Source organism: Lemur catta, chromosome 10 (genome assembly GCF_020740605.2).
Source record: "Lemur catta isolate mLemCat1 chromosome 10, mLemCat1.pri, whole genome shotgun sequence".
Lineage (NCBI taxonomy): Eukaryota > Metazoa > Chordata > Mammalia > Primates > Lemuridae > Lemur > Lemur catta.
This window is the reverse complement of record NC_059137.1, coordinates 60,613,943-60,744,801: the sequence shown is the minus strand read 5'-3', so window position 1 is coordinate 60,744,801 and position 130,859 is coordinate 60,613,943. Positions and strand designations below refer to the sequence as shown.

At 39.1% G+C, this 130,859-nt stretch overlaps 3 protein-coding genes and 1 long non-coding RNA gene across 13 annotated transcripts; 2 read left to right on the top strand and 2 right to left on the bottom strand.

The window, feature by feature from the left end:
- Positions 1-10,799: 10,799 nt before the first annotated feature.
- Positions 10,800-59,429, bottom strand: SPATA6L (spermatogenesis associated 6 like). 8 transcript variants are annotated; one of them, XM_045563907.1, is made up of 13 exons: positions 59,186-59,429; positions 54,890-55,027; positions 51,539-51,587; positions 47,679-47,720; positions 36,907-37,031; positions 31,194-31,271; positions 28,520-28,759; positions 25,726-25,828; positions 22,957-22,991; positions 22,002-22,189; positions 16,767-16,860; positions 15,557-15,659; positions 10,800-12,242 (listed from the first exon to the last, which is right to left on the bottom strand). In XM_045563907.1, the coding sequence occupies exons 1-12, from the start codon at positions 59,222-59,224 to the stop codon at positions 15,570-15,572; spliced, it is 1,221 nt and encodes a 406-aa protein (XP_045419863.1). In that variant the 5' UTR covers positions 59,225-59,429; the 3' UTR covers positions 10,800-12,242; positions 15,557-15,569. The 8 variants fall into 8 exon arrangements, with proteins under 8 accessions (XP_045419863.1, XP_045419861.1, XP_045419860.1 ...); XM_045563905.1 differs by lacking the exon at positions 59,186-59,429 and adding an exon at positions 55,538-57,460; XM_045563904.1 differs by lacking the exon at positions 59,186-59,429 and adding an exon at positions 55,707-57,460 and having other exon boundaries at positions 10,800-12,206; positions 15,553-15,659.
- Positions 59,430-71,486: 12,057 nt separating this feature from the next.
- On the top strand, positions 71,487-94,326 carry CDC37L1 (cell division cycle 37 like 1). The gene is made up of 7 exons (XM_045563901.1): positions 71,487-71,810; positions 75,906-76,187; positions 79,883-79,976; positions 85,772-85,887; positions 86,424-86,546; positions 90,464-90,628; positions 93,735-94,326. Exons 1-7 carry the CDS (start codon positions 71,679-71,681, stop codon positions 93,834-93,836), a joined length of 1,014 nt encoding a protein of 337 aa, XP_045419857.1. The 5' UTR covers positions 71,487-71,678; the 3' UTR covers positions 93,837-94,326.
- A 4,685-nt stretch (positions 94,327-99,011) lies between these two features.
- AK3 (adenylate kinase 3) lies at positions 99,012-116,140 on the bottom strand. Of its 3 annotated transcripts, none has more exons than XM_045563898.1 (5): positions 116,055-116,140; positions 106,676-106,795; positions 105,682-105,854; positions 104,957-105,075; positions 99,012-100,997 (listed from the first exon to the last, which is right to left on the bottom strand). In XM_045563898.1, the coding sequence occupies exons 2-5, from the start codon at positions 106,734-106,736 to the stop codon at positions 100,877-100,879; spliced, it is 474 nt and encodes a 157-aa protein (XP_045419854.1). In that variant the 5' UTR covers positions 106,737-106,795; positions 116,055-116,140; the 3' UTR covers positions 99,012-100,876. The 3 variants fall into 3 exon arrangements, with proteins under 3 accessions (XP_045419854.1, XP_045419855.1, XP_045419853.1); XM_045563899.1 differs by lacking the exon at positions 116,055-116,140 and adding an exon at positions 115,661-115,741; XM_045563897.1 differs by lacking the exon at positions 116,055-116,140 and adding an exon at positions 114,900-115,268.
- LOC123646673 lies at positions 115,325-119,056 on the top strand. The gene is made up of 3 exons (XR_006737968.1): positions 115,325-115,585; positions 118,068-118,190; positions 119,014-119,056. It is a non-coding gene; the product is annotated as an uncharacterized LOC123646673 (long non-coding RNA).
- The last annotated feature ends 11,803 nt before the right edge of the window (positions 119,057-130,859 follow it).

Here is a 130,859-nt window from a genome sequence, read left to right as displayed (position 1 = left end):
TTGGGATACATGACAAAGGAACAGACAGTTCCCTGTCCCCCACTGAGAGAGGATAGTATCTCCTCAAAAAAATGCTTATCACTACCTGGCCAAAGGAATACGGGGTAGTTTCCTTCGTTTACAGCATGGGAGAAAATACCCAGCAACACAACTCCTTAGAAAAAGGAAGATTTGTTTGGAAGAGTTCGTGCACATGAGCAGGGGGCCTCCATGTGATTTTGATCTTGCCCAGAGCACACTCATGCACAGGGGAATGATGTCATCAGCTCTGGCAAATGACTTTATTTTTTCAACAAATCTTTATGAGCCCACTGGGGACAAGGCCCTTTATTAAAACACAGCCCCTATTCTTAGAACAGCCATGGGAAACATGTTTGGCTTATAATCAGGTAGTGGGCCAGCAGCAGTCTGGCTTTGCATAGGTTTAAGAATCTTCCTTTATGGAGCAGAGAGAGGAAATAGTCCTGCACAACCTTGGTGGAATGCTAGAAGATTCTATGTGACAGGGTTGATATTCTGTATTCTCTAGCTGCTCAGGAAGGGACCGCGGAACACAGAGTGGGCACATAGCTCTGATTTTTCAGATTTGTGAGCTTTGCCAATAATCTAAGCCTTCTCTTCCACGAAATGGAGATAATAATTCTTGCCTCATGAGAGACTTCTTTAAATTTTAAATGAGAAAATGCATGTAATGCATTTAACAGAGATCCTGTCATATAATGTGGTTAATATGGTTAATAAATGCTAGTGCCTCCCCCCACAAATAAAACCTACAACTGCCTCCATCCCCCACTTATCCACATGGGTAATCCACAGAGCTGCTATGCCAGTGTTTTAGGACCCATGTCACTATATGATTAAGGACTGTGGCTCCTACCACTTGGTGCTGGCAGGGTTATTAGAGCAAACAGTATGTCCAACATAGTGAGACTTCATAAACAATCCTCAGTCTAAAAAGAGGAAACCACTTTCCAGAGATAGGACATTTTAATCTACAGAGTATAAGACTTAGAATTTGTTCTGTAAAGTATCATGTAGGAAGTAAATAAATATAAATGTTCCCAAGTGTCTGCAATCTTTCTTTCTATGGTCTGAGACATACAGAGGGGGATTTGAGATGCTCGGGCTGTGTGTGAGGCTGAGATGTACATTCACATAACACCCCTTCAAACATCCTGAAAATTAGAGTAGGGCATGAAGTTCATTTTTGCAATCTTGGCCTCTAAACTTCATGTGACTCCTCAAAAACTGTCCTCCCCACCAGCCGGAAGTAAAGACTTTATTCTGGGCCCCAACTGGGGCTTTTTAATACACCCTGTGATAGGAAATGCACCTCCCTCCCCTGCAATCTTAAGCTTTTTAAGTAAAAGCTGGATATATAAACAACAAGAAGTAGGCTTTGCCAAATTAGCTTTGGGAACAATACATTGGTCCATATATATGGAATTGGGTGACTGCACATCTAAGTGTATGAAGTTATTGATTCGCAATGGCCAAGGCTACAGAGTGCCACAAAACTCCTAAGCAAGCAGTGAGATCTATCCACACAATTGCCCATTTCTTCCCTCCCTAGGACAAACCACTGTGCCATATATGATTTGGAGAGCATTTCTGCAGAATTAGGGAGACACTTCTAGCTTCATCTATAAATCTCCACTTGGTCTGCCATTTTCAAGGTATCAGAAATTTCAGCACAGTTCTGAGTGAACCCCCCAAAACAAGTTAAAAATCCTTATTTGTTATTCTGGTTGAAGAAAACAGGAAAGGAACGTTTCTAGAGAAGTTTTGGTGCTTTCTAGGTCTCCACAGCCTGGAGCTGGGGAACTCTGGCCCTGCTGGGACAGCACTAGGATATTACATAGAGAGCAGCTTGCCTTGAGAAAGTACCATTTGTCAGAAAACGGAGACAAAGAACTCTGGAACTAAAACACAGAATCAACCAAACTCCTGAGCAGTAGTGTTTGGATTCCTCTGAGAAGCTGCGTTTTCCAGATAGACTGCAGGCTCTGGTAGCTGCCTGCCGTTCCTCCATGACCTGGGAAAGCCATTAGCAAGTGTTAGGAGGATGTCACATTTTTCCACTTCAGGGCATTTAAAGGAATGCAAAGCAGGGTTGCATCATCTGGGCATTTCAGGGTCAAGGGTTTGGCCGCCGGGGAAGGCATGAAGAGTCTGAGGATCTTACACTAACCAGAATTTGCTTTATCTTGTCCATACTCTGTGGGAAGGTACATTTTCCAAGGAGAAGTTAAGACAGATTGAAATGAATTGAGTCATCCAGGGAGGGTAGTCGCTGGAGAAAAGGCAGCACTCGGTCCATTTTATGGACACACCTTCACAGAGTGCTGACGGCATGCACATTTTAAAGATGACTTTGATCTTCCTCCAAGCATTCAAGAGTAACTTTCATCTAAGGAGCCCTTGTGTTGTGTTTCCAAAGTTATCAGCTTAGCTTGGCAAGAACAATAAAAGGCCGGCCAAAAGGTTTGTCTGAGCTAAGGACTCGGGAAAAAATAAAATAAAAAAGGTTCTCCAAAAATGAATCTGAGGATAACACAATGTCCAGGTCTTTGGGAAACTGGGCGGGTCTGACAGGTGTCAGAGAAGTGCTAGTGTGTAAACTCATGTTATAAATAAAAGCAATGGCAGTCAGCAACAGAGGGACACTGGCCGATCTTAATACCTGCTTTTGTCTTCCCAGCATGCCAAACTGGCTTTAACTCGCAGGGCTTCGGAGCTAATCCTCCACTTCCTAATTTAGCAAGAAAGGTTATGATAGACAAGAATGTGTCAGCTTCACATTAATCACACACAAACCCACAGCTCTCTGCTCCTTCAGGTGGGATCAGTTAAGTTAGAAAAACACGCCACCTGCAGTTGATGAAAAAATTAGACATGCAAACAACAAAGCAGACTCGGGCTGCAAGGGTATTTAGTCTGCTTTTCTTGCCACTAAGGAAAAGTTTGCTCCTGTATCACTGCAGGCAGAAAAATCACCTACCCTATTCTTGGGCATCATTACTGTTCATAAAGATGACACTCTAAGCAAAATAAAGATCCAGTTTCTTTTAAGATGTTGATTCCCTGCTAGGATAAGTACAGGAGGGATGTCCTGATTCCAGAAGGAAAAACAGCAACAACAACACAGAGGAAAATCATTTTTATTTATTTGGCAAATGCTGACATTGCAGTTACTATGTGGCAAACACTGTTCTTGCTTAACATTAAATCATTTAATCTCCTAACAGCATCGTAAAGTGGGTACCATTATTATGCCCTTTCTACAGATGAGGAAACTGGCATTAAAGGTTAAGCAATGTGCCTAAAGATCAGGCATTGTAAGGTGGAGAGAGCCAGAAGTGCTAGAATATTAATTGTAACTCAAGTCTGGGCTAGCCTAAAATTTTCATGTCAGATAAGAATCATTGTAGAGATCTATTGTACAGCATAGCACCTATAGTTAATATTGCATTGGATACTTAAAAATTGCCTAAGAGGATGGCTCTTATGTTAAGTGTTCTTATTACACTCCCAGAAATGATAAATAAATAAAGAAGGTGAAAGAAAATTTCTGGAGGTGATGGATAGGTTTACGGCATAGACTGTGGTGGTCCTTTCACAGGTGCATACTTCTCTCCAAACTCACCAAGTTGTATACATTAAATCTGCAGAGCTTTCTGTCAATCATACCTCAATAAAGTGGTTTAAGAAAAAAAGAATCATTGTTAACACCAAGTGCTAACTATGTCTGGCACTGCACTAAGTATTAATATTTTGCATGCATAATCTTATGTATTCTTTTCAACAGTCCTTTTAGGCAAGGTGATATTACCTTCTGTTTCCCAGATGTGGAAACTATGGCTTAACAAGGTTAAGTAACTTTCCAACTTCACAGCTGGGATTCAAACGTGATTCCTAAGTCTTATTCGAACTATTAAGATATGGTGCTTCCAGATGCCTAAAAAGTAAAAGACAATGCATGACAGTGTCCAACTGTCACCTCTTTAAAGGTTGTTCATCTTTTCTAATCATGTCATTTCACTGGCCACTATCAAATTTACTCCCTCAAATTCCCTCTCCCTGTTTTCCTGTTCTAACAAAGATTAATTTAAAATGTGTCTCTATTATCTCCTACATCATCTAGTTGCCCAACCTCACCTCCTTCATGGTTGATACGGTATCATCATATCACCTTTAAACCTTTCATTCAAAACCCAGTTCTTCCAAGATGCCCTTTCTGTTCCAAAATCAAGGATGAAAAGGTATCAGAATAAACACCAGAACCTTATTTCTCTTTCCTCTCTCTTCCCAAGTTCTGGGGACTGTTTATTGGTCTTGGTGCTCTGCCTCCATTGCCTCCCCACTCACTAACACCTCACTCTCCTGCGGTCTGGCTTCCACCCCCACAACTCTCCTTGACACTCCAAGCAATCAATGCCCTGCTTGTGAAGTCTAAAAGGCATTTTCTCAGTAGTCAATTTTTACTCTTCTGTAATATTTGTCACCGTCGATTAGCTTGTGTTCCACTAAGTTCTCTTAACCTCAGCTTCTAAGACATTATCAGGCTCTGCCCCGCCCTGATCTTTCCCACCTCTCTTCCATCACCTTTGTGAACTCCTCCTGCTGCTCCTTTACTGTGGGTCTCATCTCTGCCTGTGCCAGACACACAGGGGCCCCTCAAATATTTGTGGAATAAATGAACAAGCTCCATATCTTTCTGGTCTCTCTTACTACACTTTCTTCACCAGAAATTCATCCATTATTATGGCTTCAACTACCACCTCTATGCAGATGATTAGTGAGTATGTGTATCCACAATATCTGTAGCTGCCCTTGGTTTCTCCCGCCCTGATCTCTAAGCCAAACCTCAGATCCCCATTTCCAACTTCTATTGGGCCTTTCCAGATGGCCTTCCCACCATCTTTTTAAACTGAACTTATCCAAGATCAACATCATAAATTTTTTCTATCGTCTCTCTTTCCTAAATTGGGTATTGAATTTTCAAAACTGTTACTTCCGCTGCACCCTAACTTCATAAAAATTTCTTCTTGTTTTGGATCCCAAGAGGTTTGAGGTCGCAAGGCAGGTCTATAGAGGTTAGATAATTTATTCGAATCCCTCTGCTCTGGGCTTCAAGGGGTAGCCCCTGCGTGAACAGTGCTGGATCTTTGTGAAGTGAATGACCTAAGACTTAGCCTCTGTTCAGACATGAATAACTGGACACGGTGTACTCCTGCATTTTCTCCTCTCATGGAATTCTTAAATAAGCAGCTTGTATTGTGATAATCCTCTAAATTCTATTTACAACGAGACCTTCACAGTAAGAACAAGATTCAGAGGAATAAAAAAAAACTGACTAAACTAAATCCAAGACAAGTCCTGCATTGCCTCTGAACAGCCACCCGGCTTCCTAGTACTTCTGTGTTCCCTACTCTAGCTCCCCTGCCCAAAAGATACCATGAAAAAAATCCCTTCCCAAAAGATTTTATCTGACCTCCTATTTTGTTCTTAGTCCTTGAGTTCATCTTGCCTCGTGTCATGAAGAATATGAGTCTACACAATGAAGGACCCTGTGTTCTCATCTCTGCGGGGCAGTTATTCTCTCAATCAATACTGCATTTCTGATGATTAAATAGTTCACCTTCACTTTGCAACTCAGCCCAGGCCACCTGACTTATCTGCTTTTTCCTTAATGGGGCCAGACACACCCCTCACCCTCCACCCCCACCTCCCACCCCCTCTCCACATACACCCACAGGTTTTAAAACACCATTAAAATAAGTCGCCCCATGATTTCTCCCCACCCCCGGTGTTTAATCAGCCCTTTTCTTTCCTATGACTCTCCCACTCAGTTCAGGCTCTATTACCCTAATTTCCAGACTTCCTCAATGGCTTCGTCAGTTCTCCCTGTTAGCAGCCTCTACCTACTCCCTAACCATCCTGAACAAGATCATCAGATTAATGCTTTGCTTTCTTGCTCCAAAACTCTAATGGCTACATACTGTCTATAGCACAAAGTCTAAATTATCAGGCCTAATATTTAAGACACTTCAGAAGATATCCCCAGAGGACATTTCCTCATTCTCCATACGTATATCCTTCATTATACCCTCCCCAATTGCCTCACCTCTCCCAAACCTCTTCTCCACCTTGTCTTCCTATTTTTTAATGTCAAAAATAAATTTTTGGCCCCCCATCCCCAAGACTCCATTGCTTCTTACCTCCCGGAACCTAGAGAAGTAGCAGTGTCTTGGTACATAATCACATACTGCCTTAAATTATTAAGTTAATCAATATGAGACTTGATTATAAAGCAATGAAATTGAGTTCCACAAATCTCACTGTAAATCAATATCATTATTTCATACTATTATACAAGAGTCCAAGCAGATAGCTGTGGGCAAGCCCCAGCTTCAGACCAGCTTTAAGTGGCCACAGAGCCTTTGGTTGTTTTAGATTTGAATTTGGAGAAGATGATCGGCTTGTGGGAGGAGGGTAGGGGGTTACACTCTCCATTTCACTTCATTCCATTATTCCACGCACCATTATTTCAGACTCCACTGCTTCTGAGGGTCAGAAATCCTGCCTGGTACTGAAGACATCTGAGTTCACGACACCTTTAGAGAATCACATTTGAAATATCTCATTGCCCTAGGAAATCTGGAAACTCTGGAAGGGCATGGATTACATTTTATACCCCTTAGTGCGACCCCCTCCCTACACCACAAGGTCCAGTACAACACTGAGCACATAGTAGGAGCTTAATTAACACAAGTTGAGTGGATCCATGCAAGGTTGTGGAATCAATTTGGTTAATTGTAGGGCTAGAAGACCATGTGACCCGAGGAACAAAGGATGTCATCATGTGCCTGAGCTGAACTTCCCTTACGCAATGCCAAATGAGCTTTCATGACAAAGAGTTCCCACCACAAACCCAGCACGTCCAGCAATAACACCTAGTGCCTACAGTCTGTTCCTGGAAGTCATCCCACTAAAACAGGTGTGATATTTATCTCAGTTCAAATTCCAACTTAAGTGAGTGTCAGTTCCTGGAGGAAACGGAACAGGGAGGTTTATTTGGGGGCAGGGGCTGGGGGTGGCTTCCTAAAAATGCTATTTACAAACATAACATTCCAATGACAGGAAATAAGAACGGAAAGCATCCTTGCAGACCTAAACAAGAAGCGGTTAACCTTGTTCCAACTTCTGTAAAGAGACCTGAGTTTCTCTGTCACCCTGAAACGCTCTGATTTCATGTTTTTCAAGCCATCCAGGCTGAATTATCCAGAATGCACTGGCCTCAGAGATAATCAGGTGACAATCGAGTGGTGGCAAAAAGTGATAGAAAGAACACGAGGTTGGGAAACCAGACAGACTAGGGTTTGCCGATTGGCTCTGACATTTGCTTTTCTGAGCCTCAGTGTCCTAAGCAAGAGAATGAGGGAAATCATGCTTTCTTCAAAGGGTTAAATGAGGTGAAAATAAGAATCTCTAAAGCTTACCAAGTGCTCATTTTGTGCCAGGCACTGATTTAATGTGTTATCTACATACAATAATAACATCACGAAGTTGATACTATTATACATCTTACACATAAGGACACTGAGGCACAATGAGGTTACTTGCCCAAGGCACTCAGCCTGCACTTGGCAGAACCAGGATTTAAATCCAGGTGTTTTTGCTCCAGAATCCTCAGTCTTAACAGATCTACGCTATTGTGTTCACATGAAGTTCTTGATACAGCACCTGGCAAATGGAGATATTATACAAAGGAAAGAATGAATGAGAGCAGGGGTGGTAGGGGGAGGAAGAAAGAAAGAACCTTTACCCCATCTCTTTACTGGCATTCTAGGTCCCCAAAAGGTAGATGGTGAGTCTGTAAAAGACTTTAGCTCTCCCAAGCCCCAAAGTTGCCCTTGTCCTGGCCTCCTCTATGGAAGGAGGAATGTAGAATAAATCAGCCACCACACTCACCCAGCCTTAGAAGACATGCAGTGTCATACCGTGGCAGTTCAAAAGCATCCTGCAGTGACAAACCAAAGGCCCACAAGCCCACCATGTGTATTTCAACTCTCTTATCTTAAACCAAACTCTCCGACTTGATGGGGATCTCCTTTCCCTCTGTTCATTTGAGAGTCCTAATCCTGGCATCTTGGTGCCCTAGCAGCTCCCAAACCCCCTTCTCTATTTCTGGCGCAGACCATGGTACCCTCAGTGCTGCTGTCCCAGAGTTCCTGGGGTCAGATGAAGATGTGACGTGCACATGCACAGAAAGCAAACCCGGCTATACACATGCTGTATTCTGTGCGTCCTGTTGGCTGGCATGGTCCAGGAGAGAAAGCAAAGCTGCGTGGTCGCCACAGAGCCACAGAGAGCAAATGGGTGGTGAGAGCAGGTGAGTCTTACGGTGAATGAGAAGAGTTGATATCATATTATACTATGGGCTACAGGGTAGTTTAAAGATAAGAAAACAAAAGCATATCTATACTTACAGCGGTGCTAGTGCATCACTCTAAAAGATACAGAATTCTAAGGAGAAAATTTTGGACTGGGGACACCTCACTCTGCTGAAGAAGCTCTTGTTAATCTATCCTTCAGGAAGAGTTCCTGAAGTGTATTTTGGCCAGATTCCCTAGTTCTGAAGGTGAAACTAAGCATAGGTTCTTTCCTCTGATAAACAAAGTAACTTTGCCATAAAATTTGGTGGCCCTAAACCCAGTGTGGAGGATGGGAGGGCTCCAGCCCAAGGGCACAGAGGGTTGCAGCTCTTCTCACTGTCGCAGGTTCCCAGTACAAGAGAAGAAAGGCGGTGGGGGTCTCTCCAAGACCTGCAGGCCCCCAGGGAGTGCTGGGCTGGGTACCCTCATCAGGGAAGGACAGCAGTCTCGTCTGGCAGTGCTGGCAGATTCGTTGGTAGCTGCATGCACTAGAGGGCATGTCCTGTTCCTCAGACTGCCCCTCAGAGAGGCCAGAGGGCTCCTTTGATGGAACTAATTGAGTGGAGTCACGGCCATATGGAGAGTGGCCAGGCATTCAGGGGCTAGGCTGAGCTTACACACATACCTACCCATCTCCTCAAATTATACACCTAAAACCAATCACCTCATCTATGTCAAACATATCATTCACACTCTCATTTTTTTTAAATCTCTCTTATAATTCAGGGCCTACAGGCTTCAGCTAACTTTGAGTCAGTCTGGTGACCATGAAGAAATGGCCTCATCATACAGCAGTTTTTGTTGGGAGGGCTCATGCCCCACAAAGGAGATTTTCCCAGGAGCCTTTCCAAACCAAGACCCTATGAAACATGCTCATAAAATACGGTCCAAGCCTTGACAGATCTGAAACTGTGAAAGTCAAGAAATGAATTATACATGGAAACAAGACAGGTAGGAACTCTTTTTTATGCTGTTTAATAACACAGAGCTTCCCAAAGTAATCCAAACCCAATACATCACAAAATTATTCATGCTATTAATATTATATACTCCGAAAACAAAATACCTCAAGTGCAGCCCTAGCCCCAGTAGGATTTCTCCACATTGAAATAATTCCTTAAGAAATAAAAAGTTAAAATACAAATAATTTAAACAAAAGAGTTAGCAGATCAGAAAGTGAAGGAAAAAAATCATAATTTAGTGAGGAAAACAAAAATGACTTTAAATAAGAATGGGCATTTAAGATCTTAGTAAATTAAATTAAGGAATTATGCTCAAACCATTTAGAAAAAACCTGAACATTGAATGCCACAGTGTATATTTTAATAATAACCGAAATGAGATACCAATTCATTAGGGCTGATTTCCTTCAGTTGCTTATGTAAGTGGCCCTCCTCTAAGAATTGTAACATAATATTAATGTAACACAGTATTTTATAATTTTTAATGACTACTTAAAGGTGACATCAAAATAAGAAATTGACAACTATAATTTCAAAGACACTAATAACATACAAGCACATGTAATTTAAGCTTGCTCTGTGCCTTCCAAAGATGGAATGCTTGTTGTAATACAGGCTGAGTAGACCTGTATTATCTGAAATGCTTGGTACCAGAAGTGTTTTGGGATTTTTTGGATTTTAGAATATTTGCATGTACCTAATGAGATATCTTGGGGACAGGACCAAAGTCTAAACACAAAATCATTTATGTTTCATACACACTTTATACATATAGGCTGATGGTAATTCTATACAATATTTTTAATAATTTCTTGCATGATCAGCTAGGCATGGTGGTGCACACCCGTAATCCCAGCTACTCAAGAGGCTGAGGCAAGACGATCACTTGAGCCCAGGAGTTTGAGGTTGCTGTAAGCTATGAAGATGCCACTGCACTCTAGCCTAGGCAAAAGAGTAAGACTCTGTCTGTAAAAAAATTAAAGATAACACAAAATAAAAATAATTGTGTACATTTGGACTGTGTTTTGACTGAGACCCAGTGCAGTGGGTCCCTGGCCATTCTGTAATTCCACAGTGTGGAATTTCCCATTTGTGGCATTATGTTGGTGCTCAAAAAGTTTTAGATTTTGGAGCATTTCGGATTTTGGATTTTCAGGTTAGTCATGCTCAATCTGTATATACCTCTATTTGGCTGAAATTCTGAGAAGAGGATAGATGAGTTTTATTTTCTTGTTTTGTTTTTAGAGCTTCTTTTCTGCTTTAATTTTCAATTTTGTTTTCCTAATTTACCTAATGAACCAATTCCTATGATTATAATGAGAAAAGAAAACTGAGCTCTCACTGAATCTTTTAAAAACTAAAAATGTTTTAGGGTATTGTCTTAGTCCATTCAGGTTGCTATAACAAAATATCTTAGACTGGGTAATTTTGAAGGAACAGAAATTTATTTCTCACAGTTCTGGACACTGGGAAGTCCAAGCTTAAGGTACCAGTAGATTCAGTGTGTGGTGAGGGATTTCTTCCTGGCTCATATACAGCTGTCTTTTTGCCATGTCTTCACCTGGTGGAAGGGCTCTCTGGAGTCCCTTTTATAAGGGCACTAATCCCATGCATGAGGGGTCCACCCTCATGACCTAATCACCTCTCCAAAGGCCCCATTTCCTAATACCACCACCTTGGGGTTAGGATTTCAACATACAAATTTTGAAGGTACATGAACATTCAGACCATAGCAGGCATGGTAGAGGGAAATGCTAAGGTTATAGTATGAAGGAAGGATGAACGTTTCCATTTTCAGGCCCCTTCTTCTCTGGATCTGTGCCAAGGAAGACAAATGTGCCTCTAGTCCCCCTTATCCCATCCCCTTTCTCTTCCTGCTTCCTCAATCTGTGTAAACATTTCATAAGGCACCCTACCAATTTAAAATCTGGTCTTTCCAGTCATATCTATAGAACCTATTTACTTAAAGTAGTTCTTTTAGAGAAATATTTGAGGAAGGTTTTGCTCCTGACAAATTTATTAAGAATTGCTCAGGGAAAAGCAGGGTCAGGGAACAAAAGGAGTAGTTTACACTACAGTCCAAAATAACTGTCCCCCTCTTACAAATTTACCATAAAAATTCAACCTTCAAAACAAGATCTGAGTTCTCCAGATGTAATGCTCTCTTTTCCTAGGTTTTCAGTGGACTACATATAAATCACTAAAGAACAGATTTATCAAAAAGAGAAAGTCAAGTTTACAGTCTTCCCTGGAGGATTTATCAGGTTATTCCTCTAAACAGCAACTTCCTCTAGCTTGTGTAAAATTTAAGTTGAGTGAGTGAATGAGAGAGAGAGAGAAGGAAAAAGGGAAATAGGGAGGGAGGAAAGGATAGGAAAAAGGGAGAGCAGAAAAAAGGGAGGAAAAAAGAACTTTTCAAGAACACACCCACTGCTAAAAATGAAGAACACCTGAAAAGACATCTTGACATTTTAGTTAGAATTCTGAGGAGTGCCTTCCAAATGGAAATGCATCCACCAGCCAACTGTTGTGATTTTCTATTTCATGTTCAAAACAAACACACAACCTAAAATACACATTTTCCAGTATGACAAGAAAATGTGAGCCCCAAACAGCAAACACTTTAATCAACAACTCTTACCTGGGTGGGCACAAAAGACTGAGTATAGGGTTTGATTTAAAGGGGATCATACACTGGTGACTCGATACAGACAACAAAAATTGTTGCTCACTTCTCTAAGGCTGTGCCAGTTGTCTGGATGAGAGAGCTCTTCATGATCCTCCTCCGGCTTCCATTCGTTTTCCCCTGCAGAATTGGAAATATCACGTACCACAGGTGGTGCTGAGAAAAAGGCGAACAATCAACACAGCTAAGGAGAAAAAAATGATTTCATTCTACCCTGACCTTGGCCTGTAATTCTGCCTGGGGAATCACCTGGTCTCTATCCTTTTCCCCTGGATTCCCAGGTCAGAATAAGGCAGTGAGCACCTGTGTGACCTTGGGCCAGTTACCTCTTTGTATAACATGGGGACCATGGTACTCAGAGTATTTACTTCCTAGTGTTATTGTGAGGAGTTAGTACAGTCCTTGGGTATGCAGGAAATGTGCCAAAAACTGCTAGGTGGTATTAAGTTGAACTCTTAAACATGCTCCCATCAACTGTATTCTATAGAACAGTTATTTTTGAGCACAGAAGGGGTTCAGTACGGGGTTGGGGGGTGTTCAGCCTACTGCAGAGATTCTCAATCCTACATGTGTGTCAGAATCTCATGAAGAACTTTTATAAAAATACCAATGCCGGGCACCACCTGTAGAGATTCCAATTAAATTGGCCTGCAGTGGGGCCTGGGCATTACTATTTTTCAAAGCTCCCCAGGTGATTCTAATGCTTGTTGAGGCCTGCTGACCCAGGGACCTGCCCTGTGATGTGAATGCATGTTCCCTGCACGTGTGGCCTGTTGGAGCTCCCGGGATGAAAGGAGGTGCACCATTACCATCACGTCAATCCCCATAGGCCACCTCATGACGAATCCCTCAGAAGCTGGTGACCAATCAGAGAGGTCAGGCACCGAATGGTGGGGCTTGGAATCTGCAGGCTGGTTTGCTTTTGGCTTTGGTTGTAATGGAGGTGAAGGGGCCCCTGTGAGAGGAAGTGAAATGGCTCCTGCCAGTGAGGACAGGTGAGGCTAGGAGCCATGCCAGCCCTTGCCTTAGGAGCTGGACCAGAAACCAGCACTTCAATTAATTTTTGTCCCTTATTTTTTTCTTTCCTTGGTTTATTTCCTTTTAGCTGTTCTTTAATTTTAGAAATGGTTGGAGCTACAGTGCTTTTCTGGGTCTGAGGGAATCCAGGCCTGAGTTCCATGCTGGCCCTCCAGTGGGGAGCATCACAAGGGGACCAGCTCCCCCTAAAGGCCAGGCATTGGTGGAGTCTGGGATCCCAGGAGATGCTCACAGCATGGAGAACTCAGTGGGCCGGAGTTGGCACAGTCCGGCCACAGAAGGCAGAGGCCTGACTCTGCCCGAGGGACCAGAGGTTTCACAAAGGGACCTTTAAGCCCCTTTAACCCCTGAAAGTGACTCTCAGTGTGTGTATATCAGACACGGGCAGTCAGCTCACACACCTGGTAAGGGCCGAGAGGTAGCAGCAATCATGCCTTCCAAGAGCACTGATAATCTGATGGGTTTTTTTGGTTTGGGGGGAGAGGGGTGTTGTTTTTTAGGTGTTTGGTTTTTTGCGGCAAAATTCACCATTTTAAAGTGTACAAGGAATACTCTGTTTTATACCAAAAGTACCAAGTTCCAAAACATCCGGAATAAGTAGATGCATTCCAACCCCTTCTACTCATTTCTGCCCTTTTTGCTTAAGACTAGCCAGAGTCAGCTGGGTTTCTTATAACCATGAGAGCTTCCACTAACACAGCACTTGAGGATCCCTGCCTTACCAGGAATCCCGGATTCAAGCAGTAGGTTTAGGGGAAGATGGTATGGAGAAGGCCTATAAGCATAGTCCAAACCACCGGGTGGGAATGCCTGTTATATAGGAAACCTATTTTCCAAGACAGAATTTGCACTGTGTTTTTCTTACCTTCTCTCTGTCCCCTCGCATCAGTGCCCACATATCAGCTGGTTTGGGGGTTTATGTAACTTGATATTACCCAAGTTGAAATTCAGTGCAATTTGGCATTTGGTAATTACATGGGCTATGTTCTGCATAACCACCTCATAAATGTCTAGATGACTGTTTTGGCAACCAGAGATCGAGTGGCCCAGAATCTGTCCTTTAATCTACCAAGCAAAACGTCCTAACGTTGAAGCCTGCGGAATGGGCAATTACTAAGCTTCCTCCACATGCCTCTGTGCTGAGGACAGGGAGCCCTGGCCAGTCCTGGAACAAGGTGACTTGTTCCCTAAGGCATGAATGGCCTCAAACCAGACTTTCAGGAGCCTGACTACAGTGAAAACCTAGCAGGTCATCCCACGCTCCTTTATTGTTTAAAAATACTCATAATTATTTTGATGCTGCTGGCATGAGGACTATACAGATATGATATACTGGATCCTAGTGGGAGACCATCCAGGGGTAGTGTTCAAACTCTGCTTGGGTTCCAAAGGGCTCCCCTTAACATACCTGTCATTCACTAACCATGCCACCTTAAGGTACCTAAATTATCTGTGCCTCAGTTTCCCCATCTGTAAAATGGAACTAATGATAGTACCTATCTCATAGAGCTGTTCTGAGAATTAAATATTATCTCATTTAATACATGTGAAGTATTTGGACCAATTCTTGGCACTTAGGAAGCATGTAATGAGGAAGAACTATTGTCATTCTGGGCCTGGGTTAGAAAAGAAAAAGAAGAGAATACTAAGAAATGATGACACCTCACAGTGTGGCCAATGACTTGCCACATGTCTGAATTCCAGAGTTGCCTCCTTACCTCATTCAGCATTCACTTACAAAAAATATTGACTCAGCAGCAACCTTGGTGGAGGGTCAGTGATGCAGGGACAGCGGCGGGGTGGGGGTAGGGGTGGGAAGGCAGATTCTCGTTCAGGACACAACGCCTAGTGTGTGCGTGTGAAAAGTTAAGTGGAATTCCCACTGTAGTGCACTAAGAGCTGCATGTGAAGGAGTGAGCAAGACAGAGTTCCTGATTTCAGGAAGGTTCCATTCTGGTAGAAGAGACAGATTTTAAACTATCAACCCAACTAAAAAACATACTTTCTGAAAGAGGAGTGAAGGGTGCTAAAGGGCATATGTTGGAGGGGGAGGGAGTGTCACGGGAAGTCATGAGACCTGAAGGACACAGGCAGAAGTTACCCAGGCAGCATCAGGAAGAAGTATTCCAGACGAAGAATATGACATGTGCAAAGACCCAAGATAGGAAAGAGCTTGTGTTCAAGGAGCTGAAAGGAGGCTAGAGGGTCCCGTAGGTAAAGAGTGAGGTGAGACGGGTGGGGAGCAGAAAAGGAGGTGAGAGAGCTGGCAGACACGCGCCCCGTCACTATCACACTTAAACAGAAGAGGCGCGTGGTTCTTGGGCCCCCTCCACGTCTCCTGTCCACCACACTTTCTAGTTCATATTGATCTCAGGAAACTGAAATTCTTTTAGCAAATCAAGAAACGAGAGGCACTTAAGCCGCTTACTTACAAAAGACAGCAGCTTAAAAATATCTCTGTTCATGCAGTGGGTATTTCTTCAGAGGGTAGCATGGTTTTCCACAGATATAATTTACTTCAGAGGTTGAATCTTCCTATAACAAAAACAAATCCAGCAATTACGTTGACCATAATGTAAAAGAGATCAATGATACCTAGATGTGTGGTTTTGTATCTAAGAGGTCTGTGCCTCCCATCTATATGGAGTTCACTATATATGTGTGTATATAGATTTTTTCTTTCTTTCTTTTATTCTTCTTCTTCTTCTTTTTTAAGGGATTCCTTACTTGAAAAGATTGGGAATTAAAGCAAATCCAAGGACTTTGTAGAAAGGAAGTAAAGTTATCCACTACCCCCACAGTTAGGATAATCAATATTCATTTATAAGTGTCATTCTATAAATCTAGCATATGCCAGTATTTAATAAGTCAAGATGCTAGGCCAGGCATAGTAGCTCACACCTGTAATCCCAGCACTCTGCGAAGCTGAGGCAGGAGGACTGTTTAACGCCAGGAGCTCAAGACAAGCCTGGGCAAGAGCAAGACCCTGTTTCTATAAAAAATAGAAAAATTAGCCAGGCATCATGGCACACGCCTGTAATCCCAGCTACTCAGGAGGCTGAGGCGGGAGGATCGCTTGAGCCCAGGAGTTTAAGGTTGCAGTGAGCTATGATCGCACCACTGCACTCCAGCCTGGGCAACAGAACAAGACCTAGGCTCTAAAAATAAATAAATAAATACGTCAAGATGACTAATTCAACTACACAGCATGGCTAAATTCAGCCACCAGGGGCACTGTTAACCTCTCATTTGAATTCTTCTGAAATGGTGAAACGTCTCTTAGGTGTATACCTGCAGCAGGCACAAAGTACTGGGTATATCTACCAATGGATGAGAAACACTACCCCCACCCAACCACAGGACCTCCACCTGATGAATGCTGTGCCTCAAATTAGCTGCTACTCATCTCTCAGATCTAAGCCCTACTGTCTCTCTCTCAGGGCGCCTGCCCTAACTCCCAGCCAAGTCAAATGCCCTCTACCACACACTCACAGGACACCAGGTACTCTCCTTGGTAAGCATCACAATTTTACCTTTATATCTGTGGTTAGTTGATTAATGTCTGTCTCCCTCACTAGGCTGTAAGTCCCAGCTCCCACATGATTTTGTCAGTGAAGACCCAGTGTTATCAGAAACCCTAACCTTGCTTAGGTACTGCTGAGCTCTGTGGGATGTCAGAAGGCTGCATACCCTTTCATGGATCTTCTTCCACGTGGACGTGAAACTAGGATGGGACCTGCTCGACAGATTAAATGGGGTGGGGTATTATGCAGCTACTAAAAAGAACACCTACATAAAATACATGACAGTATGGATGGATATTAAAACGTAATCATAAGAAAAAAACAGCAACATGAAAAACGGTATACATAGTGTGATTTCGATGCCTTTATGAAACCTATGCATAGGAAAAGCACTGGTGAATAAAAACAACCAAGATGTTAAGAATGGTTTGTGTTCGGGTGTGGCTGTTAGTGATTCTTTTCATTGTACCTTCCTGGAATTTTCAGATATTTCTCTCATGAGCAAATACTACTTTTTACACTTAAAAATTTAATCAAAAAAATTTTAATACAAAATTTAATCCCAGTTGTTTTCTACCACAAGGATTTGATTTTATATCTTACTTACTTTAGGCCCCCCGGACTCCAAATTTAGCCACGGGTCCGATAGTCTCTTTCAATTCCTGAAGCATGGAACATTTTCTCCCTTTCATAGACATTTGCCAACACTGTTCCGTCTTCACCTTCCAACCGCCATCCCTTCTCTCATTGACTCCTACCCATCTTTCAGAGCTCGGTCCAATTGCAAACTCCTCAGGAGAGTACTTCCTGAGCCCCTCCTATAAAGGAGATCGGCTTCCCCATCATACACACTTGAAGTTTCATTCACCTATACCTCATTTATACCACTTCTGCCAGTGGACATTCTGTCATTATTTGGTTAATGTCTGTCTTCATTCCTAGACTGAAATTGGGACTGAGACTCTTTGATCAATAGCTCATTCCAGAGCATAGTCAATATTGAATACCATAGTAAGTATTTAATAAATATTTATTTAATGATTGAATTCATTCACCCATTCATCTATTCATTCATATCTGGGAGGGAGATGGACACTGAATCCTAAAGTCTGAGGTCTAACCAAGCTAAAAGTGTATATCAGGAAAGATTTTAGAATTCCAGCAGGGAAAAAAAGCTAAAAGTATACATAGCAATTTGATAATGGAAAGCATAGACACTGTTATCTAAAAACACCTAAGGAATTTTAGCCATTTGGATGAAATTGTTCTCTTGAGTTAACATACGATAAACACTGGAAATGACAGGAATATGTGGAAATCCAGTTGCTTCTGTAGCCACCACACAAATGACTCCCTGTGTGGTTGCCCTTCTGCTTGGTTCCAGCCCATGTCCAGGCCTCTCATCCCCACTCTCTCTGTGACAGGTATGTCCCACTGGTTTCCAGGGAGACAAGACCAAGAGTATGAATGGTTCTGTACAAATCCATTGCCAACCCAGGAAAAGAGCTCGAGCAAATAAAAGCACTCCCTAACCATTGGCGCATGTTTAAGAAAAGTCCACGTACATCATTTCTATACTTCCTGAAGAATTTTTAAGAGGAAGGACTAGAAATATTTTGAAGCTATGAATAAAGCTAGCGTTTAAAAACAGCCACTAGCTGGACGTGGTAGATGATTTTCATAGCTCTTGAGTAACTATTAATAGTACCAAAGTGATTCAAGCATTCATTATCATTGCTGTTGCATCAATCTATTCTACATGTGAAGATCTCTGAGCATGATGGATAAACAGATAGGAGTAGTGCTATACCTTTGTTATAGCTTTCTCCGTGGGACCCACCTTCTCCACATGCAGTGGGAAGAGGGAGGATGTGTGCTGAAGGGATGTGACTCCATCCAGATGGCGACACAGGGAACAGGCCTGAGAGGGTTCCTTGCTCTTCTGGGACTACCATTTTCACCCTGATAGTTAAAGGGATTTCCACTTCTTATAGTAAAATGTTGGGCTGACTCTAAAATTTGCCTCCCAGCTTATCCCCTTACCAACTTCAGTATTAAGCAAGGAAAAACTCAAAAGGTGTTTTTCGTGCACCCTTGTGATCTGGGCACAGACACTGGACCTGATGGCACTCATGTGACAAGAACAGTGGGGGTGGAGGGACAAAGTGCTGGTAGCCCTCAGTGTCCCGGGAGTGCCTTTGTGATCACTCTAAAGTCAACAGGGAATGGACTCTTCCCTGCAGATACGAAGCACATGCCCTGCATTCAAAACTGCTGTCTTAAAAATACTGTCTTAGGGGCCACTTCTCTGGAGTTGAGATGAGCAACTGTCTTGGTTTACCCGGAACTTAGGGTTTCCCAGGATGCAGGACTTTGGGGACTAAAACCAGGACAGCCACAGGCAAACTGGATGTTCACCCTGTGGCTGTGTCATCCAGTGTCACTGTTGGTCACAGCCTTATTTACAAACTCATAGTTCAATTAGGTCCAAAGTTACCAGTTTAGAGTGACGCTGGGCACATGAAATTTGCTGCCTCATCAGAGATGGCTGATGAAACTCTGGCCTGCAGTCAGACCTGTCTTCCTACAGTCCCTGTGCCAACCCCTGTGACTAAGTTACAAAGCTCCCCAGGGCCTTCCAAGCAAAGTCCAAATTCCTTAGCTCGGCTTCCACGTCCACTTCAGGCCCCTGGGCCCTGGAACCCACTATTCTCTCAAACTTGTCTAACTGCTAGAGGCCTGCAGGGCCGTGCCTCCCAGCTCCCATCCTAAACCCCCATTAACTCTACCATGAACCAATCCCCTCCCCTCAGGGCCCACAGGAAAAGGGCACCTCCCCCATAAAACATTCTAGAAGTGGCATCCTCCTTCTTTATACTCCAGTAGCATGTGGTCTGCACTACTCACAAAGTTCTGCCTTGCTTGAGTACTTTTTTTTCTTTTACATCCTCTGGGAGGTTGCAAGTTTTCAGAGATCAGGAAAAATGTCTTTGATGTTAGTGTGTCCAGCCCAGGTCTAGAAGACTGAGTATCAATCCTGTTTTCCTTCTGACACGCTCTTTTAACTGCAAAGATTCCACATTCTCCCACAAACACACTTGATCCCATCCCGACAGATCTTGACTCAGTAAACAGGAGGCAATTCTTACATTGGCCAGAGTTGAGAATCACTGCCCTGCTGCATAAAGACACTCAGGAAAGGCTGGCTGAATGAATGCATAAACCAGCTAACAAATTTATTTAAAGAGAAATGAGGCCTTCCCAGATCTCCCTCCTGATGGAATTAATCTCCTACTGCTCTCTCTTTCCCCCACATTTGGATAGCACCTCTGTTAAGTACATACTGCAATGTTTCGCATATTTACTGACATGGAGGTATGCCTGCCTTCCCGTCTAGTGTGTGAGTCACTAGAAGGCAGAGATATGCCGTGATCATGGACATTGCACCTAGTAATTGCCCAATAGCTGCACACTCAATTCAATCTCTCAGCAAAGCTTGCTGTACTGACTATAAGGAGTTTGGGAGGTGTATATAAACAAAGCACATGGACAAAAGCCATAGGCTTTCCCCACTTCTGGCAGCAGAGAAGCACTTTGTAGCTGGAAGAAGATGGATCTTTGATAATCACACCCATTTCAAAGATAAGGAAACTGAGGTCTGAAAGGTCGAGTATTTGTGTGAGATTGCATATCACTTAGAGACAGATGAATACTAGAGCCCAAGTCTCCTGACCACCTCCAGCTGAAGGTTCTTCCTACTGTTTAAAATCAATTCTCTATAAGTCTCTGATTCCCAGATAACCTCCCCTGCTTTGCCAACGTGCTGTGTTCCAGGCTGGGGGCAAGGGCATAAGCCAGGAGGGAACGGAGACCAGGCAAAGAGAGGAGTGTAACTGTGTCTGACCACCTGTCTCTGTGTGCCAAAGACAACTGCTACCTATGTTGTATTATTTTCTTCCAGTTAAGTAATCAATATCTAATCAAAATCTCACCATATATTAATAGATTTTATTAAAATATTTGATTTGGCTTCCTCAAATTCATGATTTAACATTGTAATATAGAGTTGTTTTATTCTATATTCTATCATTTCTGAAAAACACTAAGAATGGGTTGCCACTTTCTCAGTCTACTTCAAACTTACTATAATTCCTGTTAAACCTTTAGGGCCACTTTGGTTTGAGGATATATTTACTATGAGTCCCTTTGTGAGCAATTGTGTTATTCTGGTATGGAAATTTCTTATTCTCATCACAAATAACACAGAAAAGAGCAGATTGGTATATCCTTCATTCAAAACAGCTGTCTTAAATATATTATTTTTCAGTGCCACTTTCCTGGAGTTAAGGTTACCAATTGTCCTAGCTTGCCTGAGACTCAGAGGTTTCCCAGAATGCAGGATTTAAACCACATTAAGTTAAAACTGGCAAAACCCAGGTAAACTGAATGGTTGCGAATTAGAGAGTACAATTTGACAAAGAAAGGTTCCTGTTCTCACTCTCTGGCTCGCCTTCCAGACATATGCAAATGTATTTTTATTATTCGTGACAATATATTATATAAACAAACAAGAAACCCTGTCTAGAAAAAGAAAATAAACCTACATGTTAATAACATTTCTCTTTGGGTGGCAGGACTATGGGTGTTTTTTTCCCACTCCTTCTTGTTTTTCTGTAATTTCCAAACTTTCTATAGTGAACACTTTTATATTGGTGAAATCAAAAGCTTTAGTTTTTAAATTTATGGCACAAAAAAATGGGTAAACAGTATCCATGCCAAAGTTGTCTATCTCATTTACAACAAACATCCTGAGATATGCTTTCCAGAAGCAAGAGAAAAGGCTCAACTCTGCTTTTGGGTAGACCTTAAAAAGAACAATCATTTTTTCATAACAAGGTGTCACCAGGCCAGGCACAGTGGCTCACATCTGTAATCCCAGCACTTTGGGAGACTGAGGCAGGAGGATCACTTGAGGCCAGGAGTTCAAAACCAGCCTGAGCAACATAGTGAAACCCTATCTCTACAAAAAATAAGAAAAATTAGCCAGGTATCATGGCATGCACCTGTAGTCGCAGCTACTTGGGAGGCTGAGGAGGGAGGATAGCTTGAGCCCAGGAGTTTGAGGCTGCAATGAGCTATGATGATGCCACTGCCCTCCAGCCTGGGTGACAGAGTGAGACCCTGGCACTAAAACCAAAAAACAAAAAACAAAAAAAAACAAAAACAAAAACAAAAAATGGGTCACTAACTGAATATCCCTAAGAAAGCAAACCAAAGAAATAAATGACCTGGCTTTACTTCTGCCAGGCCACAATGCACTCTTCAAGCAAAGAGTTGAGTGTTTGCCACTGACCTTTCTCGGAGAAGGGGCTGATCCAGAGGGCTGTGAGAGCTGAGATGCTGGGAGGTGGCAAATGAAGTTTCTTGGTGGAAATCGGCATCCCCTTGGTTACTGAGCAAGGGCTTTCTAAACTTACTTGAACCTAAAGGTGATGGTGACTCATTTCTTAAAACAATCCGTTCATCTGGCTCTTTGATAACCTGGGTGACAATGTGCATTATTCTTTAGCTGTAGTTTTTTTTTTGTTTGTTTGCTGAATTTAGAGCTGGGGGTGGGGTGGAACAAGGAAGAGAACTGGGTGTAAGATGATAGACTATCTGTCCCAGGGACCCCCTGCAATTAAGAGAGGAGTTGGAGTAGAAAAGACTAGTGATAAAATGCTCAGGAGTCAAGGTCAGGAACCTTGAAGGAATCAAAAGTCTGTACGTGTGGTATATATTAACAAGCCAAAATAAACTCATGCTGTGAACTTTGATTTCTGAGAACTAGGGATTAGTGGGTCTAGGAAAAATACAATCTTTAAATGCTACGGCATAAGAAGCCTTGTATACTCAATTTTCTTTGCACACATCTATTCTCATGTTGTAACCTGGAAGTTCGAGCCTTCACTTTGACAAACCAATTAAACTTCAAGAACAAGTGATTTACCACCTCTATGTATAAAGGTATTCGATTAGAGAAAAAGCAATGAAAATCACTACGGATAGTTATTGGGCCTAGATACACTCCCCTTGGTGAGTCATCCTATAAATGAAAAGAGCTGATATGAGGGGCACAAACAACTAACCCCAAAGCAAAGTATACAGTGGAGCCTCCTCTTTACGTAAACGCTAGTTAATCTGTAACAATTCCACATAAGTAGCACTAGCTAGAAATAATACTTTCTACTGCTGATTGGAGAAAGCACAATAATTGACATAAGATAGCTGAAAATAAATCATTTTATAAATTCTACTTCTAAAATTACCTTTACGTTAGCTGCAAGGCTGTCAAGAGAAGAAGCTAGAAGAAAGAGGAACAGGTGTTTCAATGACTCATTATTACCAGTTAGCCCTAAAACTGCTGTTCATTTATTCCACGGCAGTACAAAAATTTTAGACAATGAATGAATTATTAAAAAACTTAAATTCTCCCTTATAAATTACACTATCACTTTTAAGTCTCCCTTGAGCCACAGCAATTCTATCTATGAGGGTTTTTGTCCTTTTGAGGTCAACGATGAGGTTGTTTTTTAACAACAGCACATATGGAAAGGGAAAGTGTAAAAGCAAGTTCTAAAGTGAATCAGTAAGTTCAGTAACCTTAAGCAGCTAAAAAACTCACATTTGCCCAGGTGCCCAGAGCCTAAAAGAAAGCAATCTGGGTCTAAATTAAATTTATAAACTCTGCCTCTTCTGCCATTCTCCTTGGTTTTCATGGAATCCTATTTATGCAGAATCTTTTGAGTACATTTGTCCAACGTAGACACAAATGCTATATTGAGACAATGAATGCATAAGAGCTTGGAGAAACATAATGCAGCAAAAATGGAAATTATGATTACCCTAAGTATCATGATAAGCAAATAGACCTAAGGCCAGAGAATGGTAAGGATGACTAGCAAATGAAATAATAAATACACATAGAGAAAACCTAGACTAGGTTGGATTTTTCCAGGTTGAAAAAAAATGCTTTTGAAATGAGTATTTGTAAGGCGAGACTAAGGCCACCATGGCTTCCCCCAGGATGATTGGGGCTCAGGCAGTGACAAAGGACGTTTCCTAAACTGCTGATTCCCCCATGCCTCTGGTAGTAAGAAGGAAAATATAAAAAGGGCTTTTTTAAGCCTGGTCATTTTCATATCCTTTGGGCACACGTGTGCTCCATCTTGTCCCAGCTGGGTAGGGAATCAGCAATACTAAGGTCCTTTGCAGTCATCACGACAAACCTGCCCTGTGGCCCAGTAACTTCCTGGCTACTGGTTTTGAGCACTGCCTTTCGCAGGAGGTTTGCCTTCATTCCTGCCTTCACTCCCTCGCTTCTCAAAGTGCAGTCCACGGACCAGCAGCATCAGTATCACCTGGAAGCTCGTTAGAAAAGAAGGATCCCAGATCCCACCCCAGCCTTACTGAATCAGAATCTGCAGCTTAGCAAGATCCCCAGGTGATTCAAATGCACATTCAAGTTTGAGAAGCACTGCCATATTCTACCTTAGGCCTGGATGAATGAGCTGACAGGTGACCTAACCAAAGGTCTGGTTTGAAAGCTACAGGGATTCCAAGGATCTGAGCTCAGAGGTCTGAACGTCTTCTCTAAATGTAGGTACGGCCAAAACTTGATGTGTGACCTGTACACACACTGTAACCTTTCTGGAACCTTACTTCTCCACCTGCCAGGATTAAGAAAAGACAAAGGCCGAGACCAATGTGATATGTGAGTCCCATCATAATAGAGCCAGCATTAAGCCCAACTTGTCCTCCCCCAGAAAGGACATTTGGTGCTGCTTGATTTCACCATAATGGGGAAGGCAGTCCTGCTGTTCTAGGCTATGCGGGTGATTTTCAATTCAAAGAACTTTAAGTGTCAGAGGTGATGAAGCACTTTCTGCTTCAAAGCCGGTACTTGGTCAGCTGCCATCAAACAGTCACCACAACCTAAGAACACTGACTTGAGTCACCACAAGAGAGTCTGCAGCCCCTAAAAGTATAAACCTTTAAGCCTAAAATAGGGAACTCTGTTGTCAGGGACAGCACAAGTCCAATTCTACCAGGAGGCAAAAGAGTAGGCCACCACCATCCCTTTCTAGCTTAAGGCTTTTGATGAAGTTCAGGAATGACTGGACTTCACTGCCATGACCTTCACTATTGTCACGATTCACATATTTCAGTCATTAAGGTAAGAGTCTGTAAGGGATTCCTTAACCCAGTGACTCTCCATGTATGGCCCAGGGATCTCCCCAGGGGTCCCTAAGACCTTTCAGGAGATCTGCAAGGTCAAAACTATTTTCATAATAATACTAAGAAATGATTTGCCTTTTTCACTCTCATTTTCTCGTGATTTTACAATGGAGTTTTCCAAAAGTTACCATGACATGTCATTACATCACCATTCTGGATGGCTAAATGTATGCTAGTGTATTCTTACATTTCAAAAATTTCTCAGTTTTACTTTCTAATGTGCTAAATATTGACAAATATTATCCACATCAACAAACACTCTTTAGGGTCCTCAGTAATATTTAAGAAGGCAAAAGGGTCCTGAAATCTAAAAGTTTGAGACACCCTGGCTTAACTAACTGCTTTAGACAGAACTGGCTCCCCTCCTTGCTGACAGGGAATCTTATAAAGCAAATATTATGTCTTCTGATCACCATCAATCTCCTGCTCTTTCCCATCCAGAAAAATGGAAAGTCTTATCTGTTAGCTATTAATGGTGCCTTTGCAAGGGTTCACACCAGGACAAGCTGCTCTCTGCCTCTCCAGCCCTGCCAAGGAACAGCTACAACCACAGCACACTGGTTAGCAACACCACTCAGAACAGTCCCCTTCCACAGCGAAGGGACATCACAAAGGGACAGCTTCTCAGCCGACTGTGCTTCATGAGACCACCGCCCTGGAAACGGCACAGCTGGAACTGTAAGAATTAGGCCCACAGCTTCCAAAGTAACTTGTGATTCCTCAGAATGAAAGATGGTAGTAAGTAGGACACATTTTTTTCTCATAGGGAAATGTACAAGAGTAACAAGAAACTCGAGTACCTCTTCTCAATGGAAATGGAAAGTCTGAAAACTTAGATTTTCTTCTAGACTTCCGCAAATGATGCTCCAAAATATTCTCACCAAAGGGCTTTGCACTGTCCACCTGAAAGTAAAGAAAGAAATAAGACTTAAATCCACCATAACTTGTATTGCGCTCTCCTCCTGGTGGGGAACCTGCAGCTTTCAGGCCACATGTGACCCTCCAGATCCCCAAGTGTGGCCCCTCAACAGAATCCAAACTTCACAGAACAAATCCCTTTATTAAAAGTATTGGTTCTGTAAAATCTGGATTCAGTCAAAAGGCCACACTCAAGGATCCAGAAGGCCACATGTGGCTCCAAGGCCACAGGTTCCCCGGGGACCCCTGGGTCAGAATATGGGCTAAATGTTAGCATAAAGAACGAAGGTTGGACACATTACATTCTAACAACTGGTAAGGAGAGAGCACAGAAAGAACCAGTGAAGCCTTATTTCATGATCTTTAAGAACACGACAGAGTTTCATGTTCCTTAAACAGTATAAGCAGTGACAGCTTAGATGGGCTTCTCCGTGATAGCAGGGACTGCCACAAGGTGACATCTCAGCCTTCCATATTCTGTTCCCATTTGAGTGTCTATGTTCTTGAAAAAAGAATAATGGTAACTATATTATTTGACTTAAGGTGATTGACCATGTTTTCCTAAAGAAAAATAGGGCAACATGATCTGCAAACATTTCAAAGTACTTGAATTAGGGAGTTTTCCAGAGTATCTACAACATACAGTTCCCGGATTTTTTTTATCTTGTTTATTTCTGTTATTATTTTTTTATTTCAACAAGGCAGGTTATAATGTTACTTTCATTCTACTTCAAGAAATACATTGACTTGAATTTATAGTCTTTATGACCTCAGGTCCTCTAAATTGTAATGCTTCTACTTAAGGAAACATCACATACCATCAGGAAATCTGGCTGAGTGAAGAATTAAATACATAAAATCACTTATAAAAAAGCTTGGTGGCCGGGCGCGGTGGCTCACACCTGTAATCCTAGCACTCTGGGAGGCCGAGGTGGGTGGATCGCTCAGGGTCAGGAGTTCGAGACCAGCCTGAGCAAGAGCGAGACCCCGTCTCTACTAAAAATAGAAAGAAATTATATGGCCAACTAAAATATATAGAGAGAAAAAATTAGCCGGGCATGGTGGCACATGCCTGTAGTCCCAGCTACTCGGGAGACTGAGGCAGCAGGATCACTTAAGCCCAGGAGTTTGAGGTTGCTGTGAGCTAGGCTGATGCCACGGCACTCACTCTAGCCTGGGCAACACAGCGAGACTCTGTCTCAAAAAAAAAAAAAAAAGCTTGGTGTTCCTCCATAGCTTGGTCAAAAAAAAAAGCTTGGCATAGTAAAAGCTGTATAAGAATTTGTTAAATAAAATAAGTATCAAGCAAGTTTTAATTCCTTAAGAAATCTACCAAGATTTTAAGGTTATTTAATAATGCATGGACAAAAATTTATATTGAATGAAATAAATCAGATTTATTTTCAATAAAATGAAATGAACTCAATTCAACAATATTTTTATAGCACCGTGTTTAAAAGATTGGGCAAAAAAAAAAAAAATCAATTTTTGCCAGATATCTTTACCCAGGCCACCAAGACAACAGTTGTTCTTAATTTTGTATCTGTAGGTAGATAGTATCTACAGATAGACAGCTATTCTGCAGTTTCTAGCCAACAGCTCTGTTCCACCTACAAACCAACTCTTTATGTGCAGCCATCTCAACAGCACCTTGACTTTGAGACTTACCACACTTCATAGCTTGTGTCTAATACACAAACATCACCACTAGTGACTTTAAGTCAAAATATCAACTTAATGATACTATCAATAGTTAAACGTTCTGAAGAGTAAGTCATCAATTAGAACACAAAATGGTGTTCAGAGTATGAAATAATATAGAAACTTCTTTTAATGTCATGTTAAGTGGAATATATAGGGAAATTAATCTCTATGTGCAGTGTAATTATTTTTGTGGAAAAAATAAAGCCTATAAATCAAAAAAGGCAGAGAAAACACATCAAATTAAACAATGATTTTATTCTATTGGTGAACCAATGGGTAGTTTTTTTCATGAAGTTGTCTATATTTTCCATTACTTTTATAGTAGTGAACTAGTGTGATTAAATTTGTCCACTACTTCCTGAGGGCTAAATCTAAGATGACTTAATTAAGGGTTTTGAATACAGTACATCATTGCTTCTCCCTGCAAATACACTTTTCCTCCTCTTCAAAGTATGGCCACTGAGCACCAATCTCATTAAGAAAACTCAAGCAGTTTTCACTAAAACCGATGAAGCTTTCGTTTTGCGTTGACATAGAAGACATACCAGCCTTTGTTATGTGTCTTCAATCCCTGTCAGTTCACTGACTTTTCTGGATAATGGTGAGTTATCATGTGTAGAAGTTATATTATGTTAATAATTTTCAAAAATTAAAAATAGTTTACAAAAGCAAATCATGTAACCGAAACATGTGTATCCCATAATATTCTGAAATAAAAAAATAACAAAAATTTAAAATAGACATTGTTGATATTCACTGAGCAAGTCCTCTATATAAGAACCTCTATAGGAATTCCTGATAATGACTCTAGGAAATGAACATACTCTAATCACAGTTATTAACTTTATCCAATTTGAATTCCCTCTTTCTTTAATATTACCCATTTACTTTTATACCCAAACCTTCCTTTATTCCACCCTCATCCATACCCTTCCCATTCCAAAGTACTCCAAAAAATAATTTTAGGCTCACATGTCTAACTACAAATGGAGGCTTGCTTCCTCCAGAGATTTTGAAATGATTTCCCAGGTTCAACTGAGCTGGCTGGTCCTGGAAGAAACGTCTGGCAGAACAGGGAGAGGGTGCCCAGGATTGCATGCCTTTGGGCAGTCTGTCGATATTATTCTCTTTTGGCTTCATCTTTGTATTATTTAAGGGGAATGTTGGTCCACGTGATATAAATAAAGGCCTTTGTGACTTATATCTTTCTTCCTGAAACCAAAACAAGAAAAAATATTTTTTAAAAATAAAAAAAATGAAAGAAAGGAAGAAAATTCAATCAAAACATAACTGTATTTAATTGAACTTTTAAAAACTAAGGTAGAAGATTGAACATCTCAGATTTACAAAATATAAACTTAAGAAAGGACATTTCTCTACTTAGTTTTTTTACAGTTCAACTTAACATCAATAGTATTTGTAACTTGCTAGCATAATATATTTCAACTAATAACAGTGAGATTTATTTGTATTAGGGGAAAGTTACAAAGTGTCAGACAACCCCCAGGCATAAATAGGTATTAGACAATTTGGCATGTACTTGGGTCCAGCAATTTTACTTCAAGGAATTTGTTAAAAGGAAATAACTATAGCTATGTGTATAGCTACAGAAATGCTTAGCTTAAAAATTAGAAACCAACTGTGTTGGTGAGGAAGCAATTGCCTCTCAGCTGCAAACCCACCTGAGCTCTATGATACTGGGCCAGGGACTCTGCAAACCCTCTTTCTGCTTCTCTAGCTGGTCTCTGTTAGGCTCTGCCACTAGAGGGCGCTAAAGAGACTGCAAGGCTGGAGGAGACGAGACCGGCTACTTCCGGTTTTGTACTCAGTAGTATCATCGCAGCAACCATTCTTCACCTTGGAGCTGCAAATGGTTCCAGTCTATAGTTATTCCTCCCACGATGGCAGAACTAGCTTCACTGCACTCCTTCATACATACCAGCACCAGCTGTCTCTGAGCCCCCTGCTCAGAGATTTGAGTCTAGCCCCACAGGAAGATTTGAGCTTCCCACCAACTCCTGTGGCACCGGCAGTGAGCAGCACCCCTCCTTAGGGGCGGAAGTCCCAGCTCATCGGACTCCCACCTCTGCACTCCTGAGGAAGCACCCAGGAAAGCAACCCCTCTCCAAGGGTCTGGGCCCCATTCCGTGTTCTTGATGACCCCTGTGTTCTTGAGGGGTAGAAACTAACTGCCTCCTGCAGTTACTCTGTCACGTCAGTGTCCCCTTCTGTCTTTCAGTCCTTCAACTCCTACTTAGCCATATTTTTTTTTCACATCAAATCTTTCTGCTAAAATAACAAATCTGGTTTGGTTTCCTGACTGAACTCTGACTGGTATATCAGTTAAGTGCTCAACAAAAGGAAAATGATTGGCCATACAAATTATAGTACTTCCATACAATGGAATACTATGAAGCCATGAAAAATTGTCTGGCATGATACTTAAGGCCATGAGAAAATGTTCATGGCATATTAAGTGAAAAAACAAGGGTATAATACGTAGTGCAGTATGATCCCAATCTAAAAAGTGTATGTCTGTGTGTATATAATATACTGAAAAAATTAGTCATGTTCATCTCTCAATGGTAAGAATGACAGATGATTTTTATTTTTACTTTGTCCTTTTTGCTTATCTTTATTTTCTAATTTTCTAAAATAAAGTGATGCTTTTGCTATAATAAAAGCTATTTGCTTAAGAAGTTAACACTTAAAGGAAGACCTATATTAAGAACTTAAAACAGGATTAAAAGGGTAGAATGGAAGAGAAAGAAAGACTAAAACATCACCATGAACACATCACAAATAAATTGGAGTGAACAGAAGATAAAGAAGGAGAAACTAAAAAGCAGCTAAAGCCTTTCTTAATCACTGATCTCCCATTATATGAGTTATTATGCCAGAAAAACTGATAGGTTTGCACAGGTTAGTGGCCTTTCTCACGCAGTACCCCTTAACCCACAGCCCACATTTTCAAGGCATTTTCTAGAACCAGAGGTAAGATTTGGGATAAGCATTTTGTTTTACTTATTCATTTTACTCTTCCTTGTCCCAAAGTATTTGGAGAAGCCTTACAAACCACCTTCACTCATTCTCCATCGTGTTCTAGAAAGGATTTTAAGTGGCTACAAAATTATGTTCAACAAGATAAAAGCAAAACAGAAAGAAATCAAGGAGAAGGGGGAATTAAATTAGAGTTCAAGAAAAGAGTAAAATGGTAGTCACACACATGGGTGCCCTTTGGTAAGACCCTTCATGCTTACCAAAGATGGACCACAAACACAACTCCGTCTGGCTCAGCAAAAGAAAGCAGGAAACACTATTGTTCCTAAGATCCATAAAGATCATAGAACAACAGCAACCACAAAATCTAACTAGCCTACTTACATCCAATTTGTGATTTTAGCTTCTGAATCACCCTATTCTACCAACTACACTGTGCTGCCAAACATGTGTACCAAACATATTCACTCTAATGTGAGAGGCTGAGCAAATAGTTGGAATGCAAAAATTCAAGCCTAGCGAAAACGTTTCAGGTTTCTGTTTGTTCAGTTGCACCTCAGCTTGGTAAACTGAGTTTGGGCTAAAATTCTTTAAATTTGGAGAAAATTCCTGTCATTTCTATCACTGGTTTTTTGATTATACTTACAAGAAATCTGTTTCTATGCAGAAACACACATTCTCTGATGGCTGTCCTTGTAGAAAATTCTATTTTGGGAGCAATGCCCTAAAAATAAAACAGCATAAAAGAAGCAAATAAAATTACTGGAAATAATTGCCCATCTCATCCTAACTTGAAATCATGCAAGAACCACATAATCCACACACATTCTATTCAAGAGGCTGAGGCAAGGGGATCCCTTGAGGCCAGGAGTTCAAGACTAGCCTGGGCAACACAGCGAGACCTCATCTTGAAAAAACTTAGCTGGGGATGGTGATACACACTTATAGTCCCAGTTACTTGGGAGGCTAAGGCAGGAGGATCACTTGAGCCCAGGAGTTTGAGGCTGCAGTGAGCTATTAATATAATGACACCACTGCCCTCTATCCCAGGCAACAGAGCAAGATCCTATCTCTTAAAAAAAAAAGCCACACACATTATCTAAAATATTATGTAATAAGAGTAAGAATAGCTAAACACATTAATATGTATTATGTACCAGACCCAGGCCTTATTTTGTATATATTAACTCATCTAATCCTAGCACAATCCCATAAGGTAGGTCTTAATAGTATCTCCACTTTGTAGATGAATAAAATAAGACACAATTTAAGTATCTTGTCCATCTAGCAATGGCAGAGCTGGTAATTGTGATTTTGGCTCCAGTGTCCATGCTGTTAGCTACTCTAATTAAAACACTGCATCATGGCATTGAATGAGATTACCTACAGGGAGGGATGGATAGAGGTTCTCATTTCCTACATACCTGCTTTGAAAAACTTGCTTTATATTTTATATCAAATATTTATGTCCATTAGATCTAACTCTAAACTCATTTTGTTTCATTGATTGATACTTCTATTTTTTGCTCAGTACCATACTGTTTAAAATACTATGTTTTATATATGTATATACACCCCCTATCCTATTTACTTTTTATAACCCTATGAGGTAGGTACAATTATCATCACTCTATTTTATAGATGATAAAATGGAGAAATGAACGAAAACTGAAACAATGCAAATGTTCTTCACGGGTGAATCGATAAACCATGGTATATCTGTATAATGGAATCCATTCAGCAATAACAAAGAACAAACCACTGACACAAACAATTGCATGGATGGATCTCAAAGGCATTATTCTAAGTGAGAGAAGCCAGTCTCAAAAGGTTACATACTATATGATTCCATTTATATGACATTCTCAAACTAACAAAACTATGGTGATAGAGAACAGACTAGTGGTTAGGGTTCGGGGGAGGGTGTGTCTCTAAAGGGGTAACATGCGGGAGATTTGGGGGGTGATGGAACTATTCGATATCCTGATCATGGCAGCGATTTTACAAATCTATACACATGTTAAAATTCATAGAACTGTATGCCAAAAAAGCATCAATTTCACTGTATGAAAAAAATGCAATTTTCTTTCTTAAGAAATTGAGGCTTAGAGAGACATAAAGCAATTTTCGCAAAGGTCACATGGCTTATAAATGGCACAACAAGGATAGGAACTGGATTTGACTGAGTTCCACTGTCTCCTCTGAGCATGGCCCCTCTGCTCCACTCTCTCCCAGAGAACACCACTTGGCCGAGTTATTTCTTGTCCTGAGGGTACCTTCCCTTTCTTCCTTCCCCTCCAAATCTTGGCCATCTCTCAAAGCCTGGCCTCACCCTAACTCCTCCAGGTAAACCCATAGATCTCTTCTTCCTGTCTCTGATATTTCATTTTCATTAATATAACTTGCACTCAAAGTGCTTCCAGAAAGGATTTGCACCAGCGGACGCCCTAGAGAGAAAGAACACTGACACATACTGCATGCTTGCTACATGTGCGAAGTGCTGTTAGGGGCTTTCACAGGTGGGCTCTCATTGAATCCTCACACAACGTGTGCAGCAGATTGCTGTATCCCATTGTACACAGGAGGGAACAGGCTTGGGGAGGTTTGATAGTTCTCCCAGTGTCACACAGTTGGTCAGTAGAGCCAGGATTTGAAATTCTGCCACACTACAATGCCCATCTTCTTTCCATTACCCCGTGCTGCCTCTCCAGAAGCCTAAGGAACCAACTAGTCAGCTTGTTTCCCGTGCATGCATCCATTCCTGTGCACCCATCGTGTCTATGCAGCGAGTCCTTACAAGCACAACCAACATCCTTGGCTGCCTTTTTTTTTTGCCTCTGGAATGCACAGTATGCCCACAAGAGTGCAAGGCCCGGACTGCCAACTCAAGAAAATATTTCTGGGCTTATAAACACAGGGGCCCAGTTGTTATGCAGAGCCAGACAATCCAAGGGGACATTTGAGTGCTTGGATTATAGGCATGAGCCACCGTACCTCAAGGGGACATTTGATAAAGAATGTACTGGCACAGCCTCATCTCCTGTTAACAAGATGACCCACGGGAAGAAGAGGGTGGAGAGAGTTCCAGGGTCCACAGAGCTACTGGTACTGGTGGAATCACAAGACTCTCACATGTGTGCCAATCCCCAGGTCCCCCATGGCCCAGTAGCCTGAGCCTGAACAAGTCATTTCTTGAGCCACAGACGTGTGCAGTTTTCTCATTGCCTCATAGGGAAGCAGTTAATACTCAAATGACCCTCAAATGACAGCATAATAAATAATAACAGCCCACATTTATTGTGTACTTAATAACTATTTACCAGGTATACATATGTATATACATATACACAAATATGTATACGTAAATGCTATACATATATTACCTCATTTAACACTCACAATAATCGTCCTATAAGGGATGTACTACTACAGTCCCATTTTATAGATGAGGAAACTAAGGTACATAGAGATTAAGGGATTTACCCCAAGTCACACCGCCGTTAATGACAAAACTGGGATTGAACCCAGACAATCTGACTCCATACTTAACCACTGTACATGCAGCTGCCTAATAGGTTTTCAAATCCTTGACCTACTTGCTTAGAGAGGAGGAGAGACGTCTCCTGCCAGTAAGGAATCTATACCCTGTAAGACACTCTTATTTGCCTTACGTGACCACCACTCCTTGCAGTGACTTACAGATAATAAAGAGGAATGTGTTTTCCTTTTCAGACAGGGCTGCTTTTAGCATAGCATTACAGTTTAGAGATGAAATTTAGAGACTGTATCTTTTCCAATCTCCTTAGCAATGGTATGACATTGATAATGGTTAAGTCAATAAGAGGACTTAACTGTCATTTTTCTAGTATCATTAAAGAAAAATAATAAATTATCAACTAAAAATAATTTTTAAAAAGTACTCTTTCTGCTCACTTTACAAATTCAGTCTTAACATGACAACAGATACTATTTCTACCAAAAAGAAAATTCTTGACCTCACCAGTGGTGGGGGTGAGGGAGACTGTTAAGGTGTCCAGAGAAATAAAACAACAAAATAGGAAAATACAAAGAAAAAGTTACATTTTAGTGGAGGAAATAAATCTAATTATGAATGAATTGGTAAATTAAGAGAAAATAAATAAATGATTTGCCTCACCTGCACATGTAATTCATTCTCACTTCCTACAATATTAATGAAAAGAAATAGGATAGTGGACTAAAATAAATAGGAGAAAATTAGCATCATGCAGTGAGTAAGAGTGCAAACCCTGAAGCCCCAGAGGCCAGTGTGAGAATTCCTGCTCTATTACTTACCAGCTCTTTGACACTGAGTACATTTCTGAAACCCCCTACACCAGCATCCCCATCCAAAAAGGGGGAAAAAATAGTAGCCACTACACAAGGTGAAGGACTGAAGATTATCCTTGCTATGAGCTCACACAGTGCCTGGTATATAGCGAGCACACAGTAAACACCAGCTATGATTAAAACTATGGTGATTGGTTTTAAATATTTTGATTTATAGAACATTTGAGAGAAATTGAACCCTTCTATCTTTTTACAAATTCTTTAAAATATAGTTTGATTAATGTGATTAATTTAATTGTAAGAACCAATACTTTCATGTATGGGGATATTTCCACACATTTTTAAATCCCTTTCTTTGACAATTATCCTTGTTGATAAATAATTGTAAACACAACTTCCTATAGGTTCTTCTTCCTATTTATGCCTATAAAGTTAAACAGAGTTAACACTTGAGAAACTGTAAGAAAGTATGTTTCTCCTTGTCTTGATACTTAGCTGGATACCAGCTCAGTGTTTGTAGATGGCTTTTATTTAACAGAGAATTCGGGCAAACCAAAATTAATATGACATCTGATTCTCATCAGTTTTTATTCCCTGTCAGCTTCTAAAGAGCAATATCCCAATAGTTCAAAATAATAAAAAAGCAAGCATCTCACATGTACCATGGATACAAGTGATACACAAAGATGATCTTAGAGAAGCAAAATGGTTTATGTGATATTCACCAAACCCTCAAAGACAATGAAGGACTTAAAGTTATAGTCATTAGGAATTCTGATTAAGACAACCTTTGATGAATGTTTGCTGCTTGAAGTGTTAGAATTAGAAGGTCTGTCTTGATAAGCATCATAGAAACAGAGGTCCTGCATATTATATATCCTGCATAGGACTCTCAAAATGGAGACAACATTTCATCAAACAATAATAATTGCAATTCATGGAGTAATAAGGGTGCTATGCCCCTCCCAATCTCATGTTGAAATCTGATCCCCAGTGTTGAATGTGGAGCCTGGTGAGAGGTGTTTGGGTCATGAGGGTGGATCCCTCATGAATGGCTTTCGTGCCCTCCCCATAAGAATGAGTGAGATCTCACTTTATAGCTCAGGAGAGCTGCTTGTTTGAAAGAGCCTGGCACCTCGTCCTCCCTTTCTTGCTCCTGCTTTTGCCATGTGACACACCTGCTCCCCCTTCACCTTCCACCTGAATTGGAAGCTCCCTGAAACCCTCAAGAGAAGCAGATGCTAACGTCATGCTTCTTATACAGTCGTAGAACTGTGAGCCAAATAAACCTCTTTTCTTTATAAATTACCCAGCCTCAGGTATTTCTTTAAAGGAACGCAAACGAACTAACACAAGGAGAAAAGCTGAGTATTAAATATGGTTCTTGTAATTCACAAAGGTGTGGCCCTTAAAATGGAGGTCATCCAACATAAAAGTCAAGAAAATCATCGGGGTTGCGATGGAAATAGAAATCATCACAGATAACATCAAAATGAATGTTTTGAATTTGGGTTCAGATAATGCCCTCTAAATAGATTATCAACTGATTATCTGCTGTATCTTTTAAGATCCTTCAGTAACATCAATTTATGAGCCTCTGTTAGTTCCCCCTCTGTTAAATGGAGACCATAACCGGGTGGCCTTGGCTAACTTGACAACTGTTAGGAGAAAAATCATATGTAAAAAAAACTGAAATCACAAAATAAATGAGAGATAACATTACTACCATTGCTACTTTATTTAATCAACAGCTATGACTAAACAAACAAATCTTTCTGTTAATGTGCAATAAAAGGAGGTTGAAAAAAACAACCTTTTTATAACTATGTGATGATGTGAATCTGGCAATTAATTTAGCCTGATTAGATAATAAGACTTCTGTCAGATCAATAGTAGAAATCAGCATAATCTGTTATCCTGAGTTGGGCACCTAAACAGAACAACAGGGGCACCAACCAAGACGAAGCGAGCAACGATCAAACCGTCAGGAACACGTGCCCAGGCCCCAAGGTCTCTCCCACCTAAGGCCCAGATGGGCACAGACCACTTACTGGAAAACCTACAGCCGTCTTCATGAGCACCTCCCGACACATCCTCGGGTGTGAAGGTGTCAGCTTGGGCTCAGGGAAAAGAAAATCCCGTGTGTTTTCTTCATAATAGGCCAACTCGTCCCACGCTAGAAAGAAAGGAGAGAAACAATAAGTATATGTGTCTACACCCCCAAGTTTAACAAAATAAAAGTTCAGACAGATGATGGCAGAGATAATGCTCACATAAAATAGATACATTGATCTCAGTACCTGTTATTCAAAAGGAAAATCATTTCTACTACTTTTTATCTCATGGATAATTTTTAAAAGTCTTCCCAAGTCGTAACAGAGAAAAAAGACTAAAGGGTTGCTCCACAAGACTGAACAAAGAAGAAAATCTATCTTTCCAGCTATCCATCCATTCTTTCTTTCAGTAAGTGTTTACTAAAAACAAACCTTAAACCACGCCCTGGGGACAGAACAGGAATAATGCACACAAAGCTGACAGTTTAGACTGGGGTTCAATGTTTCTGTGATGCAGGGATGCGAATGGCCCAGGGAACACCTACCACTGTGGTTCTCAGCACGGGTGGTACCAACCCCAGAGACATTTGGGATATTTGTGGGGACATTTCATGGGCAGAAGCCGGAAATGCCAGGGTATCCTGCCGCACTCAAGACACTCCTGCACACTGAACAATTTTCCCCATCCCTGATGACTTTCTAATGTCCTGTCAGACATTCTTGTGGACTAAAATCCATTTTATAATTATCTGAGCCTAGAACCTATGTTACACATAAATACAAAGAATTTTTTGCATGATTTTAAAATATAGTGAATTTTCTAGGAATGCAGGTGCTGTATAAATCAGGGAACAACTGTACTCTGTTTTGTTTGAATCTTTACCCAGACCTGTTTGGCATTTTGAAAATCATGTTACATGTAAATACAGTACTTCATTTTATTCAACATTTGCATATTGATATGCACATTTTATTATGAACCACTTTCCTTTTATTACCATTTCATATTATAGTTGAAATATATTGATTTTTTGCAGTGATGTGTATAAGCTGATTATATTAACTATGACTATTATTTTAAGTATGGTAAAAGGGATGCTACAAAATACTCATTACCAAAAGATCTTGGGTCTAACAGGATTGACAACTACAGAGCTGAAGGACAGAGAAGCTGCCACCTGAGCCATCCTCCCCTGCATGGCAGGTGCCACACAAGCAATTTGGACTGAAAGTGGACCCTGCACAGAGCACCAGCAAAAAACTAACTGTAGCCAGTGAGGTAGTTCTATGTTTGGTGATGCCATTTTACTTGTGAAAAGAATTCTGATGAGGTTATCTTTTTTTTTGTTTGTATATCAACTGTAGAAAATAATTGACCTCACATCAAATAATATGATGGATTAATTTCCTCTTCCTACTTACTCCATTTAATATGAATGTTTGGGTTCTAATGAGGAGAGGATCAAAGTGCAAAAAGAAGGTACTCCATATTTTTTGCCATAATAGCATTTCTTTCCACCCTTCCCTTCCAGACACACTCCAGCCACAAAGGACTAATGATGTATCTTCCCTCCTCTGTAATGTACTTCCATAGTGTATGCTATTCCTTCCTCTCATCCTGCTGAGATATCGTTCATCTTTCAAGTTTACCCTAAATGTCTTACGGTATCTCCAAACTAATAGGTGCAAAATAGAAATCATGATTTTTTCCTACACATCAGCTCTCCCCTAGCCTTCTCATCAGAGGAATCAGCACCAGTCACTCAAGCCACAAATCTAGGATCCATCCTCGATTCTGCCCTTTCTCTCACTGCTTATATCAACGATTAGCAAGTCCTGTTGACACTATTACCAAAATAAATATAAAGCTGGACAGGGGACACCTTCTCTCCATTTTCACAGCTACAACTCTGGTCCACCTACCTCTCCTGGACTATGACCTTGGCCTCCTAGTTGACCTCCCTGCTTCCATTCTCCTGCACTCAAATCCATTCTCCACACACTGTGATGCTTTAAGTATATCAGACTGTGCCTTTCTCCTGCTTAAAACCTTCCAATAGGCTTCCCATCATATGAGAATAAAATCTAAGCACCTTGCCCTAGCCATCAAGATGCATCAAGACTCTGTATCATCAGGCCTCTAATCACCTCTCCTACTTCATCTAATGCCACTATCCCCCTTGGCCGCTCCCTGTCATCCCTGCTGCCCTTCTTGCTGTCCTTCAAACACACCAAGTTTGCCTCTACATTGGAGTTTTGCCCTATTGTTCTTCTCCTTGTAATGTTCCCTCCCCCGATCTGTACATGGCTGGGTCCCTCCTATTGAATGTGTGACACGTTTGGTTCAAATGTCATGTTGCCAGAAAGGTGGCAACCCAACCCAAAAGGGCATTCTTTCCCCTCCACTCCCTATCACATCACCCTATTTTACGTGCAACATAATATTTATCACTAATTGACATTTTTGTTCATGTATTTATTTATGATCTGCTTCCAAGAATGTTCCATGGAAGCAGTGACTTTGTCTCTTCTGTTTATCATTCTGTTTCTGGCAGGGCTCTCCCTAGAGAGGTGTGAACTCAGAGTGGTTCAACTAGTACAGGCCCCAGCCAAGACAATCACACCTGAAAAGGTGCCACACTGTCAAAATCTTTCATAGGCCCCTTGAAATATCACTAAAGACAGACATTTTTAAATTGAATTTCAAGCATGTTCAGAGGAGAGTAGTGAAGATCTTGGACACTGCCCCCAAACCTGTGGAACAGCGCTTGGAATGCAGTGGGTCCTGGATAAATGCTTCTGGAATGAATTAATGTGAGGATTAAAGTGAGATGACTTAAGTGCCTGCTTACATTAGCCACTCAATAAGCATTAATTACCTTCTTTGAGACCCAGTTTCCACAATCACAAAAAAGAGAATAAATGCCAACTATAAAAAAGACAGAATAAATGCTCTCTAAAATCTTTTCCAAACCTTACCCTTCGAAAATTCATTTTCAATATTTTTTTCATTTATACGTTCAAGAAATACTGTATTCAATACTGCACCTACTATGTGCTAATAGTTGTAGACACTGGATATATACTAGTAAACAAGATGGATATGATTCCTGCCTTCCTGGAGCTTAGAGTCTACAAGTATTGAACAATTATACAACTAAATGTATAATTAAAAATTACAAGTGCCATGGTGAAAAGAAGCAGCTTCCATGAGAGTGGATTTCTGGGAGTAAAGAGATAGAGAGGAAGATGGGGAGGCAAGTAGGAAGGTGGGTGTGATTCTAATATCAATCTTGTGCTTCGGCCGGGCGTGGTGGCTCACACCTGTAATCCTAGCACTCTGGGAGGCCGAGGCAGGAGAATCACTCAAGGTCAGGAGTTCAAGATCAGCCTGAGCAAGAGTAAGACCCCGTCTCTACTAAAAATGGAAAGAAATGATCTGGACAACTAAAAATATACAGAAAAAATTAGCTGGGCATGGTGGCGCATCCCTGTAGTCCCAGCTACTTGGGAGGCTGAGGCAGAAGGATTGCTTGAGCCCAGGAGTTTGAGGTTGCTGTGAGCTAGGCTGATGCCATGGCACTCTAGCCCGGGCAACAGAGCAAGACTCTGTCTCACAAAAAAAAAAAAAAAAAATCTTGTGCTTCATGTACTAGGCTTCCTCATCTGGACTTCCTTTACTCATCTGGACTTCCTTTTCCATCAGTGCTCCCTTTACAGTGCTCCCTGTGATGGGCATAACTGCCCCCACTTTTGTGGGCCAAAGACAGACTCTTCCTCCATCCAGAGACTCTGAAGTGCAACCTGAAAATGGGAAGTGATGTGCCAATTTCCTCACCTAGCAACAAAATACAACTCCCCCCACCCCAAGCATATGGTATAGAGGTTAAGAACTCAGGTTCTAGAGCGAGAAAGCGCTGGGTTCAAATCCCCGCCTCACCACTTACCAAATATGTGACCTTAGGCAAATTATGTAAACTTCTTAAAGTCAGTTTCCTCTTCAAGAAAATGTAAACATCATCATAGTACCTGCCCCTCAGGACTACTGTGAGGACCGATGACAAACGTGTGTAAAGTGCCGAGCACAGTGCCTGACAACACCTGCCCCCATCCAGATTGCTCCCTGACACCAGCCCAGCAGTGACCTCAGGACTTCTCTGGTCTCTGTGACTAGCATTATGTTCCTACTGGGAACAAACACCTGGATGCGTGGTGTGATGCTCTACACAGTAGGCTGCTGTTCCTTTTTCCTCTTTCCTTTCATATAGTTTTGGCTACCTATTGTCACTGCATCTAAAATGATAGCTACTAAATTATTATTTCTATATTTAGCAAGGATTCAGATAAAAATAAGAGATTGGAAAATTGGAAGTGAGCTCATAGCTTACCTTTGGAATCATAGGGATAACAATAGACTGAAACAGGGTTAAACAAATGGGAAGGGATGTGCCAATTTACAATTAAACAAATAAGTAGAAAGCTGTGAAGCTTTTCAATAGTCTCTGTGGTTTCTACAGATCCAAACTGCCAGCCAGCGTGAAAATGTCAGCACACTAAGGGGATGTTACAGCAAGAGCCTCGGTTATAAATAGTAAATATATTCACAGGCTGAGCAAGTCTCATAGGCCAAGTGACGTATCTGAAAGAACTCAGGGTTCTTAATAAGCTAACAGCATAGACAGTGACATCATCAATGCTATCAATGAAAAACTTCTCCCCCCAAAAGGAAACAAATGAGACTTTTAGAGAAACACATTTTTAATAACAACATTGGCTTGAGAAATATCTAAAATTTATAGAGCATATCAGAAATGATAATGTGCTTCCAGATACAGGATCTCATTTGATTCCTTCTTCACAGATGAGGAAACTGAGGCTGTGAGAGTTTGACACCTGTCACAATGCCACGTGGCTAGCGATGCCACATGGCAAGTAGGAATTCAAAATCAGATCATCTGAGGCATAAGTTCTTTCCTTGCTGATGCCTAGTCAGCATCACTATGGAAGTGTAAACTCAAGCGTTGATTTAGTGAATGGATGCAAATTAAAATAGGCTTCTATAGTTGGATTGAACATACCCACATTGAAGGTATTTATTTAAGAGGTTAACAAAAAGAAAGCACCAAGCTCACTGTTGAAAAGGATTGCGCTGCCCCCCTGTGTCCATTCACTTTTTCCCACCTTTGAAAACTGAAGAACAGCAGCAAAATTATTGGACCTCTTCATTCTTCAACAATAAAGCCATATGCAAAGCTGGGTGTTACTACTCTTCTTATTAACTTACTTGTATTATTAACTTAATGGTCATAAAATGTCTTTTGACTTTAACAAGTGTGTTTGACAGTGATGTGGAAAATATATCAAACAATATAGTAACATCTACAGCAAAATGAAAAGGTAACAGTTTCAGCCAATGAAAAATTTGGTCCCTGAGAACCCAAATGCGGCCTATGTGGTCCCACAGTGCAGTCCACATGACACTTTTAGCAAATCATTTTTACCCAATTAGTTAGTATCAGGGACCAGCAGATCATGAGGGCTTGGCTCACTGCCGCTGCTGCGTGCCTGGTGCCACCAGCATCAAACTAGGAAGACAGTGTAAGTGTAGGCCGTGTGCAAGGTATGCCCACAATGACATATGTTGAACAAACTAACAGATCGATCTGCACTGCATCTGAAGCTAAGCCAAATTGTTATTTTGAGCAATTTAAATTTAATTCCCCTAAAACTACAATCTGAAATCGAAGGACTGTGGATAAAAAGAAAACAAGTTTAACAAAGCTCCCATTCTGCATCTGATTAACTTTTGAGTTACAGCCAGTGTGCATGCACTCAGCTCAAATATTCTGCAATTATTTTTTCCAAACAACTATTCTTGCAACCTTCTTTTCACAGACGGATCTCCAGTCACATGAAAAACATATGGCAGTCCAAGATATATTAAATTTTAAAAAGCAAGTTGTAGAATATGTATATTTAACATATATATAGGTGTGTGTGTGTTGAATATACATGCTCTGCAACTGACTTTTAAAACTTAGTATTTCTTGCCATGTTTTTCATGTGACCAGGAAACCAGGATCTAGTATATTCAACCAACCCTAAAATATATATACATACACACACCTATATATACTAAACACTAAATATATTTATATTTACATATAGTATATTCAATACACAGTCATGCCTTATTATCCACAGGGAGCTGGTTTCAGGACTCCCTGCAGATACCAAAATCCTCGGATGTTCAAGTCCCTTATATAAAATGGCATAGTATTTGCACATAACCTATGCACTTCCTACCATATACTTTAAATCATCTCTAGATTATCTGTAATACCTAATACAATGTAAATGTTGTATACAATAGTTGTTACACAGTATTGTTCATGGAATAATGACAAGCAAAAAATCTGTACATGCTCAGTACAGATGTAACCATCATAGGCCTAACTACATTTTTGATCCACAGTTGGTTGAATCCACGGATGTGGACCCCAAGGGTCCACTGTATATAGGGTCAACTGTATATAGGGCGCACGTGTGTGTGTGTGTGTGTGTGTGTGTGTGTGTGCACGCGCATGCATTTTAGGGTTGGCTGAATATACTAAATGCATTTTAGAAGGTCTAAAAGGATGCACATCAAATTGTTAATACTATTTATTAATTACTGTTAGGAGTTGTTGAATGAGTTGTTTGACATTTTATTTTATATACTTTTGTATTAGTTAAAATTTTTATATCAATACTATTTAAGTATTGGGTAATTTTTTTTAAATTCATGCAAACATTAAATAAGACCAAAATGGTTGTGCTGTTTCTTTATTAGCATACTAAAATATAATTTGCCAGTTAGCAGTGATATACATTTGAACATAAAATTGGGTCAAGTAAGAAAAAAAAACTTATGGAAAAAAACTCAGTGCCCTGATTTCAGCCCGTCACTTTTAGTCTGAAAACCATTCAGTGAGAATTTCTGGAAAGCAGGAAGGAGGCAGCTGCTCTATTCCATCCACCTAAGAAAGTAATGACATCTCCAAGAATGTCTATCCCTAGATTCACAGGGACTGGGCTTCTTGTCTGTTTCCAGGGGAGGCCTTTCCCAAAGAATCAAGAAGCAGAAGAAAGAATTACAGACTCTGGGTCCTCTCCACTCCACTTCACTGGGCCCCAACCTGCTCCAGTGACACCCGTACCAGGCAGGACCATGGCCCTCTACTTTCCTGGAGGCCTCTGCCAGGCTCACCTTCTTTCTCCTATGTTCTCTTAAGAAAAGGAAAAGTTTATACAATAAAATATCAAAATAATGCAACAAAATATGGGGAATATACATGTATTGAGCATAACTGATTAAAAACTTTGGTAATAAAGCCAGGTGTGGTGGCATGTGCTACTCAGGAGGCTGAGAAGGGAGGATTGCTTGAGCACATGAGTTTGAGACCAGCCTGGGCAACACAGCGAGACACTATCTTATAAGGAAAAAAACATAAACTTTGGTAAAAATACCAGGAATTTATACCAAAATGCAATGTTTACATCCAGACATCACTTGACAAGTAATCAAAGGACAATGACAGTCACTTTACACAGAAGGAAAGAAAGAAAACAAATCATAATAAAGGAAAATGGAAATTTATACGAAGTAAATTTTAAATTTAAGGTTGTCACAAATCATATGTAAAAAGAAGGGGGCCATAAAACATGGTATTATAAAATATATTTTAAGGAAATTATTTCATAGTTGGTAAATACAACAAATCCAAATGATAATATCCAGCATTAGCTAGGATACAGGAATGAGCACACCACACATCGCTAGATGTGGTAGAAGCAGTGGAACTTTACTGGGGATCAGTTTATCCCAGTTTACAAGACACAGTTCAATTCTTTGTAAATATACAAAGAAAAATATGATTTTTATAAAGGTGTGAAAGATAAAGAAAACCTAAATACCCACCAATATCAATTTAAGGATAACACTATGGAAAAATACATAGCTATAGAAAATGACAAATAAGTAAACTGTAGGTAACAATGTAGAGTAAGAAAAGCAAAACCCAAAATATGTTTATACTATTTATAGATTTCTAAAAACCCATAAGTAAATTAGTGAAATTCCTTATAGCTATTAAAAATAATGATGCAGATCTATGCTTTTAGAAATGACAATATAATAGTGGCATATAATAGGAGAAAGCTAATAACAGAAGAAATGTATGTGATGCTATGGAAAAATTCCTCATCCATGTTTTCTTCTGTCCACAGAAAAATATCAACAAACATATTCACCAAAATATAAACAAAGGTTCTCTCAGAATGATATGATTTGGAGATGCTTTTTACAAGTAAAAATTATTTTAATTTTGAGAAAGTAAAAAAGCAGAAATGTGTAATAGTGAAGATCAGAAAAGAATTTTCTGAGTTTTCAGTGTTCTCTTTCTTTCTTTCTCTCTCTCTCCTACACACAAACACACACACACCCCTACACAGACAACCCTAAAATCACCAAACTGCCACATTGAGAGACTATTTATGAAAATTTGGTGCCACTGGTGGCAGGTCCCACCCATTCTCATCAGCTCACATTTTATGTCACTAAAGACACATCAAAAAGCAAAGGCACCACGAAACAGTTTCCTCCTACAATCCCATGATTCTAGCACAGGGGTCATAAATTTTTTCTGTACAGGGTCAGACAGTAAATATTTCAGAATTTGTAGGCCATCTGTTCACTAGTACTCCACTCTGTCACTGTGCCACAAAAGCAGCTATAAACAATACTTAAACAAATGAGTGTTGCCGTGGTTCCAATAAAATTTTATTTACCAATGATGAGGTTTGAATTTCATATAATTTTCAAATGTCGGGCAGGACAAGGTAGCTCACACCTGTAATCCTAGCACTTGGGAGGCCAAGGCAGGAGAATCGCTTGAGCTCAGAATTTCGAGACCAGCCTGAGCAAGCATGAGACCCTGTCTCTACTAAAAACAGAAAAAATTAGCTTAGCGTGGTGATAAGCGCCAGTAGCCCCAGCTACTCAGGAGGCTGAGGAAGGAGGATCGCTTGAGCCCAGGAGTTTGAGGTTGCTGTGAGCTAAGCTGATGCCATGGCACTCTAGCCAGGGCAACAGAGAGAAACTCTGTCTCAAAAAACAAAACAAAACAAACAAACAAAAATAAATAAATAAATAAATTATATGCAGACATTAAAAAATATAGAAAATAAATTTTTAAACATTTTCACATGTCACTAGTCTTCTTTTTAAATTTTTTTCCAACCATTTAAAAATGTAAAAGTCAAAAACAGTTTGGTAGTTCCTCAAGAAGTTCAAAGGAGTTATCATATGCCCTGTTCCTAGGTATATACCCAAGAGAACTGAAAGCAAATACACAACAATTTGTACATGAATGTTCATAACAGCATTATTCATAATATCCAAAAAGTCGAAATGTCTTAGTCCATTTTCTGTTGCTTATAACAGAATATCTGAAACTGAGTCATTTATAAAGAAAAGTAATTTATTTCTTATAGTTATAGAGGCTAAGTCCAAGGTTGAGGGGCTGCATCTGGTGAGGGCCTTTATGCTGGTGGGGATTCTGTGCACAGTCCCAAGGCAACACAGGGCATGACATAGCAAGGTGGCTGAGAATGCTAGCTCAAGTCTCTTTTCCTCTTCTTATAAAACCACTAGTCCCACTCCCATGATAACTCATTAATCCATGAATGGATTAATCAATTCATGAAGGCAGAGCTCCATGACCTAATCAACTCTTAAAGGCCCCACTTCTCAATACTACCACATTGGGGATTAAATTTCAACATAAGTTTGGGAAGGGACAAATATTCAAACCATATCAGGAAACAACCTAATGTCCATCAACTGATAAATGGATAAAGGAAATGTAGCATATCCATATCAAAGAATATTATTCAGAATAAAAAGGAATTAAGATCTAATGCATGCTACAACATGGCTAAGCCTTGAAAACATTATGTTACATGAAAGAAGCCAGACATAAAAGGCCACAAACATTTTGTAGGTTTCCATTTATAGGAAACATCCAGAATAAGCAAATCAATAGAGACAGAAAGTAGATTGGTGGTGGCCAAGAGCTAGGGGAACAGGGAATGGGAGTGATTGCTAATGAGCATAGGATTTCTTTGGGGAGTAATGAAAATGTTCTGGAATTAGAGTTGTACAACCTTGTGAACATACTAAAAACAGCTAAATTGTGCATTTAAAAATGATGAATTTTGTAGTGTTTGAAATTCAAAATCCAATCATATAAAAAATGTAGAAACCATTCTTAGTTCACAGGCCATACAAAAACAGACTACAGGCTGGATTTGCCTGTGAGCTGAAGTTTACCAACCCTGTTCCAGCATCTCACAGATAAGATCGCTTTGGGTTTCACACATACAGACACCCCACAAATTAGAACATAGCCAAAGGCCAAAACTTGAAATAAGCTGAGCCAGGACTGAAAAAATTATCTGATGATACTTAAGGTTATTAAAAATGGAAAGACAAAGAGCTTTATTTAATTTATGCTCAGTGCTACCAAATCCCATTAAGTTACTCTTCTGAAAGTGGACAAAATTCAATAGATGGCAGAAAAAAGTGTATGTTATATAAACTTATATACATATAAAGTTATATGTTATTCAAAAGCACAACTTTTAAATACCAGTCCCCATTTTGTCATGCCAAAATTTTTTTTAAATTATATTAAGCTAAATTAGAAATATATTTAATGGCATATTACCTGGAGGCACTAGCTGTATTAATTCAAACCTGGTTAGGAAGCCTAAAAAGAAAAGTATGAGATTTAACACTTCAAAAAATTGCCACAATTTTTCAATAATTGCTAAGTTTAAAACTGTCATAACACCCATTTACATTAATATTAATAATTAAAAATAAGTGCCATGCTAACAACAAATCAGGTATTTCTAGAATTAATTGAGAGAGTAGAATAACTGAGTTATAAAAGTAGTATTTCACTTTCTGAAAAGTACTGGCAAAACAGATGCAATATTTTGTCTTTTAAAACTGTATTCATAGAGCACTAAAATAACAATGCACTTTTCATCTTAAAAAATTAAAATCCAATTGTTATCCATGAACACATAAAAGTTTATCTTGCTTAAAACAGTGTGCTATATGACTATACAAATTAGACATAAAATATATAACTTTTTACGTTTCTTGAGTTCAAAATATATTTAGAAATAGTGAGCCCATATACAACGTCTATAAGGATAAGAATAAAATTTACATCTTAAAGATAACTTAAAACAAATGATACAATAATAAAAAAATCAATAAAGATAATGCCCACAAAATAATATTACAAGTAAAAATATTTTAAAATAGAAAATAAAAGCAAAATTCTCACTTTGTAAATTTATGAAAAATATATGAATGCACAGGACAACACTTGAAATGCTAAGAAACTTAAAAGCCAAGAGAGCCTGAAATTTTAGGTTTTCAAAATTGGAGGAGTAAATATATTTGCCAACCATCACCCTAATGATAATATTAAGCCCTTAATTTGTTTCAGGCTCTAAATTCCTTACATTCCATTAATTCTCATCACAACCTTATGAGTCCAGTATAATAGCTATCCTCATTTTTATGAATGAGAAAACTAAATCTCAAAGAGGAAAATATAGTAATGTGGAAAAGGTCACACTGGCTAACACTGACACCCAAGTAAGGAGTCTGCTACCAGGGCCTGTGCTCTTATGCACAGGATACTTCACTGAAAAATCTCATTCTTCCACAGCACAAGTTAATTAGGATACTTGATAAAATATCTACAGCTTTTAATTGCCTGCTGGAATGGCATCACATACTTCATACTTGCTTTAAATATCAAGGACAGAGCAAATCACTAGTAAGTGACCCAGAGAACTGTTCTCATGTTCATTTATGCTTCAGTTCACCACCCAGGGTTAATACTTGGGAATAGAAATGAAAAGATCCTAAGTCTTATACAATCATTTAAAATGACTGAATGTTTCTTTTAGAAAAATCACTGTTCTTGACTCTTCCACTTTATCTTAACCTCTGATTACTATGGATTTTCTACTTCCTTATTATCTATTTGGCTTTCTGAGCCATCGCCTTACTGCTCCACCCTTATGTTCCAGAACACCTACTCAGTGACTACACCAACCTGCACATCTGTAGGCACTGACTCACTCCTTGCATAACTTCAAACTCCTTAACCCACCTGGTACATCAGCCTGATGCCTAGGCTGCTCCTGATTCTGTCCTCTACCTAGCACTGCCTCAGCTCACCTGGTACTTGCTTCTGACACTTTCTCTATATTCTGCTATTATCTGTGATCTTGGTCCTAATTCTTTCAACTGAGTAAAATCTCAGTTGAAATTTTCATAAAACAAGAATATGACTAAAAATCATACCAAAACCAAAAAACAAACAAAAAGAATCATATCATCCTTGACCTTTCACCTCAAGACACTGAAAAAAAAAAGAGCAAACTAAACCTAAAGCAAACAGAAGGAAGAAATAATAAAGATTAAGCAGAAATTAATGAAACAGACAATAGAAAAATAATAGATAAAAAAATCAATGAATCCAAAAAGTTGGTTCTTTTAAAAGATCAACAAAACTGATAGTCTGGCCGGGTGCGTTGGCTCACGCCTGTAATCCTAGCACTCTGGGAGGCCGAGGCCGGAGGATCACTCGAGGTCAGGAGTTCGAGACCAGCCTGAGCAAGAGCGAGACGCCGTCTCTACTAAAAATAGGAGGAAATTACCTGGACAGCTAAAAATATATATGGAAAAAAATTAGCCAGGCATGGTGGCACATGCCTGTAGTCCCAGATACTCGGGAGGCTGAGGCAGAAGGATTGCTTAAGCCCAGGAGTTTGAGGTTGCTGTGAGCTAGGCTGATGCCATAGCACTCTAGCCCAGGCAACAGAGTGAGACTCTGTCAAAAAAACAAACAAACAAACAAACAAAAAACCTGACAGTCTTAGAGAAAAGACTTATGACTAAAATCACAAATGAAAGAGGGGACATTGACACTGATTTTACAGAAATAAAAAGGTTTTTAAGGGAATACTATGAATGACTTTATGTCAAAAAATTAGATAAATAAAATGGACAAATTCCTAGAAAGACACAAACTACCAAACTGACTCAAGAAAAAATAGAAAATCTGAAAAGACCTATAACAAGTAGAGAGATTAAATTAGTAATCAAAAAACAACCCAAAGACAAGCCCAGGTCCAGATGGCTTTACCATCTGAATTCTATCAATTGTTTAAAGAATTATTACCAATTATTCACAAACTTTTCCAAAAAACAGAAGAGGAGAGAACACTTCCCAACTCATTGTATGAGGCGTATTACCAAAACCAAAGACATCACAAGAAAATCATACAGACTACAGACCAATATTTCTTATGACTGTAGACTCAAAGAACCTCAATACAGGGCTGGGCACAGTGGCTCATGCCTGTAATCCTAGCACTCTGGGAGGCAGAGATGTGAACTTTGCTTGAGCTCAGGAGTTCAAGACCACCCTGAGCAAGAGCGAGACCCTGTCTCTACTAAAAATAGAAAAAAATTAGCTGGGCATGGTGGTGCACACCTGTAGTCCCAGCTACTTGGGAGGCTGAGGCAGGAGTATTTGTTGAGCCCAGGAGTTTGAGGTTGCTGTGAGCTAGGCTGATGCCACCACACTCTAGCCTGGGAAGCAGAGTAAGACTCTGTCTAAAAAAAAAAAAAAAAAAAACTCAACACAATACAGGCAAACCAAATCCATCCAGCAACATATAGAAAGGATTATACTCTATAATTAACTGGAGTTACCCTAGGAATGTATGGTTGGTTTAATATCTAAAATGAAACTAATATACCAATAAAATAAAGGATAAAAAACCACACGATCACCTTGATACAGAAAAAGCATGTGATAAAATTCAACATTCTTTCATGATGAAAACTCAATAAACTAAGAATAGAAGCAATTTCCTCAACCTGACATAGGGCATTTATATAAAACCAGTAGCTGGTACCACAATTAATGGGAAAAAACTGAATATGGGTAAACCTTGAAAACATGCTAAGTGAAAGATGTCAGTCACAAAGGACCATAAATTGTCTAATCCCATTCATATGAACTATCCAGAATAAGCGAATCTGTCGAGACAGAAAGATTAGTGGTTGCCTATGGCTGAGAAGTATGGTGGGGAACGAGGAGTGACCGCTAATGGGCATAGGGTTTCTTTATGCAGTGATGAAAATATTCTAATTGATTAAATGATCTAATTGATTGTGGTGATGGTTGCACAACTCTGTGAATATATAACCACTTAACTTTTATAAATAAACAAACAAAATCATGCCATCCAGTACATCCTATCTATATTTAGAAAAGGGTTTGCAATACAATAAAAAAACGTGATTCAAATTTTATATAGACTCTTTGAATATAAACATGGATCAAACATGGAAGTATCACAATTTAGAAAACAGCAGAATTTTCTATCTGTGATTTACACACAATAGTCTTTTACTTTTGTTCTGTTTTATTTTGTTTTTTGGGTTGGTTTTTTGTTTTGGGGGGGTTTTTTTGAGAATACCTACTTTCTAAAAGGTCTGCTACAGCTCCAGGATCTATTGCATTTTCAAATACCTACAGAGAAAAACGGGGAAAATAAATTTTCAAAGTTGTGTTAATAAGTGCTCATAGAAATTTTAGATTATATTCTTCCAAATAATTAACATATGTAAAATCCAGTCATATAATATTTGAGAATTCAACAGAAGCCCCTTTAACAGGTGTGTGGTTAAAAGTTCAACAAATGATTATAAAATAAATGAATGAGAATTAACACAACAATAACAAGTGCAACAAAATCTGAATTAGCTAAATTTACCACATGCCAAAAATGTCATCAACTTGACATAACTCCACTGTGTGTTGCTAACAGCATACCATGCATTAAACTCAAAGAATTTTGAGTACCTAGAAGAACATTCCATACACAACACTCACTAAATGTTGGAGGTCCAGTAGCGCAATCAGCGCACAGTACTTATATGACAACACTCACTAAATGTTAACCGAATGAATGACTTCTCTTCCCAAGAAATTGGCTGTGCTAAAAATAAATAAATAAATGGAAATTCTACCTATATGTGTAACACAAAAGGTAAGCACTAGCAGCTACACTCCCACAAAGAATATGAGAGAGAGAGACTCATATAAGTTTTAAGTGTATCACGAAACCCAAGAAAAACACTGTGATATCTGTCTAGCCATTGCCAAATTGTATAGTTTGTCTTGAAATAAAAGGGCCTGGGATAGGACTTAAATAAAAGGCATATCATGCCCTTCTCCCTGAACTCTAGCACCCTGTGAAAAACAAAAAGTTTTCAGCAGAGTTTGGCTTCAGGCTTTAAAGTTCTGATTTAAATGGTGTTTAAACTTAAACATGGTTAAAATATGCTCTTGGGTCCAAAGCCAGGTCTGCTTTAAAGAAAAAAATTGGGGCTGTCTCTTGTAATCCACTTTTGTCTTACTAACTTGGATTTATCAAGTAAATGTGGGTAACTTTTTTTGCCCAAATTATTTCAATGCTTGCATCCTTTCATTTCATCCATTGTTATGGGTTGAATTATATTCACCCTCCCCCCAAAATATCATAGGCTGAAATTCTAACCCTAGTATCTCGGAATGTAACCTTAATTTGCAAATAAGATCGTTGCAGATGTAATTACTTAAGTTAGAATGAGGTCATACTGGAGTAGGGTGAGCACCTAATCCAATATGACTGGTGTCCTTATAAAAGCAGGAAATTTGAACACAGGAACTGTTGGGAGAAAAACTTTAGGCAAAATAAATGTAACAGAGTTTATTTGAGCAAAGAATGATTCATGAACCAGACAGCACTCAGAACCAGAACAGGTTCAGAGAGCTTCATTGCTGTAGCATGGGTCACAAGCTTTTATAGGCTGAGGTGGGAATAAGACGAAGAAAATATATTTGATTGGTTAGAATGGAAAGACCCTAATTAGAGGCCAGTTGGCAGTTTCTGATTGGTAAAGTCTCTATTTAGAGGTTAGTTAGTTGTATCTGATTGGTAAAGTCTCTAGTTCCATTTTACTGTTTACACTGTCAGTTTGCTTACACAGGAACTTAAAGTGCTGGAGCCACCCCAGTCTAATGCCCTCCCCTTCAAAAAAAATTTTTAACAACACACACACACAGTGAACGCATGACCCTGTCAACACTCCGATTTCAGACTTCTATAGCCTCCAGAACTATGGGACAGTAAGTTTCTGTTGTTTAGGCCACACCATTTATGGTACTTTTGTATGACAGCTCTAGGAAACTAATATACCCATACCAAGGATTTTCTCTTGGGGTGTAAATGATCAACATGAACTGCCCAAACATATATTTTTATGAGTAATTTGTTTATCCACATGCTTTAGAACATCCAATTCTGAATTACACAGAAGATCCAAGAAAGAGAAAATGTTGTCACTACTTGCTGCAAGTATTTGCAGCTAGAGAATGGAACAGATACTAGGAAGCAGAATCAACTGGAAGAAAGCTGGAATATAAACCCAAACAACTCATGCAAGAGAGCAATTATTTAATTGCATTTCATAAAATGAAAAGATGGCTCCTTGATTTCTGTGACTAGTAATCTCAAATGTATAGCTTTTCATCAGACCAGTAGTGGCATCTAAAATGTGACTCAGACCCCCTCTTTTACAAATCGAGGATGGACTAGATAACCCTTCATGGTCATTTACAGATTTACCATTTTGTGCTTCTGTGATTCTGTATCCTTGGGCTTCTTATTAAAATATTTTAAGAGGCTTCCACAGAGCAAATTCAAAATTGATAAAACTAGTAAGAAAATCCTTGGGGAAAAAAAGACCGCATTTTTACCACTTACTTTTCCCCACTTCCAACATCTAAATGGGAGAAGCAGGTTCCTTTAGATTCTGACTGTATGTTCCAAGGTAACAGCCATTTGTTTCTCTCCTCTTTTATCCAACCAGTTTGGTACATTCTTTACATAAATTAATAGGCTGTGGTTTATAAAAATATTACATATAACCCTGACCCTTCAGAAAATCGATCTTCACTTCTTCTCCCAACCTCAGATCAAAACAAATAGGTCATTTTCTGGGCACCATCTTCCAGATCTTTCAAAGTGCTGTGTTCTACTCTAGAGCCTTCGCTCTCTCCAAAAGATCCACTTCTATGACATTGTTTGGGGCAAATCATCAGACTTATTAAGTTAAAACTGATTTCAACTCCAAATTCCAAAACAAAAACTGTAAGCGACTCTCAGTGATTGCACAGTAATGAAATTAATATTCTATTAAATACTGTAGTGGGAAGAGGGTTGGTTATGTTTTGGCTATTTATATCACTATGGCATTCACTAGAATGGAATCTAGCCTTTATCACTGTAGCTAAATAAACCAGGTATGACCTAAGGAAACTCAGTAAATCTAAGAACCTTCTTGTTTTGTTACCAGATTTCAGTTACAGGATTTATCTACTTTGGTTATAGTTTTTCATTATTTTTCTGGATCTAAAAAAGTTTTTTTCCTAAGGTCTGCAGTTTATTAGTAATCCCTTTCATAAAAGTAATGCAATTGCCTCTAACAACTCTAAGAACATTGAGAAATGCTCTCTCTGCTCCAGTTAGAAAATGCCATGGGAGTTCCAAGAATAGGAAACATCGACCAGGGTATTTAGCTCTAGATTGACAGAACTTGGCTCAGATCTGCAACGCAAAATCAAGCCTTCCAACAATGGTTTTGCTTCCAGGCCGACTGTGGTTTTGCACTGTGCTGAAGTGCGTTTTAAACTAAAAGGAAATTTGCAAAATAATGTAGTAAGAACTATGTTCTTTCTAAGAACTATTATCTTCAGGCAGCAAAACCCAAAGAGAAAGTCAAAATCACCTTTTCAAATCTCATGCTCTGCTGAATCATAATAGGGAACACAGAAGGAAAGCTGTTTGTCTCCAGGTACTGATTCAGGAGGTAGACCCCGAGGTACACATCTTGCTTGCCAGGCAGGAACACCCCTGGGCAAGAGATCTTAAAAAGAAAGGAAACAAAAGAGAAAGAGAAAGCAGGGTTTGCTTTGTTTTGTTAAACGGGGCTCTATTTCTCCTGAACTCTCACGGACACTGACATTCCCCCCCACCCCCTGCACCGCCCTTCCTCACCTGTACCTCCCAACCCAACATCCCCCCCTCTCCTCTGCTCTGCTCTCCTCCCTCAAGTGGAAATTCCGATTCCTTCCCAGGTCTCCGCCAGGTGTCACAATCGCGCCCTCCCCAGCTCCTCTCCCCGCCCCTCCAGGATGGCAGTGCGGAAGCGGAAGAGACTGCAGGGCCCGGGAGCCTGTCTGTAGCCCGGTCAGGCCCCGGGGTCGGGCCCGCCCGCCGCGATGCCGAGTCCCCGAAGGAGCGTGGAGGGACGGCCGCTGGGCGCCTCCGCTTCGAGCGGCAGCAGCGGCCCCGGGAGCCCAGCCCATGGCGGCGGCGGCGGCAGGTTCGAGTTCCAGTCCCTGCTCAGCAGCCGCGCTACGGGCGCGGACCTCACCTGTGCCCGGCTCCGCGCGTCCGAGAGCCCGGTGCACCGCCGCGGCTCCTTCCCCCTGGCCGCCGCCGGCCCCCCGCAGGCGCCCCCGGCCCCGCTGCCCGAGGAGGACCGCATGGACCTGAACCCTTCCTTCCTGGGCATCGCCCTGCGCTCCCTGCTGGCCATTGACCTGTGGCTCTCCAAGAAGCTGGGGGTGTGCGCCGGGGAGAGCTCGTCCTGGGGCAGCGTGCGGCCGCTTATGAAGCTGCTGGAGATCTCGGGACACGGCATCCCCTGGCTGCTGGGCACCCTCTACTGCCTGGCTAGGAGCGACAGCTGGGCCGGGCGCGAGGTGCTGATGAACCTGCTCTTTGCCCTGCTGTTGGACCTGCTGCTGGTGGCCCTGATTAAAGGGCTGGTCCGTAGGCGCCGCCCGGCCCACAACCAGATGGACATGTTTGTCACTCTCTCCGTGGACAAGTACTCCTTCCCTTCGGGCCATGCCACAAGGGCCGCCCTGGTGTCGAGGTTCATCCTGAACCACCTGGTGCTGGCCATTCCGCTGAGGGTGCTGGTGGTGCTGTGGGCCTTCGTCTTGGGCCTCTCCAGGGTCATGCTGGGGCGGCACAATGTCACCGACGTGGCTTTTGGCTTTTTTCTGGGCTACATGCAGTACAGCATCGTGGACTATTGCTGGCTCTCACCCCACACTACTCCTGTCCTCTTTGTATTGTGGAATCAACAATGACACTATCTCATTGATTATGGCACCAGGAGGGCTGACCATTTCAATGATGCCAACCTAAATCAGCGGCCATCCTGCTTGCCACTCTTAGACATTTCAGGCTTCCTTTGGGATTTCAGGTGTCCCACCGTCTTGATGTGTTGCTAGGCTGGAGCACGTGCTGGCCATTACTGAACACAGCCATATTAGGGAAAACAAACAAAAATATTCCCTCTATTTATATATTTATTCAGCAACTGTTTATATCTCCAGGACAACTGCAAAGAAACCAAGCTGGGGTGGTTATACTGCTGCTGTTTTTCAAACGTTGACATCAGTAAGATTTGTGTTTTGTTGTAATCCCCTAAGTCAAAACGTATCACTTGTATATTTAACTTTGAGAAAGAAACGTTATCTTCATTCTGTAAATAAACATGGCAAAGAAACCATGTACCAATCCTAGTCCTCCTCCTGAGGTAGATTTTAAACAGTATTTTAAAAGTCTAAGATATAGGTTTTTCTAGCTTATTCCCTGAAGATCTGTTGCCACATTTGAGGAGATTTCTTCTTAATCCTGATTTTCTTGGTAAGCTTTTTTACTTTATTATCTTTTCCATTTTTGTGGATTGGGTAGTGACAAGATGATAGTACTGTCTTTCCTCTCCCTCTACCCCTCAAAAGATCTTTAAATAGATATTTATTTCCCACTACTCCCTAATACTGTCATTTAGCATTCAGAGAATAAGCCAAGAACTTACTTAAAGAAGAAACATTTAAAAGGTGGGCATATCTAAGGTGCCCATAAAAAAGGAAGAATGGGACTATGGCCTCATGCTTGATTCTGTTGACATGACAGAGCAGAGAAGCTTAAGTTGCTGGGGAAAGTTAGAGGAACTGAAAGTTTCGGAATAAGCTGACCACATAGTATGCCAATGACCAGTATGGCAGGAGATGGGGCCCTGCTGCCAGTCATCCCTACTGAATAAAGAATAATGTTCCTCCATCTGGGTAATAAATGAGAAAATAACATGATTCTTTTCAATGCAATAGCATAGACTTTCTCATATATGCCATAAGAATGACCCTGTTTACTATAGTTTTTCATATGAAATTCCATTTTCCTGTATATAGCACACTTTAGGTAATAGTATTTAACTTGAAATTCATCAGGGGAGCCTGCCACTGTATCAGGCACAAGGCATAACTCCTTTTCTGTTTACATTGACTTTTACATTTCAAGCTGTTCATTCATGCTGCCTCCAAAATCATTTAAGAACAAAGACCACCAATCACAGGGTGGACTCTGTTCATTACTCTTTGACCCAGAAAGACTCAAGAGAGTATGTGCTTTAAGTGCTGCTCTACCTGAAAAGAAAACCTTTGAATTACCTGTGGAAGTGATATTTTCAGATAATCTTAATGATTATTTTGGCATTTATAATTAGAAAAGTTTATATACTTTGATCTGAACATACAGAGATGCAGATAGGAACCTAGAGAATGGGCTGTGGCAAGTAGATTCCGATTGGGTGGAAGCATGACCTGAGAGTGAAGGGCACACTGAAAAAGGAACAGCTACTCCTCAAAAGAAAATCATTTGTATTCCCACAACACCCTGAACACTTACTACCTCTTCACTTGCTAAATCAGCCAAACTGTAAAACTCTAAGTGGTTTGGTCTATTGTTTAACCTTAGAGAGATCCTTTATTTTAACTGCAGCAGTATTCAGGCCAGATATTTGGAAGCAATATTTCCTTTTGCAGTGTCCATAAGTCCAAATATTGGCGGCTTGAAATTAGGCCTACCTTCTGGTTTGTAGCTATACTTTTGGAATCCCCTGTTTTCCTTGCTGAAGCCTGAATTGGCTGGCTTTTAAAGATCAATTCACCTGATGTTTTTGGAGTATCCAAAGTACTGTAGAGAACTGATTTCTTTGTTAATTGTACACTGAGGAATGCCTTTTAAAAATCAAAATAAAATTAACCAGTAATGTTAAATGAAGTGAGATGAAAACTTATTTAATTTTTGCCTTGAGGAGGGAGACATTGATTTATCACTTAGCTTCTCAAGGGTTCCTTCGTCTTCCTGCAGTTTTGAGAGCTTGAAATTGATGTAGCACATTGGTATGGCCTGGCCCTATTTGCTGTCAGCAAAGTGGGAGAAATCCAGGAAATTTTGATCAGCTTTGTTTCACAGCTCCATGTATGATGAAACCACAGCATGTGCCAATTGTATGGAAGCTAACCAGATTCCATGGTTGTATCCTGTTAGAACTGTGCTTGTAATCACGTCCAGTAGAGAAGCCTCCAGTAGCTTGGAGGCAAAGCTGCAGGATAGTCTGTTACTACAGATGGAAGGATTGGAAAGTGGAAGCTAAAATAAAAGGAATGACTGACCCCCAAATAGGAACAATGGAAACACTCTGTCACAGTACCTTACTTACGAAACATTTGGTGGATAATTACAAAATATTTGTTCATTGTTTGACTTCCCCTTTGGAAGTAGCAAGCCAGAGCATCACTAGGGGAAATAGCTTAGAAAATATTTGATTGGTTCACAGAGGTGGCATATTATCAGGAAGTGATGGGGTTTTTTAAAATCCAATTATTCCCGTGTTATTTAAGGGAGAAGTTTTTGAAATCCTTTCAGTGATCTTTATCCTGAAAAAGAAAGTCCTGTTTGCAGGATTGTTTTAAAAGGACGGAAAAATTAAGGTTAAAGTTAAGAAACAAGTTAGCTTAGGAGAAAAACAACAACAAAAGGTAGAACTGGTTGAGCGCAATTAAAGGTTAGGAAGTCCGGGAAGACCAATGGAGAAAATCTTAGGGATAAAAGTACGATTTGTCCCAAAAGATAATGATGTGTGTGTTGTAAGTCGGGGAGGGGTGGTGAAAATCACCCGAGTCTGACTTTGGGTTAAGGAGCGGGTTCGTCGATCTCTTACCGCCCGGATCTGCAGCTCCACCACCACCTCCAAAGGCATCGTTCCCTGCGTGGGCAATAGGACTGGAATGAACAGATCCTCTTGTGCCCGGCTTTGGACCAGTTTTTCTTAGTTTAATTCAATCCCTAGGGCAAATGTTCCCAGAAGCTTCCCCAGCCCCCTACCCCCTTATTCCCCCATCCGTCCCCCCGCCCAGCCCTGGTCCCTCCCACCGGGACGGGTCTCTCACAACAGATGCTGCAGTATAGGCTTCCAGAAGGCGGAAGCGTCGTCGCGTTGCCATGGACGCTCAAACGCGCCACCCTCCACCCTGGAACGCGAGCGCGGCCGGCGCGCAGGCGCGCTCTGTGCTCCGCCCGGAACGCGCGGCCCGTGCCCGCTGTCGCCGCGGGGCCCTAGCCCGGGACCCCGGCCCCCTACTGGGCGTGGTGGCCGGATCCGGAGATGCCAAGGGTCCTAGTCTTCTTTCCATCAGATCTTTTTTTATCGCCAATCACTATGTTAAAATGTTTACAGTTTCCATTCTAAAAGTGGAATGAGATGAAAACTCTGTTATAACTTAAGTACTACGCATTTTTAGGAGCTACACGACTCCCAAGCCCTGGAATTTCTGTAACAATCCTAATATAGTTGCCTGTCGCTAAAGGCACTTTCTTGCTTGTTCAATACGTCCTCATGTTTGGTTTGGAAAACATGGCCAACCGTCAGTAACAAAAAATTAAACGTGTGTTAATTAGAAATACTAGTACAAGTATAATTCTTAAACAGGTTTAAAAGTTAGGTATCCCGTGTTAGCAACAATAGAAATATAAGTCATTCTCGCTCTTCATGGCTTTGTCCAGCCTTTTCTGGGGTTTAGTTAATCTAAAGCAAGCCGTGAATAACATTATATCCCAAAGGGGAGTTACCGTGTTTGCCAAAGCCGCAGTTAACACTAAAAACCATCAGAGTGGTGAGCAGAGCAAGAGTTCTCAGCCAACACGGGGAATCTCATTTTTTCCATTCACCGTATTTGATAGACAAAAATGAAAGAAAGGAGCAGGGAGTGGCTGCTTCTAGTAATCCAAGAAATCTGGGAGGGCCAATGCTGTCTTCCAAAAAAAAAAAGAAATCTTAAATTGTCTTCAGTCATTTATTACTAATATTTTGCATTGGAGATTTATGCAATTGGAAATAGTGCAGAAAGATGGCTGGAGACAAGATTAGGTATTGATTTTGGTAATTGGAGTTCCTTTCCCTGGAAGGAAGGAAGCTCAGTATGTTGTAGAAGGGTATATTGTATCCTTATTCACTTCCTATTGCTCTGTCTCTCTGCACACCAAGAGAGACAAATGGGCACCTGGCTCCCTATAGTGTCCAGATCACTGACTTGTCATCTCACAATTCACTGGCACTCAAAATAATGTGGGATGGGACCTGTGATGATCCTTATAGGTAAGTCACAGCACCAATCCTAAGATGTCAAGGAAAGTGACAACCAAAGCAGGTTAATAAGTAATCCAAAGATGTAATGGAAGGGAGGAATTAATCTTTATGAGCATCTATAAGGTTCTAGGCACATAGCACATGCTAATTCATTTCATCCCCCAATAACTTTTTGAAGGAGATATTATCCCTATTTTATAGATGCAAAATCTGCAGCGAGACAGCCTTTTGCCAAAGGCCGTGCAAATAATAAGGGGAGCAGCTACATTTGAATGCAGGAGCACCCTACCACATCACTGGGCCTGCAACACAGACATCCTGTTGATCCCTAGAGATACAATGTTCCATCCAGTGCTCCTCTTAGTCTTAACTCTTAATATAACTGGACTCTCCTTGCTTGGCTTCTAGTGCACAGCCCTCTTCAGGTTTCCCTCCAACTTTCTGGCCATTCTTTCTCTGTCACTATTTATCTCCCTCAATCTACTAAACAATGTTTCTAGTCTTTTCCTTTCCTCACTCTATATACTCTTTACCTAGAGTGTCATCCAGTATAGGTATTAACACACATACACAGATTTACATATCCCTCCCAGGCCTCTCTTCTGCTACCCCAAGGTAAAATCTTACTATTATAAATATATGTATCTCCTCTTTGTAGCAGCTGCCACAATAGCAGCTTTACATTTGATCCTGTGATTGGTGATTACTGTCTGTAAACTCTGCGTGGCTAAGTGTTTGTATCCTAAATATCTAGTATAGCAGATACTCAGTAAATATCTTTGAATAGATGTTAAATGCAAAGATGGTCAAGCCAGTCTGTAGGGGTTAATGCACATAGGTAAGGAGAGGTCCCACCAAGGGGAGTTCCTACCACATCAGGACAGACTATGCAGAATGAGAAAGAACCAGGCACAGCTACTTCAGCTAGTCTGCCATGGGGATATTAAATTAAATGAGTTGATAGGGAATAGTCACACTCTGTCAGTTTCCCCCACCATGGTCACCTGAGGCTCCCAGCTGCCACGGAGATGTGGAAGTTGCTACATACACAATGGCTCTCACCCATCTTGCAGAGTAATTAATCACTGAGGCTGCCACCTCTGCAGGAGGCCAAGCAAAGATGTTTGAGGATTAGACTGTCTCCACTTCAAGATAATGGCTTGGGAGAGAGGGGGGTGGATGATGGGAGGTTGCTCAGTGAGTACAATGTGTACTGCCACAGTGATGGATGTAGGGAAGGCTCTGATTTCACCATAATGAAATATATCAATGTAGCAAAATGCACTTGTACTCCATGAATATATACAAAAAATATTTTTTAAAAAGAGAATGGCTTTATTACCTGGGTAGGTACCGTTGGTGGCAGCAAACAGATTCCAAGAATGACCTCTATTTCCGGAGTGTTTCTGCAATGCAGCTTCGTCAGCAGTGACATCAGCATTGCAGAAATGACACATCAGCAAGGTCTGTTCACCTCCTGGCCCCAGACAAGAAAATGAAACATGCCCCAAAAGGGAATTTTCCAAAGAGTAAATTAGCAAAAAAGCAAGACTATGACAGTCAGATAATTATGGCTGAGATTTTAACTAAAAAAACCTAATTATTATAAGACACAAAATTAGAGCTGGGCATGGTGGCTCACCTGTAGTCCCAGCTACCTGGGAGAGTGAAATGAGAGATCTTTTGAGCCCAATAGTTACCAGCCTGGCTTATGTAGTGAGATGCTGTCTAAAAAAAATAAAAATAAAAAAATACAATGTCATAAACATTTCTTTACAAATAACAGAAGGAGTATTCATATGAGGAGAAGAAACTAAGAAAAAAGAGACACATTATAATGGGGGGTATGAAGTCACACACATTGTTGGTGGGTGTGTAAATACATACAATGTATTAGTTTTCTATGGCTAATGTAACAAATTACAACAAATTTAAGGGCTTAAAACAAGAAAAATTTATTATCTGACAGTTTTGTGGCTCAGAAATCCAACACAGAGCTCACTGGGCTAGAATGGAGGTGCCAGCTGGGCTGCATTCCTTTGCCTTTTCCATTTCCTTGCTTTTCCAGAGGCTGCCTTGCACTCCTCAGCTCAAAATCCCTTCTTCCCTCTTTAAAATCAGCAACACGGAGCCAAGAGTTTTTCATACTGCCATCTCTCCAGTTCTCTCTTCCACTCTTAAGGACCTTTGTGATTACATTGGTATCACCCAGGTAATCCAGGATAATTTCCCTATTTTAAGGTCAGCTGATTAATAACATCAATTCCATCTGCAACCCTAGTTTCCCCTTTACTATGTAAGGTAACATATTTACAGGTTCCAGGCGTTAGGATATGGACATCTTTGGGGGGCCATTATTCTGCCTACCATATATAACGTCTCTGGAAAGCAATTTAATAATGTCTATCAAAATTTTTAATTTGGCTCAGCAATTCCACTGCTAGGAATTTATCCCATGGGTATACTTTCACAAAAACACATTATGCACCATTATTTGTAGTTAAAAAAAAAACAAATACTGGCAGCCCACTCAATGTTCATTAGATACAGGTAGGCATGGTGGCTCACACCTGTAATCTTGGCACTTTGAGAGGCCAAGGTGAGAGGATCGCTTGAGGCCAGCAGTTCAATACTAGCCTGGGCAATGTAAGTGAGACCCCCGTCTCTTCAAAAAATAAAAAAATTATCCAGGCATGGTGGCGCGTGCCTGTAGTTCTAGCTACTCAGGAGGCTGAGGCAGGAGGATTGCTTGAGCCCAGGAGTTTGAGGTTATAGTGAGCTATGATAGCACCACTGCATTCTAGGTTAGGTGACAGAGTGGGACCTTATCTCTTTAAAAAAGTTCAATAAATAGGGTCAGATTAAACCAACTATGGTTTAGCCACACTGTTACAGCAAGTGTTAGAGCAGGTGGTTCTGAGGACAAACCGAGCAGCACACGGAGAGGTGGAGAATCAAGGTTTATTCACTGGTGGGCTCAGAGGGGTCTTGCCACCAAATTCTGAGCCCCATTTCCCCTATTTTTCCCACTTTTATTAGGTTGGGGTGGTCCAAGGGGTGGAGTCTCAGGTGGCTAATGCGCCGCCAGGTAATAGGTTAGTTGATGTGCCAGGTAATAGGTATTGTGTTGATGACGGTCTTCCAAAGGGTGGGGGTCTCAGGTGGCTGATGCGCCAGGTAATAGATTGGGGTTTTTCTTATCAACACAATGGAATATTATGAAGCATGGGAAAAGAATGAGGCAGAGCTATAAATCCTAATAGTAAATAATTTCTAAAATATAGAACTAAGGGGAAAAAAGCATGGTCCAAAAATGTGTAAATATACTGTCCTTTGGGAGAGAAGGAGAATATTATATGTACGTATATATACTTAGAATGTTCCTGAAAGGATACAGTAGAAACTGCTAATAATGGATGCCTCTAGGGAGGGAACTGGGTTAGGGAGGGAGAGAGGAACCTTATTTTTCATTGAATATTCTTAGGTACCTTTAAAAAATATTTTTGCCAAGTACTTGCATTATCTAGTTCAAAAAGGAAAACAAATTAAAACAACTAGAAAACATAAAACAATAGAACGGATAAATCTGAGAACACAGGGAGGAGCAGGAACTGGCTTCTTCAGCTTTTGGGGTATATCCTATATGCTGCATGTCATAAAAATATCCATGTAAGTGTTTCTGCCACTTCTACTTCTACTGCAGTGTTTCTTATCCTGTGATCCCTGGCTATCCCGGGGGGTCCTAACCCCCCGAAATGATAGGCAACCTTTCCTGCATGTACATATGTGCATTTTCATCAGAGTTTGAAAGGGGAAAAGTCAGGCCAAATCAGTTTTAGAGCACTGTTTGGTGCATGCTGAGCCCTCTGTCCTGCCATCAGTTCTCTGCCTACAGCAGAAAGAAGAGCCACCTGGGTTATTTGACAAGGTGGCAGGTAAGAAAAGAGGACCTTTTGTCTCCACCACATTCATGCTCTCTTATTAGATAGAGCCAGTTGACTCTGTAAGGGCAGCTGTATTCCATAGTACATAATAAGACCTTCAAAATCCCGTTCTAGGCCATTTGTTTGTGTCTGGACTCAGTAGACTCATTTGTTAGGCCCTACAATCTTTTGAGCCAATGAATTATTCATTAGTAAGTGTGAATAACACCAGCAGATTGAGTTTCCAAAGTGAGTTATTGATTAGCATTTGAAAGAAGTGCTTGAAAAAGAAAACAAAAAACACCCAAGCACATGAAACAATCTGAATTATTTCAGTAGTAATGCATTTACAGATCACTGATTTTTTTTTTAAGTACAGACCCAGCCTCAAAATCCAAGAAATAATTGTCCTTTATGTTTAGCCTTCTCCAAAGTCTTTCTCTAAAATGTTCTTTAAGAGTTCAGTTTTCTCACACCTTGATATACCTTTCTGACTTTTGCTTTGAATGTATAAAAGAGCTCAATGAACTACACTGGGCTCTTTCTTTGGTTCTAAAAAACTGCATAAAGATGATGTTTATATTTTTTAAAAAAAGGTTAATGTTAAAGTCATATTCTTTGGGGCAACTTCACATTAAAGGGATTAGGTTGTCACCGTATGAACTCTGATCAATACTAGCATGACTATACATTACTATGGGTAACATCACATGTCTCTCTATGTAATTTATAGGAAGCACCTATGAAGCACTTTTGCCAAGAAAGTTAAAGTTGAATCTAATCAAGTCACTAGAACTGACTGTCCAATATGGTAGCCACCTATAGCTATTTGAATGAACTAAAATGAAATAAACTTATATAATTTTATGTATTTATTTTTGAGACAAGGTCTTGCTCTGTCACCCAGGCTGGAGTGCAGTGGCACTATCATAGCTCACTACAGCCTTGAACCCCTGGGCTCAAGCAATCCTTCTACCTCAGCCTCCCAAGTAGCTAGGACTACAGGTGTGTGCCACCACACCTGGCTAATTTTTTAAAAATTTTGTAGAGATGGGGGTCTCAATATGTTGCCCAGGCTGGTCTCGAACTCCTGGCCTCAAGCAATCCTTCCACCTTGGCCTCCCAAAGCACTGGGATTATAGGCATGAGCCACCTCACTCAGCCTAAAACTAAATAAATTTAAAGTTCAGTTCCTCACTTGCACTAGTCACATTTAAATTGCTCAAATAGCCACATGTGTCTAGTGGCTACTGTATTAGATAGTGCAGGTAGAATTATTTCCATCATCACAGAGAGTTCTAATGGGCAGCATTGTTCTAGAGCTAAACTCACTTAAAGGAAATATGGGGGATAGTGAAATATACTAATGACACCACAAAGAAGCAGGTAGACATGTCTAGAACGTGGGACAGTCTATAGGGGAACTGACCAAGTTAGTCCACAAGTCAATGGCATTAAAAAAAGGAAGAAGAAGAAGAAGGGGTGAGGGCTGCTGATCTAGATTTAAAGATACTTAAGAGACCTAACAACTAAATGTAATATGTGGACTTTGTTGGGACCCTAATTCAAACAATCCAACTTAAATATAATATTTGAGACCATCAGGGAAATTTATGGTTTGTGCATTAGATAATACCAAACAATTAATTTTGCTAGGTATGATAATGCCCTTGTGTTTATGTAAGGCAAATACTAACATTGTTTAGAGATGCACATTAAAGTATGTAGTGGTAAAATGACCTAATGTCTAAGATTTTGCCTTTATTTTCTTTTACTTGTTATTTTTTTGTAGAGACAAGTTCTTACTCTCTCTCATCCAGTCTGGAGAGCAGTGGCATGATCATATCTCACTACAGCCTAGAATCCCTAGGCTCAAGTGATCCTCCTGCCTCAGCCTCCCACAGCGTGGGGATTACAGGGGTGAGCCACCACGCTCTGCCGGATTTTGCTTTTAAGTACTCCAACAAATGAACAAAAGGAATAGACGAAGCAAACATAGCAAAATCTTGGTAATTATTGAATCTGAGTGATGGATATGGTTTCTGTAATTCTATACTTTTGTTTGTTTAAAAATATTAATAATAATTAAAAATTTTCAAACATACTTAAATAAGAAAAAGCTATTATATCTTTATATGGACCTCTTTCTGTCCTAAAATAGCCCATCAAAAGAATTCTTGGTGACATCACTATCAAATTCCCTTCAATAGATGTTTTACATACACTTAAAGAGAAAATATGGTGGATCTATTCACCACACTGCAGATAAAATTACTTTGATGTGTAATACCTTACAAGCAATTCAGAAGGAAATCCATTTAAACAAAAAAAGTAGCACTGTATTATAACAATAGTGATCTCTGCATGAATATCCAAAACGGGAGCTGACAATTTGAGTATTTCTTTATGTATACACACTTCTCAAGAATTTTCCCCAAGTGTTAGGAATACTGCCAGGGAAGGAATCAAATTGCAGTTGAACAGCTTTTAACAATCTTGAAGTCATTGGGATCTGGATCCGCACATGGGATCTATTTCACAAAACTTTATTAGGGTTCATGAGTCAGACTCATATGTTACTCTTTGGCTTATGCTTTGATTACTGGCATTTGTAGGCTCAATACTTACATAATGACACCACACGAGTCCTTCTACAAGGACTGCCCTTGAACATTTTCAACTATATAGTCTTTCCATTTAAAAGTAATTTCTATTCAGAAAAAACTAATTTTCGCCTTTGAGTTTCAACTGGCTAGCTCTATGTCCATGGGAGTAGCAGGCAAGTTATGACCCAAAGCAATTTTGAAGGAATTTTATTTATTATCCAACATAAGAAAGTAGAAGAGTATGTTTAAGTTCCAAGACTTTTTTTTTTAAAAAAAGTGCCTGGACACAGCATTTAGGCACTAAAGTCAGCAATGGAAACTTCTGATGTCATTATATCCACCCCTTATCATCTAGCAAAATATACCCTTTTGTTCTCTTTTCACCCTCTTCTGCCTTTATTTAACCCTGCATCTTTTCTTTTATCCTTGTTTCCATTCATTCATTCCCTATTCATTTATTCAGTGCATGCTATGTGCCAGTTATGTTCTGAGCAATATAGGTACAAGGATGAATAAGAAACAATGTGTATTCTCATGGAGCTTACCTTCTAGTCCGGGAAGACACATAATAACTAAGTGAACATAAATAAGATAACAGTACGATGAATAGTTGGAAGGAAATATCCAAGGTGGTGGGATAGAAGGTACAGTTAGAGAGGAAATAAGAACCTAATTTAGACTCAGTGGCCAGATTGGCCTCTCTAAGGGTTTAACATTTAATCTAAGATCTAAGAAGAGAAGCATGACTACTAGCAAGACTTTCAAAGAAGTAAGAGAAAAGATATTCAGGCAAAGGAAACAGCAAATGCAAAGGGCCATGAGTCAGGAAAGAAATGGATAATGGTATGTTTGAGACTGAATGGTATGTTTGGACCTTAGACTGAAACAGGATCTGACTTTTCACTTCTCACAAAAATGCGCACTTCTCATCTCTGAGGATGATCAACTCAAACAAAAGACTAACACAGGACCTGCGCTTTCCACCTCTCACAAAAATCAACTCCAACAAACGATTCTTAAAATGATGGTGAAAAGTGCTACCGGTCTTAAAATAACGGTGAAACAATGGTGAAATAATTCTTAAGATAATGGTTATTTTAAAGGCTCTAGTACCAACTTCTTGGAAATACCCAGTTAGCTGGGCCTCAACATAGATTTGTCTGCCGAAACCATTTTAGGCTCTGAGCTGATGAAACAAATCATCCTAAAATGATGGTGAAAAGTGCTACAGTCCTTTAAAAAATGGTGAAATAATGGTGAAATAATTCTTAAAATAATGGTTATTTCAAAAGTTCTGCTACCTACTTCTTGGAAATATCCAGTTACCTGGGCCTAAACATAGATTTGTCTACCAAAACCATTTTCGATTCTGAGCTGATGAATCAAATGATTCTTAATGGTGAAAAGTACGGATCCTGTTTCAGTCTAAAGACTGAAAGGAGTCCAATGAACATACTAAGAGAGACATGGGGTTGGAGTCAGGGAGAGATGGGGTGTTTTAAGAGATGATACTCAAGAGTTAAGATGACACTAGATTGCACAAGAACTTAAAACAGTTATGACAGAGAATTTGATTTTCTACCTTGTAGCCATACCTTTTCCTCCTTGCCAACAGAACCTGAGTTTTGTGTGGATGGCAATGTACCCAGCTCCAGGGAACAAATTATAATTTATTTAATCCTGTTCTGGCCAATAAGATATAAGGGGAAATCACTAGAAGATTCTGAGACCTTTATTCTGATATGAGAGCCACAAGTGAATAAAGCTGTTTTGCCTCCTCCTTTCCCTTTCTGCTTTAGCTGCTTTAATTTGATGTGATGTCCAGGGCTGTGGCAGTCATCCTGCAACCAGGATGTAACAAGCCCAACAATGAAAGTCAACATATTTAGGATGATGGAGAGGAGGAATGGAAAGAATTTGAGTGACCGATGACATTGGCAAACTGATAAGCCTATTCCAGGACCACCTATCTTCATCCTTTTTGTTAAATAGACAATACATGTCCTATGCTTAGGTCTCTTTTAGCTGGGGTTTCAGTTATTTGCACTGAAAGCATACAATTGATGCAGCGGGGGTGTGACATGATCTGATTTATATATTTTTAAAAAATATCTCTGGCAACTGTATGAAGAGATTGAAAGGAGCAAGAATGGAACAGAAGCATGGAAGACTACTGCAGTAGTCCTGAGGAGGGATCATAGTGTCCCGGCTTAGGGAGGAAGCAGTAAAGCTGGAGAGAAGTAGATAGATTCAAGACGTATTGGAGGGTAAAAACAACAGGACTTGCTGTTTGTATGAGAGGTAAAGGAGAGGGAGGAATTAAAGCTGACCTTTAGGTGTTGGACTTGATGGTGGTGCCATTTATTGACATGGAGAAGGCAGGAAGAAGAGGTTTGGGGAACAGGATGAGATCAAGTGTTCTTTTTGGGTGTATTAAATTTAAGATTTCTACGAGCCATTCAAAAAGAGATGTCAAATCAGCAGGTAGACTTATGAGTCTGAAGCACTGGGGTAAGGTCAGGGCTTGGATTTCAATTTGGGAATTGTCGATACACAGATGTTATTTAATGCCACAGGAATAGACAAGATTTTCCCCACTTGCCAAAATCTGAGGAAATCTAAAATTAGAAGTCAGCTAGAAGGGAAGGAGACTGAGGAGAAGTAGTGAGGTAGGAAAAAACCACCATCACCAGCAACAACAACACTTAGCATTTATATAGTGCTTACTTTATGCCAGGCACTGTTAAAAGCACTTTGTGGCTTCATGGAAGCAAAAAGAGTGTTTTCCTTTTATTTCTCCCTTTGTTTTCTCCGGTGGCTTTCACCCATAAACTCAGAAGGCTTAGATGCAAAAGTGCTTCTCAACTTTTATTTGTAATTACTTACTAATTATTATTTATATTTCTTATATAACATAAATAAATATACTTATATTTATTTATATGCTATAAATATTAATTAAGTTATATATTCATTGGAAAATATTCAAACAGCACAATATAGGAAAGCTAAATGTGGAAAATAAAGATCCTCAGAAACTTTCCTCCCCAGCCTTACCCACCAGAAGTAATCATTAACAGTTTTTTGTATACCTTCCAGGAATGTCTCTCACACACACACACACACACACACACACACACACACACACACACACACGGACTAGTCTTCACATAAATAGGATCTATCTCTGTCTCCTTCTCTGTAGTATTACATATACATACATATATCTAACTCTGCAAGTTGCTTTTTTTTTAACTCAATACATTTTGGAGATATTTCTATATCAGCATATTTAGATCTACTTTATTCTTTTTAGAGACCAATAATATTCTATTTGATTAATATGCCATAACTTAAGTTCCTCTACTGATGGGCAATTAGATTTTTTTTTTCTTACCACAAAAAATTCTACTGAAACATCTTTGTAAATAAGTCTTTCGATACTGGTGCCAAAATAATTGTTGCATAATTTCCTGGTAGTGAAATTACTGAATCAAAACACTTAAGCTTCTCATATTGTCAAATTACTCCTCCCAAAAGATTACACAAATTACATTATTGCATCATTTCCTCACATCAAACTTCTCAAGTTTGTCAATGTAATAAAATGGGAAAAAATGGCGTCTTGTCGCTTTTATTTGGGTGTCTTTAATTAAAAGTAGGACAGCAAAGCCTGATTGTTAAACGTGCAAATTTGGAAGTTAGACTCCCTGGGCTGTATCCTAGCTCGTCCTCTTAAAGTGTGTGACCTCAGGCTTGTTGGGTCTATTTCCTCTTATCAAAAAAGGGGATAGTAAGAGCACAAATCTTTACGATTAAAGAAAAGTAGGAATACAGGAAGCCCTCCCTACACGTTCGCTATTAGGGTACTGATCTTAATTTTTTGAAGCCGTGTTCGCCCCAGTACTTTATCTTTGGTGTACTCTTCCAAGTTTTGCATAATTTTCTTATCGCTTGTAATTGGAAACGAGACGAAAATCGGCTCCACTTTTCAAAATTCTCCCACCCCCGTCTCAACCCCACTTTAGAACTACTGGTGTATATGTCTATGCACAGGAATGAGCTGCAGTTTTAAAACAACATGCAAAGTGGACACTTGGCTCGAGCACCTCCCGGTGGGAGGTGGGCCAGGACCCACTGTTGACATCGTAGGGAACACTGGATAGCAAATATCTAACACTACCTAACAAATATTTCACCGCCCGCCGCGCCATCTGATGCAAATCCCCGGCACTGAAACGCTTCAGAGAATGAAGTTTTAACCAAAAAAATGCTCCCAGACCCACCCCCTACACGGAGGCCGCAGGACGCAACTCGCCGCCCCGCCCCGACCGGAAGTGACGCTCCCGTCGATTCCTTCTTCCGCCGCCCGCCGGAGGCGCGGCCCAGACCAGCGCGTGGTGTGCGTCTGTGTCGAGGCCAGCAGGGGGATTCTGGGTAACGGCCCCGGCAGGCTGGGGCGGCGGGCTCCGCGCAGCAGGTTCCACTTAACGCCAAGTCTGTTGGCAGGGGCGGTTGTAGGGCCGGGAGTAGCCGGACATGGAGCAACCGTGGCCTCCGCCGGGACCCTGGAGCCTGCCTCAGGCCGAGGGTGAGACTGAGGAAGAGAGTGACTTGGACGTGTCCCCCGGTTCTCCCCGCTGCCCGCAGCTGCCGGACGGCAGCGCCCAGGTGAGAGGGGGCCCGCGTTCCGCGGGGGGAACGGAGAGGTGCTGTCGCCAAGCCCCATGGAGTGCCGCGTCTCCCCGATGCGACACTCTTCTGTTCCCCAGTCTGTGTTCACCTCATCCCTGGGACCCGGGGGCCTGATGCCATCTCTCTGCTATTACAGCATCTTCAGAGGGGAGACAGGGTGGGTATGTGTTACCCACTTCCACCTCCACGCACACCTTTTCTTTCACCTTGGCTGATTCTTCCTCACCTTTAGAAGACGTTCCTCTGCCTCCCCGCTTCCTGACAGCACCCAGATTTGGGTGGCTCACGCTATAACATTGACCCTTTGTCCTCTTGTGTGTGCTTTTCTCCACGCACTTTATTCTGTTAAAGGCTCCAACATACTTGTGCACAGTTGGTAGTTAGAAACAGTGAATGATTGCAGTTCAGCATCACACTGAGCCCTGACGTAAAGATGAATTCACATGCTATTTCACCCACGTTGACATCTAAGAAAAATTCTGTAAACCTCGCTTTTAATGCTGCTGGCGCACACCTCTCCCATTCACGTGACCATCTTTGCCTTACTGTTTTGTTTTTAGTTTTGCTTCACGTCATTGCCCAGTAAAAACATGTAGGCACACACTTCCCTTTTCCTACAGAATTCTTCCTCACGTTCCTGCCTACTAGTGGTTTTCAACCCAGCATTCCTGCTCTGAAACTTACCCAAATGTGATACACCATTTAGGATTTTTCTGGGCCCTGTCTTAGGGAATGCTTATATATTCATATCACCTTTTCCTGGTTTATCTCCTAACCTTAGTGTGTTTTGGAAGTATATTTCAGGATCACAGACTAAATAGTAATATGGTCAATGGATTATGTCTGCCTTCTAAGCTTCTTGGAAAATGGGGTTCCTAAGGTCATAACGAAATTAATAGTTTTTCTCTAAACTCATTTTGCTAGGTGTTAATGAAGATTTAAATCGTTTGCCAGTAAGTGTAAAATCATCAATCTTATACCCAGCTAATGGGGTTAGTTGGCTTTACACAGAGAAAAATGCTGTTTCATAACCACAGACTGCAGTTCAGCTAGCTGGTCACTGGGAAAGTGCAAGACATTTTTTAGGAGGACAGAATGAGAGTTGGTGGGTCAGTAGTCACCCACTAATTGTGGATCACCAGTGTCATGTTTATATACAAAATGTGTTATAAGCATGTAATGTGTTACAGAGAGAGATAATAATGAACAGCAGCTGCTGTTGTCAGTTTTGAAGGCAGCTGGAGAGAAAAAAAGGTCTCAAGAATTTGAGGGTGTTGTGGTTGAATCGCAAAAGTAAGCTAAGAGAAACATTGAATTTTAAAAATATCTGTGTGTGTATATGTATATATTTTTTTTACTGGTGCACTTACAAACTTGTTTAGCTGAAAGGGATTTTAGAAGTCAGTAGGCTTATCTCCTTTATTAAAAGTGATTTCCTCACTTCAGCAGCCTTAAAAAAAAAAATACGAAAGTGATTTCCTTGAGGCCATATAACTAGTTAGTGGCAGAATTAAAACTAGAAACCACTTATGACTCCCAGTGCAGTATATTTTCCCACTGACTGCACTGCCCATCCTGTGAAGTACTGTAAAACTTTGGATGAAACTACCTTTAATTGGTTTTAAAATTTGCAAAGTGATTGCTAATTCTAAGTTCACATGCTTATTATAAACCTACTTATTTGTCTTGCTGGCTTTAAGACTGAAATTTTGGGATTGGAATATTTGGAAAGATTATACAATGTGTAAGCAGCTGATAAATATTTTATAACCTTTAAAAAACAGCTTTGGTTTAGTTTTATCAAATATGGGAATCTAGACATCTTAATATACTATGTGATGTATAATTCTGAGATCCAGTTAATATAAAGGCAGATCAGAATATAGAGATCCTTTTTGAGATTTTTTGTTGTAAAGTTACATTGGTACATTTTAATGCTAACAGTTCCTTTTTAGAATTTATGTTCATTAAAATATAATCATATTAATGTCCTTCTAAAACTTCAGTATGCTCACTGATTAAAATATGGCCTAATATTTTATTTAACCATCTGAATACATGTTGGAATGTTTGCCCAAATGGCCAAATGTTGTCTGGGTAGTCTGCGGAGAATTTAAACGTAAATCACTTTTAGAATTTGTTTGATTTGAGAAATGAGTATTTGCTCCCACATAATTTAAAAATGCAAGATATTTCCATTTATCCCTATTGCCTTTCTTGGTATATCTTTGTCTTCTTACAAAATAAGTTTTATAGCTTTGTTTTTCTCGTTTTCCTGGCCCCATTTTAAGCATAGCTAGTCTACAGTTACTCTTGATCCCATTCTAAGATAGCAAAAAGTAAAAATAAATATTTTACTTGGTTTATTAAGGACATGGTCTGTAGTACCTCAGCTCCAAACTTGCTGAATGAGTAAATAAAACATCTGAATAGCAACAGTGTCCACGTTTACCCTAGTAGAAATCTGAGTTTTCCTGAAGACTCAGCTAGGAGGTGGAGGCCTTGCTTGCTACTTGCCTCAGAATTCTTTACCACCACCAGTCTGTTCAAAGAAGTAAATTTATTCATCTAACATTTATTGAATTCTGGCCTCTCAAGGAGCTGATAGTTGAGTAAACAGATGAGCGTGATATTGTGTAAAAAACATTGCCTTAGAAATATGCATAACTTGGGTGGGGAATAAATGGATAAGGAAAAACTTAGGTGATGCCAGAATCTAGATGGAGATAGGAGTTACCTAGAGGAAGAAGGATTGGCAAATTGAAGAGGGGGGGACTTTGGTGGGGACAGTAAGAATAAAGAAACAAGTAGAAGAGTAACTTAAACCCAGTCTAGAGAGATAATTGGAGATGACGTCATGAAGGGCCATGCCACAGAGTTTGCACTTTATCCCAAGACCTAAGAGTGAATAAAATGATCAGATTTGTTTTTTGGAACAATCACTCCAGGCTAGTGGAGTGGAGAGCGGCTTGGGATAAACAGGCTGTATTTGTATAACTCACATATGGAATGATAAGGGTTTGAATAGTGATGCACATACGGGAACAGATTGGAGAGAAATTATTCTGAATAAGTCGTTTGAAGTTAATCTATATTTGGCTAAGAAATTGTAAAGAATGTGCCTTCAGCTTTTGTTTTATAGGGCCAAGTAATATAAGGAATTAAATACCTATCACAGTGTTTTACATATATTAATTAAATACTACTGCTTCTGAGTGGAACAGAGTCACCAGGGTGGATCATTTGGCACTTTTTAAAAAAATATCTTTGCCTATTTTGATTAGGAATAAGTTAAAGGATAGCTGTCTGATATAATCAGTTATAAATAGGACTTTCCAATAAGAACTTCTCAGATCACCAAGGATTGGGAAAATACAGAAAGTAAATAGAAACCGAGAAATGATTACTTCTAAATAAAAGGAGGTTTTTGTAGTGAAGAACTTGAAGAACAAAACTCTAAAGGTCTTGTTTTCAGCATGTTGGATGTTGAGGTGATAAACTAGATTTAAGCTCTGTTCTCATTATTTTGCTGGCTCAGTATCATAAAGACTATAAATCCGATGTTTGTTGAGCACCAGCTTTATTTATTTTTATTATTATTTTTTTAATTTCAGGATATTATGAGGGTACAAACGTTCTGGTTACATTTTATGTCTTTGCCTCACCCAATCGAGGTTCAGAGGCATGCCCTTCCCCTCTACAATGCTCACCGTGTCCATTAGTTGTGAGTTTACCCCCCTCCAAATCCCTAATCCCTAGAAGATATTACTACCATGTGAACACCATAATGTTGATCAGTTAGTGAGCACTCGCTTTATACACTGTGATTGTTGCCAGGCTTTTTGTTACTGTTAGTTGTCAGGGGAGGGGCATAGATTAACAAAGAAGCTTAGAGTCTAGTTGATAAAACAAGGCCTAGAGTGTAAAAATGTAACTGCAAGCCCAGAACACAGGTATGCTATGTACCAAAAATATTGCACAGAAATCCTTTAAATAAAAAAAATTGAACTGTGCTGCACAAACATATTCATTGCCTTCTTCATTTCTTACAAATACTGTTTTTTCATCCAGATATATAGCCATGGGATTGAACTAGCTTGCCAAAAGCAGAAAGAGTTTGTGAAGAGCTCTGTGGCGTGCAAATGGAATCTCGCTGAAGCTCAGCAGAAACTTGGTAGCTTAGCACTGCATAACTCTGAGTCCTTGGATCAGGAACACGCCAAAGCACAAACTGCAGTATCAGAACTGAGGCAACGGGAAGAAGAATGGCGACAGAAAGAAGAGGCTCTAATACAAAGAGAAAGGATGTGTCTGTGGAGTGTGGATGCCATTAGCAAAGATGTTTTTAATAAGGTATGACCTTTTATTGGGCCATAATGAAAGAAAAAAAACTGAAGTGTTTGGACAAACCAGTTGTGCATATTGGGTAGCAATGTAATTGAATCCTGTAAACAGTATTCAATTTTGACAGTTTATGAAAAGTGCTTGAAAAGTTTATGAAAGTCAAAAGTTTAAAAGCTCTTGCTCTAGAGTTATAGACTCCAGGCAGTTACTGACCTGTCTCACCTTTTTGTTTATATATATGTACTGCTGGACAAATATATACATTAAAAAACATTCACGAAGAATTGATACTTACAAGGATAAGAAAACATTCTAAGGTATTTTCCCCCACATCTCATGTTTTGTACCCCCTACACTGGTGGTCACTGCTTTAGGGTTCCTTTAATTCAATCACTTATTTTATAAATGAAGAAACTGAAAAATAAGTAGAGTAGAGTGACTTGATAACATAGTGGTGGATTAAATGTGAGGAAAAAACTTCTGACTGTGGAATTGAGAGATTGTTTCTGACCGTGGAATTGAGAGACTAGTTGAGTATCCTTTATTAAGATCCCTTTGATGCCCATATAATAGTTTTTTCTGAAAATTATCATCTCCATTAGTAATGGACATCATTGGCCTGGTTAGCCTTTTAAAATCCCATGTTTCTCAGACTTTAGGGTTTTATACCTTTGTTTCCATTTGAAAATCAGAATTTTTAGAGATCGATTTCCAAATGCCTAAAAAGGGTGAAAAGGCAAAGCCTAATAGATAACTTCATGAACTAATATTTTTAATATGGAATAAAATGATATAATTATATATTGAAAAATAATCTATATTAAGCCTTATTTTGGAGAAGCATTTATAATTAAATCTGTGAACACGCTGACAGTTGCTGATATTTTGATGTTCGTTTTTTTCCACTATACCAAAGTATCTAAAGGAAACAGTTTGCAGAAGCTAAAAGCTTTTAGTTTTACAACAAAGGTAGATTTTGTATATTATCCACTATTCGTGTTCTTTAGGCCTGAAACATGCACAGAATAGGGAGGGATAGGCCTTCAAATGTCATCATTTCTTTTAATTAACCCATGAACATCATTTAGGAGTGAATTTGGACCTGTTTTTAGCCTTTCATTATGGAAAATTTCAACATACACAAAGTAAACAGATGAATCCCCTGTGTTTGACATCAACAGCTATCATCATTAGGCCATTTTCATTTCATTTATACTTTCCCCTGCTCCTCATCCCTGCTTGATTATTAATTTTCTGTTTAATTTTTAAGTAAGATTTATATACTTCGAGATGCTCAAATCTTAAGTGTAAAATTTTAACAAATAGATACACTCGTGTAATCTGCATTCCTATTGGGATGGTAATGTGGAACCTGTAGGGCAAAGAAATTTAGTCATTTTCCACTAATTTGTAAATGGTACCTCTTTGTATTTGTACAAAACCAAACTCTCAAGCCTGGGGGATAGACTGCTCATTCTTGTCTGAATCCACTTTGACCTTATTTTTAACCATTATTTTCTAGACTTCTCAGCCCATAACCCACTTGCTTCTGTCCTCCTGGCATCCATTCTCCCTTGCCCTCTTGAGCATTGTTTGCCTTTTCCTGGACTAACTCAACTTCAACTACAGCAATCAGTAACACACACAGATAAATGTACATTACCACTAGCTCTATCAGTAATTTCTTCTTTTATTGAGAAAAATTAAGAGTAAAACAAAGTATGTAAAATAGAAATTGAAAGGATCCCTTTGCCTTCAATTCCATTTCCCAGAAATAACCTCTGTTAATAGTGAATCATATCTTTCTAGACTTTCTCTGTACCTGTACTGATGTATATAAATTTTTCTGTTTCCCAGCAGGATCATTCTTTATCTGAATAACTAGCTATATCTGTATATGTTATTTTAAGGGGTGTGTCATCTTTAATGTTATTTTCTGCTTTGCATTTTTACCTAAAAACTATTTAAATTTTTTTCTTCCAGAGGGAATGATCAAAGCAACGTTTGTTTTATAAAGTTAATGTCTCTTCTTTTAACACAGTGCTCACAAAAAATATATATTTTCACATTGTCTCTGCTTTTGTTTTTTTACACTTAGGTTCTAACATAGCCTACATTTATACCACAAATTAATTAGGACTATCTTTATGTTCCAGTCATTTGCTCAAAATCGTACATTGGTTTTGTCTGGGAGCTTGAGACTTGAGAGGACTGGTCTAGATCTGCACTGTCCAACTGGATAGCCACTAGCCACATGTGCAGTTGAGCACTTGAAATGTGGCTAGTCCAAATTGAGATGTGCTGTAAGTGTAAAATACACACCAGATTCCAATCACTTAGTACCAAAACAAAGTAAAATTTTTTTTTTTTTTTTTTAATTTATTTTTTTGAGACAGAGTCTCACTCTGTTGCCTGAGCTAGAGTGCCGTGAAGTCAGCCTAGCTCACAGCAACCTCAAACTCCTGGGCTGAAGCGATCCTACTGCCTCAGCCTCCCGAGTACCTGGGACTACAGGCATGTGCCACCATGCCCAGCTAATTTTTTCTGTATATATTTTTAGTTGTCCATATAATTTTCTTGCTATTTTTAGTAGAGACGGGGTCTCGCTCTTGCTCAGGTTGGTCTTGAACTCCTGACCCTTGAGCAATCCACCCACCTCGGCCTCCCAGAGTGCTAGGATTACAGGCGTGAGCCACCGCGCCCGGCCAGTAAAATATTTTAATAACAATTTTTTTGTATTGCTTACATGTTCAAATGATATGTTGGATATATTAGGTTAAATAAAATAAGTTATTGTCATCTGTTTCTTTTTACTTTTTAATGTGGCTAATATAAAATTTTAAATTACATTTGTGACTTGGATTGTATTTCTATCGGACAGTGCTGGTCTAGATGGAGGACTATAAAGGCAGACTATAAAAGAAAAAAATGCTTTTATTTTGAAATATATAAACTTTTGTGTGTTTCCTCTTGTAAACTGGTAATGAGCTGGTTTGCAATTTTCATTTTTGGCAGTAATGGTAACAGGGCATAAATGTGATCACAGAATGTTCTGAAAAACTGCTCTGCCAGTTTTTCTGGCTAGATAAAAACTTCATTCGTGATCTGTTTTATGACTTATTTAACTGAAAATAAGCACTTCCCAAATAGAAATTTATACTTGATTTCAAGAAACAAATTGTTTGGCCTCTCTTAAGAAAAGTGTATTAGAAATGCAACAAAAGTCTATTTGGTTTATGTCTTAACAAAGAATTTATAGTAAATGTACTTTATTCTCTATATACTCTGAATTTCTTAGTTTATTTACAGCAAGAACTCCAAGGATTAGGCTAGAGTTGCAAATATTTATGGGAAATGAATAATGCAAACATAAATTATGCATGTAATAGATCTTTCTGTATATATCTTTAATAGGGAGATTCAGTTTAACATAAAGGTTAAATCAGTTGTTTTTCTGTATGATTTCTGACATAAACCTTTCCCACACATACATCATTTTAAACAAAACTAATGAACCTCCCACATAAAAAAGTTTTTATTTTTTAAATAGTTTAACAGATGAATTTAATGATATAATATTAGTATGATGCCATACTATATTTTTATATTGTCTATAGAAAGGATTGCTAGGAATTCAGTATCTGAGAAAGAAGATTAAATTAGAATATAAAATCTGATTTTAATTTCTAAAATTTTTTCTTAAGAGTTTTATTAATCAAGATAAAAGAAAAGAAACAGAAGATGAAGATAAATCAAAATCATTTATGCAGAAATATGAGCAAAAAATCAGACATTTTGGTAAGTCTACTATTTGAGTTTCCTTCTTTGTAATGTTTCATATTATATGTATGTGTGCAAAATATGGATTTATAAAATGGGAGCCTAAAAGATAAGTGGCAAACTCCAGTTGTGTAGCTACTTCTGGCATAGTTATATAGATCTTGTTTTAGCCTTATTTTTGGTCATAAATAAAATAGATTGATAGAGCAAACCAAATTGTAAAGAGAAGCAAAATTCAATCTATTATTATATAATACTACCCTCTAAGACAGTCTTTTTATTCCATAGCCTCTTTCCATTTCCCAACTAGTCTTTGCTTTTTTCTTTTTTCATTTTTACTTCCTTGGTATCTGATTATCTCATGGTTAAAAGATGAGTATACATTTTTTTAAGTTTTGGATATGATGCTATATAATTCAGGCAGATCCTTGAACTGTTATTCAGGTAAATATAGTAATAGAAATGTATATATAAAGAACTAAAAATATTTTTTTCTCTTTGGGAAAAGGGGCAGTATGGGGATTGATAAAAGTGAAGGTTTCCCAGAGGAGGTGGCATCTGAGCTTGATTATGAGGAACAGATAGAAGTTTTCCATGTAGCTAAAAGAGAGGCAAGGCAATAGCAACAGCATGTAGAAAGGGAGAATTGGGAAACAGCCATGGTGTGTTCTAAGAATTATAAGCAGTATAATACTGCTGGCATGAAAATGCTACTGAGAAGTGTTAGGAGTTAAGGCTTAAAGCATATTTTTTTGATTCCAAGTAATGTGTTAATTTAATAAACATGGTTTTTATTTGTATGTTCATGAACTAAATGGCATTTTGAAATCTTTTTCCTATTGGTGTTTTTTTCCCAAAGATTTTTGCATTTCATTGATGTGTCAGTTATGTCAAGACAATGGATATTACTTTTTTCCCTTCCTTTTATATAATTTACTTAGAAAATACTCATTTTCCTCATACTTTTTATGTTTAAAAAAGAAAATAGACTGTGTATTTAACTCAAGAATAGTACCTGAAAAAATAAACAGAAAGTTTTTCTACATATTATCATTGTGATATTATTTATAATAGAAAAAAAAAACAAATAATTCTCCCTTGGACAGATATTAAAATCTTTAAATGAGCAGAACCTTGAGTCATAAGGATAAAAGGCAAAAATTTTGTAAATGAATCTTACTTGTAATGTGTGAGTTGCCACTGCCACCTACAGTTCTTGCTTTCTAGCCCCATGCTTTTCTGCTGTAGGAAAAATAGTGCCATATACTGGTTGCTCTTTCAGAGTATGTTCTACGTCTGATAGAACAACATCCCTCAAGATGTTTTCATCCAGCTGACACTTTATAGGGTGGTTGCTTTGGAGCCATGGGAATCCTAGTAGGTGAGAAACAGTTCCTTCACTTTTGCTGTAAACTGAGTGCCTTAGTCAAAAGCAATTTTGCATGAGAAAATTATCTGAGTCTCAGAAGGTGTTTTAACCCATCTGACACTGTAACTAAGTCTTCAACAAACCATTTCATCATTTTATAAAACCTGCTGCTTCTGGGTAGTGATGTTCATGATAAGACTGGAGAATTTCATGAGCCCATAGTCTTCATTTCTTTTGCTGTAAAATGAGTTTCTGTGTAAAAAAATAATGTGGTATGCTTGTTTAGTAAGACCACAGATGTATTAGTGGTAGAAACAGGGCAAGGAGGGAGAGCAATTCCATATCTAGAATGAGCCGTTCAAGTGAGGAATTACTGGTCCCTCCAAGATGAAATGGGACCCCGATAGTCAGCCTGCTACTTGATGGCTGGATGGTCTCTCCAGTGTATGGTACCATATTGAGGCTTCAGCATTGGTTTTTGCCACAGGCATATTGGTGTTCATTGGCTAAACTGGATTGGGATAGCAGAACATCCTTGATGAGGAGAGTCTATGCTGTTGAATCTGTGCATAATCTCAAACTTGTGCCACCACAACCCCTTATTTTATGATACTATGGTGCAAGTAATGAGATAGGTGAGGGAAAGGCTTACTTGACATCCAGAGGTAATTAATAAGCAATCATTTTTCCATTGTATGTTGTGAGCTTCCAGTATACTGTCTTGTAATACTAACCAGAGCCTTGCTGTCTTCAAACCCAACCAGACCAGATAGCCACTCCCAGATTTACATTGTGCCCGTTTCTTAGTGGATATGCACAACTTTTCATTTTGGAGGAGATATCCTACTTGCCACAGCACGATCCCCAGAAATGTTACTAAGGTAGTAGGCTCTTAAAATTTTCATGTGTTTTTCCCACTCTCTGGTATGCATGTATCTTAACAAGGCTTCTGGGGTACCTGCAACTTCCTGCTCACCAAATACCATCCGTGTAGAGTAGACCAACTTGTAGACATGTGGGATGATGAGATAATCAAAATCCCTGTTGACCAAATTATGGCACAGAATAGACAGAGACCTGAGGCAAAACAGTGAAAGTTTGATGCCGTCCCTGCTTGGTGGAATCAGTTGTTTCTGATGTTGTATGCTTACTGTCATAAAGGAAGAAAGCATTACCAGAATGAGGACTACATTGATATACTCCTTTAAACATGTGTAGAATAGGAGCTGTAATTAAAGCTTCCAACTTGAGGCTTTCCAAACTTGGATTCCATTCCAGACTCTTGGAAGACATGGGCCTGGTGTATGGGCAACTCTGTAGGGCTCTATAGGGGTTTCACACCAGTACTTCTCTGTGGTCTTATGTGCATTATATTCTTCAGAGTTCTTCCTTTCTCTTTTGCTATCTGTTGACTACTTTCTTGTGTTGTTTTTACTGTTATAATTAGATGGAATTTACCATCCAATGGTAAATGGTACAGTATGTCATGGAATATTATGAAGCATTGAAATCTGATTTTTTTCTATATTTGTATTTAATTTAGTTAATTCATATTTTATAAATATAAAATATTAATTTAGAAACAAAGCCTGTTATCTCTTAAACTTCACATAGTTATATTCAAAGTTATATGCATCTCTGACATCACTGTCTTTGTGATCATAAGAGCGACTTTTTGAATCATCTAACACAGTTTTTCAGAGCACATCATCTTCACTTCCAGCCAAAGTTAGCTGTGATTCAGCTTTTTTTGAATCTGTTTAGGATGTTGTTGCTGGAAATTTTATCAAAGGCTTTAAATATTTACACAAATAACTATGATGGGATTTTTTTCATTTGTACTGAAGATGAATATTTACAGCCTCTTCAACGTAATTACTTATGTATTGCTTTTTAAAAACATATCAATATCCTGTTTTTGAAAACATTTAATATATAGTATTCTTGAATATGATGTGAAATGAATAGGCAATGCATGATATGATTTTAATTTTGTTTCTTTAAAAGTCATTAAAAAATATACCTGGAAGGAAATACATCAAAATGTTAATAATTATCTTGTGATAGAATTGCAGGCTTTTATTTTCTGGATTTTTCAAATTTAAAGGGTTTATCCTAAGAATTCAAGGATTGCTTAATTCAACATTGGAAAATTCATTAATGTGATTCACCATATGAGCAGATTGTAGTAGTTAACCACAGGACCTAGTGATCAATTTGATGTGAGAGAAACAGGAATGTCAGAGGAATTTCTAGAAAGCTTGATTGGTAACATGCAGCCTAGGAAGCATTGTAATCCTACTGAGAGAAAAGCATGGGATTGGTTTCAAATAAAATATTTATATGTAGGAATGTAAGTAGAAATAGTTGTATGGTGGCAGATGACTGGAATACAGATCTGGGACTCAGGAAATATAGGAAAAATGGTCATGTATTTTTCCTCAAGGAATTCACAACCTAGCTGGGAGATTTTTAGCACATAGATAAATTAAAATGAATAGTGTAAGGTGTTAAAATGTACCATTCTATAAGTATAATGCAGAGAGGAAAGGGAAATTAATAAGGGCGTGTGTATTTGTTTACAAGTTTGTTTGTAAAATCCAGAGTAACGTCAGTAATTTCAGTTATGTTCTGTTTCACTCAACTATTGATTATCTTTTAAATATTTTCATAAAATTCCATGTTTTTTCCACAAAGGTCTATATGGACTACCTGTAATTTAACTTTTCAATTTCATACTAATTCAATGGTGGGGTTTTTTTGTTTGTTTTTGGTGAGAGAGGGTCTCATTCTGTTCCCTACCTAGAGTGCAGTGGCATCATAGCTCACTGCAACCTCAAACTCCTGGGCTCAAGCGATCCTCCTGCCCCAGCCTTCTGAGTAGCTGGAACTATAGGTGTGTACCATCACACCCGGCTAATTTTTCTGTTTTGTGTAGAGGCAGAGTCTCAGTACGTTGTCCAGGCTAGTCTCAAACTCCTAGCCTCAATCAAGCAGTCCTCCCACTTCAGCCTCCCAAAGTGCTAGGATTACAGGCGTGAGCCACTGTGCCTGGTCGTTGATGTGCATTTTTGAAATCAAGTGATGACAGATGTTTTTCAGATAAAGAAAATCTATGTTCAATCTCAAGTGTTAACTTTGTCTCAAATATTAAACAGGTATTTAAGAAAAACTTTAACGTTTAATGATACCCTTCCTTATGGCCCTACAAATGTCACTAACCTTTTCATGTTATCTTTCCTGCCAAAGAAACTAAAATGGGTAGGATTTTGGTAAATCAGTGAGTTACAATACTGCTATGGAGAAAACAGGAGAAGCAGTGCTCTGTGGATGGTAGAGTTGAAAATATTACCTCTTCAGAAGTGTAAGAAAGCTAAAGCAAAACTGCTTCATAGGATTTACATTGTGTTTTCAAGTGTAAAAAATAAGGATTATCCTTTCTTTAGATCTGATCCCCCTGAATCATTAGACTCTTCATACCTTAAGAAGTAGTTTCAAGTAATTTCCATCATATGCTGTTTCTCAGAATTTTCAGTGACCTAATCATTGTCTCCAAAATATTAGGGTACCACCTTTTAAAGCTTATACATCTCTATGAGCAAATGCTAAAATATTTTCCCCCTTTTTTTTAAGTGAAGAAAAATCAGTCATTTATTTTCAGCTGACTCCCATGTGTTGCTGTGTCTTCTCAGTAAGACATTTGTCTTCAGTTTTGTTCTTTTGTGTTCTAATGTGGAATTTAATGTGTAGGAGTTCATTTTGTGTCTAGAGGAAAAGTTTATTGCCAAACTATTGAGATAGCCCTGTAAAATTTCCATGAACATCCTAACTTCCTTGGATGAGTCTACAGAGTCTAAATCTAACATTGTTATATTTAATTTATTCAATTATAAAATTGACTGGGCAAAGTTAAAAACTCAATACTCTCCTGGTTTCATGATTACTGACTTTGACCAAATGTCTAATTTAGAGAAAGATGCAGATACAGCTTAAATAGTATTTGGATTCCTTTGACATCTTGAAACAAAATGGCAGCCATTTTAAAATATGCTTAACTAATTTTTATAAGATTGTGTTACTTTATATATAAACAGATATCATGAGTAAATGGCTAAATCAATGACTGTCTGAATTTGCCCAAGACTACTGGCAGTCCTAGATGTAGGACTTTTTAACTTTAAACTAGCCATTTTACTTTATCCTAGTTATCTGAAATAAAACTTTCTGTGAATTTTGGAAGTTATTTCCAGTCTACTGGAAATTATTTGAAAGTATTCTCCCTCTTTATTTGCCCTTTTACCATAGAATATTACTCTGGTAATACAAATTGTATTTAAAGAGAATCATTTTAAAATACCAATACGAGATTAATTAAGAATGGCATTTTTTCCCTTACAGGAAGAAAGAAATATTTGACAATTATGGTTTAATTCTTTTTTTATAGGTATGTTGAGTCGATGGGATGATAGTCAGAGATTTTTGTCAGACCATCCATACCTTGTGTGTGAAGAAACTGCTAAATATCTTATTTTATGGTGTTTTCATCTAGAAGCTGAGCAGGTACTGTGTGAACATTGAGTTCCTGGGAACCTTAGTGGAATTCTGATTTCTTACTGTACTGGTGTTTTATTTTTTGTATTATTAATACTTTCTTTAAATGAAAGCAGGAGGGTTATTACATTTATTTATGGACCTACTTGAGTTTAATGTAGTAATTTTTTTTTTTTTTAGTTGTTTCATTTAGCATTTGGAAACTTTTCCAATGTGCTTTCTGTACCACCACACCCTGTCCCATCTCTTTTATTCTCATACACTATAATCCTTGTTCTTTTTTGATTAATTAGAAAGTCATGTTTTAAAAATCCAAACAGTAATCACAGTATTAAATCAAGCCCATAGCATGGTTCTCCTTTACTTATTCTGGTCCATATGCAAATAATCAAAACTAAGATATACCCTTTATATTGTAAAGTATTTGATTTATAGGTAAAGAGAGTAAAATCAAAAGTATTCTAAAAATTCAAAATATGAATCAGTATATGAATTAAATGTGTTTCTAGAGATATTTCTTATAACTTTAATGTATTTATTTTCAGAAAGGGGCTCTAATGGAACAAATAGCACATCAAGCTGTTGTAATGCAGTTTATTATGGAAATGGCCAAAAACTGTAATGTGGATCCAAGAGGGTGTTTTCGTTTATTTTTCCAGAAAGCCAAAGTAAGTAGTTATTTGATAATGATAAATGGGAAGGTGAGGCCTTAGCTGAGACCTCTTTGTTCTATACACATTAAAAGAAGCCATTCAACCAGGATGCGACAGGCTAAATTCTGGAGATTTTTTAGTGAAAAGAAAATTTATATTGCTAATTTAGACTTAAAGGAGCTATATAAGAGACTGTACTGTAGCACATACATTAAATTGAGACCCATTCAAATGAATGTATATATTCAGGAAACTTGCAGTGTTCCATCATTTATTCTTTCAATAAATACTGAGTGCCTACTAATGCAAAGCACAGCTATTTTAGATACTCAGGATGCACTGTTGAATAATATATATACAGAGTCCTCCTCGTATAGAACTCACAGTTTAATGAGAAGTCAGACTTTTGTAATGAAAAAATAAGAAACCTAAAAATTCAATAATTAAAGGAATGGTTAAAAATACCTGTGGTACATAGAATATTATGCAGCCATTAAAATTACATTTATGGAACATTTTTAATGATCTGAGAAAATGCATATGCTATAAATTCAAAAGAAGTGATACATACAAGATGATGTTGGCCATATTGAAGAAAAAGAGATACATCTGGAAAGATGAAGTACCACTTCACACACTCACTAGATTAGTAGTAATTTAAAAGTTGCCCCAAAAGTAGAGCAATAAGAATTCACATTCACCACTGGTAGGAGTATAAATTGGAACAACCACAATCACTTTGCAGAATTTCCTAGTAAAGTTGAACAGTTGCATACTTTACACTCAGAAATTTTCCTAGATAAATACCTTAGAGAGTTGGTTCTCAATGTGTGGTTTAGGGGTCTTTAAGACCTTTTCAAGAGGCCCTCAGTCAAAACTATTTTTATAATATTAATCATACTAAGATGTTATTTGCCATTTTCATTCTCATTCTCTCGTGAGTGTATAGTACAGATTGATGCAGAAGCACATGTGAGAATCTAGCTAGCCAGACCATAGAGAGAGTTGCAAAAATGAAAAAAAAAAAAAAAGCCTCTCTTTTCACTAATTTTTTTGTTTTGGAAAATAGTGTTTTTCACATAAAAATATATTATTAATGGTAGTGAGTAATGAGTTTGCTATTATTTTTAGTTAATATTTTTTAAATCCCTCAGTTTTAATTTCTAACACAGTGAATGCTGACAGATGTAACGCACATAAACAGAAGCTCTTTAGGTTCCTCAGTAATTTTCAAGAGTGTGAAAGAGTTCTGAGACCATAAAGAGAATTGGCGCCCTAGAAGAACTCTTACATGTGTGCACTAGCTTACCTTAATGTTTACAGCATAGTTGTTCACAATAGCAAAAAGCCTGGTAACAACCCAAAAGTCTGTCAATAGTAGAATGAATAAATTGTGGTATAGGTTGAGTATTCCTAATCCAAAGTTCAAAATGTTCCAAAATCCAGAAGTTTTTAAGCACTGCTGTAACACTCAAAGGAAATACTCATTGGTGCATTTCAGATTTTGGTTTTTCAAATTAGGCATGCTCAAATGGTAAGGGTAGTGCAAATATTCCAAAATCTGAAAAAAATCTGTCTAAAACACTTCTGGTCCCAAGCATTTCAGATAAGGGATACTCAACCTGTGTATTCATTTGGTAATATAATAACCAGCATCAGCATGGATAAGAAAGCAGGAGAGTGAATAAAACAAGCCACAGAGTGATAATATATCTAGTATCATTTTTTAAAACATTTTATATTTTTATAAAGTTTATATTTTTAATATTTTTTTATAATAGGCAGAACTAAAAAATATGTTGTTGAAGGATACATATATTAGTGTTAAATCTAAAGAAGCGAAGGAATTGTTAAAACAAAAGTTAATGATAATGGTAACCTCAGAGAGGCAGGAGGAATGCTCTTGGGACCTGGTTTCTAAGATACTAGTAATGATCTATTTCTTAATTTCTGTGGGTACATAATGGAGGTTTTGCTAAATAAACTATACATACATATTTTACATACTCTTTCGCATATAGAATACATTTTAGCACATACAATTAGAAGTTAAAAGGAAATGTACCAGAAGTTTAACATTGTTTATACTTGGGTGGTGGAATTATAAATGATTTCTCTTTATAAACAGAGGAAAAAAATTATATTTTTAACTTTTAAGATAACTATCAAGATGGCAGTCGTCCTAACTTAATGCCTTAAACTCTTCTGAAGTGCAACCTAAATAGGAAATTTTCCTGCAATGGTTGAGTTTTAATGAGTAAATGATTGACTTGGTATTTTAGCTAGGCTTCCAGTGACTAGTTTAAATTTTTACTTGACACATAGAAGTAATAAAAACTATGCTTTCTTTTTTTAAGTTAAGAAATAATAACTTTCATGGGATGCTTACTTTGTGCCAAGTACTGTTCTAAGCACTTTATGTGGATTAACTCATTAAATCCTTATAACATTTTATGAGGATTACTATTCTTATTCTATAGGTGAGGAAATTGGCATAAAGAAATTAAGCAAGTGGGCGGTAGGTTACTTAATAATACAAAATCAGTTAAGTCACTCAAGATCTAAATCCCTAGGCCTTAGGCATGTACCAAGGTCAGCAGTTGTGCCGCTTATTACTTCACTTCCAGAAAGATTACTTTCTGAAACCTTGATATGAAGATGTGAAGGCTGACATTTTATATGTCTGCTCGAGTACCATATATTGACTAAAGTGAGATGCTAGAATCTAATTAAGGAAATTATTCCTAAATTCATAAGATAGAATGACAGCACAGAACATTGTCTAATGTAAGGTTAATGCTATTAACTAATCCATAGATTTTAAACTGATTATGTAACCTAAACTCCATTTGACAAGATCTTTTCCACCACTTGAATTTAAAGCCTCCATTCTGTTAGTATAGAATATGCTCTGTGTCATTTCTTTATCTGTGGAGGAAACAAACAGAGGTAACTGCCAATAGGGAGTATAAAGAATTTTGCTTATATTATAGATCTTGGATGATCTTAGTTCCCCTCCCTCAACATAAGTTATACTTTTTTCTTTCTTGATGTTGAAAAGAAGGTATTTGCTTAACTAGTACACTAAGATATTCCCATAATGAAGTTGAATGCTGAGTTTTATTTGGTTTTCACGGCTTTTACAAATAGGGAATATAGGGTCAGAGAATTACTAGAAACAAGTAATCGTGCCCCCTCATTAATTGGTGGAGAATTAAAAGGTGGGTTTTGGGGGGTTTTGTTTTTGTTTTGAGACAGAATCAAACTGTCTCCCAGATTGGAGTGCAGCTGTAGTGGTGTGATCATAGCTTTCTGTAGCCTCAAACTCCTGGGCTCAAGGCGGCCATCTTGCCTCAGCCTCCTGGGTAGCAAGGACTACAGGTGTGCACCACCATACCTGGCTAATTTTTAAATTTTTTGTAGAGATGGGAGTTTCAACAGTGTTGCCTAGGCTGGTCTTGAACTCCTGTCCTGCCTGGGCCTCCCAAAGTTCTGGGGAGCACCATGCCAAGCCAAATCGAAAGGTTTTAAGAATATCCCTTGGTGGTGGTTTGGCAGTGGGAAGAGCATAGAATGATTGTGGGAGGTTAAATGAGGACTATTTTGTATCCCATCAAGGATCCAGATAAATCAAGGGAAATAAAGAGAAAGCCTCCTTTTCTTTTGTTACAGTTGTGTGTGTGTGTATAGGGAGGGGTTGTTTCTTATTTGTTTTATTTTGCTGAAGCAGAAAGAAATGGAACAAACCAATTATTAATGTTCCTATAAAACAGGTAGTTTTCACAGATGTGACAACATCATGGTGGTTCCTACATTTAAACTATTCTCTTTGTCTTTACTTCCTCCACCTTAGACCTATTATATGCTTTTTAGAACTTACTGTGAAGTCAAGAAGTCTAGAAAAATACAGTCTTTGTTTTATTGTTTTCTAGGCAGAGGAAGAAGGTTATTTTGAAGCATTCAAAAATGAACTTGAAGCTTTCAAGTCAAGAGTAAGACTTTATTCTCAATCACAAAGTTTTCAGCCTATGACAGTTCAGAACCATGTTCCCCATTCTGGTGTTGGATCTACAGGTTTATTAGAATCCTTACCACAGGTAAGTTGGAAATGCAAATAATTCTTTATAAGCGTATTAGTTCACATAATTTGCATTCTTTTGGCTTACTCTTTCTTTTATATGTGTGACCATTTTAAATATTCTTGCCTCAGAAGATAACCCTGAGTCTTATTTCATGCCATGCTTTGGCACTGAATCTCTTTCATTTCTTAAGTACTTAGATACCAAATGCCATCTCCTTTTACTACAGAAACAATGACCTATATCTAAGCATTCTTAAGGGCAAGTGTTACCTGTTGATTATCTCAATCATGAACTCTTCAAGATGGCTCCTGAGGAACATACCATTCTGAGTAGAGCTATGCCATTATAAATTTTTTAGGATGAATTAGCTTCCAAGTAGATGTACAAGTGGAAGCCAAGATGATATGTTGCATGAGTTTATTTTTAGTATTTATTATCTTGTTAAATGTTGGTGTTGCCCATCAGATGTAACATTTTTAGTACACATTAATGTAGTGATAATATTATATCTGGAAATATTGGGCAACTGTTTGAGCCTCTTCAAAGTCTGCTATTAGATCAAGATAAAACCATGTTACCAGCATGAAAGAATTTATATCAAAAAGAAGAGAGGATCAGACCACTGCTCTGCCTGATACTACTTAGGATTATAATTTTAAGTTGTTATAAGATAGTTCCTGCCCATTTTGATTTTAATAGAACCCAGTTATTTCTCATTTCCAGACTTCAAGATTTTAAGACCAGCTTTAGCCAATTTAGTCTATTGTCTACATCATGAGAAGGGAAATCTCATTCAAAAGACAATGTGAGGAGAGTCCTTTGTTTATTTTTAAACCTCTAATGTGGTAGAAATTGAGTTTTCCAATATCTTGAGCTTATGTCACTGCAATTTCACCATTCCAATTACATGTATTGTAGGCCCTTTAAAGAAAGCAATTGATTATACTCAATTCATTCAAAAATATTTTCAGGGATGGAAATAATCAATAAAGTTCTGAATTTTAAATTTTTAGTAATGTTCCCCCTTAAACCTGTAAGGAATATTTTCCCTACAGATTTTGTATAGATTATCTATTAATGTTATTTAAATGCAGTGATGATTGTTCTCTTCGGTTGCTGAGAGATAGCCCACAGGGAAATAGTTTTTCCAAGGGAATTCTATGACTAAGTCACTGTCAGGTCCAATACACGAACCTCCTAAAATTAAAATGTCACACATGCATGCAGTGGAAAAAAGAGATTTGAAGAATGTCATTGATTATAAACGTAAGAGGGAAAAGATACACATTATGACATCTTAAGAGGCCTGTGTTATCAAGAAGTTGCCTCTGGTTTGAGAGAAGGAAGTTCTTGTTACACATATCAGATAGCAACTGATACCAGCTCCTAGGCAATCCTTATAGTTGTGGTGGCGGGGGCTGGGATGATTGTACGGTTTAGACACTTTTGAATTGCTGACATTATCAGGATTGTTCAGACTTAATTAAGCTGGGCTAACAGAATCGTTCCTCATAGTGGGAGAATTTGAGCGTCTTGGTCTAGACCTCCTGAGGGAAACAGGGCTGGATAAAATTTCAACGAGATGTGCAGAAGAATTATCAACTAGTTGAGGGAAATGGATAAAATGAGAGGCCACCTGAGGAACCAAGTTGTCAATTTAGAGGTTTGAAAGAAAAATCTGACCATAATAATAATATCCCATTTTTATTTATATCAGTTTATAGGTTGTAAAACCCTTTCACATGTTGTATCATTTAATCTTCTCAAAAATGCTGTGATTCATTTTCATTCATTTTTATAGATGAGTAAACTGAGACTCATGGAGGATACCATTATCCTTAGTTTTAAGAGGGCTAAACAAAGGATATAGATATAAGTAACAGTCTGTCCTATAAGCTAGCTTTTAATTTTATTAAATTGTGACGAATCTGTTTCTGTGTGAGGAATGCATTACTAAATAGAGGCGGATTAGAACTGAGGTCCAGGGTGAGTGTCCCACACCTCAGTCGGTTATTTGTGCCGCCTCCTTCATAAAGACCTGATTAAACTCTAGCTAGCTTTTTGGCTTTTACAGTAAAGGAATCTCACAAAGTATTGTAATTATATTGTATTAGCAGGATCTTTTGAAAACCCTGCTTCCCTATGGAATGGGGAGGTTTAAGACATCTATCCCATTTTGACTATTTTCCTAATTGGTGTTTATTAAATAAAATAAACTCGGAGATACAATAGTAAAAGTCTTAAGTACTAGCAGATAATCTGATCAACTGAGTAGACAAAATTGAATTCTTGGGGAAGAATTTCTTTAAGTCCTGGATCTTAACGGCCCATGTCCTTATTCATGGTGCTTTAACAAATAGTAATGGTTTTATTTTTGCTTTTTGTTGTTTGTTTTGTTTTTTGCAATTCTGGCTAGATATTTTTGCATCTATTGAATAAGATTTTATATTTTCTGTTCCTAGTTTGGGAAATGGGCAAACATAACATTTATGAATTCTCCTTCTGTTTAAAAAATACATAAAATTTAACTGTTGTTCTCTTCTCAGTTTTAAAAATAAGAGTCTAAGTACCTCTCAAAAGATTAAAGATTTCTCACTGAGTTTGTTTTAATCTTTGGAAGACCAAAATAGACCCTGAAGATAAATATAATTTTTACTCAATAAATGAGTTTTTTTCTTTATTCAGATGTTTTGCATTTTTATTATTTACTGTTGTAATTAGATAGTAAACTTCAAAGTACATGCTGGCTTAAAGCCATATTTATCATTTAAATTATCAGTAGCTATGTACATATAGTCACGTGGAAGATGTAGCCTTGCATGATTAAGCAATTTATAGTTTTAAAAGAAGAAAGGTGGTGTTTATTACATTTGTTTTTCACAGGTATCATTCTGTCTTTTATTGCATCTTTTTGGGTTAAGTGATAACATCCTATTTTTTTCTTTATATTCTTGGGTTTCAACCCAAGTCTGACTGCAAAGTCCATCTTCTTTCCTACCCTCCTACACTGCAGAGGAATAGAAAATGTGAAACTGAATATGTAGTTGCATGTACTGGCATAAAACTGGTCATCATGTGTTCTTTTTCCTCTACCTTTTTCCTCCCCTCCCCCGGCCACCAGAATCCAGATTATCTTCAGTATTCTATCAATACAGCTCTCTGCAGTTTAAACTCAGTGGTACATAAAGAAGATGATGAACCCAAAATGATGGACACGGTATAATTTGGTTAAGACTGCTGAGGCCAAGTGTTATTTTGTTACAAGAAAGGAAGAACTTGGCTATTTTCTTGACACTTTTATGGGTGCTGCACTTTATTTTTGTTTGGTTTTTGATGGGAGGGAAAAAAAGAGTACTGAAATGTTTTATAACTTTTTTTTATGTGCTGCTAGGTTTTTTGTTTTGTTTTTTTCTGAAGAGAGGAGTGGTACCATATGTTGCAGGAAGTGAAACTGGATTTTTTTTTTTTGGCTACTAAATTTGCCTTTAATCTTATTGTTCTCAATTTTGGAATCAAAGTATGAAAATCTGCACAAATGTAATGTTTACAAGAACTGGTTGATTCTAGGAGGCGTCTGCTACAGTCTCTTTTTATATGGATATGTACATGTCCTACTCTATAAAAATGATTAAAGATAAAAATGTACTTGTATCCCACTGCTAATTTAGCTGTCAAATCTGGTGTTTCATCATATTAAAAGCAATAAATCAGTAGTTGGTAATCTACTTTTCTAACTAAGCTGGATGGTACAAATTTTAAAAAGTCTTTCCCTCTTAAAATAATACTATATTTGTGTTTTCGGCACCATCAGTTAAATCCTTGACTATAATAACAAATTTGATATAAAGACATTACATTTACGCCCAAAGTATTCTCAAAAAACTATATTCCTTAGAAGTTTATTTTACCTTGTTGACTTTTTAATATTAAGGGTTACAGTGATATCAAAAGTGATAAGCTAATAAAGATTTTCTTTTTAAATAGGATTAACTTCAAGCTTACTTTTTAATTTCTTTACTTGACATAGTCTGGGATCTCTCAGGGAGTAAGTTTTGAAAGAATAGTAATGGCCTGTAAGAACAAACAGGAAGAATAATCTGATTTTTAAAATCATGGTTATTGTTTCATTTTGATGTAGCCTTTTTAAAAAGGACTTTATTAAAAGACAAGAGGAATCTTGTGGAACTAACTGCCTTGAACTGCCACAACTTTTTACTAAGAATTTGAGACCAGGCATAGTGATTCACACCTGTAATCCCAGCACTTTGGGAGGCCAAGACGGGAGGATCACTTGAGGCCATGAGTTCAAGGCCAGCCTGAGTGAGACCCTACAAAAAATAAAAAAAAATTAGCCAGGCCAAAAGAAGCCCCCAAAACTATGATGTCTGCATCTTTTATAAGAAGAAAAAAATTTGATGACCCTTACAGGTAATGATAGCATTTACTAGTTTGTCATTCCTCTCTTCAGCTCGGTTACCATAAAATGCTTCTGGGCTTTACTACTTCCTATATAATTCACTTCAAATATGTGAGAATATTTGATGATTCATTTTATTTAGGTAACTGCTAATTATGCTATCCTTATTCAAGGATTAATTTTCTGATTTATGGAAACATGAGCTTTGATTGTATTTGAGTGTAGTCTTTGGCTCGGTACCCATTGAGACCAGTAGCAAACATTTGGAAAATGGCTAACTGGGATTGGGAATACGTGTCTCCAGTGAAGAAACCAAATAGTGCTAAGGGACCCTTATGGTGATCAAACCTATGACCTTGGCCTCTTTTGTACTTTAACTGAGGTAATCAGGCACTAGTACCCATAGAAAAGGACTGGAATTATTGAATCATGCTTCTGTAACATCACAATCTTCCTGGTTTTCAGAATAAAAGTCTTTTTGTGCTTTTGATATAAATATATACTCTATAATAAAATGTTTGACTAATTTATATGGTAGTATTCATCAGCCTGTAATTTTTTTTTTTTTAAACCAATGACCTAGTCGTGTAAGTTTTTTCTTTTTCTTTCTGTTCTGGAGCAAACTCTGTTTTTCCCTTCCTACCAAATCGATAGAGTGGTACAAAATCCCTGATTTCACAGAAATCTTACTTAAACCATTATTTTCCATTCCTTCCCATGACTTGACTGTAAGCATCTAAATTGCTTTGTATTTCATTTTGCCTTAAGTTTGAGGTATCAATGACTAAAGACTGGTGGGAGAGAAACAACAAACTGAGTAAACTATGTCTGAAAGATTTTTTTGGTTTTTGTTTTCTAAAAATAGTAATTACTGAACAGCTGTTCTTTGAAATTTGACTATATATATTTTTTTACTTTCAAAAAGAAGTGTTCTGTGTTGTGTGTGTGTAAAAGTGTGATTGGATTTGTTTTGGGAACCACTGGCTGATGCCATAATTTGCACTTAAAGACTATAACTTTTACATAGCGGTACTTTGGTAGTAGAAACAGTAAATTGACATCTTTTTTATTTTTCTTTATTTTGCTTTAGTACTAAGAACTAACTCCTACCAAATGAAATGTCCTCTTTTCTGTTTCTTAAGAAATAATAAGGAAGAGTATACTAAGCAAAGGGATAATTCGTATTTCATGTTGGACAATTTTCTCTAAACAAAATAAACCACAGTTGGTCCAAACATATGAATGAAACGTCTCTGACATCAAAGTATCCATCAAAGAATCTTGTTTCATTTGATAAGATTAATATTCTAATAAAAGATTTTTTAAAAATCAAATGGCTATCCATTTATTCTCTATTAACTCAATGTCATTTTATCAATGGTAATGGAGATATTAATACTGATTTAAAATTATTACTCTAAGATAGATAGATGGGTAACAGTCTTTTCCAGTTATCAGTTATACCATTACTGGGCCCTTTCAAATTTTGCCTCATGAGCTCACAATCACCTGTAATTTCTCTTTAGGAAAATCAGGCCCTCTTCTTCCAGACTAGCATGTATATTAACCTTTTAAAAATGAATTAACATACTGCCCAAAGAAGATGGATCTATTTTAGTAAGTAGATTTTCTTACAGGATGAAAAAGTTGATTGTAGGTTTAGGCAAGGTGATACTAAAGTTAACCTTGGGGTACTTTCAGAGAAGCATAAAAATGTCAATTTACTGTTCTCAAAGTCAGTCATATATTTTAGTTCTTAGATTGATGTGGGACAGAAATGGTACTTGTCTGGGTTGAGGCTTTCCATTTCAATTTTGCTACTCTATCATGTATACTTTAATAAGACCCTAAATCCTATGCATCCATTTCCCATTTGTAATGGACATGTATGTACTATATCATAGGTCGTCATCTGAGAAGCTGATTCATCTAAGAAGTATTTGCTTGCTTACTATGTAAGCTAATGGGGTGGGGGGGGCACAAAGATGAATATATTAATAAGTTGATTATGGATTACTTACCATCTAATTAATAATGATGTTGAAACCATTTTCATAAGCCTTGAAAAATTAGATTTGAAGTTTGGTCTTTTCTAAATATAGAAAATGATTTTTTAAATTCCCACATCTTTCCCTTGTCTTTAAACAGCATGATTCTTCATGCTATTTACACTTCAGATGCTTTGGAAAAACATGACAGTGCTGGACTGATTTACACTTTGGCATGACAAACACTTTTGGCATGACAGTAAATTTCACTTTACTCAATGCTGTATGTGGAAAAACTCATGATCATTGGTGAACTAAAAAAAGTACAGAGGAAGGTAAAGACTCTACAAAGCACATTGGCTTTTACTAGAAGCTTAAGCACAGCTAGACTATTTTAATTGTGTTTTTTAAAAAAAAAAATTTTTTTTTTTTAATTTTTTTTAAAATTTGAGACAGAGTCTCACTCTGTTGCCCGGGCTAGAGTGCCATGGAGTCAGCCTAGCTTACAGCAACCTCAAACTCCTGGGCTCAAACAATCCTACTGCCTCAGCCTCCCGAGGTAGCTGGGACTACAGGCATGAACCACCATGCCCAGCTAATTTTTTCCATATATATTTTTAGCTCTCCAGATAATTTCCTCCTATTTTTAGTAGAGACAGGGTCTCGCTCTTGCTCAGGCTGGCCTCGAACTCCTGACCTCGAGTGATCCTTCCGCCTTGGCCTCCCAGAGTTCTAGGATTACAGGCATGAGCCACCACGCACGGCCTAAAAAAATTTTTTTTAAAACCATAACTTTCAAGATGAAAAATTTTAATTGTAAAGACAGGAAAGCTATTTCTACAGTTTATCGGTGTCTGAGGATATTTTCTTTTGTCAATGAGAAGACACAACTTACAAGCTTTTTTTTCTTTTAAAGACAAGGTCTTGCTCTTTCTCCTCAAGTTGGGGTGCAGTGTTGTGATCATAGCTCACTGTGGCCTCAAACTCCTGGACTCAAGCAAAGTGATCCTCCTGCCTCAGTCTCCCAAGCAGCTGGGACTACAGGCGTGTGCCACCATGCCAGGCTATTTTTATTTTTTGTAGAAATGGGGTCTCGCTCTGTTGCCCAGGCTGGTCTCCAACTCCTGGGCTCAGGCAGTTCTCCCACCTCGGCCTCCCAAAGTGTTGGGATTACGGGTGTGCAACACCATGCCTGGCCGTGTAAACATGTTCTAAAATACAAATTTATTCTTGCTTTTGGTTGTAAGTCTTACAGCATTTTAATAAAATTTGAGGTCTATAATTACAATGATGTGTTTTTAGTATGGGGCAGCTTTGTCACAACTATGAGGGTCCAAAACGTTTTGCCTGGAATACATTATATAGCTGAGGGAAAAGTAGCCACAGGCTGGGGTTTAGAAATTTAACCTATTTCAAATGGAATTAAGAGCAGAAATAGAATTTCTGGGTGGTTGGTGCTAACAATTGCGAATTTGCATTTCCCACAGCACACGCTGCTTATAAAAGGTATACCAAAATAACTGTTACTCCAGGAAATAGGGTAATAGGTTGAGGTACTGTTCTCATTAGCTTTTACCTAAAGAATAGTGGCTTTTCCTAGCCATGACATTCAGCTCCAGACGTATTTCCATGTGGCACATAAATCATAATGTTGGTCATTATAGCATTTTTTTTTTAAGCAGGATGTACTCCTCAGCAATGATATTCTTAAACAGCACTGTCTGTGACATCAACTCATTCAGCAGAAAACAAATTATTTTATGTTTTAATAAAAAAAGTCATAGGCATTTCCCAAAGTAATAAGTGTATTTGCAAAACTTTGGTTTAAATGTTTAGGGAATGGTCACAGGGAAGAAGAGTCTTAATTTTCATAGCCATGTTCTTCTGCCCTTCTCTTTGATTTCCAGATCTGCTAAGGGTACTATGAAGGCCTAGTATGGCCATAATAGTATAGCAGGAGATAAAGTATTATGTAAAATGAAACCAGGCTGTGTACTGTTTTAAGACAATTTATTAGAACACAGTCCCTCATTCAGAAGCCAATGAGACATCAGGACAGCAGAAAGGAAGGTGGGATGGGGTAGGCCCTGTGAGGCACCAAAGAGAAAGTAATAGCCTCAGTTAAGAAATTTCATTTTATTCTAATAAAGACTAATGCATACCTGATAATCTAGTGATAATTCATAAGTTTAGTGGTTCACAATATTTTTAGAAAACACTATTAATATTCAAATAAGGCATTATATGAAGTTTTATAAAGAATGAAATATTTACTGTAATCCTTTAAAAAAGACTTGGTTCCTTTTGAAAGATCAACAATAAATTTTTGAAAAATCAAAGGAAAAGGAAAATAAGTTTTTTCCCCCAGGATACATAAGAACTACTTGCTGGCATTTGTGTGTGCCTGGAATAAAATGGGCTGAATTTTCAAAGGCAGTTAATAACAGCATGTACAAGGCTTGTTTCATTTGATTTAGCACCAACTAAGAGTAAATATCCTATGGAAGACATAGGGTTTTCTTCCATCTCTCATATCACCCCACTTCTCCTCCAGGTCACAGTACATACAAGCATGCATCCTTGTTGCCCCACTAAGGAATCGAAAATGATTTCTATTTATAACTGGCTGCTCACATGACATTTGCCAGCAGAGTTCTTTCTCCCTAAGACAGGGTGACAGTAAAAGCTAGCAGATACCAATTCTTTGGGAATAAAGAACTCCTTCAGGAAACTCAGTTACTCTCCTGGTCCTTGTTACCCTATCATATACATTCTTTTTATTGCTACACCTGTTTACTAATTATGATTGCTATTTATGCCAAGGGAATATTCCCCAGGCATGTCTGATCTCTTTTTATTTCCTAAAGACAAAGTATGCTCATTTTACATAGCCCCATGGGTTTTCTCTTTTCTTCTTTCCTTCCTTCCGTCCTCCCTCCTTCCCTTCCTTCCCTCCTTCCTTTTCTTTCACTATATCTTAAGATTTATCAAGGCAGAACATGTTTGGATCAAAGAGAAAAACTGGCAGGTAGATCCTGAAACACGGATTTCTTAACCTGAGTTACACCTAAAAACAAGACTTTAATTACATTTTCTGTTGAAAATTCATTCAACTTTGGTGCTTATCCAAGAATTCGTAATGTCAATTTCTGACATAAATCATAGCCCTCAATACATACGTATTTTGAAAAGAAAACAAGTCATCTTAAAGTAATATTTTCCTGTATGGTAATTAATACATTTTTATAGCAAACTGAAATTCTGAGTAAACTGAAAGTATGTTTAATAACAAAATACAGCATGCCTACCTTATACACTTCTTATTTGTTTCTTACAACAGATCTGTAAATCCGGTTGCTTTTTTTCTGGAATTTCATAGATATGTTATCTCATGAAACCATGTTCCACCATGTTAGAAATGTCATTTTTGGCATCAATCTATGCAAAAACCTCTGAAGAGGTATTTTCCCCAAATGACAGATAATTTTTTAAACCTTTCCAGAAAAATATGGAAATTTTATCAACCATTTATTCTTACTGAACAAAAGGTTACATTACTATCAATTGCTCTTTTAATTTTGCGCTAACAGATGTTATAAAACTTTAGACATCTTTGATATTTTTGAATTGCACACTCATAGAAGATAACAAGATAAAACACAATAGATGATTTCAAAAAAATTAATCTTAGTATCTGACTCATTTGGCACATCCTTAGTATCCAGTATAAAATCAGTAGAAATAAAAGTAACATAATTCTAAAAGAATATTCATACAAGCTGGAGTCTTAAGAAAAGAAGCTTCTAAATGCAAGGACAAGGAGGTTTTGCTCATCTTACTAGTTATATGCATTTCTCCTCATGGAGTCACTGAGGCTTTCTGGTTTGTTTGTGGAACTTTAGTTTGTAGGAAAGCATATACGTGGGGCCAAATCTTGTTGGTTTCTGTTCCGGAGAATGTTTCCAATACCCCTTTTTTCCTAAAGATGAAAAACAAACAAAACACATGTCTGAGTCTTCCTAATGAGCTTTTTAAAGCTTTTTTGTAAATGATAATAATGTAGATTTAGGACTCTTGGTAAGTATAGATCTGTGTGATCAAGATAGAAAGGCACTTACTTGGCTAGGCATTGGAAAACCTCGATTTTAGTTTCACTTGTGCCCTCTGACTTACAGAATTGGGCTTTTAAAAAATAATAGCACCTATCATTTATTGAGCATGTGCTGTGTGCTAAACCCTGTGCTAAAGGCTTTACATGGACTAGTTCATTTAATCCTTTCCAAAGCTCAAAGTTTCTTATCTTACTAATAAAATTGTCTCTTGTAAAGTAACTTAGTCTCAAATCATCATGTTGGTATTTGGTTTCCAGACAGAGCCTGTCAGATCCCAGAAAACCCCTTGGCTTTATCTTACTTATTCCTTTGCAAAAACAGCTTTCTAAGATTTGGTTATCTTTCCTTTTTGCCTGGGTTTTTTCCTTTATTCTACCCTTCCGAATTTTAACAGAAAGGGGAATAAAAAGTGTTGCTTTTATTGTTTTTTCCTATTGAGTTTTTCCATTTCTCCCCAAGCAGATTTGTCTGGCTTGTCACCAGACCAGCAGCCAAAGTCTATTTTATTTACTCCAGTTTCCCGTGGGTAGTATGGTTGAGGAGTGAGGATCAGAATCCTGAGGTTTCTTTCCAAACCACACATTCCCTCGAGAGATTCTGGCAATCCTCTTGCTAACACCCCTCCTCTAACCCTTGCACACACTGGGTTAAAGGCTATATAAGAGCAACTGAAGAACTCTAGTTTATTACTTTCTGAAAATAGGATCAGTCACACTTCTGTAACCCTTCTTACTAGGTTTCAGAGGTTTCACTAGGGACAAAAGCATTCCTTTCTTGATACCTCATACAGTTTGCCACGGTTACATCATACCTACTGTTTTCTTGGTAACAAACATCTGCTAAGGAGGGAAATTATGCAAATACAGTATTCTTTGGATATTAGAAGTCCTCCTTCTAAATTCACAACTTTCATGGGAACAAGCTTCTTGACTGTTGTAAGCCTCTTGAGCCACTTTAAGTCAAGCCAGTGTAACAAGTGGGCTAATTACTGAGGCACCTATTCCATCCAAAAACTACATTTAGGATGAACATTTGTCATTCTAATTTCTGTATAATAAAATGGGACCAGCTTCAACAGTGGTCCTCCACAATGAGCCTCATGTTTGTAAACATAGACTTATAAACGTCCTGTAGCTGAGAAGAGTTTTAAAAAAACAAGTACAATTGTTGGCATTTTTAAATAACAATGCTGACTATTACTAAGATTCTTGTAAATACCACTTTTAATTTTTAGTTAAGTCTAGCGTTACTTCTATGTGTGGGAACTTCGAAGGAAAAGCTTGGAACTAGCAAAAGGCAGAAGAAGCCTAGAAAGACTTCTCCTAAGACATCTAAGATATCTCCTAAGATAGGAACCCAAGTCATTCACTTCATCTCTGTGGACTTCTCTAACTTCCTTTCCCACATTGTGGCAGAACTAATTCGACAGCCCTGGTACTTCCACTGCATTCAGGGATTGCCTCTTGCAGTGGTGTTATCTGCCCAGCAACAATGCATCCTCGCTTCTTCTGGTTACTTTTGGGAAAATCTCTCTGTCAAACTCAGTCCATGAGGTTCAGGTGAGATTGCCCCATTCCCTATCTTCAAGAGTGGACATGATCAGAGCTAATCGGTGCCAACCCCAGGACTTTTGCTGGCAAAAGAGGTTTTTTTATGCTGGCATGACTGAACTGGTAGGAGGTAAGCTGGAGTGTTGGGCTGCCACACAGGAAGAGCTCCCCCCTCAAGCCCCCACCCCAGACTGAAGCCAACACTGGACAATGGAGCTGAGTGACTGCGTCTTGATGACACCTTTTGAACACCTGGACCTAGTCACCTCCCTTTGGACTTTTTAGTTGCCAATAAATTTCTCTTTTGTGTAAGCTCGTGTGAATTAGGTTCCTGGTTAATATAAGCATATATCACACTGTATGATAAATACTGTTTACCCAGCTCTCTGCCCGACCCACATAGAGAAGGTGAGTTTCTTGGGGCCTGACAGGGACTGGGTCTAGTTAGTGTCAACAGAGTAAATAATAATCGCTGACAGTGATGGAATAGATGCCAGGGCTACTTTAAGTCTTCCCACGGTTTGTCTCACACTATTAATTCCCTTAACAACACTATAAAGTGGGTACTATTTAATATCACCTGATTTTGCAAATAAGGAATTTGTGGCATGGAGGTTAAATACTTTGCCCAAGGCCATAGAGCTGGTAATCTATAGAGCCAGGCTCATTATACAAATCACGAAATTACAATAACAGCTACTATAAAAAGTGAATTGCCAACTCCCTTGTAATTTCACCATCCTGAAATAACTATTAAAACCATTTGGAGACTACTGCTTCAGATTTTTATTGCATACTTACTCTATTACAACAGTAATAGCTAACATTTATGTAGTGCTTAGTATGTGTCAGGCACAATTCTAAGAGCTATCTATATTAACTTAATGATTCAACCCTCTATTCTCACCCCTATTTATAAAGGAAAAAACAGGTAGAGGTTAGGCAAGAGGTAAAAACAAAGTTAATTAAATGGCGAGTTGGGACTTGAACTTTTGCATTCTGGTTCCAGAGTCTGCTCTACCCACGACCTGCACTGCCTTGACACTGAATCATTATTCAGTAAGCGAATCAATGGAAGGGGAGGCGATCAGCCCTCTTTGTAAGGAGAGGGAAAGGCTGAGTAAGAAAACAGGACTGTTTCTTAGCCTGAGTCAAATATTAACTCATTATGGTTCCCATATTTCCTGTGCGGTATGAATTCCCTGAAGAGCAGACAAAATAATGTTAGCATGTAAGCTTTTAAAGCCGACTAGCCAAATAAGTGATCTGAGGGACTAGTTGCCATTTGAGATTCTTCTGTGCTATCCCATCCCTCTGTTGGCAGATGGAGTGGGCATTACTAGGTTTGCCTCCCCAGCATTCGTTCCGGCCCTCCCTGCACTACAGAAGATCCCCAATTTATGATGATAGAACTTATGATTTTTTGACTTTATGATGGTCCAAAAGCAATATGCATTCTGTAGAAATTGTATTTTAAGTACCCATACAAGCAAGCATTCTGCTTTTCACTTATAACAGATACTATAAATTAGCTGTTACTGTAATTATAGTATTCGATAAATCACATGAAATATTCAGTACTTTATCATAAAATAGGCTTTGTGTTAGATGATTCTGCCCAAATGTAAGCTAATATAAGTGTTCTGAGCACATTTAAGGTAGACTAGGCTAAGCTATGATGTTTGGCATTTTCAAATCATAATGGGTTTATCAGGATGTAATTCCATTGTAAATTGGGGAGCATCTGTACATAGCATAGTGTGGGTGAGACTGACCCACCCCCAGTTCTGGGTGTGGACTAATCAGTTTAATCAGTGTAATCCTTCCCACCCCAGTGACTGGTCCAGGAATGGGCAGTAACCCATGCCTAAAACAGTTAGTGCCAGGCATTCCATGACTACAGTGGCTGTTAAAGCTGACTCAATCTGAGTGATGCTCGGGGCTTGTTTTCATTGGGGGAAAGGTTACCCCTCAGCCCTTCATGAAAGAGGGCTCGACTGTTCCTGCAGGTGGTCTGTGACCATTCAGGAAGCCTGAGGACAAAGCCAATACACAAAGCCAAGAGAATGGCAAAACTCTGATCAAACCTAGGAGTGACAGAAGCCCAGCCTACCCTCTGAACTTCTTGCACATAAGCTAATACATTTCCTTTATTGCTTAAGCCAATTTGAATTGGGCCTTCTGGTATGTTAGCATTTCAGCTGTAAAGTATGGAAAATCAAAAACTGACTTAGTGCTTCATCATGCAAGAGAAGTTCTGAAAAGCAAAAACTCACTGGTAATAGTCCAGGACTGGCTTCGTTTGGGCTTCATAAGCCTTCAGTCTCTTGATAACCGTCTCTGGTCGGTCATCCTCACGCTGAATGAGAGGCTCCCCAGTGACATCATCAATGCCCTAATCAGGAGTTAGAAGACACTAGCATCAAGTATCATATTTTTGAAGGACATTTTTATAAGCAGTTCTATTTGTTTCAAACAGACATCTTCTCTGTGAAAACAACAAGCACAACAATGTGCTAACTTTTAAATGAATGGAATCCAACCTAAAGACAGATCACTGCAACACAGAGCCAGGAGACCCCAGAATTACTTCCAGTTATCAGTCACCTTCTTAGATTAAAAGGTTTTCTAAGCAGCTTCTAAGTAATTTCATATATATGCAAAAAGATTCAGCTACAGACTTGGAATCTCAACTACAAGCCCTAAATAAGTCAAGCTGTTGTAAATCTCTGTCACCCCAACTCCTAACACACTCTCTGGCACAGAGTAGGAAATCACTGAATGGTTTTGAATGAATAACAACCCCCTGTTGCTCCCGAGGCACCTATACCAGCAAGCTGAGTGGACTACACCAGTCGACTCTACCAAGGAACCTGAGCATATACCCCAAGGAGTTTTGGTCAGGCAGAGGATTTCCAAATTCACAAAACTTACATTTGTGAGGGCAAGAGGACTCGAGGACAGCAGTCTGCTATATGTCAGTTCCACAACAACTACTCACCACAGTTTTGGGAGGGTTGAATTCAATGTTGTAGACCCGGCCACTGGCTGGATGAATCCAGCGAGCAGTGAGACGGTGTTTAATGACCTCAAAGGGCACATTCAGGTTAATCACGGTGTCTATCTGATAAGCTTTGTCCAGGGCTTCCGCCTGTGGAAGTGTCCTTGGAAAACCTTTACAAAGTAAACCAAATAAAAATTTAAAAAAAAAAAAAAGGAAGCAAGGAAAGGGGCAGGGAAGGAAGAGAGAGAAAGAAGAAAGAAAAAGAAAAAATTAATGTGCAACCTGAACAAAAGGAATAACACCAGGTAGGCTATCACAGCTGTGGTCAACAGTGGTTATGTGTCAATCTGACTGGGCCATGAGGTGCCCAGATACTTGCTCAAGCATTGTTCTGGGTGTGTCTGTCAGGATGTTTTTGTATGAGATTAACATTTTAAAAGGTAGGCTGAGTAAATAAAGCATATTCCCCTCCCTAATGTGGGTGGGCCTCATTCACTCAGTTTTAAGGCCCAAATAAGGGAGCGTTGCTCCTGACTACCTTCTAACTGGGACATTGGCTTTTTCCTGACTTTGGACTCAAACTGAACTCATTAACTTCGTTCAAATTCAAGAGGCTATTTTTGGAATATGACAAAATGATATTAAAAAGAACAGCTAAAAGAAAATTATTAATGCAAAGGAACAAACCCTAACAGATAAACAAATGTATTATGTAGCTAAACAATGTGGTTCAAAAACAAAGAGACAGGCAAATATAACTAATCAGTGAATCCAGAAATAGACCCACATGTATTAGGGAATTTAAAATCATAATATTTTGATCCCAAATTTTTGACTCTGCAATATCATTATTAAGGACATTTTGTCCAGAACACCAGGAAAAATTGGTAGAAATAATACATTTTTCAAAAGTGACAAAGTAAGTGAATTTCACTGTCCTGGCAGCACTCATAACTGTAGGCAGCTGAAATGATCACGACACTCCACTTACCATCCAACAGCCAGCTGTATTGGGTGAGATTTTTCAGCTCGTGAAGGGCCAGCCGAGTCATGACATCATCTGGGATGAGTTTCCCTTGGTCAATGAAAGCCTTGGCTAACACACCAATTTCTGCAGCAGAGGGGGAAGAAATCAGTAAGTGCATTTGTTTTATCCCATTCCAGGTCCCTAGAAACTGGCTGCCTAAAGGGGACCGCTGAATGACACATCCATATGAAAGTGGTAAAAACAGAGGTTACAAAACAATCTAAACCTACTTTAAATTCTCCATTATAGAAAAATATATAAATGTAAATATATAAACCAAAAAAATAAAGCTATAGTCCAATATGTTAACAGTAGTCATCTCTGTGTGATAGAACTATGAGTGATTTTGTTTTACAAATTTGCATTTTTCTTTATTTTCTAAATTTTCTATCAGAAAAAATATATGGAATAACTGAAATTATTTTTTTAAATAAGAATCTGAAATAGTCATTATTTTGAAGTGGTTCAGTGTAAGTGCCTGATCTCACATGTTACTATGTAGATTTTTCCAATCCTGTAAAACAGGTGCTGCTCTCATAATACAATTCAATTTTTGACCAGATTAGGTCTGTGATCACATTACATTTTTATTAATAAAACACCCCGGAAAAGGATTTATGAACAATTTAAAAATATTACCTCCAACTATATGTCATTCTTATGCAAGAGTATTTCATTTCCTCATGCTCCCTTCTAAAACTATTTATATACATTCAGAATTTTTATATTATTGTAATCTGTGCACATACCATTGTAAGTTCTTTTTTTCCATGTTTTTAGCATTATTTTGTGAATACTTTTCAGTGATTTTATACAGTAATTTTTGGTAACTATATCATACTCCATCAATATAGAAATGAATATATAAAAATATACTATCATAGCAGTAATGTTGGACATTTAAATTATATAAATTAGTCTTGGTTTTTCCTCATCATTGATGCTTTTAAAGATCTTAACACCCTTTCTTTTTTGCTTTTCTGAATTATTTCTAATGGATAAATTCCCAGGAGTCAGATCAAAGGGTCATGGAATATATGAATATTTTCATAACTCTTGGTATGAACTGCCATACTGAATCTAAATTGTCAAATGCATGAAACCTCAGATTTTAACCAAGAACATTAACTACATGGAAACTGGTTGCCATTCGACAGCTGTACTGCTGGATTTCTAAACTGCATTTGGAAAAGGGCCTACCTAGGTTCTGAGAGACAGAGCTTTCGGGGCTCACTAAAATAGCCTGTTGGAAAGGTCCATATAGTTAATGTGTGGACCTCTCTGTCTCCAGGCTTTTGACCTCTACTCTGAGGAGGTAGAGCTCCAGCCTCATCAACAGCATTTGGAAAAAACTGTAAAAACTTGCAATTTTCCAGAGCTGAGTCCTGAAAAAACTGGTATTGGTCCGTCCCCTCAACTTTCACTCTTTAGGCCAAGTCTTCTTCTAAACCCCAACCAATTGCCACAAATGTATTTAGATGATGGGATTAATTAATAAAGCACTTAGTTTCATCTGTTCATGAACAGCTTTAAGAAAAGATGATCTGCTCTTGCTACTTCTATTCAATATTGTACTAGAAATACTAGCCAGGGCAATTAATCCAGAAAAAGAAATAAAAAGCATCCAGAAAAGAAGTAAAACTATTTCTATGGGCAGATGACATGATCTTGTATGTAGAAAATCATAAGGGATACACTAAAAACTATTAGAACTAATAAATGAATCAAATAAAGTTGCAGGGTACAGGATCAATATACAAAAATCTAGCAATGGAGCCATCTGAGAATGCAACTCAGAAACAATTCCATTTATAACTGCATAAAAAGAATAAGAAAATTAGCAATACATTTTTTAAAAGTACAAAAGTTTTGATCTGAAAACTATAATATTGTTTAAAGAAATTAAAGAAGACCTAACTAAATGGAAAGAAATCTCTTATTCATGGCTTACAAGAGTTAATATTGTTAGAATGACAGTACTCTCCAAAAATGATCTACAGATTCAATGCAATTCTACCAAAATTCTAGCTGGTATCATTGCAGAAATTGACAAGCAGATCCTAAAATTCAAATTGAAATGTTAGGGACCCAAAATAGTCAAAACAATCTTGAAAAAGAACAAAGATGAAGGACACAAACTTCCAATTTCAAAACAGCAATCAAGACTGTGTGGTGCCAGCGTAAGAAGAGACATAAAGATTAAGGGATTAGAATTAGGGTCCAGAAATTACCTCTCAAATTTACTCAGTTGATTTTCACCACGGACGCCACTATAAATCAATGGGGAAAAAAGTCTTTTCAACAAACACTGCTGGGACAACTGAATATCCAGATGCAAAAGAATAAAGTTGGACCTCTACTTCATATTCTGTATAAAAATTAACTCAATGGGGATAATAGACCTAAATGTAAGAGCTAAAAGTATAAAACTCTTAAAAGAAGACATAGGTATAAATCTTCATGGCTTCACATTAGGCAATGGTTTCTTAGATACAAAATCAAGAGCATAGCCAAAAAAGGAAAAAATATATAAATTAGACTTACTTAAAATTAAAAACCTTTGTGCTTCAAAGAACACCATCAACAAAGTGAAAAGACAATCCATGGGATGGGAAAAAAATTATGCAAGTCATATATCTGATAAGGAACTTGTATCTGGAATAGCTGAAGAACTCTTATAGCTCAACAATTAAAAAAAACTTAAAAATGGGCACAAGATTTGAATACACATTTTTCCAAAGAAGATATACAAATGGCCAAAAAGCATATGAAAAAAATGCTCAACATCATTAGTCATTAGGGAAATGCAAATTAAAACCACAATGAGATACCATTTCACACTTAATCAAAAAGACAAATACAGGCATACCTCGGAGATATTGTGGGTGTGGTTCCGGACCACCACAATAAAGTGAATACAGCAGTCAACTGAGTCATACAAATGTTTTGGTTTCCCAGTGCACATAAAAGTTATCTTTACTTTAGTCTATTAAGTGTGCAATAGCATTATGTCTAAAAAAACAATGTACATACCTTAATTTAAAAATACTTTATTTCTAAAAAATGCTAACAATCATCTGAGCCTTGAGCAAGTCGTTATCTTTTTGCTGGTGGAGGGTCTTGCCTGGATGCTCACAGCTGCTGACTGATCAGCAGAGTGGTGGTTGGTGAAGTATGACGTGGCTGTGGCAATTTCTTAAATTAAGTCAACAAAGAAGTTGGCTGCATTGATAGACTCTCCCTTTCACAAAGACTTCTCTGTAGCTGTGATGCTGTTTGATAGCATTTTACCCACAGTAGAACTTTAGAAATTAGAGTCCATCCTCTCAAACCCTGCCACTGCTTCATCAACTAAGCTTATGTCATATTCTAAATTCTTTGTTGTCATTTCAACGATGTTCTTAACCAGGAGTAGATTCCATCTCAAGAAACTACTTTCTTTCCTCAGCCATGCAACTACTCCTCTGTTACAAAGTTTTTTCATGACATTGCGGAAATTCAGTCACATCTTCAGGCTCCACCTCTAATTCTAGTTCTCTTGCCGTTTCTACCACAGCTGCATTTCCTTCCCCCACTGAATTCTTGACCCTTCAAAGTCATCCATGAGGGTTGGAATCAACTTCTTCCAAACTCCTGTTAATGTTGATACTTTGACCTCCTCCCATGAATCACAAATGTTCCTTATGGCACCTAGAATCCTTTTCAGAAGGTTTTCGATTTACTTTGCCCAAATACAACAGAGCAATCACTATCCATGGCATCTATACCCTTATGAAATATTAATATATTTCTTAAATAAGACTTGAACATTGAAATTACTCCTTGTACAGGCTGCAGAATGGGTGTTGTGTTAGCAGGCATGAAAATGACATTCTTCTCCTTGTGCATCTCTATCAGAGCTCTTGGGTGACCAGGTGCATTGTCAATAAGCAGTAATATTTTCAAAGGAATTTTTTTTCTGAGAAGTGGATCTCAACAATGGCCTTGAAATATTCAGTAAACCATGCTGTAAACAGATATGCTGTCATCCAGCCTTTGCTGTTCCATTTATAGAGCAAAGGCAGAATAGATTTAGCATAATTCTTAAGGACACTAAGATTTTCAGAATGGTAAATGGGTATTGACTTCAACTTAAAGTCACCAGCTACATTAGCCCCTAACAAGAGAGTCGGCCTGTCCTTTGCAGCTTTGGAGCCAGGCATTGACATTTCCTCTCCAGCTATCAAAGGCCTAGATGGCATCTTCTGCCAATAGAAGGCTGTTTCATCTACATGGAAAAAATTGTTTAGTGTAGCCACCTTCATCGTTGATCTTAGCTAGATCTTCTGGATAACTTGTTCCAACTTCTAATAGGCACTTGCTTACACTTTTATGTTTTGGAGATGGTTTCTTTCCTTAAACCTCATGAACCAACCTCTGCTAGCTTCAAACTTTTCTTCTGCAGCTTCCTCACCTCTCTCAGCCTTTATGGCACTGAAAAAAGTTAGGGCTTACTCTGGATTAGGCTTTGGCTTAAGGGAATGTTGTGGCTGGTTTGATCTATCAGACCACTAAAACTTTCTCCATATCAGCAATAAGGTTGTTTCACTTTCTTATCATTCCTGTGTTCACTGGAGTTGCACTTTTAATTCCTTCAAGGACTTTTCCTTTGCAGTCACAACTTGGCTAAATGTTTGGCACAAGAAGGCTAGCTTTAGGCCTGTCTCAGCATTCAACATGCCTTCCTCACTAAGCTTAATCATTTCTAGCTTTTGATTTAAGGTGAGAGATGTACCACTCTCTTCCTTTCATTTGAACACTTAGAGACCATTGTGGCGTTATTAATTGGCTTACTTTCAATATTGTTGTGTTTCAGGGAATAAAGAGGCCCAAGGAGAGGGAGAGAGACTGAGGAATGGCTAGTTGGTGGAGTAGTCAGAGCACACACAATATTTAACGCTTAAGTTTGCCTTCTTGCATGGGCTTGGTTCCTGGCACCCCAAAACCTTTACAATAACATCAGACATCACTGATCACAGATCATCACAACAGATAGGGTAATAATGGAAACATTTTAAATATTTCAAGAATTACCAAAATGTGACACAGAAATGGGAAATGAGCACATGGTGGAAAAATGGCAGCAATAGACTTGCTCAACACAGGGTTGCCACAAGTAAAAAATACAATATCTGAGAAACACAATAAAACAAAGTATACCTGTAATAAATGTTGGCAAGAATGTGGAGAAACTGTAACCCTCATTATTGCTGGTAGGATTATAAAATGGTACAGCCAACTTGTAGAACAGTGTGGCAATTTTAAAAGATTAAAGAGAGTTATCATATGACCTAGAAATTCCTCTCCTAGGTATATACTCAAGAGAAATAAAAACATGTCCACACAAAAATTTGTACATGAATGTTCATAGTGGTATTATTCAAAATAGCCAAGAAGTGGAAACAACCCAGATGTCCATCAACTGATGAATAAATAAAATGTGGTATATCCATATAGTGGAATATTATTCAGCAATAAAAAGAAACAAAGTACTGATACCTGTTACAAAATGGAGGAAATTTGAAAACATGCTCAGTGAAAGAAGCCAAACACAAAAGACCACATATTATATGATTCCACTTTTATAAAATGTGCACTCTAGGCAAATCTATAGAGACAGAAGAAGATTAGTAGTTGCCTAGGGCTGGGGGGGGGGGTTGGGGAGCAATGAGCAGTGACTACTAATACAAATAGGATTTCTTTGGGGGGTGATAAAAATGTTCTAAAATCAATGAAGGCAATGATTTTACAGCTCTGGATATACTAAAAACCACTGAATCACATACTTTACAAGGGTTAATTTTATGGCATATAAATTAAATCTCAATATACATTTTTTTAAAAAGATGAAAAATTCCTGATAAGCAAATATGAAAAAAGAAAAATCTCAATCTCATCACTACTCAGAGATAATTATTGTTAAAACTGACAATATAAAAACTTCTAGATACTTTGAGTTTTGTATATATATAGATAATCCTATGTATAATCTAATCTGTTTTTCATTTATCATGGATTTTATCAATAAACATTTATCCACAGTATTTATTAAAACCTGAAGCCTGAAATGCTTCAATTGGAGTTTATTTAAAAGAGAAAAAAAAATGACTCAACTCCCTATTTCAAAGTCTGAGCAGTTTATTATTAATACATTTTAAATGTTTGCTCCCTCCCAAAATTATATGCAAAGACTCTCATCCAGCATCTTCTTTGGACATTTGGTAAAAATTTGTTTGATTGCCTATAATTTAGTATTACATCTTAATAGACTTTTCACAAAAATGCTATAGTTGACTCTCAAACAACTCAGGTTTGAACTGCGAGGGTCTACTTTTTGGAGACAGAGACTTTAAGGACCTAATTAAGATTAAAAGAGGTCATAAGGGTGGGGCATTAATCGAATAAGATTGGTGTCCTTCTAAGAAGATGAGTGGAAAGGGTATTTAATTGGCACACAAAGCAACCTGGGTTGTTTTCACCCTAGTTCTTCATGAAATACTTTTTACTATTGAATAAATTCGTTAACCTCTCCTGAACTCAGTTTCCTCATCTTTAAAAGAAAAGATTGGACTAAATGCCTGCAGGTCAGATTTACGCTTCTTGACTTCAAGGTTCAGTGGCGGGCTACAGTTACTCCAGGTTTGCTACTGTCATGGGTTGCCCAGTGTTTCCAGTGTCCTTGTATCTTCTGAGATGATTTTCAACTTTAGGTATAAAATACAACCATGGGTTACAAAATACAGCACCTTCATGAAATGGTGGTTGGAAAGTAAATTGGTGCTGTCCTTCTGTAGCTTTATTTAATGGTACTATACTTGCAGAAATTCCACACTAGGAATTTATTTGAAGGAAATAAGCAAAGATGCAGCCAAATGTTCATTTACAAGGATAGTCATAGCAGTATTTATTATAGCAATGAATGGTTAACAATGTCAGTGGCTAAGAATAGGAAAATGCTTAAATTAATAATTATGGAACCTTGATGAAATTAAATATCATTTTTAAGACTGCTTAATGATGTGTGAACATGCCCGACTTTGCAAATACAATGCAACAAGGAGAAAAAAGATAAAAGAAAAAAAGAATAAAACATAAAGAATGAAATGGATTTCTAGGTCTTCATGTGGAAAAATATCCCAGATGTAAAGTGAAAACACACTGGTGCAGAGCGTGTGTATATTATATCCATGGTTACTTATTACATAAAATAAAGGATACACATATATGTGCTTGTAAACATAAGTAAACACTTCTAGAAGGATACACACTGTTCCCCCAAGAAGAATGGAACCGAGGCAAGAAAAGGACTTTGCTTTTTATTTTATGCAATTCTATCCTGTTTCCAATACTTTAAAAAAAAAACCCCCCCCAAAAACAAAAAACCTTGTGTAGGCATTATTTCTATGTAAACAGATTTCAAAAGGAGTTTCCAGTGGGTTCTGTTTTGGAAAGTAAAGGTCAACACTTCTGAGAAAAGAAATTTATCCTGCTGTTGACTTTTTTTTAAAGCAACTTTCTTAAAATAGAATTTACATACCACAAATTCACCCATTGTAAAGTGTACAAATTGCTGACTGGATTTTATGCTGAGTTACAAGCATTTATTTGGCATGAGAAATAAACAATCTTTTATGTAACCACGCATAAGAAAAGCCTTCGTGTTTAAGAAATCTCTGGGGATATCAAAATCTAAGCCAATTTTGTGACTGTAACAAGGGTAACTAATGCCCGGCATGCAGATTACGGGGGAAAGGTCAGAAGTACAAGATCCCAGAGAGCGCAACAACTACAGAAAGGGAAAAAAGAGCAAACAAACCCTGGCAGGGCGTACGCCTGTTTTCTCTGTGCAAGGGCACGTGGAGAAAGCCACAGCCCGGCTCCGTGGACCCTCAGAGCAGCTGCGACCGGGGATAGACTTACCTCCCAAACAAAGCCAAGTGGTTTCCTTTCACATTTAAACTTCGGGCAAGTCCTAACTTCCTAGTCCTTTCCCCCCATAACCTGCCCGAAGCTGTCCAAGAACCAGAGATTTCGGGGCTCAGTCTCTCCCCAGGGCCCGGGAGGGAAATGCTGCGGCCGCATTCGGGACCCGCTGCCCCACCTTGGCCCCGGCGCCCGCGCACAGCCGGCCCTCGCCCAGGGCTCCCACCTGTGCCCCGCAGCATGTTGTCTCGGAGCAGGTCCCCGCTGGAGAGGTGCTTCAGCTCGAAGTGCTGGGTGATGCGCGAAGACACAGTGCCCTTGCCCGAGCCCGGGGCCCCCATGATCACTGCGCGCAGGAGGCGCGCGGACGCCCCCATGGCCGCAGACGGGCCCTCGCCGCGCCGGCAGTGGAGCTTTGGCCCGGCCTGCGCGCTCACGCGCTCCGCGGCCCCGCGCCGGCGGGTTGGCGGCGCTGCTAGCGGGCTGCGGCCGCAATGTCCCGGCGTTCCCGGAAGTGAGGCGACAGCCGCTGGGCCCGCTCCGCCCGCGCCCAGCCCCGCTGCTGCGCTCGCCCGCCGCGACCCCGGCGCGCCCCTCCTGCGGCGCCAACCCAGCCCAGCCCGCGCCAGCCGCGCCCCCTCCGCGCTCACGCGGCGGCCCTGCGGGCGCTGGCTGCCCGACGTCCGCCTGCGCCCCGCCGCGCCTCCGTCCCGCTCGCCCGCTCCGCTCTGCGGCCTTCGGCTTCCCCTCTGCACCGCCTTTGCCACCCTCCGCCGCCAGGGATTCCTCGAGACCTCTTCGGTGACCCCTGCGTGCCCTTCGCTCCCTGCAGATCCATCCCGCGTCCTGGCCTGCCCAGTCTCAGCCGGATAGACCGCGCGCCTCTCGGTTCACCCTTGTCAACTCCTGCGGGTGTGTCTCCTCCCTACCTCTAGTCGCCCCTTGGTTACCGGACTCCACCCGCGTCCCCCAACACTCTTTTCGTACCCTTCGCTCCTAGTCCGTGCCAGGCCCTGTCCTACCCAGTTCCAGCCACATACACGGTGCCCCCTTGGCAACCCCGGCGCCCACTTGCGTCCCCTTTCCCCTCTGGGACACCAGACCTCCCCCCCAAGCACTTCCTTCCTCCTGCTCTGCTGCTGAGCGCCCTCTTCCCCCTCCGTCTCTGTAGAGTCTCAGATAATAACAATGAGCCAAGGGGCCTCCCTGCCCTTTTCACAGGAGAGGAAACCCAGTTTTCAATAAGTGAGGGGCTTTAAGGCACACATCTAGTGAGAAGTGTCTCTTACCTGCCAGGATCACACTTTCACACTCAAAAGTAGCTGCTACTTTTACTCTGCAGAGCCCGAAAAGTACTGGCTCCTCAGATTTCATTACTCACCTTCAGAAATGCGTTCACTCCATAAATCCTTATTCAGTGCCTACTGTGTGCCAGATATTGTTCCTAGGGGGCTCCGAGGGTACTTGAAGTTTAAAGTCTAGTGGTGGAGGTAGATCATAACAAGGAAACAAATAAATGAGCAAGATAATTTGAGATAATGCTATGAATGAATTAGAATGTGTGAAAGTGTAGAGGGAGGCTATTTTAGATCAGGTGGTCAGTAAAGCTTTGCAGAGAGGGCATTTGCTCTGAGCACTGAATTAGAATATGGAGGGAGAGAGACACAGGGCAGAGGGGAGGAAGGCCCTGAAACGGAATGTTCAGCATGTTCAAGAACAGAAACAGAAAACAAACATTTGAGTACCATTTTATCTGTAAAATGAATGCAGGAGATTGGTAGGAAGAAGTTAAAATAATGTATGTAAAGTACTTGGTGCAATGTCAGCTACAGGGTAAGTGTTCAATTACTTATCATTAATTATCATTTCTTTGTGCTGGGACACTATGCTAAGGCAGAAAGAAGGCTCTGTGAAAATAAACACGGTGCCGTCCTCCTCAGAGGTTGCCAAATGAGCAGTCCAAAACTGATTTAAAAGAAGATAGAAATTATTTTAGGGAGGGATGGTAAGGGAAGGTTTGCTCAGTGAGCAAATCTGAGCTTGGTGAATGGGGGATTTTAATAAGTAGATAGCCCTGTATTTAGAAAGAAAATGCATGGCCAGGTGTGGTGGATCATGCCTCTCATCCCAGCACTTTGGGAGGCCAGGAGTTCAAGATCAGCCTGGGGCAACCTAGCAAGACCCTGCTCTACCAAAAAAAAAAAAAAAAAGTGTATAGTTCATATATATTCATTACTAAGCAAGAAAGAATGAAAATAAATGAATTAAGCATTCAGTCTATGTAGTTAGAAAAAGGCCATCAAAATAAGCAAAGCAGAGGAAGGGATTAAGTAAACAGTATAACTGAAGGCATGAGAAAACTTAAACAGAACAAACAAAAGAATGAAAAAGTCTAGACAAGTATAAGTTATGCAATACTAGAAAACCCGAAGGTGTGGAAAAAGTACTACTAATCTCCAAAGCTGGGAACATTTGAGGTTGCGGCTCCAAAAGAGATCTGAAAGAAAATCCCGGGGAAATTTGGCTTAGGAAAAAAAAATGTTCAAACAAACAAACAAAAGTGGCTGAGGCATCATCCTGTCATTGCAGAGGGAAAAGTTGAGTGTCAAGGTCATATTAACTGGCCTACAAAATGCCAACTAACTTTGGCTTAGCGAAAGGTTGTTGATTACACATGAGTAAGTGACTGCCGATCTGGGAAATCTCCTGGCAACCGTGCCGGGCATAGTCATTTCACCATACACAGGCATGTGTATGGGTCTGTTCTTCAGTGCTTAGCGTGCTCTAAAAAAGGAAAGACCTTGAGCTCAAATTAGTACAAACCCTAATTTAATGACCAAATGTTTATACAAATTAGTTGGAATCAAATAAAGCCCAAATGAGTGTTTTGCACATAGTAGACATTCTATAAATGTTTGTTGATTAAATACTAAGAATTACTGTTTTGTTACATTGAAGATTGGAATAATTAAGGGCTCTAGAATGTACAACTGAGGGGAAAGGTATAGGCATGTGTAATGGGTTGAATTGTATTCCCCCAAAAGACATGTTGAAATCCTAATCCCATTATCTCAAAATATGGCCTTATTTGGAAATAGGGTCTTTGCAGACATAATTAGTTAAAACCAGGTTACACTGGAGAACAGTCAGCCCTTAATCCAATATGAGGCAAAGGCACAGGGGGAGGATGCCGTGTGCTAACAGAGGCAGAGAGTGAAGTTATACAGCTACAAGCCAAGAAACACCAAAGATTGCCAGTGACACCAGAAGCCAAGAGAAAGACACCAAAGTAAGTCTCCCCTAGGGCCCTTGAGAGAGCATAACCCTGCCAACACTTTGATTTTAAACTTGTAGCCTCCAAAACTTTAAGAGAATAACTTTCTGTTGTTGTAAGCCCCTCAGGTGCTGTCTGCCTCAGGGCCCAGGGAGGTCGGGATTTGAATGGGACGGGAAGGCCATCCAGAATCATCCGGTGCTTCACTCAACATTCTCTTCAAGAAAATCCCCCTACAGAAAGGTGGGTGGAGGCATCCTCCAAACAAACCTTGCCCTCTTTGTGCTTTTGCCTTGGGCTTGTAATTCTCATGTCCTGAGAATGACACCCAATTTGTGGATAAGCAGGTGAAAAATCAAAATCATTCTTAGCAAGCACTAATTGGTGAGAAAAGAAAAAGATTAACTCTATTGCCCTCTAGTCTCTCCTGAATATCTCATCTGGGGTTTCCTGCAGGAAAGGTCCACCGTGATTAACAGGGCATGGCTGAGAATTCTAAGCTGCTGTGAAGATCTCCTGCCCTGACGGAGATCACATAAAGGGAAGGGAGAATGGCGCAAATAAAGCCAGGAAGAAAGTCATAAAACAACTGACAGGGAGGGGACCTGAAATAAAACTTCAGCCTGGTGATGCCAGCTCCACTCCCCACCCTAGATAAAGGCCGCCTTCAGTGGGGTGTTGCAGTTCCTGTACTTCACAGGAGGGGGCGCCTTTCCAGTATTATTCCTCCTGTTCCAACCCCCAGTAATGATGCTGCTACTTAGAGCATGTATCATTTATATTCATTTTACAGTTTTGAGAGTGCTGTTTTGCTGGGCGTGGTGGTGCATGCCTGTAGTCCCAGTTACTTGGGAGGCTGAGCCAGGAGGATTGCTCTAGCCCAGGAGTTTGAGATTGACGTGAGCTATGATCCTGCCACTGTACTCTAGCCTCCCTAACAGAGCGAGACCTTGCCTCAAAAAAAAAAAAAAAAAAAAAGGCAGAACCCCTTTTCTTTAAACCTAAAATTATTCTGTGTAAAAACTGGTCATAAAGAAATTATTTAACCTACCTTGTTTGACTGTAGGTCATAAGACCCGCCATTCCAGAGAGGGTCCTGCCACCCACTGAGAAGGAAGGAATGCATGCTCAGAGAGGCCAAGAAGCATCTAGACAGACAGCCTTTGCTGGGTTTCCCCACCCCGTCTATTAGCATTAGGTCATACCCTTTTTGTCCAATCACATTTCTACAAGGCTGTCCATGCTTTGTTAAACCTAAGCATAAGAATGGACAATTTCCCCTGTATCTTTGGGTTTTCATTCTGAAGGCTCCCGTGTATACACATTAAATAAATTTGTGTGCCTTTTTTCTTATTAATCAATCTGCCTCATGTCAATGACTTTTCAGCAAACCTTTAGGGGGCCAAGGGCCCTTGCTTCCTGCAGTGCTTTGTCATTTGATCCTTAGAACAACCAAGTAATGATTAGGGGTAGGCCCTATTATTCCCATTTTTCAGACAGAAAACAGAGTGGCAGCCACCTTAAGTGACTTAGTGTCAGACAATTTGGTAGCAGAGCCACTCTTTGGGCACCTGGCCCAGTGCTCTCTCATTCTGCTGTCCAGAATAAAAACAGGGTTGTCAAGTGCAACTGAGAAATGCATACAGACCTCCAAACTCCCTGACAAAGGGAAAGAAGACTCACTCCTGTATCCTTTTGCTGTGCGTACAGCAAATGGCCTTGGGGATGCTGCTGCTCTTAGGAAGCGTGGAGGGCACGTCAAGCTTGCTCCTAGGTTTCAAACACATAATTAAATTTAGCTTTGATGGGTCATTCTGTGGTCAGGGCTGTGGGTTGAGCTTGGTCAAGGGGAAGGAAGGACATAAGCAGAAGATGTGAGCTGGGCACCTGCCACTGTCCCTGCTCAGTGACTCTCTCCCCTTGGACATCAGGACACCCAAAGCAAGCCCTTAGTGGCTACAAGTTGAGAAAACTCTAAAATGATTGCTTTTCAAAAATTTTTTAATTGACAAAAATTGTATATATTTATGGCATACAACATGTTTTGATATATGCACACATTGTGGAATGATCAAATCAAGATAGTTAACATAAGCATTACCTCACATACATTTCATTTTTTTTGTGGTGAGAACACTTAAATCTACTCTTTTAGCAATTTTCAAGTATACAATACATTGTTATTAACTATAGTCTCTGGGATGTACAATGGATCTCTTGAATTTATTCCTCCTGTCTGACTAAAATTTTATGTCCTTTGACCAACATCCCCCCAAGCCCCTCCCCATTCCCCAGAGCCCCAGCCCCTGGGACCCACATTATATTCTCTACTTCCATGAGTTCAACTTTTTAGATTCCACATATGAGAGAGACATACGGCATTTGTCTTTCTGGGCCTGGCTTATTTCACTTAACATAATGCCCTCTAGGTTCATCCATGTCGTCACAAATAAGAGGATTTCCTTCTCTTTTAAGACTGAATTATATTCTATTGTGTATATAGACCACATTTTCTTTATCCACTCATCCGTTGATGGACACAGGCTGATTCCATATCTTGGCTATTGTGAGCGATGCTGCATGAAATGTTTGCTCTTTTGAGAAGGCCTGTGTATTGTCAGAGATCTAGAACGCCTTTGCTTGCAAAGAGCCCAGTGGAGAGACAGAAGAGTGTCTGATCATCTCAGCAACAAATTAGATATAAAAAAGTGTCTCTGATCAGTATAAAAATTTGGCCAGAGAATTTTTCCCCATATCAGTGTTGTGATAATGCTGTGTAACAACACCACCACTCATATCTCACTGGCACACCACCACAACAACAACAAATCATTTTCTTGTTCAGAAGTCTGTGTGTTGGCTGGGCCCCCTCTGGCTTGAAGCTGCAGGTCCAGCCCAGGTCCGCTCCATGGTCTTTGTCATTCCAAGCCGGTGGCTAACAAGGGCATGGCTGGTGAATGGCACACGCACAAGAGAGTAAGCCAGCTCTCACAAGTATATTTAAAGCCTGAGACAACACTGCTTGGGCCAAAGCCAGACATGGATGCCTAACAGGAGAATGTACTCTAGTGGGAGGTACTGTAAAGTCACTCGGCAAAGGACGTGGATGTAACATTCCAAAACATGGAGGGAGTGAAGCATTGGGAACAATAGCCAATGTACCATAAGCAGCTAGTAATATGGCAATAAACATTATTGTAATATATAAAAATAATAAAACAATAGCTAACATTTACCGAATCTTGTTACGTGCTAAGCACCTTTTAAAAGTACCTTGCATGAATCAAATCATTTAATTCCACAACAACCCTATGAGGCAGATTCTATTATGGATCCACCTTTTACAGAAGACAGAACCAAGGCACAGCAGGGTTAAGGAAGAATTAAGATCACACAGCGAATGACAGAGGGGAGCAATGATGATCGTATTAGAAAGGAACACTATCCGTTTTCTCTTTGCCTTCTGTGTCTCTCCTACTCTTCCCTGAACTCCTCCTCCAACCCTGTCGCTCCCTTTCTGTGCCCTGTCTTTGAAAATGACACTGGATCACCCAAGCCAGAACCCTTATAGGCATCTGTGAGACACCTCGTACTTGCCCCCTGCCCATGTGTGGGTCGTTAGGTTCTGCTGTCAGTACCTCCCTAACTCCTCTCTGCCCCTCCTCTTTATTCTCTGCCCTAGCCTCTACTCAGGGTCTTTAGTCCTGCACCCTCAGCGTTGCTGCCAGAGGGACCTTCCTAAAATGCAGATCTGGTCAAGTCATTCTCCTGCTTAAAAAGTTTCTGCATTTCCTGGAGCTTTGAGGATAAAGTTTCCAAGCCCCTCATTTCCTGGCACTGTGCCACATTCTCCTTCCTTCTAGCCCCCCACACTGCTTGCAGGTCCCCTGGAGTCCCATGTCCTCTTGCCTCTGCATATCCTGCACCCTGTGTCTGCTTCACCTGCACCCCTTCTTCACCTCACCAACTCTTATCTGTCCGGAGTCTTACCCCCTGGGAAGCCTTCTCCATTCCTTTCCTTAGTCTGATGAGATGTCCCTTCCCTGTGTCCCTCTCAGACCTGTTCATACTTTGTGGCATTCAGCAGACTACATTGCAATAATGGATTCCATTGTCTGCTTCTCCATTTTTAGCTTTTCTTAAAATGTGATTTGTGGCTTCCATGTTTCAGAATCATCTGGGGAATTTGTTTAAAACACAAACCCCAGACCCACCAACTCAGAATCTTTGCAGGGCAGAGCCTGGGAGTCAGCATTTTAAAACTTTCTGGAGGTAATTCTGATTTGTGCCAAGTTTAAGAACCACCACAGGCTGAGCGGGATGGTTCACACCTGCAATCAATTCTAGCACTCTGGGAGGGAGGATTGCTTGAGCTCCGGAGTTCGAGACCAGCCTGAGCAAGAGCGAGATCCCGTCTCTTCTAAAATAGAAAAAGTACCTGTGCATGGTGGCAAGCGCCTATAGTCCCGGCTACTCGGGCTGAGGCAAGAGGATCACTTAAGCACAGGAGTTTGAGGTTGCTGTGAGCTATGATGACGCCACTGCACTCTAGCCCGGGCGACAGAGCGAGAGCCTCTCTCCTAGAAGGGGAAGTGGTCATGCTTTCTTGTAACTTTAGCACGTAGCATAAGCACACCACGAACGCGCTCTGCACGAGAGTGAAACGAACAGCGCTGTCAGGCACAACCCTGGCTGCGACGCCAGAGGCCAGCAGGTGGCGCTCTGTCAACATAAATGCTTTTCCGTGGGGGGGGGGGAGGAGGAAGACAGGAAGTTAGTTTTTGTTGTTTTACTGGAATTCAAGCCTCAAACGCTGCATAATTGAATTTATTTTTTTTCCTGCCCAGTTTGTCTCTAGTTGTCCCACTTGCATGAATAAATTGATTTCTTAAGGCATGAAGCCTTAGACAAGTAAAGCCAGCGGAAGGAGGCCGGGCAGGTCCTGAAGGAGATGGGAATGAAATTCCTAATTACCCCTGTCTCCATCCTCCTTGATGGGAAGCGGCTCCCAGCGAGCTCTGCCTGTTATGAAATTACCCAAAACATTTAAATGAATATGTCATTTCAGCAAGAGGGTGGAGCCGTCCTGTAATTTCTGTTAGTCATCCACTGTTTCCTTCCCAGGCTGTCAAATGCCTACGTGACTAACCTTTTAAAACCATTTCCCAACGTCTGAAAGCCTGAGACGTCGTCCTGGGCTGTTGGAAGTGAGCGTCACAGCAGGCGCAGGGCCCCAAGGACGACTCCTTCTCCCCTTCCTCCCTCCCGGGCCCCGAAGGCATCGCGTGCAAAGGACTGATAGGGCTGGCCCGGCCGCGGCGCCCACTATCGCCCCGCCAGAGCCAGGGGCTGGGCCTGCTCTCCAGACACGAGCTTTCAGCCAGGGGCCCTCCGGAGGGAGCCGGAGAGGGGCTTGCTGCCCTCCCACCCCCCACAGGTCTGCAGAAGAAGTGGGAGGTGGCAAACCTCTGCTCTCAGCACGGATGCAATCTCACTGGGGAGGCGCAGTTCAAGGACAGTGCATGATGGAAAGAACTATCAAGTTCTGAATGACCGAGTGTAATGAAATGGAAGTGCTTAAAAGTAATAAGAAAGAAGATCCAGTTCTTCTTTCCCTTTCTTTTCCTTCCTCGAATAATTAAGAGCAAAAGTCATGAGGGGGTGGGCCAAGTGAGGTAGGTAACTACGACAGGGACTGGGTGAGTGGTGCAGCCCAGAACCTGACCAGGACAGGAAAGCATGCATGGGGGCGGGGTCCAGCCCAGGCTGTCAGAGCCCAAGTCAGGTGAGTGCCTCTCTGGGCAGAGAGGCAGTCTGCCATGGGGTGTTGGAGTCCACGTGGGGAGAGAAGGGTATGGCCAAAGGCATGGATGGAAATGTATTAAGGATAATGGGAGCAAAGTTTCTTGCTGTTACAGAAGAGACTTAACAAATAATGGACAGAGAGAAAACTAGAATGGAACCTGTGTTGGGTTGGAATTGGAAGTATCAATGTGAACTCATGGTTTTCAATAAACACACAAACAAATAAGATACATATATAACATACGGAAATGTAAATGTAAATGCATGTATGGTTATGTGTTTAGGTACATATATCAGCACAGTCTCTAGTTCTGTGCACTGAGAGGGCCTGAGATCAACGACACCCAATCCTGGTTTCTAAATGTCATTTTTCACTAAAAGGAACCAAGATCTCTTAGAAAGAAATGGCTGATTCTAGGGTTGAGAAAGGAGTAAGAGATGAGTCTGGGTATCTCAGAAAGTAAGAAAGTGCTCAAAGAAGGACACTGAAACCAGCCTGAAATGTCTTGCTGACCAAACCTGGGACCATCTGAACATTAACATTAATGATAGTAATATAATCCATTGATAGTAACATGCCCATTGAATAATTTATAATTCATGAGTCTTGTCTGTTTAGTTCACCATTGTGTCCTTCCTGCCAAGCACAGTGCTTGGCACAGAGTAGATAAGTGAGAGGGTTTTAGATGAATGACATTAGACTAAAGAGTTTAGATTTGAGTCCATAAGCAAGGAGGAGCTATCATACATTACAGAAAAAGGAATGATAAAACATAGAATGCTTTAGGGAGATGATGGAGGCAGCTGGATGGACATTAATTCAGGTCTTTTATTAACAGCTTCCCAGTTGATAAGGCCTGAGGCAGTGGCATAAAATTTTAGAGGCAGGGATGGAATCTAGGGAGAGTTTAAAAGAAGAATCAACAGAATTTCTATCTTCTTGAATATGTTGAGAAGAGGAGAGAGAGGCATTGATGTTGTAAGCCTGGTGGATCACAAAAATAACATTACCCGTCTCTTCAAACAAATGACATGACTAGAAAGAACCTCATGTTTGAGTGGAAGATGAGCTCAGTTTTTAGACATGTTGAGCTTGAAATGACTATAAATATTTTCTATGGGTCACTGAAAAATGCATAAGTGGGAATCCTCTTTGACATTTTGGTCAGCCACAAAATAATTGTGGAGTTTATTATTCTTGATTTCCTTGTCTGTAAGGTTAAGAAATTGAAATAAATTCTATAATTCTAACAGAAAGGAGAAAGTTAAAGCTTTAAAAATTCTAAATCCTGTTAAAAAACTTTTAAGGACACACCCAAAGTAATTTTGAACCATATATATATATTTTTTATTTTTTATTGGGACAGGGTCTCACGGTGTTGTCTAGGCTAGCGTGTAGTGGCTATTTACAAGTGCGATTATAGTGCATTACAGCCTCAAACTCCTGAACTCAAGTGATCCTCCTCCCTCTGCCTCTCACATAACTAGGACAATAGATAGGCACGTGCCATTGCACCCGGCTCTGTAATTTTTTTGTACATCAAATATGACCATTAATAGGTACACTGTTATCTATTGAATAATGCAAAGATTTTATTGTAAGAGCATCTGCCAGAACTGATTTAACTTCTACTTCTGTGTATTTTTCTGTGTTTTCTAAATTTTCTATGACAGCCAGTAGTATTTTTATAAATCAGGGAAAAAGTAGGACACTTTTTTAAAGAAAAAAAACTCACTATGTCAATTTCTGAATGAATATCTTTGATGCAAGCTCTTGCTTTATACACACTAAACATATGTAAGCACAGAAGTTATGAAATGTTCCCAGAAATCCCTGGAAATTTCCCTCCAAGTAGTACACACATGTTGATATTTCTTGGAATTCACTGCAGCTGGTTTCCCTTTTCTGGTTTCAGACTGCCTTGGTCTAAAAAATCACTCAGCCAGAATTATACAATAAGCCAATTGTTTCAATACTTCTCCCTGAAGGCAAAATTCAGGGATTTGTCCTTTTTTGTTATCACAGTTCCAGACCTAACTATTAGCGAATCTTCATGATGTGGTTTTGATTTTTTAGAGAACTGTCACATCAAAAGTGTCTTTTAAGGGTTTGCTTGACTGTGGTGGGCTTCCATTCTACCAGCAACCACCTTGGGAGATGGTGGAGTTGGCAGGGAGGCAAGGGGGTGGGAATAGAAAACAGTGCATGCCAAATACAGAGTCTTCTTGGTTATTAGACTGCAGAATGACCTGCCAGATTTCAAACAGAGCCCAGGTAAATGACTGGGAAAGACAATGGCTTGGAATGATATTGAGGAATACTGCAAAAAACTGGGTATGTTTCACCAGGATAAGAAGGTGGCATGTTAGGGTTTTGTACCATGAGAGGTTAAATTTACTCCCATAGCCAATGCATTAAAATAAAATGAAGAAAGACGTCAACACAATATATAAAGAAGCACTTTTAAACAACTAGAGTTATCAAGAAATGGAGCAAACTGCTTCATGTGACATAAGCTGTCTGTCTACTCATGGCAGTTTACAAGAAGACTGTGGAAGATTTCTCTCTGGTGATGGTGTTTAGAGGGGAGGTATGTGTTGGATAGAGTATTGGACTTGGTCATCTCTAGAATCCCTCAAGATCTGAAAACCTATGATTCCAGGAATAATTAATAACTTAATTGACCTGTAAGCTGATATTAATTCCACATATTATATATGTTGTTCTTTCAATTAAAGAGTAATCATTTGGTACCTCTGTGCTGTTTCAAAACTAATGCCTTTCCAATGTCTTCAATTGCATTGAAACCTCAGGTCTCTGTAATATAGAGCCACATTAAATAAAAACTCTTTGTTTTAATAGTCAGGATAGGCTAGGTTATGTTACACTAAGAAGCAACCCACAGATTTCAGTAGTTAGAACAACCCAGGTTCATTTCTCACTCCAGCTGCATGTCCACGGTGGGTTGGTTGTTGCAGCACAGTGGTTCTCATTCCAGGATCCAGGCTGATGGAGCTACTAACTGGAAAATGGTGGTTGCCATGGCAAAGGGAAAGAGGAGCTTCAGCCTGAAAGTGACATAGGTAATTTCTGCTCACATTTCACTGGCCAAAGCAAAACTCATGGTCACACCCAAAATCAGATGGGCAGCAAGATGCATATCCCTAATTTTAATAGGCAAATAAAAAGATCTATAATATAAATAGCATATAATTTATAATTTTTTTTTCTGAGACAGGATCTCACTCTGTCTCTGAGCTAGAATGCAGTGGCATCCTCATAGTTCACCGCAATCTCAAACTCCTGGGCTCAAGCAATCCTCCTGCCTCAGTCTGCTGAGTAGCTAGGACTACAGGCATGCACCCCCACTGCACCCAGCTAATTTTTTCTATTTTTTGTAGAAACAGGGTCTTGCTATGTTGCTCAGGCTGGTCTTGAACTTCTGGCCTCAAAGCGATCCTCCTGCCTCCCAAAGTCCTAGGATTATAGGCATGAGCCATCATGCCTGGCCCAATTTATAATTTTAAAAACTTACATGTGAATAGAACTTTTGAAATTCTTCATCAGGCTTGAAAACAATTTGGTCTTTGTTCTCCTAAGCAGTTTCCACATTATTGCAGTTAAAGGACAAAAGACTATAGTCCCAGAGGAAGATGTCCTAACTCAGTTATAGCGAGAAAAACACACAGACTTCTGAGATGGAAACTAATAAAAATCCATGTGTCATGGATGAGGTTAGTTTTGTAACACAGAGTTTTGGAACAGGTGTGGATTATAGGTGTGTGGAGATATTAAAGGTCTTATCCTTGGGGTGGTCTGACTCCTAAGCCTGTTGTCTTTGGTCATGAGCAGCCTCACCGTACTACCTCAGAGTGCTTACAGATATTATTATTTTATGTGTGTGGTTGAGAAGTACTGGCTAGAACAATGGTTTCTATATTCTACAGACTGATGCTGATCTATGAGCAAGTCTTCACCAGTCCCGAGAAAAATGGAAACGTAGCGAGGTTTGTGTAAATCTAAATGTATTCAATTCAAAGGGTTGTAATTTATTTTGAAAATATGTCCTTACAGTTTTTGAGAGAAAAAAAAATTTTTGGTAAATTAAGAATGCACAGAAATACTGTTTATCACCTGTCAGATTGGCAAAAATTTGAAAGTTTAACAATATACCTTTTTGGTGAGAATGTGGAGAAATAGGCAATTTTCTATGTTGCAGGTGAGAATGCAAAATTATACAACACACGCTGTGTTGATTAATTTCATGTATCAATTTGACTGGATTAATGGATGCCCAGATAACTGGTAAACATTATTTCTGGGAGTGACTGTGAGAGTCCTTCCAGAAAAGATTAGCATTTGGATTAATAGACTGAGTAAAGAAGAGCTCCCTCACCTCAGCAGATTGGTGGCATCACACAATCCACTCAGGGCCCAAATACAATGCAAAGATAGAGGAAAGACGAATTCAATCTTTCTTTCCTGGAGCTAGGACATTCATCTTCTCCTGTCCTTGGACATTGGAGCCCCTAGGTCTCAAGCCTTCAGACTTGGACTGAATTACACCACTGTCTTTCCTGGTTCTCCAGCTTGCAGATGGCATATGGTGGAACTTCCTGGCCTCCATAATTGCTTGAGCCAATTCTCGTAGTAAATCTCTTCTTACATGTATCTGTATGTATCCTATTGGTTCTGTTTATCTGGCTGACCCTAATACATGTATGAAAGAGAATTTGGAAATATCTAGCAAAATTACATTTGTATTTACACTTTGATCCAGCAATCCCTTTGCAGATGCATTTAATATATCACAAAGTTATACTGGCAAAAATATGGAAATATATTTGAACTAAGCAATTAATTGCTGCAGTGTTGTAATTGTAAAATATTGAAAATGTGTATTTTGTTGTGGACTGTTGAATAGGGTATGGTTCATTCAAACAAAATAAGCTGTAAAGGTAAATGAGAAATAACTATATGACTGTTATGGAGTGATTTCTAGGATATATTTGTCAGTTAACAATCAACATGAAAAAAATTATATAGTGCTGATACTGCTTATCTATTAAAGCTGAAGGGAGGGAGAATAAAATTATAGATTTACGCTTATATTTCTAAAATAAAGCTAAATCAAAAACTTAAAAAAAATCAGTATCCTATTGGAAGAGGAGAGGATAGTATAGAAAGGATGGAGATAGTAGCTAGACTTCTCTGTAAATATGATTTGTTTTATAAATTTTATATGATTATGAAACAAAGTTAAAATTATAAATAAATCCCTAAAAATTGGAAGCAAAATGAAACAAATAAATCTATTCTGTATTGAGTAGATTGCATAACCACACAGAGAGGACTATTTCAAGTGCTTTTAAAACATACAAATTTTACTATATATCCCTGTGGTAATACTTTAACAACAACAACAACAACAAAAAACCCTGTAAACTATCATATTGTTGGTGGTAGTGTCAGTATTGTTGTTCTGAGACTATTTTTGTGTTTTGTGGGATAAAGGAAATGATTAATGATTAATCCATGGGGAACCAGGATTTTTGGCATGGGAGAAAGAGATACAAATGTAAGAACAGTGAGATTAATTTAAACATCTTGAATTCTGAATTTGAGTTGAAAGTACCACTACGAACTCACAGTATATTTTATCTTAAAAAAAAAAAAAGAGAGAAAGTATTCCCAGTTTTCTACTGAAAAGCCTTGAAACAAGGACAAAGTAGCAAAGAGCACCCAGATTATGGTCTCTAATTACCACTTCCCACTAAGAGAAGTCAGAGCTTCTTAGAAAAATGGCTGATTCCAGATTAGAGACAGAAAATATACGATTTGAGCCCGGAACATCATGTCATTCAAAAAAGCAAGAAAGTTATCAGGGAATATTGGACTCATTCAAAAAGGCTTATCAACTAAGTTGAACAGTCTTCTGGAAAGAGAGGATAATTTGAACACTATTACTAATACTAACTGCAATGGATTGAAACACATGAAATATGTTTAAATTCATGAGCTCATAAAGACTCACACATCCAAAAATTTCCAACGGACACCTTTGCAGAACTCTTTATTTTGAAAACTGGTAGATAAAGGAAAAGAAACAGAGATTTTTGCCTTTTCTCTATGTGCTATATCTCAGGTAACCAAATAGTTGATGAGAGGAAGTTTCTTTTTATAGAAATTTCCAGCTAGTAAATGAAGAAGGAATAATCAAATTAGAATGTTACTATTTTGCAACCTCTAATAATTAATGGAGATAGTAATGATCATCAATAGCTGGTAACACACAAAAAGCAGAGACATCTACACATTGTGTGCCTTATGACAGGTGTGCATATCCCACCTACGAAATTTGTCTTCTGCCAAAAAAACCTCAAAACTGAATTTGAATCCTCTAGGTCAGTGGCTCTCAACTGGGAAAACTTTGCCCACCAGGAGACATTTGGCAATGTCTAAAGACACTTTTGTTTGTCACAGTTGTGGGAGGAGAGTGCTACTGGCATCTAGTAGGTAGAGCCGAGGGTTGCTGCTAAACATCCTACACTGTATAGGACAGCTCCCCACAGTGAAAGATTATTTGGTCCAAAATTTCAATGGTGCTGAATTTGAGAAATCCTGTTTTAAATCAAATAATAAATTTATATACAATTATACGTACATACAATGGACAGAGGAACATGTCAAATGACATTATAGGAATGCAATCAACAAAATCCAGATTATCGGAAATGCTAAAAGATAGTCAAATTAGTTTCTTTAGCAAATGAATTGCAATGAAAAAGGGGTGGGGAGAGAGAGAGAAAGGAAAATGTGCGAATAGTTAAAAGAGATGTATGAAACAGGTCAAGCAATTGATCCTGATTCAAACAAACTGTAAAAACATTTTAAACCTTTGAATACTTAGTGGATATTTAACAATATTAAGAAATTGTTATCTTTGGAGCTATGATCATTGTATTGTGATTATACTTAAAAGGGGTAATGATCTTTTAGAGATACCTATATATATTGATGTATGTATATTGAAATATTTACTGATAAAATGATTTGATGTTTGGGATTTCCTTCAAAATAATTTAAGGTGGATATGGGTAGATGGA

What these genes read in the sequence shown, in the direction of transcription:
- CDC37L1 (XM_045563901.1), top strand. Translation starts at nt 71,679, where the DNA reads ATGGAGCAACCGTGGCCTCCGCCGGGACCCTGGAGCCTGCCTCAGGCC. An exon ending in TATTTTTCCAGAAAGCCAAA is followed by an intron (nt 86,547 to 90,463) that starts GTAAGTAGTTAT and finishes ATTGTTTTCTAG; the next exon opens with GCAGAGGAAGAAGGTTATTT. An exon ending in TATTAGAATCCTTACCACAG is followed by an intron (nt 90,629 to 93,734) that starts GTAAGTTGGAAA and finishes CCCGGCCACCAG; the next exon opens with AATCCAGATTATCTTCAGTA.
- SPATA6L (XM_045563904.1), bottom strand. Translation starts at nt 56,018, where the DNA reads ATGGCCCGAAGGGAAGGAGTACTTGTCCACGGAGAGAGTGACAAACAT. An exon ending in TGCATAGAAACAGATTTCTT is followed by an intron (nt 28,760 to 31,193) that starts GTAAGTATAATC and finishes TTTTGGTTTCAG; the next exon opens with GAAGAAAGATATAAGTCACA. An exon ending in CTCAGCAGTACCTAAGCAAG is followed by an intron (nt 15,660 to 16,766) that starts GTTAGGGTTTCT and finishes TTTTTGTTATAG; the next exon opens with GAAGATTCAACCTCTGAAGT.
- AK3 (XM_045563897.1), bottom strand. Translation starts at nt 115,050, where the DNA reads ATGGGGGCGTCCGCGCGCCTCCTGCGCGCAGTGATCATGGGGGCCCCG. An exon ending in CAACATGCTGCGGGGCACAG is followed by an intron (nt 106,796 to 114,899) that starts GTGGGAGCCCTG and finishes CCTCTGCTGCAG; the next exon opens with AAATTGGTGTGTTAGCCAAG. An exon ending in CCAGTCCTGGACTATTACCA is followed by an intron (nt 100,998 to 104,956) that starts GTGAGTTTTTGC and finishes TTTCATCTTTAG; the next exon opens with GAAAAAAGGGGTATTGGAAA.